Genomic DNA, 144179 nt, shown 5'->3' on the forward strand with positions numbered 1-144179 from the left:
GGATAGAAATGTTAAGAAGCTATTAAAGAGATTTTGTATGTTACTGAAGTTAAGCTGATAGAAATTCAAATTAGAGTGTTATAACTTTAGGATGTGAAATGTAATCCCCATGGTAACCACAAAGAAAATAGCTATAGATTATATACAAAGAGAAATGAGAGATTTAAATGTTCCACTACAAAAAAAAAAAAATCAACTGAACACAAAAGAGGATAGTAATACAAGAAATTGGGGCAAAAAAGCTATTAGGCATAAAGAAAACAAATAGCAAAATGACAAAAGTAAGTCCCTCCTTATCAGTAATTAATTTAAATGTAAGTGGATTAAATCCTCTAATCGAAAGACAGAGATTAGCAGAATGGATTTTTTTAAAATCCATATTTAAACTATATGCTATCTACAAAAGACACATTTTAGATCCAAAGACACAAATAGATTGAAATGGAAAGGATGCAAAAAGATATTCTATTCAAATAGTAACCAAGGAAGAGCAGAAGTGGCTATATTAATATCAGGCAAAATAGATTTTCAATTAAAAAGGATGACAAGAGAGATTATATATTAATAGAAAGGGACATTATATATTAATAAAAGTTTTAATACTTTAAGAATATATAAATATTACAAACATTAACACACCTAATAAAAGGCTGTCAAAAATACGAAGCAAAAAACTGACAGAATTGAAGGGAGAAATCGTTCTACAATAATACTTGGAAAGGGCCGGGGGCTGTGGCTTATGCCTGTAATCCCAGCACTTTGGGAGACTGAGGTGGGTGGATCACAAGGTCAGGAGATTGAGACCATCCTGGCCAACATGGTGAAACCCCATCTCTACTGAAATACAAAAATTAGCTGGGTGTGGTGGCACATGACTGTAATCCCAGATACTCAGGAGGCTGAGGCAAGAGAATTGCTTGAACCCAGGAGGTGGTGGTTGCAGTGAGCAGAGATCACGCCACTGCACTCCAGCCTGGCAATAGAGTGAGACTTTGTCTCAAAAAATAATAATAATAAATAATAATAATAGTTGGAGACTGCAATACCCCACTCTCAATAATGGCTGGAATAATCAGACAGACAATTAGCAAGGAAATAGAGGACCTAAACAACACAATCAACAAACTAGATCTAACAGACATGTAAAGAACACTCTACCCAGCAACAATAGCACACACAATTATTATTATTATTATTTGAGGTGGAGTCTCACTCTGTCACCCAGGCTGGAGTGCGGCGGTGCAATCTTGGCTCACTGCAACCTCTGCCTCCCAGGTTCAAGTGATTCTCCTGCCTCAGCCTCCCAAGTAGCTAGGATTATAGGTGTGTGCCACCACATCCGGCTTTTTTTTTTTTTTTGTACTTTTAGTAGAGATGGGGTTTCACCATGTTAGCCAGGATGGTCTCGATCTCCTGACCTTGTGATCCACCTGCCTCAGCCTCCCAAAGTGCTGGGATTAAAGGCATGAGCCACCGCACCTAGCCCGCACACACATTTTTAATTGCACACGAGATATTTTCCAGGATAGGGCATGTTTTAGGCCACAAATTAATTCTCAATAGATGTAAGAGGCTAGGTGTTATATAGAGTATCTTCTGTGACCACAATGGGATGAAGTTAGATCAATAGCAAAAGTAAAATGAGAAGATTCACAAATTTGTGGAAATTACACAACACACTCTTAAACAACCAATGAATCAAAGAAGAAATCACAAGGGAAATTTGAAAATAATTAGAGATGAATAAAAGTAAAAACACGGCAGGGCACAGGGGCTCATCCCTGTAATCCCAGAACTTTGGGAGGCCGAGGCTCGTGGATCACGTCAAGAGATTGAGACCATCCCGGCCAACGTGGTGAAACCCTGTCTCTACTAAAAATACAAAAATTAGCTGGGTGTGGTGGCACACGCCTATAGTCCCAGCTACTCGGGAGGCTGAGGCTGAGGAGAATTGCTTGAACCCGGGAGGCGGAGGTTGCAGTGAGCCAAGATCACACCACTGCACTCCAGGCTGGCCAAAGAGCAAGACTCCATATCAAAAAAAAAAAAAAAAAAAAAAAAAAAAAAAAGAAGGAAGGAAAGAAAAAGAAAAACACAATGTACCAAAATTTCAGGGAAACAGTGAAAGCAGTACTAAGAGCAAAATCTACGGCCATGAACACTTACATTCAAAATAAGAAAGATCTCAAATCAACTACCTAACTTTACAACACAAGGAACTAGAAAAAGAACAAACTAAATCCATAGCTAGCAGATGGACGACAACAATAAAAATGAGAGCAAAATGAGGTAGATTAAAAAAAAAAAGAATAGAGAAACAATGGAGTGAAACAACAGTTGTTTCTTTGGTAAGTTCAACAAAATTGACAAATCTTTAGCTAGATGGACTAAAACAAAAAAAAAGAGAATACTCAAATTACTAAAGTCATGAATGAAAGTGAGGACATTACTACTGATTCTACAGAAATTAAAAAAAAGTTTGTACGAGAATACTATGAACAGTTGTATGTCAAAAAATTGGGTAAGCTAGATAAAATGGGCAAATTCCGAGAAACAGAAAACCTACGAAGATTAAATCACAATTGAAGAGAAAATCTGAATAGACCTATAGCTGGTAAAAAGATTGATTATTAATCAGAACTCTCCTGACAAAGAAAATCCTCGGACCTGACAGCTTCACTGATGAATTCTTTTTTTTTTTTTTTTTTTTTTTTTTTTCTGAGACGGATTCTCGCTCTGTCTCCCAGGCCGGAGTGCAGTGGTGCGATCTCCGCTCACTGCAAGCTCTGCCTCCCAGGTTCACGCCATTCTCCTGCTTCAGCCTCTGGAGTAGCTGGGACTGCAGTCGCCCGCCACAGCCGGCTAATTATTTGCATTTTTAGTAAAGACGGGGTTTCACCGTGTTAGCCAGGATGGTCTCCATCTCCTGATCTCGGGATCTGCCTGCCTCAGCCTCCCAAAGTGCTGGGATTATAGGCGTGAGCCACCGCGCCCGGCCGAATTCTATCATAATTTAAAGAACAAACACCAATCCTTCTCAAATTTTTCTAAACAGATGAAAAAGAGGGAATACTTCCTAACTTATTCTATCAGGCCAGGTTACCGTGATAACATAGCCAGACAAAGACACTGCAAAAGAAAACCACAGACCAATATCCCTTATGCAGAAAACCCATGACAAAATATGAGCAAACCAAATTCAACAGCACATTAAAAAGTCAATTTACCATTATCAAGTGGGATTTATTACTGGAATCCAAAGATAATTCAACATACCAAAATTGAACAAGAAAGAAAATACAACACATTAAAAGAAAGAAGAAAAAAATAATTATCTCAATCAATGCGGAAAAACCGTTTGACAAAATTCAACATCATTTTATAAGAAAAACATTCAGCAAACTAGAAATATAACAAAACTACCTCAACATAATAAAAGCCACATATGAAAAACCCATAGTGAACATCATACTCAATAGTGAAAGACTGAAACTTTTCCTCTAAGATTGAGAATAAGATAATCATGTCTGCCTTCATGACTTCTATTTAACAGTACTAGAAGTTCTAGCTAGAGCAATTAGGTGGAATAAATAAAATCCAAATTAGAAAAAAATAAGTTAAAGTGTCTTTGTTCACAGACGATATATTCTTATATGCAGAAAATCCTAAGGATTGAAAAAAAAATGCTGGAACTAATGAATGAATTTGGCAAATTATCAGAATACAAAGTCAAAATACAAAAATCAGTTGCATTTATATATATCTATAATAAACAACCCAAAAAGAATATTATGGAAACATTTCCATTTATAACAGCATTAAAAAGAAAATATACACTCAGGAATTAAATTAACCAAGGAAATCAAAGATTTGTTCAATGAAAACTATGGAACATTATGGAAAAAAGTTAAGGAAGACATAGATAAATAGAAACATATTCCATGGTCATGGATGGGAAAACAATATTGTTAAGATGTCAATACTACCCAAAATGATCTACAGATGAAACGCAATTTCTATTAAAATGCCAAAGCCATTTTTTACAGAAAAATTTTAAAAACCATCTTAAAATTCATATGGAATTTCAAAGGACCCAAAATAGCCAAAACAATTTTGAAAAAGAACAAAGCTGGAGGACTCACACTTTCTGATTTCAAAACTTACTACAAAGCTACTTAAAACGGTGTGGAACTGGGATAAAAATCGACATATAGGCTAATGGAATAGAACACAAAGCCCAGAAGTAAACCCTCACATGTATGATCAAATGATATTTGACAAGTGCCTAGACTATTCAATGGAGAAAGCGCAGTCTTTGCAACAAATGATACTGGGAATACTGGATGTTCACCTGTAAAGGAATGAAGGTGGACCCCTACCTAACACTATGTACAAAAATAAACTTAAAATGGATCAAAGATCTAAATATGAAAACTAAAAATAAAAACTTAGAAGAAAACATAGGGTGAAAACCACTGCATTGAAGATGGCAGTGATTTCTTGGATAAGACATCAAGATAAAGAACAGACAACCAAAGAAAAAATAAACAAATGAGACTTCATGAATTTTTTTTAACTTGTGCATTAACATATAACATCAATAGAATAATCAGGCAACCCACAGAATGGGGGAAGATATTTGCAAAGCATATATCTAGTAAGAAATCAATATCCAGAATGTATAGAGAACTCCTAAAATTCAACCACAAAAAACCAACCAACCAACCAACTCAATTTAAAAATTAACAAAGGAGGCTGGGTGCGGTGGCTCACACCTGTAATCCCAGCGCTTTGGAAGGGTGAGGCGGGTGGATCACGAGGTCAGGAGATCAAGACCATCCTGGCTAACACGGTGAAACCCTGTCTCTATTAAAAATACAAAAAAATTAGCCAGGCATGGTGGCAGGTGCCTGTAGTCCCAGCTACTCGGGAGGCTGAGACAGGAGAATTGCGTGAACCCGGGAGGTGGAGCTTACAGTGAGGTGAGACCGCACCACTGCACTCCAGCTGGGCAACAGAGCGAGACTCCGTCTCAAAAAAAAAAAAAAAATTGACAAAGGACTTGAATAGACATTTCTCCCAAGAAGAGATACAAATGGCCAATAAACACATGAGAAGATGTTCAACATCACTAATAATTAAAGATATGCAAATCAAAACTACAACTAGATACCACCACACACCACTTGGGATGGCTCCTATCAAGAAACAGAAAATAAATGATGATGAAGATGTGGAGAAATTGTAACCTTTGTGCACTGTTGGTGGGAATGTAAAATGATACAGCCACCATGGAAAATAGTATGTCAGTGCATCAAAAATTTGAAGAACTACTATATGATCCAGTAATTCCACTATCATATATATACACAAAAGAATTGAAAGCAGAATCTTAAAGACATTTGTATACCAATATTCATGGAAGTATTATTCATAGTAGCCATAACACGGAAGCAACCCAAGTGATTATGACAGATGAATGGATAGGCAATGTGGTATATATGTATAATGAAATATTATTCAGCCTTAGTATGTAAAGAATTTCTGGTATACACTACAGCATGGATGAAGCTTGAAGACATTTTGCAAAGTGAAATAAGCTAGTCACAAAAAGACAAACATTATATGATTCCACTTATATGAGGTACCTAAGCAAAATCATAGAGACAAAAATAGAATGCACTTTGATAGGGGATGTGGGGAGGGAGGAAATGAGGAGTTACTGTCCATTGGGTATAGAATGTCAGTTTTACAAGATGAAGAGTAATGGAGATGGATGGTAGTAATGGTTGCACAACATTTTGAATGTACTTAATGCCACTGAACTGGTTAAATACACTTAAAATCGGTAAGGATACATTTTACATTGTGTGTATTTTACCACAATAAACAAAATTGGGGTGAAAAGTTTGTGTGGAGGGATGCTCTTGCCCTCAGGCCATCAGGGAAGCAAGCTAGCAAATGAATCCCTCCAAGGCAGTGGTTAAATGTCCCCAGAAGTGTAGGGGCACAGGAAAGGGTCTCTGAGCAGGCTTTGAGGACTGGTGATGTCATTGTGGAGAAGATGATGCCTGAAGACATAGGAAAGGGTAACCAATGTGAGACCAAAGCTGAGAACTTGGAGTGTGCACCGCGACCCACTGTTGCCTGAACACAGGGTGCAAAAGAACACCCAGACAGGACAGTAGCCAAACATCCTTTGCTATGCCAAAGAATGGTTTTTTATTATCAAAAAATTTTATCAGAGGAATGACAATCATTTTTGTACTTTGGATCAATGGAACTGTGTGAAAAATGGTCTGGATGATGGAATGATTGAAGATATAAAACCAGACCTATCTGCCTGATGCAAAAACCAGAAAGGCCTGACCCAAAGGCCTGAAACAGTGGTATGCTGGCAACAGGTTAGCACCAGTTCTGGGAAAAAAGAGAAGATTAAAGACCCCAAATTGTAGCATTTGCCAATTCTCATAGTGTAAATACTCCCACCTCATCCAATTTCAAACTGCCAATGTGACATGCAATGGCAAGCAAAATTACTGAATATGTAATCATTGAGTCTCCAGAGCTGGAAAGAGACTGAACCTGCCTTGGTGCACTGTGACCTCAAGGAGATGAGGACGAGGAGAAAAACCAAGAGAGAATGGTCCCTTGGGAAGTGAGAGAGGAGAGGATCTTAAAAAAGAGACAGTGTTGAAAGGCCACAATGCTGCAGAGAAGTTAAGTAACGAGTAAGGACTAAACAGAACTTTTGGATTTTGCAATTTAGGATGTCACTTCCTGCCCCTCGTGTGGAGTACCGGGGGCTGAAGTCTGTCTACAAGCAGTTAAGTGCTGGCAGAGGAAGAAAGAAACTGTGTGAGCCTTCCAGGAAGAGCCGACAGATAGTCACACTGTGTCTTGCTTATAAAACCCCTGATTCGAAAGAAAGCCAAGGAGGTAACAGTCTGAAGGTCTACACTGAAAGAAACCCTTCGTCTTCTGCTTTTATAATATTTACAGTTCTTGGAAATATTCCACCTACCTTCCTGTTGAGACGTGAAGCCAGCTGAACTTCCTGGGTCGAGTGGGGACTTGGGAAACTTTCCTGTTTTACAAGAGGTTTGTAAAACGCACGCATCAGGAACTTTCCTGCCTTACAAGAGGTTTGTAAAACGCACCAAGCAGTACTCTGTAAAATGCACCAATCAGTGCTCTGTAAAATGCACCAGTCAGCACTCTGTAAAATGCACCAATCAGCAGGATTCTAAAAGTAGCCAATCGCAGGAGGATTGAAAAAAGGGCACTCTGATACGACGGAAATTGAACATGGGGGAGAGGATAAATAAAGGAGTAAAAGCTGGCCACGGCAGCCAGCAGCGGCAACCCGCTCAGCTCTCCTTCCACGCTGTGGAAGCTTTGTTCTTTCCCTCTTCACAATAAACCTTGCCACCGCTCACTCTTTGAGAGCTGTTACACTCACCACGAAGGTCGGCGGCTTCATTCTTGAAGTCAGCCAAGACAGCTAACCCACCGGCAGGAACCAACTCCGGACGCAATGTGATGCATGACAAGGTACGTTAAAAAAAAAAAAAAAAAAAAAGTACGTGAAACAAACCAAAAGCCTTTAGCTCAGGAGTCATGCAGCCTTTACCAGCAGTTCTTTCCTTAGCATGTCATGACCTCAGAGAAGTTTCCTTAGCTCCGCTGGACGGGCAGGAAGAAACCGCCTGAGATGCGCGGGAAGCAGCCTCTGGGGGTCAGAGTTGCTCTCGTGTGTGTGATGCCCTCGTGTGGACGGGTGGGCTTCACCCCACCCTGAGGACAGAGGGAACCAGAGCTTGAAGAGGGTGAGGGATTCCTGCAAGTCACACGTAAAAAGCAAACAAGTCTCCGAGGCGGGTGGGTTCTCTGAGCTCAGGAGTTCAAGACCAGCCTGACCAATACGGTGAAACCCTGTCTCTACTAAAAATACAAAGATTAGCTGGGTGTGGTGGCGCATGCCTGTAATCCCAGCACTTCAGGAGGCCGAGGTGGGTGGATCATCTGAGGTCAGGAGTCCGAGACCAGCCAGACCAACATAGTGAAACCCCGTCTCTACTACAAATACAACAAATAGCTGGGCGTGGTGGCACGTGGCTGTAGTCCCAACTACTCAGGAGGCTGAGACAGGAGAATCGCTTGAACCTGAGAGGCGGAGGTTGCAGAGCTGAGATCATGCCACTGCACTCCTGCCTGGATGACAGAGTGAGATTCCATCCCCACCCCCCACCCGCCCACCCCCCCGCAAAAAAAAATCAAAAGGCAGCACGGAGGCTTCGTTCCAAGATTTTTGACCCATGCCCAGGGTGCCTCCACTTTACTGCCATCAAAACAATGAAAATCAAGTGAGACAAAAGGATAGCGATTTGGAGGAAAATGCTTTAAAATTTTACAAAGCAATGTTACATTATTTGGTACCCAGTTTTTTAAAGATGAATAACCTAATGCTAAAAGAGTTAAAGCCACAACCTGCTCAGATCTGAATGGTTGTTTTCCCTCAGAATTCCTGTGTTGAAACCTAACCCCCAAGGTAATGGAATCAGGAGGTGAGGCCTTTGGGAGGTGCTTAGGTCCAGAGGGTGGAGCCCTGTGAATGGGACTAGTGTCCTTACAAGGAGGCTTCAGAGAGCTCCCTCCCTCTGTGAGGACACAATGAGAAGCTGCTGTGTTATCAACCAAGAAGTGGGCCCTCACCAGGCACCAAATCTTCCCACACCTCAAAGTTAGACTTCCCAGCTTTCAGAACTGTGAGAAATAAATTTCTGCTGTTTATACGCCTCTAGGTTTATGGCATTTTGTTACAGCAGCTGGAACAGACTGAAACATTCCAGGCAGTACTGCAAGTGAACAATGGGGAACCATGTTATTCACATTACCACCGAAGAGGACTGAACTAGTTCATTTCCACTGGTGCCTCTTCAACCCAGCAACACTCTTATTTTATGGGAGGGAAAGTATAGCCACATAAAAATCGACAGATGGGCTTTGATTTTAGCAGTAGGAAGGTGGGTCTGCTAAGTTTTCACTTTTGTTTCACTCAGCTTTATTTTCACATCTGAGAGCCATTTAATTTGATTGCAGTTAAGCTAATTTCAAATTACAGACATGAGCAGGGTCTCACTTATTTTCGACTAGGAGACTCGATTACAAGAAGCATTGTGGGCATCTGGTCGTGTGGCTGGTTTTCCTCAGCAAATGCGGAAAAACCATAGCAACCATCAGCACACAGTGAAACACAGCGTCACCAAGTAGCTCGGCCAGTCGGTGGAAAGGCCCTGTGTTGGGGTCAGGGCCCTGGAAGGGTGCATGGGCGAGGCCGGAGGGAGTAGCCAGTGCCCTCCAGGCTTTGTCAGGTGGGGCAATGTATTAGTTCTCCATGGCTGCGTAACAAATGCCACCAAATTAGCAACTGAAAACAACAGTCAATCACCATGTCCCAGTTTGCAAATCAGAAGCTCAAGCAGGCTCTGGATCTCACAAACCTCAATCTAGGCATCCCCGGGACTGGGCTCTGACCTGGAAGCTCTGAGCAGAATCCGCTTCTGAGCTCATTCAAGTCGGTGAGAGAACTTCATTCCTTGAGTTTGCGGAACAGAGACCTGTGTTTCCTTATGGGCTGCCAGAGGTGGCCTAGAGGCCACCCTCATTCCTTGATATGTCCCACCCTCTCCTCAACCCCCTCACCAAATCCTCAAGCCACCAGTGATGGTGAATCCCTCCTATACTTGGATTCTTACTTCCTCTTCTGCTACCAGCTGGAGAAAACTTTCTGTTTGCAAAGGGCTTACCTGATTGGGTCAGGACCACCCACATATATCCCACATCACATTGTTAAGTTCAACTGATGTGGGATAATAATTACAACCAGGAAATCCTTCGTGGCAGCCCCAAATTAGTGTCCGATTGACTAACCAGGGATGGAATCCTAGGGGTCATCTTTAGAATTATGCTGATTAGAAAGAGTTCAGACAGCCCCTGGGAGACTATGATGAACACAAAAGGGTATAAGACTGGGAGCTACAATCTACATGCTAATCATTTCTCTTCCAGGAAACCAAGGAAGCCATCCTGGGGGAGGAGGCTATGATGTGGGCCTGCAAGAACCAGGGGACTTGAGGTACAGGTGAGGAACATGGCAGGTGTATCAGGTGAGAGGAGGAAAAGGAGGTATCGAGGCCAGGGAGCACTGTACGTGGTGGCCGGTGGACAAGAAAGTTATGATAGGCCTGTGAGGGAGCAAACTCACACTAGTCAAGCCAATTGAGGGAAGAGGTGACCACGTAAGTAACAGTTAAGTAATAATGAGTAATGCTTCCTCTACTACTTGCCATGTAAAAGGTCCATGCACCCTTCCTCCTCACACTGAACTTGTAATTAACAAAACGAGGCAGGAAGCTTCCAGATCTCATTTTCATGGGCGAATTTTGTGATACTGTTATAGCGTTAAAATGCATTATCCTGGCCGGGCATGATGGCTGACGCCTGTAATCCCAGCATTTTGGGAGGCCAAAGCGGATGGAACAAGAAGTCAGGAGTTCAAGACCAGCCTGGCCAAGATGGTGAAACCCTGTCTCTACTAAAAATACAAAAAAATTAGCTGGGTGTGGTGGTGGGTGCCTATAATCCCAGCTACTCCAGAGGCCAAGACACAGAATTGCTTGAACCCAGGAGGCAGAGGTTGCAGTGAGCCAAGATCACACCACTGCACTCCAGCCTGAGTGACAGAGGGACAGTCTGTCTCAAAAAAAAAAAAAATGCATTATCCTTGTGTTAGTCTGCTTGGCTGCCATAAGAAAGGAACACAGACCGGGGGCTTACACAATAGATGTGTATTCTGTCAGGATTCTGGAGGCTGGAAGGCTGAGATCAAGGGTGGTTCCTTCTGAGGCTGTGAGGGAGAAGCTGCTCCAGGGCTCTGCCTGGCTTCTGGATTTTGCTGGTATCTTTGGTGTTCTTGGCTGGTAGAGGTGTCACGCTGATCTCTGCCATCATCTTCACATCGCATTCTCCCTGTGTGTGTGTCTGTCCCCATATCTTTCCTTTTGTTTATTTATTTTTTTTTTTTTTTGAGACGGAGTCTCACTGTGTCGCCCAGGCTGGAATGCAGTGGCACAATCTTGGCTCACTGCAACCTCCGCCTCCTGGGTTCAAGCGATTCTCCTGCCTCAGCCTCCAAAGTAGCTGGGACCACAGGTGCCTGCCACCATGCCCAGCTAATTTTGGTATTTTTAGAAGGGATGGGGTTTCACTATCTTGGCCAGGATGGTCTCTAACTCCTGACTTCATGATCCACCCGCCTTGGCCTCCGAAAGTGCTGGGATTACAGGCGTGAGCCACCGCGCCCAGCCAAATCTTTCCTTTTTATAAGGACATCAGTCACACTGTATTAGGGGCCACCCTGCCCCAGTATGACCTCATCTTAACAAGTTACATTTGCGATGGCCCTGTTTCCAAATAAGGCCACATTCTGAGGTCCTGGAGTTTAAGCCTTCAATGTATGACTTTGTGGAGGACACAATTCCCCCCATGACAGTCTTCTGTGCTCTACTCTAGAGACAGCCCTCATCTTTTGAGGGTAAGGATGAGATAACTTATACTTTATTTCTATAAATAACGTGAGGCAAATTCTAGGTAGAGCCTGACCTCTTTCTTCTCAAAGCGTGGTCCTCAGACAAGCGGCATCGGATCACCTAGCAGCTTGTTGGAAATGCAGAGTCTCAGGCCCCACACCAGGCCCACGGAGTCAGAATCTTCATTTTAACAAAATTCCCAGAAAATTTTTTTTGTGCATACAAATTTGAAAGGCAGTATTTAGTACACTTTCTCAGAAATGGTTGGAAAATTCTTCAGGGCAAAACCATAATGTCAACCTCACACCACCATTTAAAGAATTTAAAATAAGTTTTTGAACTAGTACAGCCACTCTAGAGAACAGTATGGAGGTTCCTCAAAAAACTGCAAATAGAACTACCATATGATCCACCAATCCCACTGCTGGGCATTTATCCAGAGGAAAGGAAATCACGATATCGAAGATACATCTGCACCCCATGTTTATCTCAGCACTGTTCACCACAGCCAAGGTATGTAATCAACCCAGGTGTCCAACCCCAGATGAATGGGGAAAGAAAATGGGGCATATGCATTATGAAATACTATTCAGCCATAAAAAAGAATAAAATCCTGTCATTTGCAGCAATATGGATAGGACTAGAGGACATTATGTTAAGCGAAATAAGCCAGGAACAGAAAGTAAAACATTGCATGTTCTCACTCATCTGTGGAAGCTAAAAAAAGTTGATCTCATAGAAGTAAAAAGTAGAACAGAAGATGCTAGAGGCTGAGAAGGGTAGGGAAAAAGGAGGAAAGGAAAAGATTTGTTAAAGGATAAACATTTACAGCTAGTTGGAAGGAATCAGTTCTAGTGTCCTACAGCACTAAGGGTTGACTGGAGTTAACAATAATATATTACAGAGTTTCCAATAGCTAGAAGGAGGGTGTTGAATGTTCCCAATATAAATGGTAAATGTTTGAGACAATGGAAGTGCTAATTATCCTGATCTGATCACCATATATTATATGTATTGAAACATCACCATGTACCCCTCAAATATGTATAATTATTATATGTCAATAATCTTTTTGTTTTAAATAACTGTTTTTATAAGTAAAAAATGAAAAGAAAAAATTTTAATACATTCTTGGGAGAGGTGGCTCAAAAACTTCTACTTAGTATACTTCTGTTAAAGAGATAGGTGGGACTCTGAAATAAACTAAAATGGTTGGTTATTTTTTTAAAGATAACAACCAATTGAAGATAGAAGAGAGTTTTTGTTTCGTTTTGTTTTTTGAGACGGAGTTTCCCTCTTGTTGACCAGGTTGGAGTGCAGTAGTGTGATCTCGGCTCACTGCAACCTCCGCCTCCCAGGTTCAAGCGATTCTCCTGCCTCAGCCTCCCTAGCAGCTGGGATTACAGGCAGGCGCCACCACCATGCCCGGCTAATTTTGTATTTTTAGTAGAGACAGGATTTCTCCATGTTGGTCAGTCTGGTCTCGAACTCCTGACCTCAGGTGATCCGCCCACCTCGGCCTCCCAAACTGTTGGGATTGGCGTGAGCCACCGCGCCTGGCCCCAAGAAGAGAGTTTTGCAAGTTTATTTAAGTTGTGTAGATTGGGAGCTAGACAACATTCATTCACTTGACAAACCTTCATGGAGCTGCACGGTGTACCAGGTTCTCCAGTGAGCAGAACACCCACTGGAATCCTGACCAGACTACTTCCTGGGGTTATTAACCTCTTCAAGCCTCAGCTTTCTTTTCCGTAAAATGGCTGCAGTAATTGAGCTGCCCTCAGAGGTTTCAGGGATTCAACAAGGTCATTGGGGGGGCTTATCACAGTGCCTGGTGCAGGTCGAGTGCCAAATAAATGCTATCCTGATGCTGTTCCTGCGGGTTGCTCTTTGAGTCCCTCTGTCTCGACTGGGGGGTGGGGGGGGGGGTGGGGAATAAGTGACATGCACACAGAAGTGGACATCAGGTGGGATCTGTCCAGGGGAGGTGGGCTCTTCCTGAGTCAATGTGAGCATCTGGGCAGGTCCCTGACTTTACTGCACAATCCCAGGGAATGGCAGCCCTGCCCTAGGTCACCAGTGAGGAGTGCCATACATCCTGCAAACCTGCAGTCCTATGCTGAAACCTGCAGCAGGCTGGGCTCCACCCCTCCTTCCTGGCCTCGCTGTGGGAAGTTGGATTTCGGGAGGCAATGTAAGGAGATAGAGGCATGGTGTGCTTTTTCTTTGCCTCCTCTATTTGGTTTTTGATGATTGGTCTTTTTCATTTAATTTTGAGCCCAAATTGCGGTTTTAAATTAGTGTGTTTCTTTGCATAAGAGAGGATTGTGAGAAGGAAAAGGCCAGCCTAGGCCAGGCAATCTGCCCTCCTGGCTAGCCAACTAGCTAGAAACACGGCCGTCTTGCCTACCTGAGGACCTACAGATGATGGAAGCTAACTCCTAACTTCCAGGGCCTTTTGTGGGTTCTGAGATTCCAATCCCTGGGGACTTCCTTCATTGCAATTCATGATTGTGTTCCACAGGTATCCCCATGGTGACCCCTCCCAGTGGTTCCCAGAGCTGCTCCTGCTCCCACCTCAGGTCCAGGAGACATGTCAGCATCGTCAACATCCTGCCTGTCCCCAGTAACTGGAGGGTAGGGCTGGGCCAGGTGCCACTCACCTCCTGCTTCTGCCACCACAGCCTTTAGCCATTCTTGCTGCCTTTAGGATTCTCAGGCAGAGGTGTCTCCAGCCCCAGCCTTCCAGAGAGGACTTGGAAGGCCTCTTCCTAGCTCTACAAGAGGAGGTAGGCAGGCACAGACACCTTCCAGGTGAGTGTATGGGAAGAGGTGGGATTGAGCCACTACACAGCCTCAAGGTTACCCCTTCCTCTTGGTTGGCTTCTCTCTCCCTTCCTTTCTCATTCTCCTGTGTTTTGTTCTCCAAGTGATGAGAGTAGAAAATGTGTAAGGATAATTTTCTTTTGTAAATTCTTCATGAAATGATCCGTCACATCCCTTTGCACTCACACCTTGACTGTATTTGGTGCTTGGAGGAAAATTACATTTCAGCACCCTATTCCGAGCATTTTTGTGTAAGCAAACCCAACCAAGACAACTTTGAACAGAGGGAAGGCAGACACTGAGCCACATAGAGGGAAACTGAGATTGCAGGTTAGCCTGCAGTGGACAGTATCCAAAGGGCTACGGCAAACTGACACACTAGGACCCGAGTGGGAGAGCACAGCTCACAGTGGTGGGCAGGACTCTGCAAGTCCAGGAACCAGGGAGGCAGGGCATCAGGCCCCACCTGCAAGATCAAGTTAAAGGGAGAACATGCACCTCAACAGGTGAGGAGGAAGACCCCAGTCATGGTGACATGGAACTGCCAGGGCTTTGTTAAAGGCTGTTCCTGGAAGACACGCACCTCTGAAGACCCATCCACACATCTCATTCCAGGCCCGGGATGCGTGCAGCCCATCCTAAACTTTCTGCAGCCACTTGAGTTGGCTTTGGGCAGCAGTTCTCCATCCTGGCTGAGTCATGGAATCCCCTGGGCAGCTTTTTAAAAATGCTACCACTTCCCTTTCCCCACACCTAAGGATTTTTATTTTATTGGTTTGTGTCTTAATCAGTCCCAGCTGATATAGCAAAATATCTGAGACTGGGTAACTTATAAACAATAGAAATTTATTTCTCACAGTTCTGGACTCTGGGAAGTCCAGGATTTAAGGCAGCTGCAGTTTCAATTGTTTGGTGAAGGCCCACTTCCTGGTGCATAGACAGCACCTTCTTTCCATCATCTCACATAGTAGAAAGGGCAAGAGAACTCTCTGGGTGCTCTTTTGTAGGGGCAGTAATCCCATTCCTGAGGGCCTAATTTATGAGATGACATAATCATCTCCCAAAGATGCAGGTTGAGTATCCCTTATCTGAAATGCTTGGGACCAAAAGTGTTTTGAATTTCAGATGTCTGAATAATTGCATTGTATATACTTACTTGTCAAGCAGCCCAAATTTGAAAATCCAAAATTCGAAATTCTCCAATGACTTCCAGTTCCATCCATGTTGCTGCACTTCAGAGAATTTCATTCTTCTTCTTTTTTTTAATGGTGGAGTACTTTTTCATTGTATATGTGTACCACATTTAAAAAATTCCTTCCTCTGTTGATTGACACTTAGGTTGCTTCCACATCTTGGCTGTTGTGAATGGAACATTCCATTCCAGTGGAACCATGGAAGCGCAGAGATCTTTTTGATATATGGATTTCTTTTCCTTTGGATATACACCTAGCCTTGGGAGTGCTGGATCATATGGTATTCCAGTGAGCATTTCCTATGAGTTTCATGTCAGTGCTCATAAAGTTTCAGACTTTAGAGCATCTTAGATTTCAGATTTTCAGATTTGGGATGCTCAACCTATACCATTACCTTGGGGATTCAATTTCAACATAAGAATTTGGGAGGTGGGGACACAAGCATTGAAACCACAGCAGTCTGGATGCAGGTTTTGCTTCTGTCTCTAAGGCACCTGGGGTGACTGAGCATGCCGCAGGTGAAAGTGCTGATTAGGGGAACCTGAGCCAGGACATGTCTCTCAGTGGGAAGGACTGTGGAAGTCAGGGGCTGACAAGAGGCCAGGAATCCGGGCTTGAGTCCCTTTAGAGAAAGCCTGCAGGGCCAGGTGGAGGGGGTCTGGACTATAATTTACATGCTGCATGGGGATCATGCTGACAAATTTGGGGTAAGAAAATTATATGATTGGAACTGTGTTTCAAGGAGATGAATTTGGCTGTTTTGTGCAAGATGGGTTGGCTGGAAATCAGAGACCAGTGAGGACGCTATTGTGGAAGGAAATGTGTAATGAAGGCATCAAATGCAAGGTTAGTGCCGGGGGGAAATTCCAGATCCTAAAAATCCTTCAGCTCAGAAGCGCAGGTGCTGCAGCATGAGTTTCAGTGTGCAGGAGGCAGCAGGCTTGTAATTAGTCTGCACCGGCTCCCTGGTCGCCTGAGATCAGGGTGGCTGCTGGCTAATTAGTGCTTCCTGGAGGACGAAAGCAGCTGGTATTTTCCTTTCTAATTCAAGTAATGACGTCCTATTTTAACATAATAAAAGGATTCTCTGGTAGAGAAATGGGGCTGATGGGATGGAAAGCAGAGGTGACCCAGAGGCCCCTGCCAGTTGCTCAGGGAGTGTGCAGGGCCAGTGTAAGCACTGTGGGAATCAGGGACCCCTCCCCCCATCCCTGGCTGCTGTAGTGCCTGTATCTCAGGCTATATTTCCGTGGCTGGAAGCGCACAGGGATCATCGGAAATGGCCCTCTTACCTTTGCTCTTTGGCATCCTAAATATTGCTGTTTATCTGTAAGAAGCATAGAAACACATGTGCCCAGCCGCTGGGCTAGGACAAATTGTGTGGTTCCTTTATATAATGCTGTTGAAATGACACAATTTTAGAAATGGTGAACAGATTAGTGACTGTCAGGCGTAAGGGCAGGATAGAGGGGGCAGTGGTGGGAGGGAGGCGGGGTGGCAATGAAAGGGCAGCAGGAGGAATCCCCGTGGGGATGGAAATGTCTGCATCTTGAGTGTGGTGGTGGAGATACGAACTTATGCATGTGATAAAATGTGTGGAAATAAATACACATACACACGGAGATATCTGAGTGAGATTGGTGGGTTGTAGCAATGTCAATATCCTGGCTGTGACATCATACCATACCTTTGCAAGTGTTACCATTTGGGGAAACTGGATAAGGGGCACAGAGGATCTCCCTATATTCTTTCTCACAACTGCATGTGAATCTACAATTATCTCAATAAAATGTTTCTATTTGAAAATGTATCAGAGATGGGGGAAAGAGCATCAGGAGGGCGCTATAGGCAGGATACACAGTCAGTGCAAAGGCCCTCAGGGGAGAGAAGAATGATGTGTCCATTGTGAGAACTGTGTCTTTAATCCTAAAGGAGATAGGAAGCTATTGGAGGGTGTGGCAGAAATATTTAATGCTGACCAAATGTACTCACCTATATTTCCAGCCCCCTTGAGTGGGCAGGCCCCAGAGATTCGCTGTGGCCAGTAGACCGGATGAAACACAGCAGGGCAGAGGATGCGTGAGTTCCCTGTGCTCTGTCTTCCACTGACATTGCCCAATGAAAGACATGGCTACAGGAGAAAAGCAGCCTGCATCTTTGAGTTGCCACTGGATGGGAACTTTGCTGGAGTCTTGAGTCCCAGAGGGCTACATGTGAGTGGCAAGTTAAACTTCTTGTGTTAATCACCTGAGATCTCAGGGTTTGCTCGTTAGTTCAGCATACCTAAGTTAAGCTGACTGCTTACTATGGGAGGTTTTGAGAAGAGAAGTTAAACTTACCTGATTTCCATTTCAGCAGGATCTCCTGGGCTCCCATGTTGAAAATAGGCTGAATGAGGAAGCAGAGAGTCCAGTAAGGAAGCTGTTGCAATAGCCCAGATGAGATGATAAAGCTGGTACCATTACAGTAGCATTGGAGCTGGTGCTTTCTGAACATATTTTGAAGGCATATTTGACAGAATTTTCTGATGGATTAGATGTGTGAGCATAAAAGATGAACCAAAAAATCACTCCAAGAATTTTTTCCTGAGCAATAGTAAGAATGAAGTTTCCATTAACTGAATAGAGTGAGACCATGGAAAGTGCTGGTTTGGGAAGGTGGAAGGAGAGGATTTAGGAGACGCAAGTTCTGTTTTCGAGCTGTTAAGTTTGAAATGCCTATGGGACGTCCAGGTTCTCTGATCTATGTTGGAATCATTGGGTGGGTTGAGGATGGAAGCTATACCCTTCAATCACTGATTTTCCAATAATAGACAAATGGATAAAGAAATATGGTATATATGCACCATGAAGTGCTATTCAGTCATATCAAAGAATAAAACTCTGTTGGCTGGGCCCTGTGGCTCATGCATGTAATCCTAACACTTTGGGAGGATGAAGCAGGCAGGTCACTCGAGCCCAGAAGTTAGAGGTCAGCCTGAGCAACATGACAAAACCCCATCTCTACAAAAAATACCAAAAAAATTAGCTGGACTTGGTGGCACACGCCTCTAGTCCCAGCTACTCAGGAGGCTGAAGTGGGAGGATCACTTGAACTCAGAAGGCTGAGGTTACGATGAGCCCTGATTGGACCACTGCACTCCAGCCTGGATGACAGAGTGGGACTCCTTCTCAAAAAAATAATAAATACATAAATAACCTCTGTCATTTGCAGCAATATGGATATAACTGGAGGACATTATGTTACGTGAAATAAGCCAGGAACAAGAAGTTAAATGCCCCATATATTCCCACTTATAGGTGGAAGCTATAAAAAAAAATTGATCTTGTAGAGGCAAAAAGTAGAACACATGCACCGGTAGTCCCAGCTAGTCGGGAGGCTGAGGTGGGAGGATGGTTCGAGTCTTGGAGATGGAGGTTGTAGTGAGCCGAGATCATGCTGCTGCACTCCAGCCTGTTGAAAAAAAAAAAGTAAAACATAGGATACTAGAGGCTGGGAAGGGCAGTGGGAAGTGAGGAGAGAGATAAATTTATTAAAGGATACAAATTTACAGCTAGATGGGAGGAATAATTTCTAGTGTTCTATAGCACTGTAGGATGAATACAGTTAACAATTACACAGAGTTTCCAGTAGCTAGAAAAAGGATTCTGAATGTTCCCAACACAAAGAAGTAACAAATATTTGAGATGCTAATTATGTGGCAGGCCAGGTCTCACTAAAGTAGGCTTCCATAACAACTGTTTCAGTACTGACTGAGTGGTTAAGTTAAACATTAAAAGCCAATGCCCTTATACAAAGGCTGGGATGTAACAAAAACCCACCAACAGTTTTGCCTAGGCCTTTCCTGGGCATTAAAGCATGACAAAATAATGAAGGAATTTTTAACAGGACCCATTTAGGATTAAACAAGTTTTATTGGGGATCTGAAGAAACTCCCCAGGCCTCTACAAACAAGTTTGTTGGGGGTCTGAAGGAACTCCCCAAACCTCCATGATTTGGCAGGAGACAAGATAAGGGTAATCACCCCAGCACCTGGACCCACTTACATTAAGTAAATTTACTGAGGATCCAGAGGAAGATCTTCAGGACTCAGATCTTAGTTATAGATTAAAATAAGTTAATCACTTGTCTTTAGATGAATGCACACTTAACACATAGACATATAGCTTAGAAGGTATATAAGCTCTGGAAAACATTGTAATTTTGAGTTGGTCTGGTGATAATTTCCAGGCCTTCTCCCTGTAGCCAGTTACAGAAATAAAAACTCTTCTTCCTCCCCAGTTCATCTGCATCTCATTACTGGGCCATGAGAAATAGCAGCCCAATCCTCAGTTTGGTCCGGGAACAATTACACTGCTAATTACCCTGATCTGATCACTATACATTATATGTATCAAAACATCACTATGTATCCCATGAATATTTACAATTATTGTTTGTCAGTTAAAATTTTTTTAATAAATGAAGAGTTTGTTACTGAAGGATCAGGAAGATTCCGAAGCTTGTCCCCTACTTTCACCTTCAGAAGATTTCTAGAAGGAAGAGATTTTTCCCCCAACTTAATAGTCTTGTTCTTGAAAATTTGAACCCCTTGGGCTGTAGCTGTAGGGCCACAAATGATTTCCCTGTGCCACCACGTGGTGCCTTGACTGCCTGTAGATCTCCCGGCGTGGGAACTGCAGCTGTTGAAAACTAAGCATAAACTGAAGAGCCAGCACATATCACCAAGATGTGCTTTATCACAGAAACAAAGAATATTCTCATAAGAGAGACTATTGCTTCTGTGAGGGCAACCTTGACTTTCCTCTGTAATGAAAGTGTATACTCCAACCTTTTGTGGCAATTCACGTTTTGCTGCCTCCTGAGTTGCAAGAGGCACTGGATGGCAGTGGGTTTCCCTTTGCCATGCAGAAGAGAAATACATTCAGATCCAATTAAATAATTTTGTGGTTCAAATTTTCCTCTTTGGTTGAAGGTTGGCGGGGGCCGGGGTAGGGGGAGTATTCCTGATGCCTCCTACTGTGGATATATGGATACGGAATTCAGAAGAGTGGTCTGAGCCACAAATGTGCATATTGGGACTTTTGGGCCTTTCCTGGGGGGAAAGTGTTATTTTTCCTCTTGGCAGCCCCTCTCCACCTTCTCTTCTATAGAATCCACCTCTCCACTGCCAGAAAAAAGGGGTCTTTAATCCGATTGGGTCATCAGTGACACGTCTGATTGTTAGAAAGTTCACATTGAGCTTGCTATTCTTTTCCTCTTCTTTTATCCAGGTAGCTGATCAGCAAACTGGCCTCGGGCTTTTCACCCACCCGAGCACTTGTCTAGCCATCTGCCTGTCTTGCTCTCCGGTGCTTCCTGACGTTTTCTTTTTGTGCCTAAATTAGGATTACAATAAGGTGGGAGGAAGCACAGCCATTTAGCTTTCTTTTTCTTTAATGTTTCTCACAAGCATATGTGAGCATCTCATCTTCTCAAACTAGGGCAGCAGCTGCCAGCAGAATTTTGAGTTTGGGCTTTGTACTGAAAGGGTTCTAGCTGGACCTAGTGCCTCTCTCTTGTGCTTCAATCCAGTTTGCCAGTATTAAGCATTGGAATTTTGAGGATAAACTCAATTAAAATGTAGTAGAGGTTTGATTTTCTATCTGCCCTGGCCTTTGTCCACATCTCTCCCTGAGGGAGCTTTGAGGGAGTGGGATGTTTGAAGCAGGTTTAAGGTATTGCCTGCTCCCTTTGTCTTAATGGTGTCAGACTACCATGAAATCTTACATTGTCCCTTAACAAAGGAAATGTCAGCAGTGGTGTGTGTGTGTGTGTGTGTGTGCGCGTGTGTGCGCGCGCACATTGTGTGCATATGTGTGTGTTGAGGGAAATAGAGTGGTGGGTTTGTGGAACCAGACTCAACCCAATAGCCTCAGTTTCTTCATTTGTAAGATGGAAATAATAAGAGTTTATAAACTTGTATGAGTTAAATGTGTTAAGGAATGTAAAACTACTTAGGTAAATATAACCCTATCTGGAGGACCTTTAATACCCTTTCTAACTTTGAGCGTTTTTAATGCCTCGATACTTTTTTAGGGCTGAGATGCATTTCTCTACCCACATTTTACAGCTGTCACACATGGTGGTGGGGCAAAGCGCTATTCTATGGGTCCGGGTTTCTCAGGACCACAAGTGGCACAGAAATCAGGGCCAGTGAGCAGGGCTGAAGAACCTGCATCCTTAGATGGAAGAACACGCCCAGAACTCAGGGACTGAGAGGAAGACACCTCCCATGCAGAAGCAGAAGCAGAAGTGCTTAGGTAATAGCAAAAGCAGAGTCATGAGATGAGGAATATTGAGCATGATTTTTTTTTAAATGCAGGGGGATGGGGGCTTATGCATTGACTGAACAACGTGCTGGACAAAACAGAAAAGAAAAGTACCACTAAATCACCTGAATGTTATTCCAGTGACATAAGAGCAAGGCAGGCCAGTGAACTGGGTATGTGTGTGAGAGAGGGGTGACCACTGAGTTTTGGATTTCTAATGGAGATTCCTGACTCTCAACACATCTTAGGCATAAATATAAGGGATAATCTCTGATATGGTTTGGCTGTATCCCCACCCAAATCTCATCTTGAGTTGTAGCTCCCATAATTCTCACTTGTCATGGGAGGGACCCAGTGAGAGATAATTGAATCATGGGGGTCGGTCTTTCCTGTGCTGTTCTCATGATAGTGAATAAGTCTCATGAAAGCTGATGGTTTTATAAATGGGAGTTCCCCTGCACACGCTCTCTTGCCTACCGCCATGTAAGACATGACTTTACTCCTTCTTTGCCTCCTGCCATGATTGTGAGGCCTCCCCAGCCATGTGGAACCATGAGTTCATTAAGCCTCTTTCCTTTATAAATTACCAGTCTGAAGTATGTCTTTATTAGCAGTCAGAGAACAGACTAATACAATCTGCTTGAAGACCAAAGCTAGAGGTGAGTAGTCCTCCCCATGCCTGGCCTCGGTAGTGTCTTGCTTCTGAATGGAGCCCCATCTTTCAGCACACTCATCCCACAGAACTAGTCACTCATTCTGATTCTGACAGGACAAAGGTAGAAAGGAACAAAAAGGTAGGAGGAAGGATTGGGCATCTTGTCATAACATATTTATTTTCTTTCTTCTGATTATGTTGGATCAAACTTGCTTTTCTGTTTCTAGCTTTATAAAGTAGACACTAAAGTCATTGATTTGAGATGTTTCTTCTTCTTTTTTTAAATACATATGTTGAGTGCTATAAATTTCCCTCAAGTCATTACATGAACTACATCTTGCAATGTATAATATTCTACATTTTAAATTTTATTCAACTCAAAATACAATCTAATTTCAGTTTTGATTTCTTCCTTGATCCATGGGTTATTTAGAAATGTGTTAGTTTTTTAGTATTGGAGGATTTTTTTGGATATCTATTTTAATTCCATTGTAGTCAGAGAATATTCTTTGAGTGGCTTGAAAACTTCTAAATTCACTAAGAGTGCTTTTATAGTCCATCATGGTAAATACTATCAATACACTTGAAAAGTATATATTGTGCTCTTGCTTGTCTACTTGTTCTACAAATTGTTGAAAGGACAGTTGAAAATTCTAATTACAATTAAAGATTTGTCTGTTTCTTCTTAAAAATCTATTGGATTTTGCTTCATGTACATGGAAGTTTTGTTATTGAGCATATTGAAACTTTTAAGCTTGTTATCTTCTGATGAATAGACCACTTTGTCATCATAAAATGATCCACTTTATCCCTGGTGGTATTCTTTTCACTGAAATCTACTTTGCCTGATATTGAAATATGCACTCATGGCATTAATGATGTATCTTTTCTCATTTTTAAAATTTTTAACCTCTTTGTATCTATATATTTAAAGAAATTTTAAAAATTTGTCATAGGTAACAAATATCTGGGTCTTGCTTTTGATAGTGGCAGGAGGAGAAATGCCTAGGCAGATAGGGGCAGGCACCCCACTGAAACCCCACCTTTAAGCCAAGGACAGTTTAAAGCTTGAAAGCCAAGCTACAAGTCAAATCTATGGACCAGATTGAGAATGTCTCTTCCCATTTGGTGCACTTTCCTCTGACTGATCCTCATCCTTCACCTATTTTACATATACCTACCCTTCCCTAATTGGTTTTTTATACTGTTGTGCCCACCTTTGAGTTGTGTCTTTGTTTCAGCTTATTTGCATATTCACAAACCAATCAGCACACACTCCCCCATTCTGAGCCCATAAAAGCCCCAGACCCAGCCACACCGAGAGAGAAACCACCCAACTTCAGATGGGGGACCACACTCATGTCCCCTCTGCACTGAGAGCCATTTCACCATTTAATAAAATTATTCTCTGCCCTCCTCACCCTTCAGTTGTCAGCGTAACCTCATTCTTCTTGAATGCTGGCAAGAACTCAGGACCCACTGAACGTGAACGCAGGTACCAGCTGTAACACAGGTGGACTAGGGCATGCTCAGCCCAGTCACAGGCTGAATGTGGATCCTACAGCAAGTGTGGGGTCCACACTGGTGCACAAGTCAGGCTGCAGAAGTCCCTGGCTGACAAAGTGACCGAGAAAAATCCTGCATCATTTTTATATACAACCTGAGAAATATTCTTTTTCAGTCAGGTTGTTTAGAATCATGTTTAGTGTGATTCTTGATGTGGTTGGGTTTAAGTGTACGATTTTGCTGTTTTCTATTTGTTGTGTCTGTTCTTCGTTTCTTTTTTCTTATTTTTCTACATTCCTTTGGATTGAGTTAGATTGTTGGTTGTTTTTATCCATGATTCTGTTTCCTTTCTTTGTTAGCTTTTTAGGTGTAACTTTTTAAAAGTAGTTGCCTTAGGACTAATAGCATACGCCTAGCTTGCTGTGGTCCATCTTCTTGTAATATTGCACTTCACACTTCCGTTGCCCCTGCTAAGCCTTTGTGCTATTGTTGTCCTTACTTCCATAATACACTATTATTTTAGCTTCAAACAGCCAATTACCTTTTAAAAAGGTGAAAACCAGGAAAAATCCATCTTCCATATTTACCATTTCTGTTACTCTTCTGTCCTTTTATGGATGCAGAGTTCTGTCTAGGATCCTTTTCCTTCTGCTTTAGCATCTTTTGTAGTGAAGGTCTGCTGGTGATCAATTATTGCAGCGTTTGTAAGTCAGAAGTAGTGATTGCTTCCTCTGCTCCACAGCATTGGTTCTGTCCTTGGTCTCACAGCTTCCTCATAGACCTGTGCTGACTAGCACTCAGCTGAAGCCTTGTGGGATGCACTTCAGACCTTCAGAGCTCCTTTCTGTGCTCTTTCTCTCTTCTTCTCTCTTTCTCTCTCCTGAGAACTCTGACTGCCTTGGCCGCCTTGCGCTCCCAATTCCATCATCTCAACTCAGGGAGACCACAGGATGTGGTCTGGGCTTCCCTGCCCTGCACTGCCACCTGCAAGCATTCTCCAGGCAGCATGCTGAGTGCCACGATGAGGATCACTTTTAGGGGCCACTGCATGGCACTTCCTGATGTCTGATATCTGGAAACCATACATTTTATGTATTTTTTTTTGGTTAATTGTTTCTAGTAGGAAGTTAAATCCACTCCAGTTACTCCACCTTGATCAGAAATGGAAGCCAATAATTCATTTAATGTAGAAAATAATGTGTGTATTTTAATAATACATTTAACATTGATAATTAACTGGGATTTAAAATAGGCCAAATATCCAGAAATAATAACCAGTTAGTGCCATCCTATACCAAGATTTTATTCCTAGGCATCTAAGATAATTTCTAGGTGATTTTCCCCCCCAGATTATCCTATGAGTCTTCTTTTACTCTTGTGTTCTCACATTTCCCCCCTGAAGATCAAAACAAGGTGATTCAACACCATGGGTTTTGTTCTTCATCAGTAAAATGAGATAATGATATCAATTTTTCAAAGCTGTTGTAAATATCAATGAGCTGATACTGATACAATGTTTAGTGGCTAACACAACAATAAACCTTAGTAAATAAGAACCCTTAGAAGGGAATCTTTTCCTGTAATCCTAGCACTTTGAGAGGCCAAGGTGGGCGGATCACGAGGTCAGGAGCTCAAGACCATCCTGGCCAACATGGTGAAACCCTGTCTCTACTAAAAATACAAAAAAATTAGCCAGGCGTGGTGGCACGTGCCTGTAGTCCCAGCTACTCAGGAGGCTGAGGCAGGAGAATTGCTTGAACCTGGGAGGTGGAGGCTGCGGAGAGCCGAGATTGTGCCACTGCAGTCCAGCCTGGGCAACAGAGCGAGACTCCATCTAAAAAAGAAAAAAGAAAAAGAAAAAAGGGAATCTTTTGTCTCTTGATGGAAAGTATCTGTGAAGAAAAAAAAACTAGTTGTTGGTCTTAACTTTGTGGAGTGAAGACATTGGGAGAAACTCTCCTGGTTTATAGGTGTTAAAAGGTAGTGCTGCCGACTGGGAGGAAGCTCGAAGTGTGGAAACAGCATGGTCTTCCTGCTTTCCTCTGGGCTCCCATGTGCAATTGAGCTGGGCCTGTATCCCAGAAGATGAGCTCTAATTTTTGAGCCAACTTTCTTAAATTCACTCTACTGTACCACTATTTTTTATTACCAATCTATAGCTTTTATAAACATCTTTCAAAATTTTCCAGCATATTTTAGCATTCAGCATTGCTAAACTAAAATGCTTGTGGACTGGTCATGAGAAAGATACCATCAGAATAAGTTCAGGTGGGCAGAGATGGAGACCACTCATCTTCAGCCACCCAGAGGACCCCGTGCATATGTTCTGGCCACTATGGTATTATGATTAACAGCTTGACATTGTGTCAGGAGCCTGACACGGTAAAATCCTGGATCAGCCACCTACTAGCTGAGTGTCCTTGGACAAGTTATTTAACTGCTGTGTTCCTGTATTTGGGGTAAATAATAGCACCTGTTGTGGACGCAATGTGTGTGTCCCCTCCCCTGACAAAGTCATGTGGAAGCTTGCTGCCCACTGTGATGGCATTTGGAGGTGGGGCCTTTGGCAGGTGATGAGAAGTAGAATGCGCTTTAGAGTCATGAGAGAGCTTGCTTCCCTGCTCACTCTGCGCTCTGCTATGTGTGAAGACAATGAGAGGCCCACAGTTTGCAACCCAGAAGAGAGCCCTCACCAGGACATAACCATGTTGGCACCAAATCTCAGACGTCCAGCCTTCAGAATTGCAGGAAATAAATTCCTGTTCTTTAAAAGTCACCCCGGTCTATGGTAATTCCTTATAGCCTCTAGAACCAACCAAGGCAACACCTAACTCATAGAGCTGTGAAAGGTTAAATGATTGTAATACATGTAAAGTACTTGAAACTGTGCATCATATATAATGACCAAATTCATGTCTATTAGTATTACTTTCTTAGGGAAAATAGCATTTTCTTACAAGAGACATTACATATACCCGCCTCTGATTCTTCAGAATGAAGGAATAACATCAAGCACCTTCCTTGTATGAGGGACAGGGCTACCAGTAGCCCAGAAGTCAAATCTACCAGTAATGACTTCAGGTGGACCTAACCCACCCGAGGGCTATGCTGGCAGCACCCGACTCTCCTCTGAGATGAGCCATGCTCAGGTCTGCATGTGGTGGGCTGTGACCGGGGGGCTCTGGAGTTTGCCTCTCCATTTCTTCCTGTTGCTACAGGGATAACCTGTTTCTGAAGGGTAAGAAGTCTTCCAGAGGGTGGAGAAAGGGTCAGCAGGCAGTGTGGCTGGTGGTGGTGGTTTGGTTGCAGTACACTGGGGATAAGGCCACTCAACCGAAAGAAGAGAAATCCTACAAATATAATCCAAGTTCCAAGTTGTAGGGGAATACATGTTCCAAGTAGCCATCTTATGAGAAATTATGAGAGCCCAGTTTAATTGGGGGTGGTCCGCATATGGCGATGACATCCATGACAGGAATGTGGTCCATGGGCATCTGTTGGCTGCGTGCTGGGTGGCAGGGGGATGGAGGCTTTCACAGTCTCTCCACTTCTGTTGCTGGCCTCCCATGACCTCCATATCCCAGTCCGGGCTGGAGTATTTATCTTGATTGTTAAAAATGCAAGTTCTTTCCTGGCAGTTCCTGGTCACAGGCTGGAAATATTCCCGCTTGGTCACTTGACCCCTGTCAACGCCAGCCCAAGCCCCTTCCCACACAGATCCCTCATCACGAACTTCCCTTTGCCTAGGCACTCAGCCAGTGGGGCCAACTCTCTTAGCAGCTCTTACCTTTAAAGATTTGTGTCAGTTGCATGTAAAAACCCAGGGGTCTACATGCTTCATCTTTTCCAAGGGATTGTTTTCAGTGCCTGGATTTCTACCAAATGCTGAGTCTAACCCTAAGCACCATGGTTTTGGGCTTCCAACAACTTGGTCATGGTTCCCAGGTGGGTCTTCTTCTGGCCCTCTGTTGTGTTCAGTCCAGTATCAGCAGAGGGTATTAGTATGACTACAACTCAATTGTGCATTAATTTCATCCAAGGGTGGGATGAGCTCTGAAACCACACTGTAATGGCAGGGATAAGAAACCACATTGTTGCTTCCAATCCACAGCCCTTAGTTCTGCTGCCTCCTGCTGCTGTGCCTCTGAGTTTCTACCTCTTTCCTCACTCATTCTGAGGTTATTGCTGCTTACTCAACAGGGGAGAAGGGAAATATTGATATTTATACTATAATACACTTTCAAGGCCGAAAACTGTAATTGTAGGCTTTACAGATGGTATTTTCTTAGTGAGCCTTTAAATAGAGAGGGTACCTGTGAGCTAGGAGGATTCTCTGTGAAATGGATGAAGGATATTGAAAGGGAAGGGATTCAATGGCTGTTGAAGAGATAAAATTCTTCATGGTTACTCTTCCTTCCTAAACACTTTCACATTCTATTGTATTTACTGTGTAGTAGAGTTTGCCAATTGTAGAAGAACAGTGATCTAAAAAACAATGCACATTGTATATTCAGATGTCAAATTTTACATGAAAAAAATACATCAAGACCATATGGTCTAGCCAAGACTAGACCAAGTCAACTTCACCTCCAGTGAATTGCCATCTCAAGGGACTTGGACAGAAATCCTCTCTCTGCTAAGAGTTTGGGTGCTTCTATGGATTTCCAGAGTTAGTTGAAAGGTTCTGTTTATGAGAAACATGTAAAGCAATTCCTGCAGGGAATGCTGCGTTTCCTGAAGAATTAAAAAATTGTTTTAAATAGAGACAGAAATTGAGAGTAGGCTGCCAACATCTCAGGAGCCCAGCAGCTCAGCAGCCCACGGCCAGGGATTTGCAAGAAGAGAATTTTCATCTATGGGCAGCTTGGGAGATTCGCAGTTTGACTTTTCTGAAAGAATTACTGCCTGAAGCAAGCAGCTCTGTTCTCATCTGTCTTCTTGTTTATGTTCTTCTTTACCCTTGGCCTTTCTGAGCCAGATCTGTGTCAGGGGCCTAGAGATTTCTCTTTACAGCTATTGATTTGGGTCTTGAAAAACCCACGTACAGCAGAAAAACCTACCCGTAATGATTTCAGGTGAACCCAATCCCCCTGAGGGCTGTGCTGGCAGCACGCGGCTCTCCTCTGAGGTGAGCCATGCTTGGGTCTGCATGTTGTGGGCTGTGACTCGGGGCTCTGGAGTTTGCCTCTCCCTTTCTTCCTGTTACTAACAGGGATAACCTGTTTCTGAAGGGTAAGAAGTCCTTCCAGAGGGTGGCTCATGAGAGGACCTGAGGGAGTTTGAAGAGAAAGGGGTGGAGGGATTGTGCAGTGTTGCAAAGAAACCCAGGATGCAGACTTATTGATGGAAGGCCGTGTGAAGTCCAGGGACCAAATGCCCTATATTTATCATCAATTAGCTGGAATCTCAGACTAGACCTCTGAAACCCAGCAAGCCAATGGCATTCAAATCCCTTTAGACCCCTCCGTAGGTAAAAGGAAATTGCATTTTCTTACCACCTTTCCGACAAACAGGATCCAGAATGTGGGAAGATTAAGCAACGAAGGAGGCTACACTTTGTGGTGTTGAAATGCTTGCAACACGATGGGACACCCAGCTGTAGGAGAGTGTTTATGGAGCTTTAGGATATCAGAGGTTTCACTTTAAAGGAAACAGGGATCTCTGTCACTCCAAATTCTTACCTCAGGATTGCTTGAACACATTCACAGACACAGATGTGGCCATTACATTTGCCCCAGTTAAGACGGGCAGAACTGCCCAGCAAATGATACATCTCCAGCAGCCACTGCCAAGGTCCAGTGCTGCCATTGTGTGCACTTGGAATGGCAGCCACTCCATAGCTACTGCTTGTTATTACAGCACCCCAATACTTAGGAAATTCTCCTGAGTGTATAGACAAATGCCATACTTCTAGGTATGAGTGTCATATTATGGAGACCTGTATTAATAAATATGACTGTCCTAGTAAACATTCTCTCTAAAACATTGTCTTTTGATGACAAAAGAAATGCCTCACTTGGTGGTTCTTTGCATTCATGCACTTCCTGGTGGGTGTCCTTCATTAGAGGAAAGCAATCTTGGGTCTTCCAGGGTAATTAATGTCTCTGGTTCACATGCTCTGCTCTTCTTTCTACATGTGACTTATGGTAAGGGCATAACAAATGTTTATTGAACCAAGTATGAATATTGGAGGAGAATGTTGTTTCCCTTGACAGTCTTTGTTTTTAAAGCTTTTAATAGTTATTTTATAATTTAAAAATATTTTTCTGGCCAGGTGTGGTGGTTCATGCCTGTAATCCCAGCACTTTGGGAGGCTGAGGTGGGCAGATCATGAGATCAGGAGATCGAGACCCTCCTGGCTAATACGGTGAAACCCTGTCTCTACTAAAAATACAAAAAATTAGCCAGGTGTGGTGGCGGGCACCTCTAGTCCCAGCTATTCAGGAGGCTGAGGCAGGGGAATTACTTGAACCCGGGAGGCAGAGGTTGCAGTGACCCAAGATCGTGAAGCATTTGTTGTGAATTGCCAGACAGACAAGTTTTCAGGACAGCCTTTGAGGCAATAGAAGGTCTGTTGTAATAGTCTGTGGATGGAGCCCACCCAGCCCACCAAATCAGAGAGCAATCAAGGAATCATTGGGAGTGGTGGATCCATCCTATCAGTGAGAGATGTATGCCATTTTCCATAGTTTAAAAAGTGTTGTAGTTTTAGATATTTTATAGTAGGGTTTTAATATTAATTTCTGCTTTTCTTATTGAAAGTAGTAGAAACAACAACAAAAAGTCTATTAACTAAGTGTAGTGTGGGAATCCTCTCTCCTGGAACTGGGTTTACCTTCTTATCATTGGTTTCTGTGGATAGTCTCTGCCACCCCACACTGCTCATGTCTTCCAGAATACTCTTCAAACTGGGTGCAGCCAGTTGGTTGGTACTTTTCTATCTGCAGGACTTGGTGTTGTAACATTTCTGGCTCTTTCCAGATGCTCTCTGCTGGAGGGGCTGAGCTTTAAGGTCCAGTTTGAGCTTATATGGCTTTGACACTTCAAGGATTTGGGGTTATCAATGGTTTGGCTATATTGGTGGCCTAGTCAAAAGGTCAGCACCCCTGAAAGAGATGAGTGCCCATGAGACACCACGTCCCTAGGAACCACATTTTTTTCATAAGCACAGCAAGTCCAGTGAAGAATACAGTCACCTTTCCCTCGTCAGCAGTCCTTGACACCTGCTGCCACAAGACCCTTCTCTCTCAAGCTCTCCCGTGCTGCAAAGGATTCCTGAGCACAGATAAAGAAAAAAAATTCTCCAGAAATGCAACAACACCTCTTAACCATGGAGAAAGGAGGTTCTTGGGCAAAGACCTTGGCATCATACTCAAATTGCCAGACACTTTCAGCCTATGTTTTCCATGTAAAGGTGTATGAAAGGGCATGGGTCACTTTGTGAAGGTGCTGAGCAGTTGAGGAAGAGGACATCGCCTGAGTATTGCATGCACTCACTGGGGTTTTCCCTCCCTCACTTTTTCTTTTGTTCTCCCACTCTCTCCTTCCCACATGTAGGTTATTAGTAAATGACAGCATCTTTATGGGAGGCCAAGGTGGGCGGATCACGAGGTCAGGAGTTTGAGACCAGCCTGACCCACATGGTGAAACCCTGTTTACTAAAAATACAAAAATTAGCCAGGCGTGGTGGCATGCGCCTGTAATCCCAGCTACTCAGGAGGCTGAGGCAGGACAATTGTTTGAATCTGAGAGGCAGAGGTTGCAGTGAGCCGAGATTGCACCACAGCACTCCAGAGAGAGACTCTGTCTCAAAAAAGAAAAAAAAAAAAAAAAAAAAGTTTGGGTCCATGTTCACATTTTGAGAGACTTTTAAGCTGTATTAGTCTATTCTCACGCTTCTAATAAAGACAAATCCAAGACTGGGTAATTTATAAAGGAAGATTTTATTGACTCACAGTTCCGCGGAACTGGGAAGGCCTCAGGAAACTTGCAATCATGGTGGAAGGGGAAACAAACACATCCTTCTTCACATGGTGGCAGCAAGGAGAAGTGCAGAGTGACGGGGGTGAGAGCCCCTTGTAAAACCATCAGATCTCATGAGAACTCACCATCATGAGAACAGCATGGAGGAAACCACCCCCATGATTCAATTACTTCCCACTGGGTCCCTCCCACAACATGTGGGGATTATGGGAACTACAGTTCAAGATGAGATTTGGGTGGGGACACACCCAAACCATATCAGGAGTAAAGTTCTGAAATGGTAAATTTAAGGAAAACACATAAAGTACTGGTTTTCACAATAAAGTGACACTGTTTTAAAGCCTAGGCTGGTGTGACTGAAGGCCTTCCTGGGAGATGCAGTCAGGGATTCTAGCTCTACAGTAGTCTAGTATACAAAGACACTGCAGAAACAAATGCACAGGAATGTGCCATCAGCTAAATCAGCAATGTAGCTCAACCAGATTGTGGGAAACACCTAGTAATGCTAGAGGCACCAACTCCAATCCTGAACCAACAGGGTCTATTACCCAGAGTTCCCATGGAGTTCCATGGTGGAGAGACCTCTACAGACCCAGAAACTCTTCTCATTATGCAACAGTGAAGAGCTAGGCTAAGCAGACCACCTTTACCCTTCATCAGCCTGCCCACCCCTTCATCAGCCTGCCCACCAGAGCAGTCATTTCGTGATGAACACCTTGGCAGGTTTCTTGACTTGCTGTTCTCTAACACTTTCCTGCTTGCTTCTTTGCCTTTTCAGTGGTCTGTTTGAGCTCCTTGAAGGAAGGGGTCAACACTTAAAATTCCTTTATTGCTCTCATTGTATGTAATATGGTGTCTTTTCTAATGCTCGATTATTATTTCTCATATCTATAGAAAGAGAATTAAAACATGAGTGTGATCACCCAGTCCATATCCATATGCGAGACTCACTGTATGACCTGGTTCAACACCATTGCATTGCAGAAAACACAGTCACTGACTTTATACCGTCTCATTGCATATCCACCTGTGACTTTACTTGATTCTAAGAAAGACATTTAAAAAGCATGTTTTAACATTAAGACCTGCTTTGGGAGAAAAATATATATATAACTTTTCTTTCTGGCATAATGCATGTGACAAATGGAGAATTTTATGGCCAAAGGAATATATTCAATGCAAATGTAACAAGTGAGAATGTCCTCTAATTGATTTATTTTTATTCAGTTTTTCCTTTTTATTCATATTCATAATCATTAACTCTGCTACCAAAGGCAATGCTACAGGTCAGTTGTTAAGTCTCGAGGGTGCTGGAAGTCTTGGAAACTTTTCCAAACTCATCAACATTGTGATTTTTGCAGTTCTTACTCAGCAAGGAATTTATAGTCATTGCCTAAACAAGACCGAGGTCATAAAAAAATATATCTTTAACTGTATTCTTGGGGGCAAGCAGTCCTCTCACTGAGGCAGGGCTTCTTCAAACCTCAAGTTTATTACATGTTTGTCCTGCTCCCCTCCCTTGAAAAGCTCCCCAGCGTCAATCATGTCCTTTGCTCCTGGCAGCATGAATCAATCTTCTGGACACATGGGTGACCCAGTGTCCCTGATCCCCCATCCCAGTGCACAGATGCCATATGCATTCCTAGCTTCTTTCGTTGGAAATGCCCTGGAGGAAACACTGGAAATGGCCTGGAGGAAACACAAGTGTCCCAGGGAAGGATGGCCTTGGTCCTGAGTGGGTTTCAAGTACAGAGGTCAAATCTCTATTTTTCCCACAAAGTATCATGAAAGAAAACCTCCTGCAGCAAGTTTTTGTGTTCTTCCTTTGCCACAGTTATGTTTCAGAGTTAAGAAAGGCAAGGGTCAGAAATTGGGACAGAGGATCAGGCAGTGAGAACCACCGGTGACCAGGCTGAGGATTCCAGCCTGCCAGAGCCTCTGACAGCCGCTGCTCCTGCCCCTCAAGGTTCACAAGACAACAAACATGAAAGCATCAGCCCGGGTCAGAGCCTGCCGTCAGCTCTGGGGTTATGCCAGTAAGATGATCCCTGGCTTCAAGATATTGGATGCAGCTGTCCTCAGTAACCCTTTTGCTAGGGGTGTTCAATGAAATAGGAACATGCAGTTCTACATTTTCTGTGATCCTTAGTTTATATAAAATTTCCCATGGAAAAACTTGTAATGGTTAAATAGAAAAGGTATGTATCATTGGCAAATGGACTAGAAATCATATGTATTGGATACAGTTGAAGTGGTTACAGCTATGTGAACTAAAGAACCTATGTCACAACTGCCCACAAGTATTTTAAATGCTGTGTGGAAAAATAATTAATTGATAGATATATAAACAGAACTTTTCAACACTTGGAAGTTTACAAGTCATATTCTTCTATATTAATTAATTTTATCCTCTGAATGATACTGTGCGTTTCTAATTATTATCCCCTCACTTTACAGAATAGAAAACCAAAATGCAGTCACTTGTCCAATTGCCCAGCCAATAGCTGCTGAAAATGAACTGTGTATAGTCCAACACACGCACAATCACTTCTATTTCATTTTATTTCATTTTACTTTAAGTTCAGGATACATGTGCAGAACGTGGAGGATTTTTACCTAGGTGTACGTGGGCCATGGTGGTTTGCTGCATCTATCAACCCATCATCTAGGTATTAGGCCCCACATGTATTAGGTATTTGTCCTAATGCTCTCCCTCCCCTTGCCCCCCCACCCCCTGATAGGCCCTGGTGTGTGTTGTTCCCCTCCCTGTGTCTATGTGTTCTCATTGTTCAACTACGATTTATGAGTGAGAACATGTGGTGTTTGGTTTTCTGTTCCTGTGTTAGTTTGCTGAGGATGATGGCTTCCAGCTTCATCCATGTCCCTGTAAAGGACATGACCTCATTCTTTTTCATGGCTGCATAGTATTCCATGGTGTATATGCACCACATTTTCTTTATCCATTCTATCATTGATGGGCATTTGGGTTGGTTCCATGTCTTTGCTATTGTAAATACTGCTGCAATAAACATACGCGTGCATGTGTCTTTATAGTAGAATGATTTATATTCCTTTGGGTATATATCCAGTAATGAGATTGCTGGGTCAAATGGTATTTCTGGTTCTAGATCCTTGAGGAATTGTCACACTGTCTTCCACAATGGTTTAGCTAATTTACATTCCCACCAACTGTGTAAAAGCATTTCTATTTCTCCACAGCCTCTCCAGTATCTGTTGTTTCTTGACTTTTTAATAATCGCCATTCTGACTGGCATGAGATGTTATCTCATTGTGGTTTTGATTTGCATTTCTCTAGTGATCAGTGATGATGAGCTTTTTTTCATATGTTTGTTGGCTGCATAAATGTCTTCTTTTGAGAAGTGTCTGTTCATATCCTTTGCCCACTGGGAAAACTGGCTAGCCATATGCAGAAAACTGAAACCAGACCCCTGCCTTACACCTTATATGAAAATTAACTCAAGATGGATTAAAGACTTAAATGTAAAACCCCAAACCATAAAAACCCTAGAAGAAAACTTAGGCAATACCATTTAGTACAAAGGCGTGGGCCAAGACTTTATGACGAAAACACCAAAAGCAACTGCAACAAAAGCCAAAATTGAAAAATGAGATCTAATTAAACTAAAGAGCTTTGTACAACAAAAGAAACTATCATCAGAGTGAACAGGCAACCTACAGAATGGGAGAAAATTTTTGCAATCTACCTGTCTGACAAAGGTCTAATGTCCAGAATCTATAAGGAACTTAAACAAATTTACAAGAAATAAAACAAACAACCCCATCAAGAAGTGGGCAGAGGATATGAACAATCACTTCTAATAAAAAACCAACAACCATCTTTTCACTGAGAAAAGAGAAATTATATTATTTTGGGTGATGCCAGAAAATATAACAGGTTTGGAAGGGTGGTGACAAGAGTTTCCTAAAGAAGGCTCCAACACTGGAAAGGACTGTCTGATAAAGAAACAAGCCCCTCCACCCAGCAGCCCACTCCAGTTCCCATGAATAATTGTACACCTGGGCAGAGTGATTGAGAGGTGGATGTATTAGTTTCCTATTGCTTCCATAACTAACTAATCACCACAAACAGTGGCTTAAAACAACACACATTTTTTATACTGCAGTTATGGAGGTCAATAGGCTGAAATGGGTTGGAATGGAATCACATTGACGTATCAGCAGGGTTACGTTCCTTTAGGAAGCTCCAGGAGAGAATCTGTTCTCTTGCCTCTTCAAGCCTCTCAAGGTGGCCCTCCATCTTCAAAGCCAAATTACACCGTCTCTCTGACCCTTCTTCTGGTGTCTTCAGGCACTCTCTGACCAGCCAGGAAAGGTTTCCTGCTTTCAAGGACCGTTGTGATGACACTGGGCACACACAGATAATCCGGGATCATCTCCCCATCACCAGGTCCTTAACTCAAACACATTTACAAAGTCCATTTGCCATGTAAAGTCACATAGTCACAGGCTTCAGGGATTAGGATGCAGATGCCTTGGGTCTGCAATCCCTTACCACAGAAGGGATTTCCAAGCCTCATTTTAAAAGCATTAATTGTGGTTAATCAGTAAATTCTTTTCCTCTTTGGTGTTCTTGAAGAATTCTCTTGACTTGTGTTTCTTGTCTACCAGGTCATGTTTACTTCAGGGAGAAAGTTCCCCATGCTCCTGCAGCTCTGCCGTGGTGCCAAGAGTCCCAGGGTATGAGACACAAAGGGCATTTCACTCAGGGGCACGTGCTTTCTGCGTGAGGGCAGCTGCTGCCCTCCTGAGTAAGCACACATGGAGGATCTGCCCAATGCCCAAGCAAAACCTGCTCTTTGCTTGTCCTCCTGGGCCATCTCTATCTCTACAAAACCAAGGATGTCTCCCCCAAGAGAGACAGCCCCACTCTGAAAGCCCTCACAGACTCAGAGTTCCCTGTGCTCATGCCAGCTCTTTGTCCTTCCTCCCCATCGAAGCTGTTGCCCTCACTTGGTAGTTTGGAAGAGACAGCGGAGACAGGCATCCTCCTTCTGCTCCCTAGGTGGAAGATGTTTTCACATCTTTCCCAATTTTCCTGTCTCTAATAAGTTTATATATTTCTTCATACTTTGTCCTATTTCTAGGTCTGTTTTGAGTCCTACCTTTCTTTCTGACCATTTGACAAAGAAAAGGCTGAAATTTGTGAAATATAATGTAGAGTTAACCTTATCCATAGATCACGCTTGGGGAAGGAGTTCTTTTTATATTTCCAGTATCAGAGGATTTTATGGTACCACCTTTAACTCTCCCTAAAAGCGGTAAGCATTTATATAATTGGGGTTTCAGAGAGTGAATTAATTTTTCTCACATGGCAAAGCTTTTATGCCCAATATGAATTTTAATAACCAATATGATATTTATAGTATTTACTTAAAATACAACTGTCTGAACATTAGATCATTTGAATGTTACTTTATTCTTCAGAGACATTCATTGGAAATCATTCATTGTCTGAGGATGTACTTTATTTTAATTATTCTAATAATGGCATAAGTTGTCCACTTACTCATAGAATAGCCAACTGACTCCAAGGAGCAGTGAGAACATCACAAAAGGCACACTGGTCTAGCCAGAGACCTGTCCAGCTCTGCTGCCGCACTCAGGAACTGGCTGGTGATCTGTGATGGAGCAAAGCAGTCCCAGAGCTGGCCAGGCTCCCTGCTTGGCTCTGCCACCCCGTGTTGACCTGTGCGCTCTTGAATCCTGTGGTCAGAATTTTCACTAATCATTGTCTCTACATTCTCAACAGGTAATATACAAAAATCAAGTCCAAACCATTGTTAGGGCAATGGTATATTTAAAACACATCCCAAAACACTGTTGTCTAAGCAGTGAAATGGTTCTGTATGTTTTAGCTCAAAACAGAGTAGAATTATCTTCTAACCAATTATTGATTAATAATACTAGTTCACGCTACTAGTACTTAACTGCAATTTTGAAATCCTTAAAGCTCTGAAAACTCAAAGCTGTTTATAAATTCGGCACCAAAACTCATCAGCCAGCAAAGCCTGATATGAACAAATGGAAATCTATTTCTAGGTTTTATTTATTCCACTTCTGGATACTGATGTATTTCACTGCAGAACTATTGATGTGTTGGATTGCATGGTGTTCTCTTAGATGTTGCTAGGTGTGATATACGTGGTTATAGGCGCCATATTACTTTTTTAAGTCCAACGTTTTCTAATTTCCAAATATATCTGGCTATAGGAGATTTGGACAAGGCATCGTGGGCTTATAGTTGATGTTAATACTTTATATTACAAGATCGAGTTACCTTCAAGGTTACATTTAACTGCTATCTACATGCTACCAAAAGAAACACTCAATGTAATGAATATATCCATAAAATGTAAAAATAGCTGTTAGCAATTTTTAGACATGAATACTGCCCAACTACATTTTTTCATTTTCAAACAGTTGGGTAGAAACCACTTTAATATGCAGTACAGAAAATTCTCCTTGTTCAGTTGAATAAAATTCATTGAATATGTATTGTGTACATCCTTCTTTGCAATGCCCTGTGATAGCTACTGTTGGAAAAACAAAACCATCGACTATACACACACCGGAAAAATATTATTACCTTCCATGAAAACTTTTACATAAGTCTTAAAACTGTAACTTCCACATATTTCTGAATCTATTCAGTCTTCCTTGTCTCAGTTCTCAGTCATCCTTAATAGTGATATTATATTATATTATTCCCTCATTAAACATGTTAATAAAGCTCATTAAGGTTTTGGAAACTTTTACAAAGGTTATTCCTGTTTCTGTTAAACTTATCTTTCATTCTGTTTCCTGAAGCTTTTGTTATAGTTATGTAAAAGCTTGAAAAAACTTCTTGAGAAGTTTAAATTAGGGATTTATTTTGAACTTGAAACTTATAGCCCCAATGTTTATCTGAATTTCTTTGATCTAACATCAGACTGAATTTGTAAGGAGAAGCAACAGACTTCTCTTTACAAATATTGCTTCTGGTAGGATCAGAAGTTCAATGAAAATAGAGTTTTCTCAAGGGATTTAGAAAAGATTTTTTCCCAGGCTAGGTTGGAAAACTATATGAAATCAAAAGGAGGGAAAACATGTTGTTTGAACCTTTCAGAAACTCTAAGGAGAATGCATTTGGCTCAAAACCTAAGTCAAAGTTCTGGAAAACAAAATCAAATAATGAATTTTTTAAAAACGTGAATAGGTATATTTATCAGGAATGCCTGTTTTGTTTAACTTTTGATTAAAAATAAGTTTTCATGATTTCAAAAGCTGTATTATGCCTATGTAAAGTTAGAAAACAAAGATTAACAAGATTGAGAGAGTGGTGTATTCTACCACCCAGATGATGGCATGGCCCACCCCCAGCAGATGTGCCTCCAGACCCTCTTTTTTGCATATATACACACAACATTATGGCTTTACCAAAATGAATTCACACTGTAAATGATATTTTAAACCTAACAATGTGTATCATTTTATGTCAAAAATTTATCTTATGCAACAAATTTCCTTCATTGTCTGAAGAGTTTTCTCCACTCCCTTTTGTCCAAATCAGGATCCAAATCCATGACAAATCAATGGATTTGGTGGTGGTGGCCTTTATGTTTCTCTTCACTTGGCACGATCCACCTCCTGCCCCCATTTCTTTATTCATATCACAAAATTATTAAAAAACAAAATTCACAAGCTGATTGTCCTGGGGAAAACATTCAACCTTCTGGATGTGTCTGGTTGTGTCCCTGTCATCTTTCTCAGTTTAATCCTCTGGGTCCTGTAGTTCCTACAAATTGGCAGCTAGATTTGCAAGCTGGAAGTCACACAAAATATTTTTTGCCAGCATTCATTCTCTGTGATGTTGTGTAATTCATGTTGCATCTCATCAGGAAGCATGACATCTGGTTGACTGATGGTTAGTGATGGAAAATCAACAGCTGAATTAGGGTCATGATAATTTACGCCTCCACGTACAATTAGAATTTTCACCTCACTTATTGGAAATAGTCTATGTGGAATTACTTTAGCTCTATGCAAATACTCAGTTCCCCAAGAATGCAATGGAACAGTTTTAGTATCACTTAATAACCTTTGTCCTAGGTGGTGAAAAAATGATTTTTCTAATTCTATCTTATGATTAATTTTGACCATTATTAGCTGCTTTCTCACATAATAAAGAGCTTTCTTCACCACTCAAAGTTATTTGGTCACCTTCCCTATAGTTTCTACTGGAAGAGCCAAATAAAGACACCAATTTTAAACAAGATAGCGTGAGTTTTAGTTATTTTTTTCCTGACATTCCCTTTTCTGAGTTCAATGAACCTGTGTATTTCATTGATTAAATGCATTCACACTGCTAAAGCAGAATGCCTGTGTTCTTTTGGTGTGTTTTTGTTAGTCTTTACATTCTTTCTTGTTCTATAGCACCTTGTACCTTCTGGTATTCCTTATACCATCATTTCTCCAGGAAGCCGGTGATTTACTCATAAGTAACTGAAGGAGGTTAGAATTAAGACTCCCAAGAGCTTTGATTAGATGGCTAAATCAATAGAAAGTTAAAAGCCATTTCTGTCGATTTCTGTTGATTAAGGAGACCTCAGGTGTAAAAGGTTAAACCACGATTTAAAATGTAAAGTACATCATTCAGAGTAATCTCTTCATATTTGTACATGGAAAACACGGACAAAAATTAATCAAATAATTTTAGGGTTTTTCCCCCCAGAATTATAAAAATTTGCTTAAGTCAATTTTAGACATGCAGCCAGATCTGATTTAAGCTTAGTTCCTGACTTCCTCTCATTGGAAAACTGAATCTAGACTCCCACAACGAAATGAAGCCCATCTGCTACTAACAACATTCCTATAATATTTGAATTGATTTAATCAGAGTCAACTGGATGATGGTACAGCCAGCTGGACGTGGGACACACAAGAAGAAGGGTACTCTCTGCGAGAAGGAATTGTCCATTAGGAAGGAATTAGCAGAACAGTTCCTCCTGTCCCACAAGCTTTCCAATCCTGGCAGCAGATCTCATGCAATATTTGGGACACACACTAAAAAAAATTGTTTTTTATCTGGAATTAAAATTTAACTGGGCATCTTATATTTGATTTGGCAGCCTTGTTCTCAAAGCCAGTCCTTCCATGCATGGGGGGAGAAAGGTCTTCTATCACTGTCCCTTGTGTTATCTGCCACAAGCTTGCTGCCTTTAGGAACCTTTGCCTGTCTGCTGCTGGAGGCTCCATTACTCACTTGCTATGACTCCTGCTGGGTTTCAGTTGGAATCAAGGTCTTACGTCGGCCTTCACGCCCTACCTTTTCTTCCTACCTTGAGCTGATAATCCAGTCTCAGATCTTATGTCCATAAATACCTGACCCAAACACAACCAAACCTTACTCATTTTTGTGTTCATACATCCTACTTTTTCATGATCCTGAGTTCTGCCTAGACTGTTCATGCTAGCCTTCCATATTCTGATGCACACTTCTAATGCCCACACCCACAATTTGATAACTTAGATGACCTTTACACAGGACAAGAACCCTGACTTGGCATTAAGAGGGCTTTACTTTATGTTATGGTTATTTCAGAAATGGTGATGGATTTTTTTTTTTTTTTTTTTTTTTGATGGAGTCTCGCTCTGTCGCCAGGCTGGAGTGCAATGGCTCGATCTCAGCTCACTGCAATCTCCGCCTCCTGGGTTTAAGTGATTATCCTGCCTCAGCCTACTGAGTAGCTGGGACTACAGGTGCATGACACCACGCCCAGCTAATTTTTGTATTTTTAGTAGAGACAGGGTTTCACCATGTTGGCCAGGATAGTCTGGATCTCTTGACCTCATGATCTGCCGGCCTGGGCTTCCCAAAGTGCTGGGATTACAGGGTGATGGATTTTATTGTATGTATGTCTTGTGCCTTACGGCAAGGGATTCTCATTGTTGACAATATTGCAAGGATTTTTTTTTAAAGAAATAATGGGTTAAATCATCTTTATTCAAAGCTAAATGGACTATGTGGGTGTGACATTTGGCTTATTGACATTATAGCTGAGCTATCTTGATCCTGGACACACATTAGAATTACTCAGGGAGGTTTTGATTCTTGCCATTTCTCTTAAAGATCATTGCCTTGGCCTAACCTCTAGAGGATCTGATTCAGTTGATCTCAGGTTTGACCCAGGTAATCATATATTTCAAAGTTTCCCTTGTCATTTAAATGTGTGTCACAAAGAATCGAAAACATAAAACTAAACACAAATGGGATCAAAGTATCACAGTAAAAACTTACTAAATACCTACTTTGCCCCAGTGGAAGAAGCTAACTCTGAGGGGATGGAGAGTTCTTGGTAAGATTTTTGGATAATAGCACTCGAAGAGAAAAGAAGGGGATTCTAGGCAGATGAAAGGGCAAGCAAAGGGCCACTAGTGAAGGAATAGACAACATGTTCTAGAAATAAAAGGTTAAATTGGTCTTGCAAGAGGGACGCCTAGCAAGACAGACACCTGTGTTTGGGCATGAGATTCTTACATCACCCTACCAGACTTCCCCAAACAGTTTATGGAATCAACACTGAAGCATTAAATTCCATGAAATGCACCTAGAATATACAACGTGCATTGCTCAAAGGTATAATAAAATGACCAGGCTCTCTGTCATTCAAAATAAAAAAAAAAATACCAGAGAAGACGTGTATTAGGATATTGACAAACATCCAGGAAACAGCAGCAATAGATATGGCTGAATCATTGAAGGATGAGAAGAGAACACCAGCCTGCATATAAAAATGATTCCAATTGGATTTTGTGCTCAAATTGGATAGTATATTTAGTTCCAGCCTCCTAGATAATGCAACTTTATAATAGAATTATTCCCATACAGCTGTGCTTGTATGCACGTGTAGACACAATAAAACTTCTCAACCTCATCCACATGTCCTAAAACTGTTATGTCTATTATGGTTCAAATGTGGTCCCCAAAATTCATGGGTGGAAACTTAATCTCCATCGCAACAGTGTTGAGAAGTGGGATCTTTAACAGGTGAGGTTGTGAGGATTCTGCCTTTATGAATGGATTAATGTCTTTATCGTGAGAGTGGGTTTGTTGTAAAAGTGAGTTTGGCCGTCTCTTGCTTGATTGCGCTTGCCCTCTCTTGGCTTTCTGCCTTTCACCATGGAATAATGCAGCACAGAGCTTCTAGCCAGATGCCAGTGCCATGCTCTGACGTCTCTCGGCCTCCAGAATCATAGGTCAAATAAATGTGTTGATTATAAATTACCTAGTATGTGGTACTGTGTAACAGCAGCATGAAATGAACGAAAACACTCTCTATAGTTCACTCCAACCCTCTCTTACCTCTAGTTGAACAATTGTGAGCATTTCTTTCTGAATATTTTAAAGAAACCTAAGAACATAATGATGGAAATTATTGTAATCATTGTTTTCATCTAGAATAAAGAGATGAAGGCAAATCTCTCTGGGAATTTCTTCCTAGACAAAAATGACTTAAGATGAATGTAGATTTCTCCTCCTTTCTCTTTGTATCATTATATCATCATCATGATCACCATCATCTTTAAGATTTTCATTAAACAAAGAAGAAACTCATCATTATTGCTTTCTGGAAGGTCCTAATGAAGAGCAATGTGCCTTCACCCTGTACACACTTAGAGGCCACATGGAGCTTCTCCTCACTTTTTTTTTTGAGACAAAGTCTTGCTCTGTCGCCCAGGCTGGAGTACAGTGGTGCAGTCTCGGCTCACTGCAATCTCTGCCTCCAGGGTTCAAGCAATTCTCCTGCCAAGTAACTGGGATTACAGGTGCCTACCACCATGCCTGGCTAATTTTTGTAGTTTTAATAAGACGGGGTTTCACCATGTTGGCCAGGCTGGTCTTGAACTCCGGACCTCAGGTGATCCACCCACCTCAGCCTCCCAAAGTGCTGGGATTACAGGTGTGAACCACCATGCCTGGCCTCTCCTCACTTTTTTAATGAAAGATGATGATTCTTGGAAACAAAAAGGTTCACAGTGCTCTCCGGGGAGAGGGCTCTGTAGAGGGAGATGGGACAGTAGGTGTGGCTAGGTTGAATTCATAGAGAATAAAGTGTGAGGAAAATGGCGGGGATACAACTATTCACCTTGCCTCCTTCCCAATGGGCTCATTTCTAAAGGGACATAAAAGCTTAGGAAAAATCCTTTGTCCCAAGAATCTTAGAACTCATCCATCTCATAGATAGAAAGATTGATAAAACACATAGTATAAAAAGAGGAAAATAAAGTGAACACCTTAGATGAATGTATTTCTCAGAAAAAAAAGACATAATCCGTCCTGTGAAGAGTAAGCACTCTTCCTGTAACCTGTTACTATTAATAAATTTAGCTAATTAATATTTTTTATTCCAATATTTTTTAATAAACATCATTCACATATTACACTAAAAGCAAAACCATTCATGGAAAGTTGAGGTGGAATCAGTAAGAGTTGAAACTAGACTTCTGTTGCATTATACGTGAACAATTTGCCAAATTGCCAATGAACTGTCTGGAGGCCCATTTTTTAATACATGGATGAGCTAATGTCGATGTGCAGATGTGGTAAAGGGAAGGGTTCACCTTGCATTAGCCTTGACTCACCACAATAAATTTTAAATGTTACCAGAAATAGTTGTCCTCTTTTTGTAAGTGACCTACATGCCGTAACTTCAACATTTGCATGTCCAAATGCCTTGATGGAGGGCATTCTGCTTGCCTATAAAGGTCTGTCTCTTGAGGGAAGGATGCCCTGCAAGGACAGGGAGGCAAAATTGGAACCTGATGATGTCATAAAGAGCCATCCTCAAGTGGTGATCTTGTACTTTCCCTGCAACAAGAGACCTCATAATGACAAAGTCAAATTGTGAGTGATGGATATTAATGGGAATATCTTTCGAGTTTATGTTACTCAAAGAGCCTCCTTCTTAAATCTTGACTGCATAGGAATTGTCTGCTGCCTTTCTCATGCTTCCCTATATATTAGCATATATTTTGTATCTATGTAAATCATTCATTCAATAATGTTGAATTAATCATAAATGAATAAAAGAAATGATGTAAGCTTGAAAGTGAGACATACCTGAGTGGGAATCTTGGCTGTATCTCTTTATTGTGGTAGAAATCGAAGCAAGTGGCCCAACCTCCAGAGCTTAGGTTTGTGTATCTGTAATGTGACGATAACAATTCCTGTCATACATCACAGAGTTGTGGTGTGGAGCACGTGAGCTAATACATGTGAGTTCACATTGCAGTATTGAGAGTCTGTGGTGAACACAGAATATGCTAGGACACACAGAAGAGAAAGCACTCTCCCACCCCTGGAAGAGCTCGAAGGCTTGTGAAGAAGTCACATGGGAAGCAATGCCTGTAGCGTAACCCATGTGTCCACTAACCTCCATGTGCACAAAATGAGCTACTGTGGAGGAATTTTCCACCTCTGCTCTGTCATTTACACATATTTGTTTCGTTTCTGTCTCTATTTGATTGAAAGATCCTCTGTAGGAAAGTACTTATGATTTACTTGGAAATTTAATTCCCCTGACTCCTTTTTTTCTTACGAGGATGATGCTTGCATCTTTGTGGAGTGGAGTTTTTGCTAAGCACACTATAGAAAATCCTCTTAAGACACTTCTTCAGTAATTGACAGGATGGAGTATATAATGGAAAGTTCCACTAAAAATTAAAATTTTATGGAATCCTTACCAAATAAATGTCACAGAGCACTAAGCCCTACAGAAGTAAATATCTGCTGTTGACATTTCATATTTTAAGCTATTAATAGATTCCTATGGATTTAGTACCTGTATTGACAAGTTACTAAAATACTGCATCATATGAGTGATGTATTAGTCATAAGTGTGTGATCATGATGACACTGTAACCTATGAATGGCATGTTAATACCAGAAGCCCAAAATAATGATAACTGAAAGTAGTGCTGATGCCCTGCATTTTTGTCATGCTCTCACCTAGGTGAGAAGAAGGGCCAAAGGAAGAAATTGTTAAACAAAATTATGAAAGGCCATTGTTTTGCACTGAGCTCCTGCACTGGGCCCCAGTAGAAAAGACTAAACTAAAATGGAGTCACTCATGCTAAATGGCACATCATTAAATTGAAATGTTAAGGAGGCAGATAGATCCAAAACCAGACCAGTTTTTCCTGAAGAGTGGAGAGTCCAGTCTAACTGAGTCAGTCCCCTCTGCTTTAACCCTTACAGAAAAGTAACGTGGAGTAACCCAACATTAACCAACTAGCTTTTGTTCTATTGTTCTGTTTCTTTGTTCCCACCTTACAAACCCACTATTCTGCCATTGCCCAGTGGGAGCTCTCCTTCTATTTTGTAGAACATAGACTACTCCAATTCATGAATCACAAATAAAAGCCAATTAGATCTATAACTAAATTTGTTGTAATTTTGTCTTTTGGCAGTTCTGGCAACTGACAATGAGACCTAAGAGACACTGTTAGTAACTTCCAAGACCCACTGAAGAATTCAAAAGAGGCACCTTGGACCTCTTTTGAGGTTCTCTGCTTTTCTCATGGAGTTCTGAGGGGTGTAAGCTCCTCTCGGGTCAGACTCTGCTTTTCTTGCATTGAGGATTGCACCTCTAAAATCTTTTTGATGTTCAAATCCAGGGTTAGTTTGTGCTGTGGAAGACCACATGGCCTTGAGGTTGGGTACCAAGGATTAGTTTGTGCTGTGAGAGAGCACATGACCTGCTAGGGTTGCAGGAGCTGAAGGTTCACTGGCAAAAGCTACAGTTTTTGTTTGTTTGTTTTTTGTTTTTTGTTTGTTTGTTTGTTTTGACAGAGTCTTGCTCTGTCACCCATGCTGGAGTGCAGTGGCACAATCTCAGCTCACTGCAAACTCCACCTTCTGGGTTCAAGCGATTATCCTGCTTCAGCCTCCCGAGTAGCTAGGATTACAAGCATGCACCACTATACCTGGCTAATTTTTCTGTGTTTAGTGGAGACGGGATTTCACCATGTTGGCCGGGCTGGTCTTGAACTCCTGACCTCAAGTGATCCACCCGCCTCGGCCTGCCAAAGTGCTGGGATTGCAGGCGTAAGCCAGCGTGCCCAGTCCAAAAGCTACAGTTTTAGAGGTAACTGACAGCATTTGCAGTAAGTGATTACTACTGTAGGGAGTGTAAACTCAAGCTTTTGGAACATGCAGGAATTTGGGTTCTATTTGTTTTATTTCTTTTTCTTGTGTGCTTAAATAGGGGGAAATGATTGGCTAAGTTGGTCAAGGGATGTCAGAGCCAAAGCCTGGTAGCTGGCTGGGTAGGCATAGGTCTTCCGTGTTAAAATAAGCTGCGTATGGAATCAGGTAGCCCCAGCCTCAAGAAAATATCCATGTAATGAGGTATACTCTGAAAGCACTACAGGACCCAACCTGTGATGTTCCCCTCTTAGGCTTTTATCTTGCTGTAAGAGATCCAAAATTTCATGTAAAAATGGGATCCTTAATTTCTAAAGAACTGTTCACTCTGCCTTCCAGGCACACCTGCCTTTTACATGCACAGGCTGAGTATCCCTTATCCAAAATGCTTGAAACCAGAAGTGTTTTGAATTTTGGATGTTTTTGGATTTTGGAATATTTGCATTGTACTGATTGAGCACACCAAATCTGAAAATCCTAAATTGGAATGCTCCAGTGAGCATTTCCTTGGGGTGTTACATCAACACTCAGAGTTTCAGATTCTGGAGCATTTTGGATTTTGGATTTGGGGATTTGAGAAATGTTCATCTGGGTATTAGGCCCCAGAAATTGCAACTTCGTATCAAAATAGCAAAACCTTACTGAAGATAATCTTCAGAAAAGATTTTTTTTTTAATTTTCTTACAAAGGCAAATGAAAAGCATAGGGACTAATTGATGAGAAAAAATGGAATCTGCCAACTTTTTCACTTTGCTACTATAGTAACTAACATTTTTTTCCTATTGTTCTGTTTCCCTGTTTCCATCTTACAAACCCACTTTTCTGCCATTGCTCAGTGGCAGTGCTCATTCTATTCTGTGGTATGGAGGCTGCCCCAGTTCATGAATCAAAAATAAAAGCCAGTTAGATCTATAACTACATTCATTGTAATTTGTTTTTTTAACAAGCATATAATAAAACATTCAACTAAAACTTACAATTGTATGGGATCAATACTAAATGCATGTCACAGACCATGAAGCTCTACAAAGTAAATGCCTGCTTCTGACATTTCATATTTTAAGCCAGATTCCTATGGATTGTGTACCTGCCTTGACAAGTTATGATGCTCTACACTGTATGAATGGTGTAGTAGTCAAGACAGGCGAGTCCATGCTGCATAGCAAACAATGCAAAATCCAAACAGCTGGCAGCCATAGTGATCAGTCATCATGATCATATTAAGCAGTTTGGCCACTGCTTAATAAACAGAGCCCTCTCCAATGTCCTTATTGGACTCTCCAATATCCTTAGCATCACCATTGAATCTGCAAGGTTTTCTGAATCTTACTGTTTTGGAGTCAAGAACATGATCATCCCCTTACCACTTCGTTGGTATCACTTGGGCATTCAGGCTAACAGAGGTTCCATTGCTACTTCGACCCAACTTCAAGGGATGCCATGGTCGGGGAAGACAGCATGGAAAATTTGTCATCAGTTCTTAATTATGTCCACTTGGAAGTGACACATTTCTTCAGCTTGCCTTTCAGTAATCAAAGCAAGCCACAAGGCTACCCCTAACATCAAGGGGTGTGTTGCGGAAGAAGGGAGAATCTGTCATGAATGGCACCTATTAATGTCTATCGAGGTCTACCCTTTTATTCATTCTTCTTCCCATGTATTCATCCTCTCTCTACAAAAAAACACTTCAAGTCCCATTGTTCGGTACATCTTCAGGTTCTTTTAAAGGTGCATGAGCCTGTCTTCCTCAGGTATGAACATATTGTAGAACCTCAGATTCAGACCGTGTACCCCATGTACAGCTGAGACACCAGTGCTTGGAGATAGAGAAAGGTTTATTCAGTTTGGCCAGAGTGAGAGGGTGTGAGAGCAAGTCTTTCAAGTCTGTCTTCAAAAAGAGATGAAGCAGAAAGTTTTTATGCTGCTAGGGAGTAAGAGAGGGAGAGCTTCAGGGAACCGAGGGGAAGAGCCTGTGTTTCTTCAGTCTCAGCCCTTTGAGCAATCAGACTTCTGGGTGTCAGCGGCTGCTCACAATGTCTTTAAAGGCATTCATTCCTTTTGCAAAATTTTTGTGTCACCCTGAAGTTATCTCCTGTTTGACAAAGAAACAGTACATCGGCTGTTTATTATACTGCAGGAACAAGGGATGTGGAGCAAAAGCAAGCAATTAATGTGTGTAAGCAGGCAAGGGTCTAATTCAGATTTTTCATTATTTCTGTCACTAAAAATGCTGGATGCTGAAATCTCAAGGGGCCTGGTTACAGATACTTCTCCAGTGAACTAGAAAGCATGTTTCTGTCCCCACGGAGCACTAGACAATGGTAGAACAGGGACAGTATCCCTGCAGCAAATACTCCCGTTGGTCCAATGCAACTCTAAAGCACCCCAGGGCAGGCAGTGTGGGGGTGCCCTGGGCTGCAAAGGGTGAACTCATCTTAATTCCTCTCTTGGGGAAGAAGTCTCGGTTCCACTCTTCAAATGTCTCTGTGTTCCCTTGGTCTCTGGCTTTGGTTTGGAGAGTCTTCCTTTTCCATGCTCTTCCTTAACTATATGTGAAGGAGATGCTGGGATGAGCTCCCTCCAGAGGGAAAGGGTGCAGTGGGTTAGGTGGTCATGGATCCTGTTATACCTGGAACACACTCAGCCTCCTGGTTCCTTCATCAAAAATGTATCTGGTTTCTGATCTACCTGATTCCAGGGAGCAGAGTGTACCATGGCCCACACCCACATCCTTTCAACATGATCTCCGGGCTTCTTCCTTTTCTTGCCTCCAAGGTGAGTGCCACTCAATTTAGTGGCCAGGAACCTATGTTGCTTTTGTTGGGAGGGCACAAAGGTTATGCCTAACCCTCCATCCTGATTTTAATCCAATTGAAAGAAACATACTTTTAATCCAACTGAAAAAACACACTGAGTATCATACATTCTACCTCTACTTCTTTTCCTGAAGCATTTTCGATGATTAAAAGTTTGCAGTAGGCATTTGAATTTGCAAGGTTTTCTCAATCATTTACTGTTTTGGAGTCAAGAACATGATCGTCCCCTTGCCAAGCCCTGAGTTTTTGGATGTCCTGTGCTTCTTTTTTCTCAGGCTTGCACACTGGTCAATTCTTCCCTAAGCTCCCCTCTGTCTTTAATACCTTACCAAACACAGCCGACAGCAATCAACACCACCACTACTGCTGTGTGTATTGACTGCTAGAGCTACAAATCCACTCAATTCCTCTTCAGTTATTGCAGGGGAGGATTTTAGCAAATGTTTGGCCACTGCTTAATAAAGAGAGCCCTCTCCAGTATCCTTAGCACCTGCCGCCTTATTATCATGGAAATGCCACACACTCAATGTTTTTGTTACAGGTATACTCTTCTTCATGTGACAGTTCCTGCATTTTCAGGGCAGATTAGATAATGCTGCCTTAGCAAACAATGCCCAAATCTCAGTGAGTTTAAGCAACAGTTTATGTCTTGATTATGCCCCATGTCCAACAGAGGTCAGGACAGACTGGGTAGGGAACGGCCCTACTCCCCAGGCATCTGGGCTGACAGGAGGCTGCCTGGGCTCATTGTTCCATGTGATGCTCAATAACGAGGCTGCATGACTTGCCATGGAGGTGAAGAGAGAGGACACTTGTGCCAGGCACAGAAGTGCTTCCACCCAGACGTTCCATACATTTCCTTGGTGAAGGCAGGGCGCATGGACACCCCCAACATCAAGGGAGTCTTTGGCTGGCAAGAAGTCCCTGGAAAGTGCTGATAATACAGCCCATTGGAAGGGAGAACATTGGACAAGTGATCTGAGAGACAAAACAGAGAGCTTGATTTTTTTTTTTTTTTTTTTGAGAGTGAGTCTCACTCTGTCACCCAGGCTGGAGTACAGTGGTATCTCGGCTCACTGCAACCTCCGCATCCTGGGTTCAGGCAATTCTCCTGCCTCAGCCTCCCGAATAGCTGGGATTACAGTTGCCTGCCACCATGCCCAGCTAAGTTTTGCATTTTTAGTAGAGACAGGGTTTCACTATGTTGGCCAGGCTGGTCTTGAACTCCTGACCTCAAGTGATCCGCCAGCCTCGGCTTCCCAAAGTGCTGGGATTACAGGCAAGATCCACCGTGCCTGACTGAGAGCTTGATTGTTAATCATCTTACTTCGTTTTGCTTTGGAATTATTTGGTATATAGATTTATTTCTGAAGGATAAACCCAAATCATCACATGCTGAGCTAAGCCTGCCTAATAACACTGGCACCCAGCATGGGTCCTGTCAGTGCTGAGCATGGCAGAGGAGAAAACTCCGCTGGAGACTGCATTTCGGAGGCGTGGAGGATGGGAGCACCTTAGATGTTCCATTAGTTGAATGTGCTTTGGCATGTGGCTGCCCCAAGCACATCAGACCCATGTAAACATGATTGTGTGTATTCATTTTGTTTGTTTATTTTTTATGCATATGGAAATGGAGGAGGGGAGACGAAACTGGTCTGTCTTATTTTCCCTTGCTTAGAAATCGTTACACCAGTTACTATGTTTTTGTCAGCTCCCAGAGAGAGACCCAAACGTCATTTTTGGGAGGACACACTGCACCCTTTGAAATGAACCCCTCTCTACCAATATTTAGCCTCCAACTTCATAATGTCCCAGAAGAAACACATTTGACTGCTGGAACTCTGAAAGCACATGCTTTGTGGATTCTCGTGTAGCAGTTTGTTGCTTCTCTAAATGGTACAATCCAAGAGGATGTCTTGACTTAAGGTTATTGCTTTTTAAATAGCTCAGGATACCTGTAAATTTTCACCAGAGTCCACTTCACATTGCTAGGTCTGTATTTGTCCCTTAAGGTTTGAATGTTAAGAAGAAACAAAATTGTATGGGTATGGCCCTTATCAGTAAGTCATAAAATTCTGAGTCTTGGCCGGGCGCCGTAGCTCAAGCCTGTAATCCCAGCACTTTGGGAGGCCGAGTTGGGCAGATCACGAGGTCAGAAGATCGAGACCATCCTGGGTAACACAGTGAAACCCCATCTCCACTAAAAATACAAAAAAACTTGCCGGGCATGGTGGTGGGTGCCTGCTTAGTCCCAGCTACTCAGGAGACTGAGGCAAGAGAATGGCATGAACCCGGGAGGCGGAGTTTGCAGTGAGCCGAGATCGTGCCACTGCACTCCAGCCTGGGTGACAGAGTGAGATTCCGTCTCAAAAAATAAAATAAATAAATAAAAATAAAATAAAATTCTGAGTCTTGTACAGCCAGATAATATACGCACAAACTAGTCTTTTCTGTATTTGAAGCCCTTTCCTTGCTAGTGCTCCTCTGAGGATAAAAGGACTGCATCCCTGGACCCATCCTTTGATGAAAGGGCAGCTGCCCCTCTCCATTCCCTGCAGATTCCAGCGTGTCACCAGAGCTGAACCAGGAGCCAGCTGGGAAGATGGGAGGCCTTGTAAGGCAGGAAAGCCATAGCCCACTCTGAAACAAAGACAGACTTGTGGGGCAGTCAAGCTGGACTAGGCACGTGAGACCATCCTTAGTGCTGGGGTCCAGAGCAACCAAGTCAGGTCTCTATGTCAAGTCCACATGGGCAGCAGAGGAAGGGGGAGGCAGGGTGGCAGGGGGAGGTTCCATGACCTGTGGAACCTGTTCACTGAGTTGATCACTCACCCCCAGTCAACAAACATCTCCTGAGGACATTGAGCTTGTGGCATCATCCCAAGGGCTGGGGCTGCGACATTGAGAAAGACTCTCACCAAATGCACATTCTACTGGATGGAAGATTAACAAAGAAATGAGTAAAAATGAAGACTAAAAGCCAAGATGAGCATTTCAAAGGCATGATGGGTGATAACCGAGAAGACTCCTTTCGGTGGCAGTGTGGCAACCCGTGGCCCTCCTACAACCCACCGTGTCTTTTGCCGGGTGCACACCTGGCCACACACACATCTCGGTCTCCATGGGGCAGGTGTGACCGTGTGGCTGAGTGCCAGCGGGTGCATGTGAAGGAAGTGGTGGGCCTCCTTTCCAGGCCGACCTAAAACCCTCCCACGCGCCATCTGCCCTGTTCTTTCCTTTTCTAGGGGCTAAAATACAAAAGGGGAAGAAAACAGACTAGGATTTGGTACTGATCACTTGTACGGACTGAATTATGTCCCCATAAAGTTTGGATGCTGAAGTTCTAATCCCCATGTGACTACAGTTGGAGGTGAGGCTTACAAGGAATGAGGTAATTAGGGGTTAGGTGATGTCATAAGGGTAGGGACTTGATGTGACATGATTAGTGCCTTATAAAAAGAAACATCAGGCCAGGCGTGGTGGCTCATGCCTGTAATCCTGGCACTTTGGGAGGCCGAGGCGGGTGGATCACCTGAGGGCAGGAGTTTGAGACCAGTCTGGCCAACATGGCAAAACTCTGTCTCTACTAAAAATACAAAAATTAGCCTGGCATGGTGGCATGCACCTGTAACTCCAGCTACTCGGGAGGCTGAGGCAGGAGACTCGCTTGAACCCAGGAGGCAGAGGTTGCAGTGAGCAGAGATCGTGCCACTGCACTCTAGCCTGGGCTACAGAGCAAGACTTCATCTCAAAAAAAAAAGGGGGGGGGGAAAAGAAACATCGGGGGCTCTAGGGAAGAGTCTGCTTCTAAGCCTGATATGGTTTGGATTTGTGTCCCCTTCAATCTCATGTTGACATGTGCTTCCCCAGTGTTGGAGGTGGGGGCTGGGGGAGGTACTGGATAACAGGAGTATATCCCTCATGAATCCCCTGGGTGACAAGTGCATTCTCCCTCTGAGTCCACATGAGATCCAGTTGTTTAAAAGAGCCTGGGCCCCTCCTCTCACTCTCTTGCTCCGGCTCTTACTATGTGATGGGCCTGCTCCCCCCTTCACTTTCTGCCATGGGTGTGAGGTTCTTGAGGCCTCCCCAGAAGCAGATGCTGGTGCCATGCTGGGACAGCTGCAGAACTGTGAGCCAGTTAAGCCTCTTTTCTTTATACATTATCCAGTCTCCGGCATTCCTTTATAACCATGCCTGTACACATGGCCTAACACATGGGCCAAGGAATCACCAGCAGCGGCTGCTGCTCCAACTTGTCCTTTCAAAACAGCATTTAGACACATCACTCCTCTGCTCTGATACTTTCCTCAGAGACAACGCCACACTTCTGCCAGGGACTGTGAGGGTCTGCAGGGCCTGGCTCTGTCTGCCTCTCCTCTCACACCAAGCACAGGGCAGCTCCAGGGCCTGGCTCTGTCTGCCTCTCCTCTCACACCAAGCACAGGGCAGCTCCAGGCCCTTTGCACTTAGTGTCCTTTCTTCCCCGACAGCTCTCCCTCCCAGATCTGCATGGGGTAAGTCCCTCTTCAGTGCCTGGACGTCTCCTCATCCAATACCCCAATCCAACCTCTAGTGCAAATATCCAGTCTACACCAGTGCCCACGCCTACCAGAGCCCTCGATTCACATTCCCTCTCATCCTTCAGAGCACCGGTCATGATCTGACACACCTGGGATTGCTTGCTATTCGTTGACAGTTGGCTCCTGTCACGGGGACACAAATCCCACAGCAGCAGGGACTTCACCTGCTCTCTGTGGATCTCCATGCCCAGGTTCCTGGACAGGAACCAGCCTTGTGACAGCCACTCAGTGAGGAGCTATGATGACCAAATCAGCATCTGAGTCAGAGAAGCTGTGATGTTTCTCCAGCTCCCAGGCAGCTCTCTCCCCACTGCCCTGTCACCAGCCCTGAAGCCCATTACCCAGCACCATCCCCCAAACACAAAACCTCTGGTTTATAAAGGAGACCCCCTTCTACCCTTCACTGAAGAGTAGGACTAGTGTGGAGAGCAAGGGGTCCATGAAGTGTATCCTTAACTTCCAAGCGGAGATGGCTTGTGAAGTTTTGTCCTTTCTTTAAAGTGCTCAAGATGTGTAAGTGTTATTTCTTGTGGCTATTCTAACAAATTTCCACAAACCGAGTGGTAGAAGACAACAGAAATGTATTCGCTTACAGCTCTGGAGGCCAAAAATGCAAAATCAATACCAATGGATGGAAATCAGTGTCTGCTGGGCCATTCTCCCTCCAGAGGCTCCAGCGGAGAATGAGTCTTTCCTCTTCTGGTTTCTGGTCGCTGCCGGCATTACGTGGCTTTTGTTTGTGTCACTCCAATCTTCAAGGTCAGGACATTCAAATCTCTCTCTTCTCCATCTTCACTTGTGAGTGTGTGTTGGAGGAGTTGTGTGTGTGAAATCTCCCTCTGCCCCTCTTTTATAAGAACATTTGTGATTGCATTTAGGACCAACCCAGATCATCCAGGATGCTCTCCCCATCACAAAATCTTTAATTTATCACATCTGCAAAGATGGCTTTTATTTATTTATTGCCACATAAGGTGGCACTCACAGGTTCTAGGAATTAGGACATGAATATCTTTTTAGGGAGGTGTTATTCAGCTTACACGACATAGATTTTATAATTTCTATTAAAAGATAATTCATAGAACATTTAATGAATATTTCAAAGAGAAAAAGAAATTAGAAATCAAAGGATTAATTTTTTTTGAGAAGGAGTCTTGCTCTGTTGTCCCAGGCTGGAGTGCGGTGGCATGATCTTGGCTCATTGTAACCTCCGCCTCCTGGGTTCAAGTGATTCTCCTGCCTCAGCCTCCTGAGTAGCTGGGATCACAGGCACACGCCACCATGCCTGGCAAATTTTTGTATTTTAGTAGAGACAGGGTTTCACTATGTAAGTCAAGCTGGTTCTTGAACTCCTGACCTCAAATGATCCCCCCGCCTTGGCCTCCCAAAGTGCTGGGATTACAGGCATGAGCCACCGTGCCCGGCCTAATTTTTGGTATTTATATATAAAGTTGTATAATTTTTCTTCTCTAAATATACTTTTTCCCCCCAAACAGTATTTGCTTCTTGGAACTACTTTGAATTCGGTAGCATTCAATATGGAAAGATTAATTATAGTTACCTCTAATGAAAGAGAATATTGGCTTAAAAACTGCAGTTAAATTGCACTGCTGTAAAAATAAAATTCTATTGTTTTGTAGGAAGGAAAAGTGTTCGGTGTTCTGGTTTTATAATATATATGTTTTCACATAATTAAAAATATATACCTGTGTAATTTTTGATAATGGGAAGACCTTTTATCTTTTATATGTAATTGGTACACAGGATGTTGCATTATGCAAGTAAAATATTTGAATAGTAGTATAAGTACATCTCTAGTTATGAATTTTATCTGTTTCACTTTAAAAAGAATACCATTTTGCATTTACTCATGGATTATGGATGTATGAGAGATGCCGTTATTCTTCACTTAGTACTTTTATGTTGGTGGAGAACAGAGTCCTCTCATTATTAACAGATTTAGTTCTCTGGCAAAATCATGGAAGAGGAAGTTGAGGATGCCATGAATAATACTGAAGACTCACACATAGATCCAGAAAAATCTTCAACTGCCCCAGATTTTAAATGATTTTAGAATCTTTTCAAAACCTCTTTTTTTAAAAAAAATGCAGTTATTTGAAATGCCATCATGTGTTATTTTGGCTAAAAAGGTATTTATATTGAGAGTTGTGAAGAGAGAAAAAAATGGTGTGAAAATATATGTGGTTGAGATTATTCTAATTCCCTTTAACCCTTGAAGTTTTAAGGTCCTATTGTTTTCTTCAATCCTGGGCTTTAACAAGTCTCAAATTCCACATTTCCTCCAATTCTAGGATGTGTGTTTTTATTTTTATGCCTTAGCACTTCTGAAGTTGAGAAACTTTGCTATAAAGGAAGGAATAAATTGTGATGCCCTGGGGGGAGTCCTTCTCTGTCCAGGTAAAAACAGACCCTGGAGAAAGGGTTTTTTTATTTGATTATCATCTTTGAGATATCTTCTTTGCCTGTTTCATAGGGAGTTGACTTGTGCAGTTATTTTCTGACTCTTAACTGTTGATTAAAATGCCTTGTATGAGACAACAGTATAATTCCCCATTGAAACAGAACAGCAAATCAGTGTGCCGCTCATCACAGCCAGCAGCATTACTCTAGGTGGTAGGCATCGTGGAGGTTCCTGGGAGAGGCCCTACACATTATGTGTTAGGGAAGGTTGTCATCTTCAAGCCTGGTCATCCTAGCATTGAAAACCTCTGCCAAAACATTGCGATTCTATATAATATTGGGAAGCAATTCTCCATGACTTTAGCTGTGGTGCCTCCTGACCCCTGAAAGGCTTTCAGCTCAGCATCAACTCTATGGCCAGGGGTGTTTGGATGATAGAACTGCCCCTTCCTCCTTGTAGGCCAGTGTGGAGTCTCAAATTGCTAGCACATCCTGCTCTACCTGAATTAATGCTTCCACAGTGGAAAGGTCAATACAGAAACATAAGGAGAACACCTCCTCGCCTTCTTAGGTATCCCTGGGAATTGGGCCAATTCGATCCCAGCCTCTGTTGGTCAGACTAATCACAGAGGCTGGCAGAGTGACATGCTCATGGGAAAATTTGCCAAAAGTCATGATGTATAGAAATGATGTGTGGATTGTGTTTGGTGACAGTTCACCCTAGGTCTCATGTTTCTTCAGGTCTTGTGAGCAAGGCACTGCCTCCCCTATGTTTAGCCTTATCTTTCCAAGAATGTTTATTTTATTTATGTATTTATTTAGAGATGCAGTCTCACTCTGTCCCCCAGGCTGGAGTACAGTGGCGTGATTGTAGTTCACTGCAGCTTCAAACTCCTAGGCTCAAGGCATCCTCCTGCCTTGGCCTCCTGAGTAGCTGGGACTAGGGGTGCGTACCCCCACACCCAGCAGAAGGATGTAAGTGTCTACAAATAGAGTGGGCAGCCTTGAACAGTAGAGCTAGCATCTCTCCCTAAGGAGCAAACAGCAGGCAAGCTTACTGCCTGTGGGAAATCATTTGCAATTTTAAAATCAGGGTTCCTCTTTTGTAAAGCCACTAACCAAATGTGCAGGTATCATCTGTCATCTGTCTCTTTCTCTGTTATTCTATGGAATTGGGGCTCAGGAAACTCTCACAAAAATGCTAATAGTCTGGCTACTGCTATTGCTGTGAGTAATATCCGATCCTTCATCTCTGACACAGGAGTCTTGTGTCTTCTGCCAGGTTCTGTGAAACATTGAAAGGCTAACATATTAGCTTGCAAGCATGGTGAAATCTCAGGCCCTTCATTCTTCTTGACCCTTGTATATCAAGAGTTATGAAGGGAAACAAGAGAGACAGAGGAACAGAAAACCATGTGGAAAAAATAACAAAAGAAGATTGGTTTCAATGAGAATAAAGTTTGGAGAGTGAGAAAATTCTTTCAGTTGTTTGACTATTTATATTTTTCTACCTTGCAACACGAAGTATTTCTCTATGGTTTATTTTTATAATATTTAGAACCAGAATCATCCTTTATTTCCACTTCTCTTCTTATGTATTTGAAATGATAAAGGAGCAGCCATCATCCTAAGTTATTTAGGCTATTTTTTTTTTCTAAATCTAAGTAGCCACTATGCCAGAGAGCAATTAGGCTTTTTCTTGATCTTCCCAGAGTAAACAGTACTTTTATGAGTGGGAAGTGAATTCAATAATTTTCTGTCTCCCTGGTAGCCCTTCCCAGGAACCTTGCCCAGGTCATTTGTGGCAGTAACTACTTCTCTATAAATAGGCTTTAAATCAAGATTTCTGCACCCCCTCTGCCCAAGTCAAACTGGAAGTAATTGAACTGAATCTCAATAATGTTGATATTGATGAAAGAATCTGGCTGCCCTTTGAATGGCAATCACAAGCTCATTACTTGTGTTTCTTTACTGCTGTGTGAAACTATACTTCTGTCAACACCTATCACATTATATTCTTACTATTTTTTGTTGGCTGTGTCTCGAAGGCAAGTCTCCATTTTATTCATCTGTATATTTTTTACTTCCTTAGGTAGTGCCCATAAATGAATCTTTCTTCCTTTCCTTTCCCTTTCCCTTTCCTTTTCCTTTCCTTTCTTTCTGGAGGCGGACTCTTGCTCTGTTGCCCAGGCTGGAGTGCAGAGGCACAATCCCAGCTCACTGCAACCTCTGCCTCCCGAGTTCAAGCAATTCTCTTGCCTCAGCCTCCTGAGTAGCTGGGATTACAGGCATGAGCCACCACGCCCAGCTAATTTTTGTATTTCTTTTAGTAGAAATTTTTCATTAATCAATGACTGAAAACTAGGCAAAGAAAAATACATAATACAGTTGATTCTCTTTATTCACAGTAGTTAGATTCTATCAAGGGACACAAACACTGATTCACATTAGTGAATATGGAACTGTGGCTTTTAGGGGAAATACAGGGTTAGGTTGCTCTGAGCCTCTGGTTTTGTCAATTGATCAATGCCTAACCTTGTTTTAAGTCAGAATCTGTTCCAAGAAGTCGTATTTAATATGCATTGTTGCTTCATTAACATTGATCTTGAAGCCAATGGTCCTGTAACTCTTGCTTGAACGAAGCTTGAATAAAACATAGATTTTCTCCATAAGGCACATCTCAGCCTCCTTGTGCCTAAGAATGCTAAGCAACACTACTATTGGGGATTATTTTAAACAGTGCAATCACCCACACAAATGCAAAAGGCCGTGAAAAGGACACTCGTTCTCAGTATGAGAGCTGAAAGCAAAGGCAGAATACCCCCTGCTTCACTCCGGCTGGTGATGTGTGCCTTGGGTAGACTCAAAGTTTTTGCTGTTCTGGGCATGTCTGCAAATTACTGGGAAAGTGTCACAAACATAGATTTGGGGGTGACAAATAAATTTTAGTAAGTAGAAAAATTTTCAAATGCAGAACCTGCAAATAATGATGGTCAACTGTATACATACCAATTTCCCTTCTGTTTACACTTCATTCACCAGTGCAAGGTTTGAATTAAAATTGCTTCGGAGACATAGGTATTAGCACTGAACACGATGCCTGAGTTTAGGACCTTGATTAAAACCAAGCACACATTGATTAAAACCCCAACATATGTTTTATGACTGTTTCCTCTATTGTGTGTATCCAGCTGTAGAGATTTGGCTGTGCATTTCTCTATATACAGTCTTGTTCTTTTCTGCCTATGGAGAAAATGTTTAAAGCATATTAATGTCTCCTCTTCTATAATAAACAGGAAAGGATGGACACAGAATGGACCAGGAGTCATCTAAATAGATACCAAAAAATTAGGAATTACAGCAAACAGGAAGAGCTGATGAGACCAATGATCACTTCTCATAACTTGGTGGAAAGAGGAATTTGGCACGAGGGATGATGGATTAACCACTTGTCTCATGAAGGAAGGTATTGCTGCAGACAGACTACATCATCTCCTGGCATGGACAGCCTCTGAATTACTAATAGTTCAATACTATGAAATAAGCTTTTGTAGGTCAAAAATAGACATTTTTGTGTGGCTCATGTTAATAATTAGAGTGCACTATAATAAGCAAATAGTCATCAGTGTGAGGCTCCCAGTGGCTGGCCTTTGATTGGCAGAGGTTCAGAGAGGTGGCTTCAAGGGCACAGTTGCAAATGGAAAACGAGTGGCCAAAGGGAGGGTGAGTGTCTCTGCATAGTTTATAATAGTGAGTCACACTCATTATTGAGTGTTTCCTAGACCATAGCTGGCATTTCTGCTGTGATGGCTCTGAGTGGCTACTGGGGAAGAGAGCGAACTACATGTGGGACATCTGAAAGCAATTATCTTGGTAAATGTGATATGACAACAATAAATATTCACCTTTTAAAGCAGACCTCTCAGCCTCTGGAGCCAATTTGCAAATTGGGAGATAAATGACACATACACAAATATCATTTCATTTATTAATAAGTCTTCATAGACCTATACCTGTACCCCAGGTTGGAAATCATCACCAAACATTGAACAAATGCCTGCTATGGTTAAGGCATCATTTTAAGATCTGGGGAGGACACAAAGAGGCATGAGACACAGTTATTGTCCTTCAGGATTTTAGACTGTGGTTGGAAACAGGGTATATGGTACAAAAACAGAGAGACCAGGCCAGGCGTGGTGGCTCACTCCTGTAATCCCAGCACTTTGGGAGGCCAAGGTGAGTGGATCATCTGAGGTCAAAAGTTTGAGACCAGCCTGGCCAACATGGCAAAACCCCATCTCTACAAAAAAAAAAAAAAAAAAAAAAAAACCACACACACAAAAAAATAATTAGCCATGTGTGTTGGTGCATGCCTGTAATCCCAGCTACTCGGGAGGCTGAGGCATGAGAATTGCCTGAATCCAGGAGGTGGAGGTTGCAGTGAGCAGAGATCGTGCCACTGCACTCCAGCCCAGACAACAGAATGAGACTCTGTCTCAAAAAAAATAAAATAAAAAGAAGAGAGAGAAACCAATACTCTTTTGATAATTTCTAGATTAAGACATAGAATAATAATGTATTATGAAATATTACGTGCTATTACCATATAAGTCCATCTTTGCTGTGGAGTGTAGGTGCATGGCACAGGTGTCCTGGCTCCCACACCATAGGGCTGGTCTGTGGTTCTGCTTCCACAAAGACAGTCTCTAATGCTGACTGACAGTGGGAAAACCGGGGTCTGGGCAGCCAAGATGTCCCTCTTATTCACTCAATTTCTGAACCAAAGTTCCATTGTTAACAGAAAAAATGCTAAGTATCAAGGAACGTGGCTTAAATCTGAGGGTACAAGGACTTTTCAACCCACATCCTAGAATGAGGCACACAAGTCTCCAGTCATTCCCAAGGGCGAGAGAGGAGGACAACAGCTGCCCCCCACCAGGAGCTCTCTCCTAGGAGGAAATGAGAGGACAAGACCCATGCTGAGAATTCCTGGCCCATTCTTCTGCAGAGAAGAGCCAGATAACCTCCCAGCACCCCACCTCCAGCACAGAGTGAATAAGTGAGTCATGGGAGGGCTGAGGTACCATGTGTCCTGCCCTGAGATGCAGCCCACCCTGCACTCATATCAATGAAAGCAGAAGATGATGCAAGGGTTCCCAAAACCTTTAACAACCACTTCAATATCAATCTACTGCAGACCATCATGCAAGGAGGCAAAAAAATACAGATTTGGGGTCAGAATTTGGGACCAATGAATGAAATGCTGGTTTGGACACTGTTGACCAAGTAGGACTCATGAGTTACCGTAACAATCATCATGGAGCCAAGCCTTCAGGGTTAAAAGTTCCACTCCCTCCCTCCCTATCCCTTTAATGAAATGCAATGTCCAACCACCTCACTGATAGTGGGTTCTCCATAAAGTAGCAGAACTTCCTGTGAAAACGCTGATTTCCACATATAAGTCACGGAGGTGGTGGCAGAAGAACCATGGGTTCTGTAATTGCTGCTTACAGGATAATTAAGAGCTTAATATTATAAAAGTTAATTATAAAATTATATTAATTAATTTTAATAGCCCAACGATCCTTCTGGAATTGATGTCTGAGAAGAACAAAGTCCCCAGAGAGGCCCACAGGGAAAAGGTCGAGTCAGACAGAAGTTTTCAGGCCCAGAGCTGTGCCTGCTTTGTTCTGAGCTCTAGTTTGGGAAACACAGGAAGAAACGAAGAGGGACACATAGCGACAGGCACCCTTGGGCTCCTGGGGGTGGTGGCAGGAGCACATGAGTGACAGCTGTTTCCAAATATGGACCGATGACAAGATGCTTCCAAGAGCCAAAAGGTAGGCCTTATTAGTACTTTGTAAACTTTCTCAGGCTTACATTATACAAGGGGTAATTTTTAAAAATAATCATCATGATCTTTTCTAAATGAAAAATTTGATGATGCATTTACTATCCAAATGACTGTAATAATGAACTGCCTTCTAGTCAATTTCTAATGTAATTGGGGGATCTATGGCATAAAGCTTAAGACTTAGGCACAGTTCTCCTCCTCTCTGTCACAAGCTTCAAGCCTGATATTTTCCTGGCAACTCAAAGCCTTCTTGTAATATTGTCAGCAGCAGGTCTTCCTCCCCAAAATTTATAAAAAGTGGTTGTGTTTGGATTTGTTTTTCTTACAGATTAGGAAAGATCTTCTTTTCGTCTTTCAAGTGAAAAAGATATCTGCTAGCAAGAATAATGAGGATTTGAGAAATCACTGTGGAAAAAGAAGATTTGTTTATATGAAGCCAGTGACTTTGGCCTGACTGTCATATGTAAGCACATCTGACAGAAGCAAAGGCAAACCTAATAATCCAATGATTCCACCCCGAGCCCATGTAATTTGAGAAGTGAGCATCTTGCGGGTAGTTTAAATCAGGGGCTTTGGTGAAAGGCAGATCTTCTTCTTCATTTTTTTTTTCTTTTAAATTTTACTTTTAGAAAACCCTGCAGAACATGCAGGTTTGTTACACAGGTAAATGTGTGCCATGGTTGTTTGCTGCACCTATCAACCTGTCACCGAGGTACTAAGCCCCGCATTCATTAGCTATTTTTCGTAATGCTCTCCCTCCACTAGCCCCCACAACCGACAGGCTCCGATATGTGTTGTTCCCCTCCCTGTGTCCATGTGTTCTCATTGTTCAGCTCCCACTTATGAGTGAGAATATGCGGTGTTTGTTTTTTCGTTCCTGTGTTATTTTGCTGAGGATGGTTTCCAGCTTTATCCTTGTCCCTTCAGAAGACATGATCTCATTCCTTTTTGACTGCATAGTATTCCATGGTGTATATGTGCCACGTTTTCTTTATGTAGTCTATCATTGATGAGCATTTGGGTTGGTTCCACGTCTTTGCTATTATGAATAGTGCTGCAATAAACATACATGTGCATGTATCTTTATACTAGAATGATTTATATTCCTTTGGGTGTATACCCAGTAATGGGATTGCTGGGTCAAATGGTATTTCTGGTTCCAGATCTTTGAGGAATCACCACACTGACAGTATAAAAGTGTTCCTATTTCTCCACAGCCTCGCCAGCATCTGTTGTTTCTTGACTTTTTAATAATTGCCATTCTGACTGGCATGAGATGGTATCTCATGGTGGTTTTGATTTGCATTTCTCTAATGATGAGTGATGTTGACCTTTCTTTCATATGTTTGTTGGCCACCTAAATGTCTTCTTTTGAGAAGTTTCTGTTTATGTAGAAAGGCAGATCTTCTTTCCCCACTATGGGACCTTGGGTTGATGTGTCTGTGGTTCCCATGACAACTCTCAGATTTGATGATTTATTGGAAGGACTCACAGGACTCAGGAGAGTTATAGTTTGTGACTGTGAAAGGACACAGATTAAAATCAGCAAAGAGAAAAGGCACACAGGGAAAGGTCTGAGAGAAAAAAAGGACACAAGCTTCAAGTTGTCTACCCCCAGCGGAGTTGCATGACAAGTGCTTAATGCCCTAGGAATGGTGTGTGACACACCTGCGAGGTGTTGCCATCCAGGGAAGCTCGTCTGGGCCTTTGGCGTCCAGGGTTTTTACTGGGGATTCGTCATGTAGGCAGGCAGTGTCTTGATAGCTGACCTTAGCTACTGAGTCTCCAGCCCCACCAAGGTCCAGCTGATAGAGCACGGCCCAAAGCCCCAAGCGTACAACAAGGGAGCATCATAAGTCACACTGATAGCACAAACTATCTGAGCAAGCTGGTATAGCATGGCCCAAACCTCCGTCACACAAACATTTCTATCAGGCCTCAGACGTCATCATGCAGGAGCCCTTCAACAGCCAGTCTTTTGTCTGGAATAGTGTAAGGTTTGAGCACCAAAGCCTGCTGACTTAACCTTTTACTGTACGATTACTCTGCCTCACTGGAACTTGATTTTCTTCTCAGAAAAACTACAGTAATAAAAAGATCTTTGTGATAACTCAAAAGATTACCCTGAAGATAAAATATATGTAACATGTTCAGAATAATGCCTGACTTATATCAAAAACTCCATGTTATTTCTAAAATTTTAAACTTTTAAAAACTTTATTCCAGGGTGTGGTGAGTCTTCTGGGCTTTGCCTCATATGTCCCAGACTTGGAGCCAAAAACGTTGGTAAGCAAGGAATGCCAACTGGAGCAGACAAAAAAAATAGCCCCAGGAAAAAAAAAAGCCCCAAGAAAAGACTACTTTCTCTAACCAAAGGAACAGAAAAGGGGCATCCTAGCCAGTTAGAATACTTTTAGGCAATAACTGCTCTGGAGCAGCTGAACATCACAGAGAAACTGTGGCTTCACATCTACCCCTGCCAGCAAAGGCTGACTGGGGAGCCTATACTGCCACCACGGCTAGGCTGTAACAAGCTACCTAAACCACTCTGGGGTGATGTCAGAGCAGGCGAGGTAGGGACCTGGGACTTCCATCTCTGATGGGTACTAATGGGCACCCTCCCACACACACCAACATCAGTGGAGACCATGTAAACAACCAGGACTTCCAGGATATCATGATGAGAAGTGAAGCCAGCTGGACTTCCTGGGTCGAGTGGGGACTTGGAGAACTTTTCTGTCTTACAAGAGGTTTGTAAAATGCACCAATTAGTGCTCTGTAAAAATGCACCAATCAGCGCTCTGTAGTTAGCTAGAGGTTTGTGAATTGGACCAATCAGTGCTCTGTAAAATTGGCCAATCAGTGCTCTGTAAAATTGGCCAATCAGTGCTCTGTAAAATGGACCAATCAGTGCTCTGTAAAATGGACCAATCAGCACTCTGTAAAATGGACCAATCAGCAGGACATGGGCGGGCACAAATAAGGGAATAAAAGCTGGCCACCCCCAGCCAGCCGCACATACGTTTGGGTCGTGTTTTATATGTTGGATGCTTGGTGCTTTCCTTCTTCAGAATAAATCTTGCTGATGCTAACTCTTTGGGTGTGTGCCACGTTTAAGAGCTGTAACACTCACTGTGAAAGTCGCGGCTTAGTTCTTGAACTGTAGTGAGCGAGACTGTGAACCCACCAGGAGGAACCAACTCTGGACTCGATGTTACAAACACCTCTATCCTGGTCAGATGGGATGTGTCGTGAAAAATCAGGAGTTCCATCACTGCCCAAGGGTAATAATCACACAACATCTCCTGCTCCAAGGTGCCAGTGGCTGCCACGTGGGTAGCAGTAAAGGCACTCTGGGGTCCAGCCAGGGTGCTATCAGCAGCCTCCTCTACCCAACCATTAGTAACAAGGATGGTGTGCTTCCATCAAAAGCCAATGAAGGTTGAGTAAAGAGGAAGGTGCTGAAAAATGTTGCAAAAAGCAATTACTGACGATATCTTCAATTAAGCAAAAACTATAAACATAGAGGTACAGGATGCCGTGCAGACCACGAAAAGGATGAACCCAAAATGATCCACTCCAAGGCTTGTCGATGTTGAACTTTTGGAAACCAAAAATAAATTTTAAAATCTTGAAAGGTGTGAGAAACAGTGCTTTACTTACAAGAGAAAATCAATTTGAATGACAGCTTATTCCTCACGATAAGCCATGAAAGCAGCACACTTTTTTATGTGCTAAATGAAAAATATTTTCAATGTATAGTTCTATAGCCAGCAAAAAAAAATGCCTCCCAAAATAAGCTTCATCTCAAGGATAATAGGGAATTTTGTTTATTTCTCCCTCATCTTAATCAAAGTCCCCATTTTATACCCTGGAATTAATCCCTTACTATAGTTAATGGCAATGGGAACAACCAGATTCTGTAGATAAAACCAACTGTTAGCCAAATGGATGTGTTTACTCAAGTCTTGTGGTCCAAACATGCCAATAATAAAACACCTTGACATTGGTACCTTTCCCAAGGGTGGAATTACTTTAAATCCTGTTATTGTGTAGAATTATGCTATATTTAATTTATATGATGTTAAATTTGCTTTTGTGAAAACTCATTTAGGAAACTTTTTATATCCTTTTTACTTCTGGAACTGTCACATACACACTTTCAAAATATAGCAGGTGAGTAAACTGTGAACATCTTCAGCGGCTGGATTATCTACTTGAACTACATTGTAGAGCTTACTGCTCAAAGTCTAGTCCCTAGCCACATATGGTTATTTAAATTTAAACTAAGTAAAACTAAAATTTACTTGCTCAATCACAGTGGTCACGTTTCAAGTGCTCAGTGTGGCCAATGGCTGACATATTGGGTGCACAGATAGAAAATATTTGTATCATCCTCAAAAGCTCTATTGGCAATGCTATTTCACTGGGCTATCTGGTTCCTTTTATTTCTTGGGTCATATTTCTCTTCTTAGAGCATAGGGTTTTTTTTTACATGAATTATGAATTTTGGAATCTAATAATATCAGATTTTAGGTGTAAGTAAGTAATATATGATGTATTCATGTTACCATCATACAACAAATCCGCTTTTGCTTCAACATTTGCCATCTTTTCTCGGTCTCTCTCTCTGCCAGAAAAGTCCACCTGCCCACTGGAAATTTTGATATGAAGTGTCCAGTAAGTGCTTTTCATTGTACTTTCAGGAGGAAACCAAAATAAAGTCTTAAGAAATTTATGGTATAAAGTACATAGGTTTGGTTAAACTAGCCTTCTCTCAACACATACATACACATAACAAAAGGTAAATAACATCATGCAAAATTCAAAGGTCCCCAAATTTTTCTGTGGGCTTTTATTTACATGTTAATAGCATTTTATTGAAAGGCTTGAGTGTTTCTCTTCTTGCTGTCTAAAATGCCTTCGTAGTGCTCTCATGCAATTGTTTAGAACCAGTTGCTATAGTTAGCACAAACTTAATTGAAAAATTATACATGACTACCCAAATAAGTAATGGGAAATAAAATTATTAAGATTAACTTCAATAATTAGTTGTGACTAGTTCTGCTATGTCAAGGAATGTTTTACTCAAGCAACAACATAAAATATTCATGAATTCTTAAAGATGGTGATGCTGGGTTTCTGGCATCAAATATAGCTCTATGGTTAGGAAATAGCTTCAAATGCAGCACACCCTCAGGCACAGTATCAGTGTGTGGATCATTACAAAGGGAACACTCTAGTGAATCTACAGAATCGAATCCAAGAAAGCTGTGCATTGGCTTCAGTAAATGGAGCCAATGCAGTAAATGGATGGCTTCCATCCACCAGTAAATGCAGAGGCCATGTTGACTTGCCCTCCTTATTTTTCCCCAGTGTACCACCACTTAACTCCAGCAAAATGGATTCTCAATGACTTCTTTAATTGCTGCTCGAATTTCATTAGGTCTGTCGTCCCCAAGCTTTAGAGTGCTTATGTATCAGCTGCAGAGCTCACCAAAATGCAGATTCCTGAGCTGTATCTTAAGAGATTCTAATTCATTCAGTCTGGGTAGGACCCAAGAATCTGCATTTTGGAAAGCACTGCCATGTCATTGGATGCAGATGTTCCATAAACCACCCTTTGAAAAGCATGAACCAAACTCTCCCTTTCTTCATACATTCTCTAAGCTAAATTTTTAATCATTTTGCAACGGACAAGAGCATGAGTTAGGAAACTAGGCAGGTTTGGGTTAGAATCGTACATCTCTACCTAGTCTTATTAACGTTGGACAAGTTACTTATTATTTTTAATATTGAGGTTTTCCCCTCATATTGTTGTAGTTGTATTTGTCTTTACCACTATCTTCAGTGGCCATCATCAGTTTAATAACGTGCACAGTTTCTATTAAGAATCTTATGGAGGCAGAATTTCTTCTAGGCAGCTGTGTAGCATCCTTTGAAATTAGCCTAGTAACCACTAGAGACACAGGTATTTTTTTTCTATAGCTTTAAAAAGTATTACTCTTTTTTCTCTCTCTTACTTTTTCTCTTCTCTCTCTTTTTTTTTCCTTTCTTCCTTCCTTCCATTCTGATGTATGTTGTTAAGACTATAATTTCTCCTATATTCCCCAAAATATCATAATCTAGCAACCTGCTAGATTCAAGTCAGAAATTTCATTTCTGGAGTTTTTCAAAGGTCCATAGTCTACCTTTGGGTTCATTGAACTAGGGTTATTTTATTGGCACAGATTTTTAAAGATTGTTAAAGTTAATGTGTTTTGACTTCTGCTCCTAGCGTCTTCTTGGTGGTCCCATAAAAAGAAAACTGTCCTAAGTGACTCAACCACAGCTCAGAAACATCACATCTGCATCATTACATAAGAATACTTTCTGATGTATTTTTAAGCACTCTATTCATAATGTCGGTCTTTAATTCAACTTGCATGCTGTGAAATTGGTCTGTTTTATATTTGTTGAAAACTCTTCATCTTATTTTTGCTTGAGTCCAGCAGTTAAATCATTTTTCCCATTTTTTACGGATTGACGTGTCAGGAAATTGAGTAATTCAGCTAATTAAAAGGTCTAAACCTCATCCCAGGTAATTGATTCACTAGAGAAAATGGAAGAAAGATGTGATATAAATAGCAATGCATTCTTGATACTCTTTTGGTCTCTTTTTATTGATTCAGCACATAGTTGTGAAATTCTAATCTGTCTGAGTCGCCTGGCTCAGTGGGTTCTTCCTGAGTGCATGCACATATGTGTAGATTACATACATACAACTGTCACATCAGATTCCAACTATGACAGTAGTATGAGGTTAATCAACTTGTATTCTTTCCTCTATTTTTATAAAAAGCCAGAGAAAACACTGGGAAAATGGCTAGGCAGGCCTGAGGCACAATGGGTTTATGACTCGTTCTTATATGTGTGTAACAGGGTCTCACTGTCACCCAGGCTGGTGTGGTCATAGCTCTCACTGCAGTTTTGACCTCCTTCGCCGAAGCCTCCTGAGTAGCTGGAACTATAGGTGTGCACCTCCACACCTGGCTTTTTTTTTTTTTAATTTTTTTTTTACAGAGATTGGGGTCTCACTTTGTTGCCCAGGCTGGTGTCAAACTCCTGGGCTCAAGTGATCCTCCAACTTCAGCCTCTCAAAGTGCTAGGATTACACATGTAAGCCACTGCACCTGGCCCCATTTTTTATATATACTGAACAACTGGCTTCATAAGAAGAAAATCCAGGACCTTGTGTCCTGACCAAAATAAATTAATAACAAATTTTAAACCAGCAACACATTTTTTCTTTTTCAATGAATTACATTGACATTGATATATTCATTATTTCATTTTTATCCTTGTTTTTAACCTTTACTTATTTCTTTTTTAAAGCTTTATTGGGAGGTATAACTAATATATAAAATCGTACATATCTAATGTATACAATTTGATGAGTTTGGATATATGCTGTCTGTGATCTCATCACCACAATCAAGATATTAAATATATCCATCACCTCCCAAAGTTTCCTTGTGTTCGTGTGTATATGTGTGTGTGCATGTGTGCATGTATGTATATATGTGTGTATGTGTGAGCGTGTGTGTATATGTGTATGTGTGTGCGTGTGTGTATATATGTGTGTATGTGTGTTGACGTATGTATATATGTGTGTATGTTTGTAGTAAGAACACTTAGCATAAGATGTATCCTCTGAACATATTTTCAAGTGTTAACTATCTGCACTATGCTGTACAGTAGTTCTCTAGGACTTACACATCTTGCATAACTGGAACTTTATACCCATTTTCTTTTTCTTTTTTAGGAATTTCAAAATGCTGTATTTGTATTCATTTCTAAGTACCTGGACGATGCCATACTCCAACTTTACGCAGTAATAAAAAAGAACCCATCCAGATATCTGTTCCATCAGTGAAGGCCATTTGATAAAAAAAAGTTCATATCAGTCATACCGGTAAGAGAAATACTGGTATATAAGGAGATAAGTGAAAGAAACTATTTATAAAACAAGAAAATCTGTCACAAACTTGAGCAGACTTCAGCACACACTGTGTCATGCTAATTTGTGATGAAATATAATAGAAATTTTAAGGCAAAGGACAAAGTAATTTGATCCAGGTCTTGTGTTTGAATGTTCCCTGATCGATGCAACAGAAAAAAAATATTAAACGCTAATCAAGGATATTTGTTTAGGTGTGTGATAATGATATTGTAATTATGTTTTGATTTACTTTTATTTTTGTTGAAGTATATTTGACAACTGTGTATGTTTAAGGTATACAATTTGATCATTTGATATACAGATACATTGTGAAATAATCACCACAAACATGTTAATTAACGTATCCATCATCTCACATAGTTACCTTTTTTCTTTTTGGGTGAGAAGCTTAAGATCTGTCCTCTTAGCAAATTTGAAGTATACAGTAAGGTATCATTAACCATAGTCACTTTGCTGTGCATTAGGCTTCCAGGTTGTATTCATCTTGCTAACTGAAATTTGTGCCCCTTGACCAACATTTTCCCATTTCCCCCAATAACAAATATTTCATTTTTTAATCAACAAATTTGAATATGTTTTATGTTGCAATTAGAAACAATTGAAACAAAAGCCCTCCTCTCTGGGGCTCTGGTCTGAGAGACAGAATATAAAAGTTACAATGTCACATAAGGAGAACAGCATGAAATCTGAAGTGTAGCCTGGATTTCAGACATCCTGGTATTCAATTTCTCATGCCAGGCATTTGGCACTGCTGGGTGTTTGCTCCATCTGAACTCAATTCTTGTCACCATCTTCCTGGACTCTGAAACTTGTTCCTCCTTGGTGAGTTCAAAGACAACTCTTTCTTTGAGGCCTTCCCTCATCCTTCTTCCTTTATCAACTCCATGTTACCCTCAACTTTTCTCAAGACAAAATCAGTCATTCCCTTCCCTGAGCTCCCCAAATACTTAGAACGCACCTCTGAATAGCGGCGCCCCATTTTAAGACAGGTGTGGCTTATGTTGTTTGTTCCTCTGATTTGACTACGACCTCTGGGAAGGCAGGGTCCAGCCACTCCATGCGCTTGCAGATCCTCTGGTCCTCCATGGGTACTCAAATACATGTCCTGGGTTGTGCTGACTCAAACAGGAGGAGAGACATCGCCCCCAGGCTGCTGTGCACCCTGTGTCTGCCCCAGCTCGCCTGCTCCCTGTCTCTCTCAGGCACCACTGGGTGGTTTTGTAGCAAGGAATAATAACAGGCAGCCCTCTTGTGGATGAGCCTGAGATTAACCAGTTCTTTTTTTGTGAAAGTTAGGTAAGGTGTGATCATACAATGCCTTGGCCTGCTCCACTTCCCCAGGACTGTCCCACCTTTGTGTTTCAGGTATTTCAGCACTGACGCCTCACAAGAACATGGAATGTCATCCTCAAAGCCTGTATCTGTGAGCTTGGCAGGTTTCTGAGCTTTAAGACAAATAAAATGTTTTGGCCACAAGCACATATTTATGTGATCTGGCCCGGCTGTGATATTGGGTAAACAGCAACTTTGGTGATGAGTCAGTCCATGGACCTGTCCCATGCATGATGTGAACCTGTGCCATGCATGCAGTGAACCTGCACAATGCACTACATGAATCTGTGTGATGCATGAAGTGAAACTGTGCAGTGCTGATGTGAATCTGTGCAATGCATGGAGTGAACCCGTGCAACGCATTATGTGAATCTGTGTAATGCATGCATGGAGTGGACCTGTGCCATGCACGAAGTTCCATGTGTTTTTAAACCCAGCTCCAGCCAAAGTTATGTGTTATAAATTATTCCAGATTAAATTGAAATAAATATCAAATGTCAACAGAGAACCCCATCCACTGGACCAAACCATCCCTAAAACACAACATAGATGAGTTCCAATGTGTTCTGTCAGCCTCATAACTACCCCTGTCAGGTAATTTATAATGCAATTCAAGAAGCTGTATGCCGTTTCCTTACCTTTTAGGCCTCTTTTTCCCCTTTGGAATATCTCACCTTTTTAAACCACAGGAATAAAACTATGGTTAGAAATGATTAAATTTTAACTTACACATTCTGAGCGTGGCTCAGTGTGTCAAGGAAAATCGCTTCACATTTTGGGCAGTAAAGCGAATCTGAAGTATGTCACACGAGTAATTGTCTCCTAGGAGACCGAAGCGCACATCATTGCCATGGAGACCACCTCGGTAGGCCCTCTCTGCTTGAAATGATTAGCATGGATCATCAGCTGGGGTTTGTTTTGGGGGAGGAAAGGCTATAAATACATGGCCAAGCCTTACAAACTATGACAAGTCGTGTGCTCGAGCATGGGCTTGGGATGCAGAGATTTCCAAGTCCAGCTCTGGCATCGCAGGGGAGGACCTCATGGACTGTATCCCTAACACACCCCTTGCACCTGAGAACAGACAGGAGCAGTCAGCACCAGGGGAGAGGGCAGGCAGCCAGCGATCCAGGAGGGGGGCTCCTCCGAAAGCCAGGCTGGGGAAGACTCTCCCCAGAAGCAGCCAGCAGCCATTCCCTCATTTGCCTTGCCTGACCCATGCCTCTCCCTGAGTGTTTCCAAAGGGCGGCAGCCGCAGGAGAGGGCCAGTGTTCCCGAGTTGGCTAGAGGAAGAAAAAAGCGTGCCATGGGAAAAATCTATTCTGTTAGCAATTTTGAAATATACGATACATTACTATTAACTGTGGTCACCATGCAAAGCAATAGATTACTAATGCTTACTCCTCCAGTCTAACTGGAGCTTTGTACACTCGGGTCAGCATCTCTTCTCATCCCCCTCCGTCCCCTCAGCCTATGGTAATCACCTTTCTACTCTCCGCTTCCATGAGTTGAGTCTTTTCAGATTGCGTATTTAAGTGAGATTATATAGTATTTGTTTTTCTTTGCCTGGCTCTTTTCACTTAAAATAATGCCTCCAGTTCTATCCCTGTTGCCACGAATGACAGAATTTCCTTCCCTTTTAACGCTGTACGTAATCCATTGTAAGGTGGTGAGGTGATATCTTAATTAGTTTGATTGAATATTTTTAAAATGTATACATAGATCAAAATAGATACAATTAGTATTTGTCAATTAAATTAATTTTAAAAGGAAGACAAAAATGCACAATGTTCTGTTTTTCACCTAGATTCCCTGAAACTCATTTTTGACATAATAGCAGCAAAATTGCCATGAGAACAGCTTTAGCCATCATATTCATTGCTGTACCCAGCTACTGAACCCCTCCTGTTTCAGAAACAGGTGCAGCGCTAGGTGCTGGCGCTGTGAGCTCAGGAGCCGGGGGAGGCTCCACCTCTACCCTCAGCCAGTGGCTTTTGTTTCAGGGATTGCCAGTGCATGTGGCACACCCAGCTGCATAGAGAGAATGGGAGAGGTCAAGGAAATATTTTGAAGACGTGGTTCGCTAACAGCCAGAGGATGAAAAGGAAAAGGAAAAAATGGCTGAAAAGATAAGTGTCAGAGTGTTGCTCACTCTGTGGCAGGTGGGCCTATGAAATCCTCTTGACTGGGACTTAAGTTTTATACACAACACTGGGAAACGTGTTTTCTGAGAACGCTGTTTTAACTGATGGGAGTCTGGAGGTGATGATATCTGAACATCATGTTTTTTAACCCTCTTATATTTTATTTATTAAGTGAAGTCTTAATATTTCTTCCACTTTTCTTGGGCTCCTAAGAGCACTTTTCCAAGCGTGCAGGGCTCTGCTCTTTGAGAGCTCTGATGTTGGCCACTCCCCCGTGGCCCTCTGCAGGCTGTTACAGCCATGCTGCTCCCACGGCATTTAGTGAGTGCTGGTTTCCATTAGTGGGCCTGACTTCTCGGGGGTCAGTGGTGCAGACAACTGCTTCCCAGCTGGCTTGGAGGCTCCTGGTGGGAAAGGCCTGGGTGTGACTTACCTTCGTGCACTTCTTTGATTCATTCATCCATGCAAAAAACGGTCCACCAAGCACTGAAGTGTCAAGCATTGGATGAGACTGGCAGCTCCCTGGGAGAGAGGCAGCAAAGTCAGGGAGCAAATGATCTGAGGCACGGGGCAGAGAGCCGGCTGCACTCTGGCCATCACGCTGAGAGAGACACTGCTAGAGCAGGGGGCCTGTCACAACTGGACATTCAGGGAGAGCTGCACTGAAGGACAGCAGGCATTTAGCCCTGCAAAGAGACGAGGGAAAACCCCAAAGCATCCAGTCTAGGGGAAGAGACAGTGGAAAGCCCAGGGGCCACATGGGTGGGGACTGTCCTAGAACTCCAGGCAGGCCAGCATGGCAGAGGTTAGTAAGGGAAAGTGTGGGCGGGTCCCACGTCATAAGACCTGCTTGCGGGCTTTGATGGCAATCTGTGTGGAACGCAGAGCCCATGAAGGGCCTTCAGCACGGGATCATGGTGGCACTGGAGTTTCCAAAAAGGCACTTTTTTGAAGAGGTTGGAGGGAGGTGGGAATAGAACCCGTTCAGAAGAGATGGCTGTGGCTTGACTGCGGTTGCGCTAGGCTATGGGATATCCTTGCCTTGGTGCGGCTGTAATCAGGCCCCAGAAATCGGGAGAAGATGGTTAGAACGCAGGCAAAAGTGGCATCATCATCGCACCAACCACTTTGGGTTACTGGCTTTGAGGAAGCCAGGATCTCTGAAACTGGGAAAGAATATTACCGAGGAGGACTCCTATGCCCCTATAAACTCATGTGCTGCAAATTGGTCACCAGTGTGCCCTAAGCATGTATCCCCTCATTGTTCAGGAAGATGCGGGTGAGGGGTGTCTGCGGCTGCTTCAGCCCCCTCCTCTACCATTAGACACAAGCAGCCTCCTCCATCCAGCCCAGCGTGCTGCACAAATGCATCTCCTGCTGTAAGTGCATGATGGGAGAAAAGCCAGGAACACAGAAGAATCTGCCCAAAATGGTTTTTGAAGTCTGTCCTCAGGAGATAATCTCAAGGACGTAAGAGGGTTCCATGTGCAAATAAGTTACGGAACCTTTGGCAGAATGCTGCACGCTACATCTTCTGTTCATCTTTGGGGATTTATAATGCAGCAGCTTACCAGTGACTCAGGAGAGGCCCTCAGTGAGAAGCCCATTTCCAATGTCCTTTAACTTAAGATTTCTCAGACATATTTGACCATGGGGCAAGGTTCTTTTTAAACATAATACCTATTAATATTTCATAGTGGAAACATTAAGAAATGCCATCATAAACTGGGCGCAGTGGCACACACCTGTAATTCCAGCTACTCTGAAGGCTGAGGTAGGAGGATTGCTTGAGGCTCGGAGTTCAAGGCTAGCCTCAGCAACATAGCAAGGATCTGTCTCTAAAAATAAAAAATAATTTAGAAAAAGAAATATCATTATGGGTTTTCCTAGATTAAGATGGGTGGAGGGCTTTTGAAGGAGTAGAACAGAGAAAACTGGAATCATTGAAAAAAAATGAAGCAGCCAGGATGAATGCTTATATAAAATCTGCATGTATAAACAGATTCATTCATTTAAATATATGCATTTTCAAAGCACGTTCACTCCTGATGCCTTTTATTCTCACAAGTGTGAGGTATGTGCTGTTGGGGCTCAGAAACTAGTAACCCAAAATACATGCTGATATGCTGAACTGAGGAAGCCTCAAGGACTCTCACCTTAACCCCCTCCGCAACGGTCTCCACCAAGGAAGCTGAATTCCTTTATCTGCATAAGATCCAGACCCACCAAGGAGAACAAGTATCTTTCCTTCCCCTCCCTGTTATCTCATTTTCTACTGCAGTAAAGAGGACCAAGATGTGACCACACCTGAACGGACCCTTTTAGGAATATAATGACTATCTCCAAGGGTCATTTAAATACCAGACAGAACTATTTACAAGTTAATCTTCTTTCCTGGATTCAGTCAGTCTCCCTAGCAATTATTTATTACAGCCCAATAGAATTCCTCCTCTCTCCACTGCCATAAGCTGTTTTATCAGGATCCAAGCCCCCTTTTTGGAACTATCCCCACAGGGTTGACGATAATTGCATTACAAGTTCTCAGCCGGGCAAGGTGGCTCACACCTGTAATCCCAGCACTTTGGGAGGCCGAGGCAGGCAGATGATGAGGTCAGGAGATCCAGACCATCCTGGCTAACACGGTGAAACCTTATCTCTACTAAAAATACAAAAAGATTAGCGGGCGTGGTGGCGGGCACCTGTAGTCCCAGCTGCTGGGGAGGCTGAGGCAGGAGAATGGCGTGAACCTGGGAGGCGGAGTTTGCAGTGAGCAGAGATTGCGCCACTGCACTCCAGCCTGGGCAACAGAGTGAGACTCTGTCTCAAAAAACAAAAACAAAACAAAAAAAGAATTGCATTACAGGTTCTAGACAGAAATATGGTTTTTGTCCTGCAAAAGGAAAATAAAATCTCAGGACTCCAAACTCACTATGCCTAAAGGAAATGTTAAACTTGGAAACTGAGTCATGAAAAAAAAATCTGCCTTTGCTTTTGTTCCTAAGCCAAGTTTTCCTCAGGTGGCCTCCCTTGCTTTGACAATGTAAATTAACAGTTTATCTTCATGGGTACGGGATAAGATGAGACTAGAAATTGTCCCTCCTCCCATTCCCTGACCAATGCATATTTGACTTATTCCTCAACTCTAGGTTGACTTTATCTGATGTAAAGTGCAGATTTACTGAGCATAAGCCGAATGCATAATTGACTCTTCCTCTACCCCATGCTTTTCACAGGCAATGTGTGGCTTCAGTGAGCACTAATCAAATCCTCATGAGAATGTGACCATACCCTCCCTCTTTTATTTTCTTTCCTCCTTCCCTTCCTGCCTTGTTTTTTCCCCCTTCAAATGTTGTAAACTTCAAAACTCTCTTTGGAAAATGTATGGGCCATAGATCCTATTGTGGCTTGTGTCTCTTTTTCCTGGATGTGTCCTCAACCTCGGCAAAATAAACCTCTAAATTGATTGAGACCTGTTTCCGATACTTTTTTTTTGGTTTACTGCTGCTACACTGGAAAATAGTTTCATCAACGAAATAGCATCATCCTCAGCACAGATGGTAAGTGCTGTCTGCTTGAAGAATGCCTCGCTTATTCATTTGAGGTGGTGGTGACCAAGTGCAGTCAAAGCCTTGATCTGATTTGATTTAAGCAGCTAGAAATAATCATGGCTGTCCACGGCAACTAGAGGGGAGATTGTAATTAGCAGGATCTTTGTGTTTAGGAAGACCCACCTCAACTTTTAGGCTATTCTGTCTCCACTATTAAAATACCAAAATTAGAATGAACTGCTGGCTGTGCCACACACAAGCATGGCAAATTTAATATAGATCAAAAGGGATGAATTGTCCCCAGCCACATCTGGCTATGGAAGATGTGGCTATGAAAACCAGACATGATTCAGCATCTGTTGTTATGACAGAAGCTCTCCTAAGGAAATTTTGATGAGTAGTTGAGCTGTGGTGAACTGGCCCCAAATCTACTCCCTTTGAATTCATACAGAGCTCAAGGTTGGAAAAGAACCTAAATTAGCTCCTAAATTAGTAAAATCAAGCATTTTTATCATTGTATACACAGATTCTAAATGGAAACACATAAACTGAATAAGACAACTTGATAAAGGCAGGAAAGTAAATGTTACCTTTAACTCAGAGGATGAATATCATGTTTTTGGAGCCCAGGTATAAGAGCTGCATCTCAGGGACGACATTATGACAATAAAGAGTATTTATTTCAGACAAAAATTACATGACCTGTTTCACAGCCACATTTCACCAATTGTGTTGATTGTCGAACTTTTCTCCTTTGAACACATCTGTGGTTCATTGTTCTCCTGTATTATTCTCTTGTCAGCCTAACATTTTCCATTTCTTCTAATATTTCATCCAATTTTAGAGGCCTTTTGATATGGTTAGGCTTTGTGTCCCTACCCAAATCTCATCTTGAATTGTAATCCCCAGGTGTTTAAGGGAGAGACCTGGTGGGAAGTGATTGGATTAAGGTGGCAGTTTCCCCCATGTTGTTCTCGTGATAGTGAGTGAGTGCTCATGAGAGCTGATGGATTTAAAAGGCAGTTTTTCCAGCTCTCACTAGCACTCTGTCTCCTGCTGCCATGTGAAAAGGTCCAAGTTTGCTTCCCCTTCGCCTTCCATGATTGTAAGTTTCCTGAGGCCTCCCAGGCCATGCGGAACAGAGTCAATTAAACCTCTTTCCTTTATAAATTACCCAGTCTCAGGTAGTATCTTTATAGCAGTGCAAAAACAGACTAATACACCTTTCAATGCAGATGGCTTTATATAAGCTAGTGTTAACCTGCATTTTTATGACTTGGTTTGGAAAAACATAATCCCATCCAATTATTGTACCTGAATGCTTTCTGGCCACTTACTCCCTCCTGAAATCATCCTTGCTCTTCAAAGCATCCTTCCATCTCACGTCTTCCTCTGGAATCCATAGAGAACCAAAATGGTTCTATTAATATATTTGTATGTGCTTTTTGTGGAAAGTATTCTTAACCCCTGATAAAGGGACATGTACAACAATAGTTGTTGCAATTTCACAAACACATTCAGATGAAAAAAAAAAAAAACATCCGTAGGCAGGTAAAGCTATTGTAACAATGAAAAGGAGGCCTAGCGTGAGTAACTTTTTCTCCTAACTCCCCTGCACGCAGTGATGTCTTTTAGGTTCATTGCTTTTACTTATCTCTACATGTATATTAAGATAACTATGGGAAGAATTTAGTTTATAGTTTAACTTTTTAAAGAAAAGATAGGAATAGTCTTTTTTCCACCATTAACCCCCTGAGGACATAAGAAAATATGTACACAATTAATGATGCTAAAGATTTATAGGAACACTGTGACCTGACTGACATTATCTGAAGTCAACTGACCAAGAATAAAGAAGTTTTACAACCTCCTCGGACCCTTGCTGCCACCCAGATATCTGTGGTTATTGGTCCCCTCTTGGTCTCAATCCCCTCCCTCTTCTGCCTTCTACTAACGTAAAAGGAGCCTAAAATTCTATTAACTTGAGATGGTTCTTTAGGACACTAGTCTGCCATCTCCTTGCTTTGCTGCTCTATGAATAAAGTTACCTTTCTTGCCCCAGCACCTTGTTTCTGTACTTATTGGCTGCTGCACAGTGTACTGTAGGAGCTTGGATTGGGCTACACTAAGAGGGAGATAAGCAGATGAAGGGTAAAGTCCAGAATGGGGAAATTGAACATAACTGAAAAAAAATGCACCATCCTTAGCTTCCCGAGGCTCACAATGGTATGCAGGGCTCAGTTTGAGTGTGTTGATGGGAAGCAGTTGCTTGGCTGTGAAAAACGGAAACAATCTTTGGTCATGCTCATTCCCATCCTCAGTCCTGGATTTGGCTGCTATGTGCATGATCCGTCATGGCAGTGATGGTGGAAGAGACAGGGAGGGATACTTGATCTGTAAGAGCACGGTTTGCCTTTTCTCTGAATTGGTCCTTCCCAGCGACTCACAGTGGCAAGCAACGGGCTGGATAATGGGGTTTTCTTTACACAGAAGCAACGTCTGATCTCACCACCCATAATGCTTCACCATTACCTAAAGTAGATTATTTCTGCTGAATTCACCACTGAACCGTGAACCTTAAAAGTAACCAAAAATATTTCACTCCAAAACATCCTACTTTGACATCTTTTGAAATGGTTATTCAAAAAAACGTGTGTGGTGAAACAACCAGCCAGGCTTTCTCTGCATCCCACCCCTTGTCCAAATCTAGGAAGGATTAACTCCAACTCAGGTAACCCTCCATTCTCTCCCAGGGCAGCTCTGACATTACCTGAGACACTTCATCTGCATAACAAGATAGCTTTGGTTTGCTAGGCTTTCCTCCCTTCATCCTCTGATAACCTGTGATGCCACCTCCCCCAGAGCCCAGAGAAACTTGGTCCCACAACATTGTTCTTTAGCTCTTTCATTTTCCCTGAAAATATTCACTCCTATAAGCCCCCATATTCCCTCTGCCCAATGAAGAGGATGTTTAAGTGACAACCATCTTGTCTTTCTTTATGTTTCTATACTTTTTATGCTTCCCATGCACACATGTGCGTGTTAATAAATTTGTATGCCTTTCTTCCTATTAACCTGTCTATTATCAGTTTGTTTTATAGACTCAAATGATCGAATTTTCAGGGGAAAAATTTAAACTTCCTTACAACCACAACTGCAACAATGACTACGAAGCTAACATTTTCTACACCATAAAATCCGTATGAAAATCTTTGACTTGCAAGTATTTAGCATTTGCTTGAGTGAACCACATAAATCTCAGCCATAAGGATAATCTCTCAGAGCATCATCAGAAAGATAATGGTGGGTTACAATGAAGATGCAGCATCCGACTAAGGTTTCACAATAAAATGTAAAACATTCAGAGATAGCCCTTCATGCAATGAGAGTGCTGAATAATAACAATGATCTCATTTAAATTTATGTATCGGATAATGAAATGAAATGGCCCCATCATTTCCAGAGGAATTTGTAGAAATCACTGGTTTCGTTATTTCATGTCCTGTGCTCTAGAGCTCACCTGGCATGTAAATGGTCTCATTTGTATCCTGTGTTCCTTCCACATCCCTTACACCCTCATCGCCATAGTCACTAATGTACTTTAATGAGAGCAAAGCATGGGGAGACTCAAATGAACCAATAAAAATAGAAGGGATAAAGTATTATTAGGTGGAATGAATACAAAACTAAACTTATGCTATGTGAAGTGCTGTTGATTTTATTGATGCAGGCTTACAAAGGCACGCCAAATTCATGCTTTAGCTGCCCATGAATAATGCCAATAGCAAATCATTTTCTCTAATAAGACATCACTACCATCTTTTCTTCAGGGTCCAAGTTTCCAAATTAATAACCATTTTTATTAATTTTCTTGGATGAAGCAACTACAGTTAGAAACAGTTTCTCCCTCCGGTCCCCATTTATTTCCTACACACAGACTTATGAAGTCAGACATAATTCTAACATTGTTATATAATCAGATTTATCTGTCTGGCAGTGGCAGAGTTTGGGGGCTTTTTTTTTTTTTTTTTTTTTTACCAATTTACATGCAAGCTTTAAAAGGGGAAAATTTAAATTTTTAAATGAGGCATAAAAGTGGAAGCAAAAGTTAGTTTCAGTAAACAGCAGAGAGCTGAAAAAAAGTGAAAAATTGGTTTCCTTAAGGGGAATACAGTAAATGACAGGAAACAAGAGGAGAGGAAGACGTGAGAGGAGAGAGCGATGGAGAGGCCTCCTGTTAGCCAGCTCAGATGGCACCTCCTTAAGACCTGCTGCACAAGAAACACTTTCCTACATGTTTCCAGGAAGCATAGGTGGCAAGAGTAGCTTACAGGTGCCTCTGCACTCCACAGGTGGGACACACGATGGAAACACCAGGCAGATAGACTCATTTTTCTTAATACTAAATGCTGTGTCCAAAGGCTTGCTGGAGAGGAGACTGTCCGTGGGCTCCTGTTTTCACTTTTCAGTTCCAGAGTTGATGGCAAAAATCTCAGTTTTGAAATGATGAAGAAAGAACCAACCTTTTGCTGTATTCTCCACACCTCCTGCCATCATCACCAGAGTCTCTGTCTATATAAGAACAGTAATTCTTATTCATTGAACATTTAAAATATGCCGAGAACAATACAAGGCTTCGTAGACATTGTCTTATTGTATCTTCACAATGACCATGTGAAGGAGGCATTGTACATCCTGGTTTTCAAATGAGGAAGCCAAAAGTCTCAGGTCTGTCCAGGTTCTAACCACTGTGCCCAGTGCCTCCCCAGCACACATCCTAGCTTTACAGGTTCCCATGGGCTCAAAACTGGACTAACATGGTATGGTGGAAGGTGTTAATGAGTGGAAAACCCATTTGGCATAATCCTGAAAACGTTATTGAATGCCTCTGGTTCTAAATACTTGTATCTATGAATAGGAAGAATTATATCCACCTAGTTTAGCAAATTGCACTAAGGATTAAATGAAATATTGTTGGTAAAAGCACTCAGTCCACATGAGCTCAACACATGTTCCTCTCCTGGTGCAGGGACAGTCTCCACTCTGCCTCAGCAACTGCCTGTGGCCACTGAGCCCTGCCCCAATTCAAATGGCATCCTCTGAAAAGCCCTTCCCTAGCCATGGTCCAGGCGCACATGACACTTCCCCAAATCCACTCTTCAGCCTTGTGTGGCAAGAGCCTCCCGGCCAACACCTGGTGCTCCTCTCTCTGGCTTCTCAAACTCAGCATGGATGCCTGCTAATTCATTACCAGTGCAGATGCCTTTGTTGTTTTGTCTCTGTGTCCTAAGTTCCCTCTGAACCTAAAATGGTGTAGACCCTCTCAAAATGCAAAACTGGAAAAATGTGGGCCTGGCAGCCCAAGCCCAGACCTGCTGAACCAGATCGTTCTATGTTGGACTTGAGAATCCAAATTTTAACAGGCTTCCCCCAGTGAGCCATGGATTCCTGAAGTCACAGGATAAAACACACTGACCTTAAAAAGAAGAGGCTGACATGTCCTTTCCAGTGTTAGGTGTTAAAGAAGTTTCTGGGGATTGTACTGTTAGGCAGATGTTTTGCTGTGATGTTAAGTATCATAATCATAACAATGTAACTACATGAACAAATAACAATAGTGATGCTTTTTATTGTAGTAGGAAGTTAGAAAATAAACGGAAAGTAGGCTGAATGTGGCAATTACCAGATAATAGGGTCAGCCAGAAAAGAAATTCAATCAAATGTTTCCAAATACTCTCCTCCAGAGAGAGAGCGAGAGAGAGATTGCTGTAAAATTCCAATTTCTAAATACTCTAGCAGAGTAGCATGTGACAATGGATATATAACATATCATCTCACAGAATAAAAAGAACTTGCATGAAAACAACCAGACTTCAGATCCACCAACTAAATAGAATTTCCCTCCTCACAAGATGGGATTGCTGAACACCCCTGATTGTAGTTGTTATTTCTTCCAAGTTTTTATTACAAAAATATTCAAATATACAAAAGAGTTGGAAGGCAAGTATAATGAACGCCAAAGTACTCTTCATCTAGAGTCAATCCTTGTTAAAATCCTACCATGGTTGCCGTATCTCTAAATATATGTGTGTTTGTTGTGTGTGCATTTGTGTACACTGAGTCATCTGAAATTATGTTCCAACACTTGAGCTCCAAATACTTCTTAGCATGCAAGAATAATTCTTAGCATGGAAGGTAATTCTCTAAATCATTTCTCTAAAATCATTTAATCATTTACAGAATCATTAAATTCTCTGAAATCATTAAATATACATTCTATTTTCAAATGTTCCAAATTATATCCTTTATTTTTAGTTGCTTTTTTCTTTGAATCCCCCAAAAGGATCCAATCAAAGGTCATGCATCGGTTGCATCACAAGCCTCTTTAGTCTTGTAATCTAGAACCTACAATAGTCCCCGCGTTTATGTCACAACATGGACTCTGTGAAGAGTCCAGGACCGTTGTCTTGTAGCATATTCCACATTCTGGATTTGTCATGTTCATTCCTCATTCCTGTAAACTGTAAATTATGTCTGGAGACTTAACACTTCCAGATTAAACATTTTGGAAAAAAATACCGCACAGGTGATGGAGGTGCTTCCTATGGCATTACATCAGGAAGTACATAATTTCAGATTTTCCCTTCCTAGGTCAAACTACATGTGATCATTTGGTTAGAGTGGTGACTGCTTACTCTGTGAACTTAAACATTAGATTTTCCTCTTTGAAGTTGTAAAAGAATGAAGAGGTGATACTTTGTCACTACGTAAATATTCTATTCCCCCAAAATCTTTTGTATTTTTTGAGACGGGGTCTCACTCTGTTGTCCAGATTGTAGTGTAGTGACAAGATCTCAGCTCACTGCAACCTCTGCCTCCTAGGCACCAGCGATCCTCCCACCTCAGCCTCTCGAGTAGCTGGGACTACAGGCATGCATCATCATGCCTGGCTAATTAAAAAAAATTTTTTTTTTTGTAGAGATGAGGTCCCACTATATTGGCCAGGCTGGTCTCCAACTCCTGAGCTCAAGCAATCCTCTCACCTTAGCCTCCGAAAGTGCTGGGATTACATACAGTTTTTAGCCGCTGTGCCCAGTCCCTCCAAAATCTTTCACAGAACAATTTCAGCCTTCATTGAAAATTCTCGCAGTATCAGTCATTACATTTGGGTTTGCAAAATGTTTATTTTCACATTCTATTATCCTTTCTGCTTTTATTATATGACATTCTTTTATAAAGAAGGGCTTCCCTTTTTCTCTTTTTGTTGAAATATCACTCTAAATTCATAAATTTTCATTCAGTCAGTATGTGTTTTAGTTATTAATATTATGGCTGTGTAAAAATTATCTCAATGAATAAACAAAACACCGTGGATACATACGAGGGAATATTATTCAGCTTTAAAAATAAAAAAAGGACATTCTGACACGTGGTACAACAGAGATAAACCTTGAAGACATGGTGCTCAGTTATATAAGCCAGTCACAAAAAGACAAATACTGTGAGACTCCATGTATACCAGGTACGTAGAGTGGTCAAATTCATAGAGACAGGAAGTAGAAAGGTGGTTGCCAGAAGCTGGTGGGAGGGGAAAAGGGAAGTGAGTGTTTAATGGGTACAGAGTTTCAATTTGGCAAGACAGAAAGAGCTCTGTGAATGGATGGTGGCGATGGTTGCACCACAGTGTGAATGTACTCGCTGCCACTAAACTGCATGCACACTTAAAAATTGTCAATTTTATGCTGTATGTATTTTTACCACAATTTCAAAATATAATAAAATAAATAGAATCATCTCCAAATACAGTAGCATAAAACTACGGTTTATTGTATTTGCTATTCCTGTGGATCAGGAATTTGAATAAGGGACAGAGGGTGGCCTATCTCTGCTCATCCTCAGCCTTCAGCCAGAAGGTTGGAAGGACAGAGCGGGAATGACCTGCAGTTGATTCTGGGGGTACGGGGGGACTCAGTTACTTGCTCCTTCGTATCCTCTGCATGTGTTCTCTCTAGATGTGCTCGTTTTGGTTTCTTCACACCATGGGCGTCAAAGGCCAAGCTTTCTCAGAGAGAGAGAGAGCGAGAGACAGAAGTTTTAATTTTTATGACCTCATCTCACAAGTCACGTAGAACCACTGCTATACTCTCTAGGCTGCAGTAGCCACAGGCACAGGTCTGGATTCAAGGCAGACACATAGCGCCTTCATCTCTGTAGGAGGAATTTTAGTCACATTGTACCAAGAGCACAGAACATACGGGATCTCAGGCACACCACCCCCCCTGCACCACCTCCCCCCCACCAACACACACACATAGAAAGCCATCATAGAAAATACTTGCTGCCCATAAGGTGCAACTATCAATTACATTCATTATCCCGTGTTGCTCAAATTGTCCCTATCCTGCCAGTGTGAGCCATTTCAAGTACGGTGTTCATATCCTCTTTCCATCACTCTATGAGTCTTTGTGGCTTCCTCGCCTTCTGGCTCCACAGGGCATCTCAGGCTCATTTTGTTCTTTTCCTGTCCAAGCTGGTCTCAGCATTTCTCAAGGAAGCCTGGTTCTCTTGATGTGGGAAATCTAGGGACTGTGTGTGTTCCCTGCTATTGAGACATCATTGCTTCTAACCCCTTTCAGTAGACAGAGCCAGGAATATCTTTTTCAAACCATGAATTCATACTTGCGGTATTTGCAATTAAAGTTTACTACCATAGGCCAGGTGCAGTGACTCACACCTGTAATCCCAACACTTTGGGAGGCTGAGGTGGGAGGATCACTTGGGCCCAAGGGTTTGAGACCAGCCCAGGCAACATGCTGAGACTTCATATCTAAAAAAGATACAATTTTTAAAAATTAATATTATAAATCTTTTTCTTACCTTCTTTGTTTTTTAATCTTACAGTAAAATCCTGGTTCCTAATAATGTTAATATATTTATTTATTTGCTTTATCCTACAGTTCACATTAAATAATTCAGAATTACAATGCCAATATTATTAACAATAAACTATCAAATGAGCTTTAAAATTTATTTTTAGTATTCATTGTCTTTAGAATATGTCCTGCTAAATATATTTAGCCAGAGAACTATATTTAAGGATTCTTTAAAATAAGTTTTTCCCAATATAGTCGGGTTATCAATTTGATATAGGTTTAGATTTATTTGTTTCAGTTTGTGTTCAACATTAGGGTTTATTTTATTCTCTCTGATTTAACTTTTTGGAGATTTCACATATGTATGAATATCCATAGACACACGCACACACACACACACACACAGAGACACACACACGGACACTACACACACACACACACACCCCTAGTTCAAAAGTTAAGTTTATCTTTAAAAGTATTCTCAGAGATGTGTCTCTGCCAATCCTGTCCCCTTTGCTCTTTTGCCTTCCATACTCCATAGCTAACCATTTTCTTATGTCTCTTGTTATTGTCTTAGCGTATCTATTATTTTCTTCATATGCGATAGTGAGCTCACACAATTGACTGCCCTACATTTCGCCATGACCTGGAAGAATGCACTAGGATGGCAGCCTCACATGACGGAGGAATGCTGGCCCCCAATCCACTCTAGGGAGCAATTCCCTGGACACTATTGGGCATTTTGTGAGCCTTGCTTTCAAGCTGTGTGGTGCTCTGCCATGAGATTTCAGAGCTTGGTACTGCAGTGGAACCCATCTTACCCTGACCCTCTTTCCAATTCCCACTGCCACTGAGGTTACCTTAGAAAAGCATCCCCAGCACAGCAGCTGGCACATAGTCCATCCCTGCTCCTGTCCTCTCACAGACGCTGTGAAATCCCTCATTGTTTCTTTTCTGGGCTGCTGAACTAGCTTCCTAGCAAGTTTTGATTCCTGTTCTCCTACATATTAATACAACCTTTATTTTCCCAAACATAAGTGTAGTGAAGGGCTTACTCTCTCTCCCAATGCCATTTTCATAGTACGTATCACTCCCTGACTCTCATCCCAAAGCCCCCCTACTCTCATCCACCCATCCAAAGCCTGGTCACCCCCTGTCCTCTCTCCCACTTACTCATTGATCACATCAGCTCTGGGTCCACCACCTTTCTTGCCGCCCACAATTACGCCATCAGCCTGGGTTCCTCATTATTCTCATGGATGACCCACCTGATGTGGTCTGGGTGTTTTGTCCCCTCCAAATCCCATGTTAAATGTGACTCCCAAGGTTGGAGGTGAGGACTGGTGGGAGATGTTTGTGTCATGAGAGTGGATACCTCATAAATGGCTTGGTGCCCTCCCCATGGTAAGAAGTGAGTTCTTGCTCTGTGAGTTCATGTGGGAGCTGGTTGTTTAAAGGAGGCTGGCTCTTCCTCCCTTCTCTCTTGTTCCCGCTCTTGCCACGTGATGGCTGGCTCCGCCTTTGCCTTCTATCATGATTGTAAATTTCCTGATGCCTCACCAGAGGCAGATACCAGCGCCATAATTCCTGTACAACCTGCCAAACCGTGAGCCAATTAAACATCTTTTCTTTATAAATTACCCAGTCTCAGATATTTCTTTATGGTAATGCTATGACTGCCTAACACACCATCTAAAACTCAGCCTCTTTGTTTCTTGACCTCCAGATCCTAATAATTTTTATTTTCTCTCCGCTACCCATTTACGTTTAAGAAAGCACTAAACATCCCAATTAAAAGTTTAAATGCTATACCAATGAACTCAAGTATCTACTAGAGTCTTCTTAGGTGATCGATAGGATGCATATTATTCATATTCTTATTCAGTGTACGTAAGAAATTCGTTACGTGAGTTTGAAGGTGTGACAAGTAAACTTTTGCATTCTTTATAAAGGCTCATGCATCTGGAGAGAGCTGATCCCGGAAGCTTGATTGGCTGATTTACACAGAGCTAATGGAGCACACTTACGAGTAATGAATAATGGTGGGTGCAAGCTTGGAGACCAATGCTTCCACCATGCTCAATGGCTGCATGAGACAGGGAGCAGGTCTAAGAAGGGAGTGGGATGTCTGGAGGGAGTCTGGGGCCCTGTGGGTTGGCCAAAGCACACAAGAAAGGCAGAATAGACACAGTAGCCATGGAAAAGAAATAAAGAATCTCCAGGAGGAAGCATGTCCAATCAAGGTGTCTTCATGTGAAACGCTTTATGCTATGTTAGTCCTCTTCACTCTCTCCCCAACACAGTCTTCAGTGACTTCTTCATTTTCAACAGAGCTCTTGTACAGAGGGAATGCTGTGGACTAAATATTCGTGTCTCCCCAAAACGTATATGTTGAAATCCTAACCGCCAAGGAGGTAGTATTGGGAGGTGGGGCCCTTATTAAAGCTTTTATAGGGCCCTTATATAAGCTCCCTTGCCCCTTCGGCCATGTGAGAACACAGCAAGAAGGTACCATCTATGATGCAAGAAGCCCTCACCAGACACTGAATCTGCTGGCACCTTGATCTAGGACTCCCGAGCTCCAGAACTGTGAGTAATAAATTTCTGTTGTTTATTAGCCATTCAATTCAAGGTAAGTTGTTATAGTAGCTCAAACAGACTAAGACAGACAGTTTTGGAAGAGCTCAATGAACAGGTCTAGGGGACAGCTGACATATGAGTTATGAGCCTAATGGAGTTTACAATGTCTATTAATAGTTGTTAAATAATTAATTAAGGACCACTGATGGAGTACCCCAGCCTGTCATGAGGTACTCACCTGTCTAGGTAGCCCTGCTGCCTGCCCTATCACAGCCCTGGAACCTCTTTTTTTTGAGACGGAGTTTTGTTCTTGTCGCCCAGGCTAGAGTGCAGTGGCACAATCCCGGCTCACTGCAAAGGCCACCTCCCAGGTTCAAGTGATTCTCTCCCTAAGCCTCCTGAGTAGCTGGGATTACAGGCACATGCCACCATACCCAGCTAATTTTTGTATTTTTAGTAGAGACAGTGTTTCGCCATGTCAGCCAGACTGGTCTCGAATTCCTGACCTCAGGTGGTTCACCCACCTCAGCCTCCCAAAGTGCTGGGATTACAGGCTTGAGCCACTGCGCCCGGCTGCTGGAACCTCTTTGTAGAGAACAACTTCCAAGTCCAGTAGACATAGTTTGCATTTCACCTTGGCAACATGTGATACTGCAGCTCGTGCCCCCCTTGTTGAAATATTCTCTTCCTTGCTTCCTTAAATCTCTTCATCAGTCCCAGTTCCATGTAAGAAAACAGGAAGTCTAGGATTTCAAGAAGAAAAAAAATTTAATACAAGAAATTACTTGCATAACAGAAATCACTGGATGAACTACAGAAGCAGAGGTCAGTGGACTTCTGCTGAGATCAGAGCTCAGAGGCATGTCAATAAAGCAGGATCCAGAGGCAGGGAGGCTGCTGCTGTGGCCACACTGTGCCCTCCACACCCACTTCTCTGTTTGTACAGTAGCTGATGACAACCCGCCAGAATGCTGAGTCCAGCCGTCACAACCGCCCCAGCACCCAGGGCTTTGCAGCTCATGCCAGCAGTACCAGCAGGAGGAAGGTGGCCTCTGCCTTCCTGCAGCTGTCCATATCCACCTAACTGCAGAAGCTAATTATGATTTCAGGCCTTAGTTGCAAGGGCATCTGGAAAATATTTCTGCTGCTTGTTTACGTATGTTCCAATGGCTAACACTGGAGAAAGGCTGACGTGCCGGTGGAGTGCCGGTCCACTGTGTCTGCCCAACTCACTGCGTGTTCTTCCTGCTTCCAGGATCACAGCCCTTCCTCCAGTCTTGGTTCCTCACAGGCATCTTGAACCCATTTCATGGTCTACATATTTGTTGGGCTATCTTATTCTCTTTCTTGTTTCCAACTCCCATCTACTTGCTAACATATCTCAAGCCAAGGTTGCTACCACAGATCCATCCCTGAATGTCTCACTGAAATCTCCCCTAGGACGTCTCAAAAACTTCAAGCTCTGTGTGCCAAGAGCTAAACAGATCACGTGCCCCCAGATAAACATACCTTTGCCTTGGCCCCTAAGTCGGGCCACAGCATTGCCATTTATCCCATTGCAAAGGCAGGACCCTTTGCACCTGGTTTTAATTGTTTTTTCCCTCTCATGCCCAGAGCAATTGCTATGAACTCCACCTGTATTGAAGCCATTCCACTCCACTGCGTCAGTCTCCCTCAGACACATGCTCCATATCATGGCCAATGTCTGAAATGCAGGAGCTGAAACTGTGTCATTTTCCTCCTTAAAATCAATGCTGGGCTAGATGCGGTGGCTCACACCTGTAATCCCAACACTTTGGGAGGCCGAGGCAGGTGGATCACCTAAAGTCAGGAATTCAAAACCAGCCTGGTCAAAATGGCAAAAACCCGTCTCTAGTAAAAATACAACAACAGCAACAACCACAAAATAGCCGGGCATGGTGGCACGCACCTGTAATACCAGCTACTCGGGAGGCTGAGGCAGGAGAATCTCTTGAACCTGGGAGGCAGAGGTTGCAGTGAGGTGAGATCGCGCCACTGCACTCTAGCCTGGATGACAAGAGTGAAACACTGTTAAAAAAAAAAATGCCCTCTGAAATGAAACATAAACCTTCGCTATGACTTAAATTGCACATCATGATCTGATTCATGCTCGCCCTCTCAGCCACATTACCTGCTTCTCTCCCATTGTTTCACCCTGAACCTTAATAAGCTGTCTTCAGCTTCCCAAATGCACCAAGCTCTCTCCCACCAACATAGTTTTGCACATTCTGCTCCGTCTACCCTGACCTGTTTTCCTAACTTCGCCCACCTGTTTCCTGACATCCTTGAGTGTCAGCTTAGCTGTCCCTAGGAAGCATTTCTCAAGCTGGCAGATCTGAGTAGGTGGACCTTTAATATCCTCCCAGGAGCCTGGTCCTGATGCCTGTATTATCTGGGGACTTGAAATTCAGAGACAGCAAGAACAGTCCCGCGGAGTTGACAATGCCTGGCCCACAAGAAACCTCTCCGAAGAATGCCATTTCTCAGAACCTGTTGATGGCCCAGCATTTCCTGCCAGTTAAATCCCGTATTCCGGAGCCGTCCTATGGTAACAACTGTGCAGCCTGCAGCCGTCTGTCTTGGCTCTGCAGCTGCCCTCCCTGTGAAGAGCTAGCCCTTTTCTCGGTGCCTGAGAGTGCATCGCAGCTTCTCGCATCTGTGTTTTCACTGATACACTCTTTTTCTGGGATTTCCTACCTTCTCTTTTCAAGCTGCCAGAACCCTTCTCAGTCTTTGAATCCTGCACCAAGCAAACCTCTTCCATGAAGCTTTTCCTCATCCCCTCGGCAGGGCTTGGTTCTTCCTGTCTTTGGGCTCATCGGTACTTTGTCTTACCTTCTCTGAGGCCCACTGAACTCTACCACAACACTGGCTTTTCCTCCCACCTAGACTGAAAGACAAAAGCGCTCAGGTGTGGGCCGGGCGCGGTGGCTCACGCCTGTAATCCCAGCACTTTGGGAGGCCGAGGCGGGCAGATAATGAGATCAGGAGATCGAGACCATCCTGGCTAACATGGTGAAATCCCATCTCTACTAAAAAAAATACCCAAAAAAGTTAGCCGGGCGTGGTGGCAGGCACCTGTAGTCCCAGCTACTCGGGAGGTTGAGGCAGGAGAATGGCGTGAACCCGGGAGGCGGAGCTTGCAGTGAGCCGAGATCGCACCACTGTACTCCAGCCTGGGTGACAGAGTCTCAAAAAAAAAAAAAAAAAGTGTACAGGTGTGGTGTCTGACGAATCCCTGTGTTTCATGGAGCAGACGGTCGCATGAGCCACTTAGTAAAGACTGAAGGTCATTCTTTTTAAATATCCTAAAAAGCAAGGAAACTGCTCTTCCAACTATCAAAGAAGAAAAGATGTGTCAATAAGCCACAGAATTCCTTACAGCCTTTGAAAAACTAGTCTGATTCATGTGATGCCATGGGAGAGGACCCATTCCTCTCTAACTACTGATGTGGAGAGAAATCTCTGCTCTCACTTCTGTTCTCACCATTTTATACTTAAACAACTTCAATGGAACACCAGGATAATCACTGCATACTATTGGACAGATTTTTCTACTGAAAGAAATCTGTATGAGTAATGAAAGATACAAGAAAAATCCTATCATATTTGTGTGTATTAGAAGGAGAGCAGTTGGAATTAATGAAAAGTCAAAATCCACATGCATGGGTACCAACCAGCAATGTGTATTGCAAACTCACCCTGGCCCCATCAGAGGAATTGACTGTCATTTCTTCTTCACAACCTGCAGACCAGAGAAGGATATAGTTATCACTGTTTTACAGGTAAAAAACCTGAGACTCACAAAAGTTAAGTAACTTGTCCAAAATTACAGTCAGTGAATGGAAGGGTCTGGATTCCAAACCAGATCGCTCATTCTTTACCATTCTGCTGTACTTTAAGAATAGACCTGTAATTAGTATGCAGCTAAAGGAAGGGGAAATTCCTTGGGGGAGTTACTCTAATGAGTAGGTGAGCATGATTTGTAATTAGCATATCAAGGATTTCTAAGTAAATTAGTGTTTCCTTCTGGAAGGGGCTTGAAACTTGAAAATGGAGTTCTGTTAGGTAGGGCTACATGCTCAGCTTTCCTATAAGAAGCCTCTGAGATTAACTCTGCACCTCACTGTCTGAGTCATCCCAGGCCCTATTATGGAGGTGAGAATTAATTAGATTTGCCTATGTGTGTTTCATCAAACTAAAAGAATAAGAAGCATTAATCACCACCCTCTTTTCTATACTATCAATTTAATTAATTTGGGGCTGGTTTCCCACTGAGTGGTAAATCTTAGTGATTTTGTGATGTTAGACTCCCAGCCTCCCTTGAGCTCTGTGGGGGTGGGGGCCACTCCCCAGGCATCTGTCTACACTGGCGTTCTACTGTGTTCTGGCAATGGGAGAGCTCACTGCGGAGGCTGCAGATCACCTGCATCAGAACCCTGCTCCTGCAACTCAGAAAGATTAGTTAACCTATCTCCATCTGCCACAGTTTTTCTATCTGAAAAGAAGGGTTAATAAGAATCCTGACTTTTTAGGATTGACAGAAAGATGAACAGAGTTAATTCTTACCTATAGTGCAATCTCCATAATTGGTACCTATTACTATTATTGCCAGTTCTTGTACACAGGTTGCTCAATACATGTTTTGAATTTGGGTACTACCATTAATTGAATGCTTGGGTGTCTCAAAAATTCATATGTTGAGGCTCAATCCCCAGTGGGATGGTCTTAGGAGATGAAACCTTTGGAAGGTGATTAGGTCATGAGGATAGGGCCCTCATGAGTGGGCTTAGTGCCATTATAAGAAGATACAGGAGAGAGCTTGCTCGTCTCTGTGCCCTCCACCATGTGAGGATACAATGAGAAGACGGCCAACTGTGAACCAGGTCGTGGGCCCTCACCAGACACCGAATCTGCTGGCACCTTGATCTTGGAATTCCAGACTCCTGAACTGCAAGAAACAAATTTTGCTGTTTAAGCCATCCAGTCTCTGACATATTTATTATATCAGCTTGAGGCGACTAAGATAAACATTAACAGTAAGAAGAGAAGGAAGGCAGCAAGGGAGAGAAGGAGAAAGAAGGAAGAACAAGGCATCTGGAAATTAGTTCTTTCTGGCAAGATTTTAGTTTCACTCTGAAAACTCTTTTTTAGAACTCAAATGGCTTACTCTCCTTAAAGCTGGGTCTCCTTAAAGAATCCTTCCTTGTCCAGGACATTATAGGGCAGCGCAAGTGTCAGCTCTCCACAATGGAGTCAGCCCAACAGCCACTGGAGAAACCCTGAAAACAGACTTGCGCTGACCTCTAACGTGTCTATAGCACAGCCAGCCCCATCCCTGGGTCATTAGCAGGCTTCATGTTGGCACAAAAGCTGTGTAATCTGGGTAACAATAACATGAAGAAAAAACCCGACATCCTGGGGATGATGCCAGTGATCTGGGCACTGTAATTGCTATAATTAAAAGCAAACCCAGCACTGCAGCAAAAGTAGGTCAGTCATCAGCTTGGCACAGTCTGGATGAGAGTGGAAAGCAAACATTAAAAAAAAAAAGACATGAAGGTAAACAACGTTTTATAATAGTTTAGCAAGAAATCGACTGGGATTCCGCATAGTTGTGTCTGTATATTAAAAGGTAACCTCATCAGTGCCGTGGTAGCTCAGACAATATTTCATAACTGTGGAACTTCAGAGCACAGGGGACATTTTGTTCCAGTTCTTAGTTGATGCTGTCTTTGCTTAAGTAACAAACACATCGATCCAAATACAAGCTCAACTTTTTCCTTGTCAGGAGACAATTGCCTTCATATCCAGAGCAGGGATGGGTGCTTGGTGAAATCCCTGACTACACACCCGTAAGGTTTTCTTTACAACAAATCAATCATGGAAACTGAAGCTGGCTGGAGCCACAAGTGGAAACTGGAGAAAAGGGCTTATATGTCAGGGCCCCTTCCTGTGGCTTCTCTTTTAGATGGACAAAAAGAGAAGTTTCGTGCTAGTCCTACTAGCTCTGTGCAAGGAGTAGATGTGGGACTTTGTAAATAGACAAACGGGGCTAGAATCCCAGCTCCTCCCTCTCTACTTAGCTAAACTTGAGCAAGTTAATTCCTGAAGTCTTGTTTTTCCTCACTATAAAATGTATATAATAATAAATTGAGATCATATACACATATGATATGTATACATATACACATGTTACATATATATACATTCTTGTTATGCTATTGGCATCCAATCAATGGAAACCACTGATTTCAGCGCTTTGCTCACATTTTTCCAGGGGATGTCTCCTACCTGCTCTAATGGCCCCCTACCTGCACAAGCCCAACTGGGCCTGGGTCTCAGGAGCAAGAAGAGCCCATTATGCTTGAGACAAGAAAAAACAAAAAGCAAGCTCAGATTCTTTACCTGCACCATTGTCAGAACGTACTGAGGGAAAGAAAACCAGAGTGGAGCTGTTGCCATGCCAGCAAGCAGGCATGTCACTCAAATGCACCCACACAGCTCCCCAAGCTGACATGACCCCTGAGTCAAATTTCTTCATCCCCTCCACCTGCCTGTCTATGAAAATGTTTTGTCTTAAAGTATATTCCCCCTGGAGGAATGAAACACCTTTTATTGGGTGTCAAATGCCCCTCTCTGGTGTCTAGCATGGCTTTTGCTTTGTTTTCTGCCTCTTCCAGGCACTTAGGAGGGACAGGAGCTGTGTCCTCTGCCATCTGCCCCACCACAGAATAGGGCAGGGTGGGCGTGAGAGTCAGAGATGCTCAGGAGCTTCCTGGGACTCATTTTGGTGACAAGAGGGGAGAAAGCAACTGACCACAGGCACTTAAAAATGTCCCACGCATCTCTATAGCTCCACGCTATACTTTTCCCCTGCTGGAACCAGACAGGCTGGACATCTCAGTCCCAAGAGGTATTCCCCACAGCCCAACACACCGGCTGTGGCAGACTATAGTCAGAGTGCCTCTTCAGGCCTGACCTTGACCCATCCCTCCTCACTGGGCAGGACCTCCCTACAGGAACTCCAGCAACTCCAGCCAGGGGTTCAGAGACAGAACTCTGAGCTCCCTGGGCCTGAGCCCCTAGTGGGCATGGTGACTGTAGTCTCCACAAACCAGCAGACTTAGTCTTTCCTCCTGCTAGTTCCGAGGAATCTGGGCAGTGCAAAAGAGTGGGTTTCCCCCCAGCATAGCCACCCCCTCCATCAAGGGGCAGCCAAAGTGCTTTGTTAAACGGTTCCTGCTCCCCTTGCCACCCAACTGGGTGAGATCCTCCAACAGGAGTTGTCAGACACCCTATACAGGAGCGTTCCTACTGGCATCAAGTTGGTGCCCCTTGAGGTCAGAAATCCCAGATGAAGGAGCAGGCAGCCATCTTTGCTATTCTCCAGCCTCCTTGAGTGTCATCTCCAGGTGCAGGAGTGAACCAGATGAATAGGGCCTGAAGGGAACCCCCAGCAAACCACAGCAATCCTACAGAAGAGAGATCTGACTATTGAAAGAAAAACAAACAGACAGAAAGCAACAACAACAGTGTCAACAAAAAAGTCCCCACAAAACCTCATCTAAGGATCAGCAGCCTCAAAGTTCAAAACTAGACAAACCCATGAAGATGAGAAAGAATCGATGAAAAAAAATGCTGAAAACCCAAAAGCCAGAATGCCTCTTCTCCTCCAAATGATTGCACCACCTCTCCAGCAAGGGCACAGAACTGAACAGAGAATGAGATGGATGAATTTACAGACATAGGCTTCAGAAGATGGATAATAAAAAACTCTGCTGCAGTAAAGGAGCATGTTCTAACTCAATGCAAAGAAGCTAAGAACCTTGATACAAGGTTACAGGAGCAGCTAACTATAATAACCAGCTTAGAGAGGAACATAAATGATCTGATGGAGCTGAAAAACCCAGCATGAGAACTTTGTGAAACATACACAAGTATCAATAGCCAAATCAATCAAGCAGAAGAAAGAATATTGGAGATTGAAGACCACCTTGCTGAAATAAGCAGGCAAACAGGATTAGAGAAAAAAAAATGAAAAGGAATGTACAAAACCTCCAAGAAATATGGGACTATGTAAAAAGACCAAATCTACAATTGATTGGAGTACCAGAAAGAGGTGGGGAGAATGGAACCAAGTTGGAAAACACATTTCGGGATATTATCCAGGAGAACTTCCCCAACCTAGCAAGGCAGGCCAACATTCAAATTCAAGAAATACAGAGAATACCACTAAGATACTCCACAAGAAGATCAACCCAAGACACATAATCATCAGCTTCTCCAAGGTTGAAATGAAGGAAAAAATGTTAAGAGCAACCAGAGAGAAAGATCAGGTCACCTACAAAGGGAAGCCCATAAGACTAACAGCAGATCTCTCAGCAGAAACCCTACAAGCCAGAACAGAGTGGAGGCCAATATTCAATATTCTTAAAAAAAAAAGAATTTTCAACCCAGAATTTCATATCCAGGCAAACTAAGCTTCATAAGCAAAGGAAAAATAAAATCCTTTTCAGATAAGCAAATGCTGAGGGACTTTGTCACCACCAGGCTTGTCTTGCAAGAGCTCCTGACGGTAGCACTAAATATGGAAAGGAAAAACGGGTACCAGCCACTGCAAAAACACACCAAAATATAAAGACCAATGACACCATGAAGAAACTGCATCAACTAGTGTGCAAAATAACCAGATAGCATCATGATGACAGGATAAATTTATACATAACAGTATTAACCTTAAATGTAAATGGGCTAAATGCCCCCAATTAAAAGACACAGACTGGCAAATTAGATGAAGATTCAAGACCCATGGGTGTGCTGTATTCAAGAGACTCAACTCACGTGCAAAAACATACACAAGCTTAAAATAAAGGGTTGGAGGAAAACTTACCAAGCAAATGGAGAGCGAAAAAAAAAAAAAAGCAGGGGTTGCAATCCTAGTCTCTGACAAAACAGACTTTAAACCAACAAAGACCAAAAAAGATAAAGAAGTTATTACATAATGGTAAAGGGATCAGTGCAACAAGCTAACTATCCTAAATATATATGCACCCAATACAAGAGCACCCAGATTCATAAAACAAATTCTTAGAGACCTACAAAGACTCCCACAAAATAATAGTGAGGGACTTTAACACCCCACTGTCAATATTAGGCAGATCAACAAGACAGAAAATTAACAAGGATATCCAGGACTCGAACTCAGCTCTGGATCAGGTGGACCTAATAGACATCTACAAAACTTTCCATCCCAAATCAACAGAATATACATTCTTCTCAGTGCCACATGGCACTTATTCTAAGATCGACCACATAATTGAAAGTAAAACACTCCTCACTCAGCAAATGCAAAAAAACTGAAATCATAACAAATAGTCTTTCAGACCACAGTGCAATCAAATTAAACTCAGGATTCAGAAACTCAACACAACACAAGTACAAAGAAATTGAACAACCTGCTCCTGAATGACTCCTGGGTAAATAATGAAATTAAGGCAGAAATCAAGAAGTTCTTTGAAACCAATGAGAACAAAGAGACAATGTACTAGGATCTCTGAGACACAGCTAAAGCGGTGTTAAGAGGGAAATTTATAGCACTAAATGCCCACATCAGAAAGCTAGAAATATCTCAAATCGACACCCTAACATCACAATTAAAAGAACTAGAGAAGCAAGAGCAAACAAATCCAAAAGCTAGCAGAAGACAAGAAATAGCTAAGATCAGAGTGGAAGTGAATGAGATAGAGACACGAAAAGCCCTTCAAAAAATCAATGAATCCAGGAGCTGGTTTTTTGAAAAAAATTAATGAAATAGATAGACTATTAGCTAGACTAATAAAGAAAAAAAGAGAGAAGAATCAAATAGACACAATAAAAAATGATAAAGGGGATATCACCACTGACTCCACAAAAATACAAACTACTATTAGAGAATACTGTAAACACCTCTACGCAAACAAACTAGAAGAAAAGGATAAATTCCTGGACACATGCACCCTCCAAAGACTAAACCAGGAAGAAGTAGAATCCCTGAATAGACCAATAACTACTTCTTAAATTGAGGCAATAATTAATAGCCTACCAACCAAAAAAAGAAAAGAAAAAAGCCCAGGACCAGATGGATTCACAGCCTAATTCTGCCAGAGGTACAAAGAGGAGCTGGTACCATTCCTTCTGAAACTATTACAAACAATCGAAAAGGAGGGACTCCTCCCTAAATCATTTTACAAGGCCAGCCTCATCCTGACACCAAAACCTCACAGAGACACAACAAAAAAAGAAAACTTCAGGCCAATATCTCTGATGAACATTGATGCAAAAATCCTCAATAAAATACTAACAAACCAAATCCAGCAGCACATCAAAAAGCTTATCCACCACGATCAAGTCGATCTTATCCCTGGGATGCAAGGCTGGTTCAACATTTGCAAATCAATAAACATAATTCATCTCACAAACAGAACCAATGACAAAAACCACATGATTATCTCAATAGTTGCAGAAAAGGCCTTTGATAAAATTCAACATTCCTTCATGTTAAAAACTTTCAATAAACTAGGTATTGGTGGAACATATCTCAAAATAATAAGAGCTGTTTATGACAAACACACAGCTAATATCATACAGAATGGGCAAAAGCTGGAAGCATTCCCTCTGAAAACTGGCACAAGGCAAGGTTGCCCTTTCTCACCACTCCTATTCAACTTAGTATTGGACGTTCTGGCCATGGCAATCAGACAAAAGAAAGAAAGAAAGAGTATTCAAATAGGAATAGAGGAAGTCAAATTGTCTCTGTTTGCAGACAACATGATTGTATATTTAGAAAACCCCATCATCTCAGCCTAAAAACTCCTTAAGCTGATAAACGACTTTAGCAAAGTCTCAGGATACAAAATCAATGTGCAAAAATGACAAGCTTTCCTATACACCAACAACAGACAAGCAGAGAGCCAAATCATGAATGAACTCCCATTCACAATTGCTACAAAGAGAATAAAATACCTAGGAATACAGCTAACAAGGGAAGTGAAGGACCTCTTCAAGGAGAACTACAAACCACTGCTCAAGAAAATAAGAGAGGACACAAACAAATGGAAAAACATTTCATACTCATGAATAGGAAGAATCAATATCGTGAAACTGGCCATACTGCACAAAGTAATTTGTAGATTCAATGCTATTCCCATCAAACTACCATTGACATTCTTCACAGAATTAGAAAAAACAATTTTAAATTTCATATGGAACCAAAAAAGAACCTGTATAGCCAAGACAATCCTAAGCAAAAAGAACAAAGCTCAAGGCATCACACTACCTGACTTCATACTATACTACAGGGCTACAGTAACCAAAACAGCATGATACTGGTACCAAAACAGACATATAGACCAATGGAACAGAACAGAGACCTCAGAAATAACAACATACATCTACAACCATCTGATCTTCAACAAACCTGACAAAAACAAGCAATGGGGAAAGGATTCCCTATTTAATAAATGGTGCTGGGAAAACTGGCTAGCCATATGCAGAAAACTGAAACTGGACTCCTTCCTTATACCTTATGCAAAAATTAACTCAAGATGGATTAAAGACTTAAATGTAAAACCAAAAACCATAAAAACCCTAGAAGGAAACCCAGGCAATACCATTCAGGGCATGGGCAAATACTTCATGATGAAAATGCCAAAAGCAATTGCAACAAAAGCTAATTGACAAATGGGATCTAATTAAACTAAAGAGCTTCTGCATAACAAAAGAAACTGTCATCAGAGTGAACAGGAAACCTACAGAATGGGAGAAAATTTTTGCAATCTACCCATCTGACAAAGGTGTAATATCCAGAATTTACAAGTCCATTTTCATGCTGCTGATAAGGACGTACCCGAGACTGGACAATTTACAAAAGAAAGAAGTTTAATTGGACTCACAGTTCCACGTGGCTGGGGAGGCCTCATAATTGTGGTGGAAGGCAAGGAGGTGCAAGGCACGTCTTATGTGGATGGTGGCAGGCAAAGAGAACTTGTGCAGGAAAACTCCCCCTTATAGTAACCATCAGATCTCATGAAGCTTACCCACTATCATGAGAACAGCATGGGAAAGACGTGCCCCCATGATTCAATTACCTCCTACTGGGTTTCTCCCACAACTCGTGGGAATTCAAGATGAGATTTGGGTGGGGACACAGATAAACTATATCAGAACTGAAACAAATTTACAAGAAAAAAACAACCCCATCAAAGAGTGGGCAAAGATATGAACAGCCACTTCTCAAAAGAAGACATTTATGCAGCCAACAAAATATGAAAAAAAACTCAATATCACTGATTACTGGAGAAATGCAAATCAAAACCACAATGAGATACCATCTCACAGCAGTCAAAATGGCAATTATTAAAAAGTCAAGAAACAATGGATGTGGTCAAGGCTGTGGAGAAATAGGAATGCTTTTAAACTATTGGTGGGAATGTAAATTAGCTCAACCATTGTGGAAGACAGTGTGGCAATTCATCAAGGATCTAGAACCAGAAATACCATTTGACCCAGCAATTTCATTACTGCATATATTCCCAAAGGAGTATAAATCATTCTACTATAAAGATACATGCATATGTATGTTTATTGCAGCACTATTTACAACAGCAAAGACATGGAACCAACCCAAATGCCCATCAATGATAGAATGGATAAAGAAAATGTGGTACATATACACCATAGAATACTATGCAGCCATAAAAAGGAATGAGATCATGTCCTTTGCAGAGACATGGATGAAGCTGGAAGCCATTGTCCTCAGTAAACTAACACAGGAACAGAAAACCAAACACTGCATGTTCTCACTCATGAGTAGTAGTTGGACAATGAGAACACATGGACACAAGGAGGGAAACAACACACACTGGGGCCTGTGGGGGTGGGGCGGGGGTTAGGGAGAGCACCAGGAAAACTAGCTAATGCATGTGGGGCTTAATACCTAGGTGAAGGGTTGATAGCTGCAGCAAACCACCATGGCACGCGTATACCTAAGTAAGAAACGTACACGTTTGCACATGTATCCTGGAACTTAAGGTAAAATAAAATTAAAAAAAAAAAGTCCCACACAGAGATAATTTCATAAAAGTAAGGTGCCGATGGGGATGCTGGCACCCCCTGAAGTTTCGGTGCCCTCCTGGCATGCTGGGGCCCAATGCATGTGGGGCCCTCGAGAGCAGAGTCCCCACGAGGCCCCAGGACCCCCTGGCTGCTCAGCCAGTGGCAGGCCCAGGCGGGAATGAGGGGCCCGTGTGGCTCCCCAGAGACCCCATGTTTAGAACTCTTTCTTGACTTTTCTTTAGAATAGAATACTTTGACTCTCAGAAAGACTTCGTGTTGTAAACAATACTGTTGGGTTTTGAGGATTTGCTCTAAGCCGTATCTACTATTAATAACATCAAACCGTAATCTGAGGAAAGAATTTCCAGAGTTTGTGTCTATTCAGGCAGTTTGCACACCATGGGAACCAACTCCTCAGGGCTAAATCTATTTTCTATTTTCTTACCCACATTTTTTTTTTTTCCAGACAGAGTCTGGCTCTGTCGCCCAGACTGGAGTGCAGTGGCAGGATCTCGGCTCACTGCAGCCTGGACCTCCTGGGCTCAAGTGATCTTCCTTCCTCAGCCTCCCAGGTAGCTGGGACTACTGGCATGCACCACCACACCTGGCTAATTTTCTTATCTAAAATTTTTTGTAGAAATGGGGGTCTTGCTATGTTGCCCAGGCTGACCTCGAACTCCTAGCCTCAAGTGATATTTTCTCACCTTTTATTTCAGAATGATCTTGAGCTGCATTCCCCTGAAGTGGACTCTGGTAATAAGATTCACCCGCATGTGACTCATCAGGGAAGGGTCCCCCTACAGAGAAAGCTATAAGAAGGCGTGGGAAGCAGAAGAGGGAAGGAGAAGGAATCAAGCCAGAGGGCAACCTCAGGCAAGTCCCCACCCACCTGGTCCCCAGGAGCTCTGGAGCTGGCTTACACCTCAGACTTTGTCTCCACACAGGCAAGAGAGCTAAGTATGCATTCTCTGCTCCAGTGATTCATAAGCCACCGTTGTCCTGGGAGGAGGCGAATTCCCAGACACTCCCAGCTCTCTGCGCAGGAAGCTGAAGAGTGTCGAGTGGTTTTCTAGCCTTTTTCTGAGAGTTTCAGGAGCTGTAGAAACCAAAGAACAAAGAAGCTGAGATAGGGGTGCACTGAAACTGAGGTTCCCCGATTTGGCAAGTGCACATGCAGGACAAATATTGCAAGGACCATGCTTGCACTAAAAATGGGCTTGCCGTTGATCTGACATTCACACATAACTGTCTCCTGTCTCGCATCTGGCAATTCCAGCCAGCAGAATCGGGGTGGGGAGAGGGGGGGCGGTGCCCAGCATCTGATGAGCTCAATGCCACCCCGAGGGTCTAGAGATGGTGCCGTGAGAGAGAGCTTGCTGGTCCACAGTATTCACAAAATGTGATCTTCATGCAAAAATGTGTAAGGAAGACGAGCTGAACTTTTCTTAATGCGGCCTACTTTTTTATGCACAATGCGGTAGAAAATTTCCCACTAGATTCCAGATTTGAATCGGGAGAGGCAAGTCTAATCCACTGTCCATGTTAAACTTTTCTTGGGTCCTTGGGACTGCTATGTTTCATTCTGCTTCAGGCTAGAAATCCCGAATTCCTTCCAAAATTGCTCCATTACTTTGCTTCTAGAAGGTTCCAAGCAACATCCTAGGCGTGAGACTTTCACGGGAGTTCCTTGGGCACGGACCTTGTCTATCTTGGTCACAGGTGTTTCCTGTCCTAGCGTCGTGAGAGGTGCTCGGTGAGTATTTTCTGCAGGCTGAAAGTGGAGCTCCCCTTTGTTGTCTGCCCTCTCAGATGTCATCATCCTGACATAAAATTTGCATTGAATTACATTGAAATAAATAATGAAAGAAAGGGTGTCGGGACTTCTTATTGAATTGAGTGGAGTTTTATTAGGAAAGTGTTTCCCCAGCTTCCTGTCTTTGTCCCTGATACCTGTTTCTTTCGGAGGCTCTTGCTCATAAGCACAGATTATTTTTCTGTAGATGCACGAAAAGGTCCCCTAGATCTTTCAGGTAGATATGAACTTGCCCAGTGCTAAGCAGCACCCTGTCCAAACCTAACATTTAGGGACATTGTATCAGAATTAAATAGGCAAGCAGCTCTTCATTCCAATTGTTTTGCCACAAGACACCAAACCCATTCAACGGACATCAAGGTGACTATGGAGCCCCCACATGAAAAGGGGAAAATGTCATCAAACTGACTGGCCATTTTAATTTAATTTTTCATTTTGAAATGATAATAAGATGTTGCAGAAATAGCACAGAGAGGCCCTATGTATCCTTTATCCAATTTTTCCAATGATTGTCTTTTATCTACAAGTAGTATAATGTCAAACTGGGGACGGGGCACCTTATGACTGCTGGATGGGGCAGGAGACTCAGGCTCCCCCCTAGAGAGCTGATGCTGGGGTCAGCTGCAGCTGCCTAGGCAAAAACTAAGCTTTTTGCCTTAAAAAACTGCAGTTTACCAGGGGTAAGCTGCAGCTTTTCTATGGGGTTTAGCTGGAGTTTTTGCCTAAAAGTTATCACCCTGTCTTGCTAGGCTGTCACTTTCCTGGCCCTTTAACTAGAGGGGGCTGGCTTTTCTTGGGGCTTTTCTTGTCTGTGTTTATTGGTGTTTGGGTTACTAGCTACTCCAGAAGGCAGTCCAGGACATACAAGTCAAAAAGAAAGCCAAATGAACTGAACCCTGGGACATTCCTCAGTCTCCAGGTCCGTAGTAGCTCTGCTCTTTCCTGTACACCTTGCAGTCTTATATTTGGTGTATACATAATGTCCGGAGATGGGATTTTAGCTTTACTTAGCTTTACTTAGTGGAACACATAGGGAAAGTTGTGTTTGCTCCTTCCTATCCCCAAAAACAGAAGCCTCACAGACTGCTTTTTCTGCACTTGGCTGTTTAATTTCTCCAAGGAGGTAAGTCTTTTCTTTCTTTTTTACATGCACGCTATCCAATTAGTGTAATACAGAGTGAAGCTGTTAAAAAAAAAAAAAAGAAAACCCACACTTGTAAAATAACAAGGCATTAGCTATTGTAGCAGATAATAACCTTGTTATTTTAAATAAAGAAAAAAAAAACCAGTGATGAGGTCATCCCTGGCCAAATGGAGTTCGCAGCATACATCTTTACATGCCACCCCATCCTCCAGCCCCCTGGCATTTGTATTTAATCTGAATATCATAAGTGTTAAGGATTTTCCTCTCAATGGAGCTGGGAGCATAAGCATAAGAAGCCCTAATGAACTGACAAGGTTTCAGCCAGGCTTGCTTCTGTTGTCATGGTGACAGCAGAAGGAAGGTGGAGCTTTATGAATGCCTTGAATCTTTTATAAAACCAGTCCACTGGGCTAACTTATTTTCCTCCTGCCCCCGACCACCTTGATTCACTCCACAGACACCCACAGTACGTAAGACCAGGACTACTGTCCCACATGAACCTATTTGAGTAATAGTTTCTATCAAGTAGTGGTAGTACCTATATATTCCTTTCAAATAAATAGATCCTTTCCATCTATAGAGCAATTAAAAAAATTCTCCAATCTAACAATTGATTCAGATGAGCATCAGTGAATGCTAAAACCCTTAGAGGAATGGCAATTGGGAAATAAGATATTTGCAAGGTGCCAAAGAGTCCCTGCAGAGATGACTTGCTGATTGCAAAAGGATGGTGCCTCTTCGTGATGGAGAATCTGTCAGTTTCCACCTGGGACAGCCAGATGTTATGCGCTTCCAGATGAGATGAGATATGAAGTGCACAGCACTGCCTAGGAAGAATTCTTGCCAAAAATGTTTACCCTGAATCTAAAAAGTCACCTAGACTCAACTTTAATTCACAGAAAATAATATAAATAGAGAGAAACATTAAATACCCAATAAGGAAAAAATTCTATAATTCCAGAGTGTTGAACACTAGACACAACAATCAGCCCTGACTTCAAAAAATAAAGATGATGGGGAAGAAAAGCATGGACTATTTTAGACTAAAAGAGACTGGAGTCCCATACAAATCTAATGCAGTGAGCTAACTTTGAGTAAATCCTGGCTGGGGTAAAAACACTCTAAAGGACATTTGGAAAATCATGAGTAAAATTAAATATAGTCTGAAAATTAGATAAAATTCAAGACATTAATTTTCTTAAGTGTCATAATGGCATTATAGTTAGGTAGGAGAATATCGTTAATTCTTCAGAAATATATTCTGACATATTTAGAGTTGAAGAGATATCATATCTCTTCAAATGGTTTGCATTAAAATCATTCGAATGGTTTACATAGAAAATATGGCAAAATATTAACAATTATTAAATCCACTTAGAGCAGGGGCTCAGCAAACCATGGCTCATGGACCAATTCTGGCCAACTCCCTACTGTCTATGAGCTAAGGATGGATTTTACTGTTTTCAATGTTGAAAAAACTGGAAAGAAGAATAATGTTTTATGGCATGTGAAAATTCTATGTAATTCCAATTTCATTGTTCATAAAGACCTATTAGAACACAGTCATCATGGCTCACTTAGGGACAGTTAGGGCTGCATTTGTACTACAGTGTCAGAGCTGGGTAGTTGAAATAGAGACTACGACTTGCAAAGCCTGAAACATTTTTTTTCTTTTTTGAGACGGAGTCTTGCTCTATTGCCCAGGCTGGAGTGCAGTGGTGTGATCTCGGCTCACCACAACCTCCACCTTCCAGGTTCAAGTGATTCTCCTGCTTCAGCCTCCCAAGTAGCTGGGATTACAGGCATGCGCCACCATGCCAGGCTAATTTTTGTGTTTTTAGTATAGACGGGGTTTCACTGTGTTGGCCAGGCTTGTCTCCAACTCCTGACCTCGTGATCTGCCTGCCTCGGCCTCTGAAAGTGCTATGATTACAGGCATGAGCCACTGTGCCCGGCCGCCTGAAATATTTAATATCCAATCTTTTACAGAAAAAAAAAAAAAACCAACAGCACTTTACTTGAAAGATATGTTGATGTTTATACATAATTATTTCAAGTTTTCTCTACATTGTAAATTTTTCATAATAAAAAAATTCACAATTAATGTGTAAGATTATCAGGGAATATATTTGTTTGCCAATACATTATAAGTAAGTAAATTGAAGTTCAGAGAACTTAGGTTAAATGATTTCTTCAACTCCTGTCTATACTTAGTGACAGAGGTGAGCCTAGACATATGACCGTCTGACCCCTGGCCACTCCTATTCGCATGTTCAATAGCTCCTGTTGAAATAATATTTTGCATGTGTGTTTTCTCAACTGAAATCTTCTAAAAGATATTCTTGCCATACAATTAGTGTTCAAAAAACTTGTTTCTGCAGTATTCAAAAAACTGCTTTCCTGTAGGTTTTGTTCTACCTGTAAGAATCACACACTCAGAACAGTAATACCCTGTACCACAAAGTTACACTAAAATCAAGATTTAAAAAACAAGAATAATATGTTTACATGTTGCCACTGAGACTGCATAGTATTGGTACAATCACTCTGATGAATAATTTAGCACCATCGAAGAAGGTCACTTAGCACAAACTACATCAAATTTGTAAGTCTTACAAGTAACAGTGCAAAAACAGAGAATACCCACTCTACTATTAAAGATATAGAGAAACAAATTGTGGCATATTAACACCATTCAGTGAATTAACAAGATTTAAAGATCTCAACACAGACAAATCTCAAAAACATAAAACAGAGTGTAAAAAGGCAAGCATACTTGCAAATAATAGTATAAAACCATTTTTGTAAAATATGAAATCACTAAACATGACTGTAGATTACTTATGAATATCTGTGTATCTATAGATATTTCTAGACGTATATCTATCTCATGTAAAAAGTATAAATACACAAAAATTCATGATAGTGGATACTTCTAGAGAAGAAGGGAGGAATTAGGCCTGGGGAAGGAAAAACAGGGACGGATTACAAACATATCTCTAAGGAGATTTTTTAAGAATCTGAAAACAAAACATGTCACCATGTTAATTGTTCATTGTGGGTAGTGAGTACTTGAGTTCCTTGTATTATTCTGTTTACTTTTCTGTAATTTTTAATCAGAAAGGAAGGAAGACTTTGATACTGCCTCTTTAGGCGGTCCTCTCCATAAAGCCCTCTCCATAAACCAATACTGGTAAAGCATTTGCGAAGACATTGCCAATACTGGCGAAGAATATGGCAACATTATTATTATTATTAGGTGATATGATCACATACTTATAGAACTAAGGAGAAATTGGCTGCAACAACTGAAGAAATAAGATACTTTACTAAGTGGGTGGAGACCTAAAATTTTTCTGGCCAGCCAGAGGAAACAGAAAAGGCACCCCTTCGGGTCAGAGAAGGAAGTCCTAAGAGGAGAAAGGGATCCCTTAATTCCATGTAGGAACCCACACAAAGCCTTTGCTCATCCCTGAGCTATGAGGCGCAGAACAGACCCAAATAAACAGAGCAAAAGCTTTGGAAACCAAACTAAGATTTAAACTAGTGCCTATGTCTTAAACTAATCTCTTAGTGACACATGTGCAGAACAGACCCAGAGTAGCAGAACAAAAGGTTTGAAACTAATCTAACATTGGAGATTAATGTGCAGCCAGTACTCACAGAAAGCAGGGAAGAACCTGTGATCTGCCCTCTCTGGGTTGATTGGCTGCAAAAAATGAAAACATTAACATTTTCCTTGGGATTTTAATAGGACTGCAAGCTTACACAACACAATATTCAAAGTTGCTAAAGTAGAACATGTAACTATGTCCACAAGGTAAAGATACTATCAAAAAAAATGCAAAGCAGTTCTCAGCAGGAAAATAGAAACTAAGAAATAAACAAATGAAATTTTAAGAACTTAAAAATACAATATTTATAATAATAAATTCACCAGACAGGTTTAGTAGCGTAACAGAGATGACAGAAGAGTCAGTGACTTTGAAGACAGATCAATATAAATGGTCCAATCTGAAAAAAAGAGAGAATAAAAGGTTAAAAATAGCATTAAAAAATTTTTTTAAATTATAGTTGAAGTTTTAGAGTACATGTGCGCAACGTGCAGGTTTGTTACATACGTATACATGTGCCATGTTGGTGTGCTGCACCCATTAACTCGTCATTTAGATTAGCTATATCTCCTAATGCTATCCCTCCTGCCTCCCCCCACCCCACAACAGGCCCCGGTGTGTGATGTTCCCCTTCCTCTGTCCATGTGTTCTCATTGTTCAATTCCCACCTATGAGTGAGAATATGCGGTGTTTGGTTTTTTGTCCTTGTGATAGTTTGCTGAGAATGATGGTTTCCAGCTTCATCCATGTCCCTACAAAGGACATGAACTCATCATTTTTTATGGTTGCATAGTATTCTCTGGTGTATATGTGCCATATTTTCTTAATCCAGTCTATCATTGATGGACATTTGGGTTGGTTCCCAGTCTTTGCTATTGTGAGTAGTGCCGCAACAAACATACGTGTGCATGTGTCTTTATAGCAGCATGATTTATAATCCTTTCGGTATGTACCCAATAATGGAATTGCTGGGTCAAATGGTATTTCTAGTTCTAGATCCCTGAGGAATTGCCACAGTGACTTCCACAATGGTTGAACTAGTTTACAGTCCCACCAACAGTGTAAAAGTGTTCCTATTTCTCCACATCCTCTCCAGCACCTGTTGTTTCCTGACTTTTTAATGATCGCCATTCTAACTGGTGTGAGATGGTATCTCATTGCGGTTTTGATTTGCATTTCTCTGATGGCCAGTGATGATGAGCATTTTTTCAGGTGTCTTTTGGCTGCATAAATGTCTCTTTTGGGGAAGTGTCTGTTCATATCCTTTGCCTACTTGTTGATGGGGTTGTTTGTTTCTTTCTTGTAAATTTGTTTGAGTTCTTTGTAGATTCTGGATATTAGCCCTTTTTCAGATGAGTAGATTGCAAAAATTTTTTCACATTCTTTAGGCTGTCTGTTCACTCTGATGGTAGTTTCTTTTGCTGTGCAGAAGCTCTTTAGTTTAATTAGATCCCATTTGTCAATTTTGGCTTTTGTTGCCATTGCTTTTGGTGTTTTAGACATGAAGTCCTTGCCCATGCCTATGTCCTGAATAGTGTTGCCTAGGTTTTATTCTAGGGTTTTCATGATTTTAGGTCTAACATGTAAGTCTTTAATCCAACTTGAATTAATTTTTGTATAAGGTGTAAGGAAGGGATCCAGTTTCAGCTTTCTATATATGGCTAGCCAGTTTTTCCAGCACCATTTATTAAATAGGGAATCCTTTCCCCTTGAGATCTGTAGAAAAAATAAAATGACACATTTGCCTAACAGTCACATCACTGGAGTCTCAGAAGCAGAAGAGAAAGAAATTGTATTACTACTGTCCAAACATTTCCCAAACTGGTAAAATTGATAAATTTACAGATTCAAGAAGGTCAATGAAACTCAAATGGGATAAACTCAAAGAAAACCATATCAGGATACATAATAATCCAACTTCTCAAAAGCAAAGTTAAAGAAAATCATGTAAACAACTAGAGAAAAAAAAAGTAAGGAAACTCCAATTCAAATGTCCACATATTTCTTATCAGAAATGCCGCAGGCTAAAAGACAATGGAACATGATCTTGAAAGTGCTGAAAGAGAAGAACACAACGCAGAATTCTATATCCAGCACAAATATCCCTCAGGACTGACAGATAAGTAATTACTTTCTCAGATGAAGAAACCAAGAGAATTTTCCACCAGCAGAATTTCTTCAAAGGACAATTAAAAATCATACTTCAGGACTACAGGAAATGATACCAGAAAGAAACTTGCAACTTAAAGAATGAAGAAAGAGCTTCAGAAAGGCAACTATTTGCATTAAAATAAAAGATTGTTTTACTCTTTTAAAAAATCTTTAAAATATGTAAGACCATTGAAAGCAAAACTCGGCCGGGCATGGTGTCTCACATCTATAATTCCAGCACTTTGGAAGGTGGAGGCAGGAGGATTAGTTGAGTCCAGGAGTTTTAGACGAGTCTGGGCAACATAGTGAGGCCCCATCTCTACAAAAAAATTAAAAATTAGCTGGGCGTGGCGGTGCATACCTGTAGTCCCAGTGCTTCAGGAGACTGAGGCAGGAGGCACACTTGAATGGGAGGTCGAGGCTGCAATGAGCTCTATGATTGTACTGCTGCACCCTAACCTGGGCAACAGAGCAAGACCCTGTCTCAAGAAAAAAAGAAAAAGAAAAGAAAGAAAGAAAACAAACCTCGTAACATTGTATAGTGATGTTTTCCATGTATGTTGTTGTAACGTATAGGAAAACTATAACCTAAGTGAGGGAATGTGAAGTGACCAATATGACTGTGAGGCTCCTGCTTTTACTTGATGTTAAAATATGGTTCTAAGGAAACTAAAAGGTTATGTTTGCACATTATAATTTCTACAGCAATCATTAAAAAGAATAAAATGTATATATATACTCCCAAAAATAGATAAAATAGAACACCAAATTAACATAATCCATAGGAAAGCAGTAAAGTCAGAAAGGTGGAACATAAATTAAAGGGGCCAAACATGCAAACAGAAAACAAATTTTTTAAAAATAGTAAAACAAAATTTAACCATATCAATAATTACATTAAATGTAAGTGACCCAGCCATATTTATTAAAAGAGACAATTAAAAGACCATTCATTTTTTTAAAATAGGACCTGACTATAAACTATAAGAAATTAATTTCAAATCTACAAAGGATAATAAATAATGACCAAGTAGGATTTATAGCAGGAATGTAATATTCAAAATGTAATTCACCATATCAACTGAAGAAAGAAAAGACATATGATTTTTTTAATAGATCGGGAAAGACGCAATCAACAAAATCTAAAGTCCATTCATGATAAAATATCATTAGCAAACTTGCAAACTAGGGCACGCCCTCACTCCAATAAAAGCCATCTATGACAAGTCTGCAGCTAACAACGTACTCATGGTACCCTCTGGGGAAGACAAAATTATAGGAACAAACACATCAGTGATTGCCAGTGGGGGCTGGGAGCAGTGTTGACGGCAGTGGAGCCTCATGACGGAGAGCGGAGGTGGAGGGTGACAGAGCTGGGCCGCATCGTGATTGCTACGGTGATTACACCATTGTATTGTCTCTGAAAACCCATAGAACTGTACTCCAGAAAGAGTAAATTTTACCACATGAACATAAAAAGTCAGTAAAAAATTTAATATATGTAAAGACTAAAAATGAAAAGCATTTTCATGTATCAGTTTGGAAAAAATGTTAAAGTTTAAAAACTCCATGTTGACAAGAGATTAAGGAAGTAGACACTTTGAAAACTTCTGGGTCAGAAAAAAATGTGTGCAGTGCTTTTTTGGAGAACAGTTTTGCAAAAGCTTTACAAATTCAATCAACACAGTCATAGGCAAACAATAATTCTATTCCTGAGAATTAATTCGTTTCCATATATCAAAACAAAGATGTATAAGGATGTCCTTTTAATGTGCATAGATTTATAAATGTTTTATATCCATTAAAATGCAAAAAGAATCTGTGAGGGATTGTTAACTATAGTTATAGCTGAAGGTAGTAGTGGAAGAGGAAGAAATTTACTTTTTAATTTATACTCTAATGTGTGATTTCTTTCAAATTTTTACCATGTGATTGTATTTCGTCTATAATTAAAACCCTAAACAATGGACGTGGATGCAAATTAATATGTGGTGGGATAGGCAGAATGAGTTGTCAGCACTTGGCAAGTTGAAGTTATGTCCAAATTCTAAGTTAGGACAGACTTCTGGAGAACCGTAGTCCAGCAATTTGCATTGCACCATCTGTTTTTGGTGCCCCATCCAATGGAACGTGGTGCCTAAAATAGTGCCTCTGTTTAATAAGTGTAATTTTATCACTTAAAGCTATGTTCTTTCTGTCACTGTGTCAGCACAACATCGTCCCTTCTGCCATGTGCTGAAGCTGGCATTCTCCACAATGGGTATTATAAGGTCACACTGTGTTTTCCACCCCTACTTTAGCTCTTTATAACTTCTGGAAGAAAAAAACAAAACAAAACCCTGCTGTGTGTTCTCTGTTCTGCATTTGTTTGGACACAGTGTCTACTGAAGTGTGTTCGGGCAAGACAGCAAACACTGTTCAGATCCTCTGTGCTCCATATCCTGACCACATCACTCCAGCGCAGAGCCTCCTAGCTGTTGCCTGGACTATTGCAATTGAGGTAAACATGTCTCTGAAAAGTCTTGTATACACGGTCCCCAGCTTATAATGCTTCAACTTATAAGTTTTTGACTTTACTATGGGTTTATCGGGGTGTTACATACATTTTCAACTTACAAAATTTTTTACTTACACTGGGTTTATCAGGATGTAACCCCCCTGAAAGTAAAGGAGTACCCGTACTCCAAAACATCTCTCAAATCTATCTTCCATGCAGCACCCGGAAGAGCTTTCTAAAGCTTCTTTACAGTTCTGGCTACTCCTTCCCAAACTCCTTCGGGACCTTCCTGTTCCTATGAGGCAAGATCCTGTCTCCTTAGGATAACTAGTCCCTGTCTTCTCCAGCCTCATTGGTCATGATTATATGTTCCACGATTTATGCCCCGGCCAGAACACCTTCCTCACCACAAAATGCACTGAGACAAGGTGCGTACTCCTCTTTCTTTTCCCTCTTCCTACCACCTTTAGTCTTCATCACCCCCACTCCAGCTTCTACATTCTTTACCAGATGCCTTTCTTAGCTCTCCTAGCTAAGAGACCCTCCTAATAGCTTATTTCACACCCTGTGCCTTCATCTGTCATGTACTATCCAAGGTTGGCATCATCTATTCATGTGCCCGACTTCAACTACTGTGTGAGCTCTGTGGGCAGGTCCTCTATCTGATCCAGTTGTCTATCTGTTTTAACTGAATAAATGTATAGGTCTTTACACCACCTTGAATAGTGGAGAAAGCACCTTCTCTATGTAGATATTCAGCTGCCTAGAAATTATTAAGATGATGGTTATATGAATCATCCAATTTCAATCAACAGAAACACAGGTAGCCATTGATTCACTGATTTCTTTACATACTCTTTCACTTCTTAGATCAAAAAGAAAATGTAAACAAGGAGTTTGCATCAAGATTTTATTTTGTCAAAAGACAATTCAATGATATGTTTCCAGTCAATACACAATTCATCATCTTTATTCTGTAGCAGTTGTTGTAAAAACTATCATGGGCTTTGCCCACCTTCTGGGTGTGCCTTCTTGCTTTTATTTTCTGTGACCTGTATGGGTGACTTTTGGCAGAATGGAATTGAGAGAGGACTCAGATGAAACATGAACCGATTGGTGTTAGCGATGTCTCAACCCACCACTGAAGTAAGACAAGCATAATGAGGATGGCCAGGCACTTGCCGAATCAAGGTGAGTGGGTCAGAGGACAAAGATGACCCGGAGTCTGTATGTGCAGATGGGAATGACAGGGCCCCTGCCTTTAAAAAAAAAAAAAATAACAAATCCAAAAGATCAGAGAATTGAGGAAATGTTCAGGCTGAGATCGTCCCTCTCTGATGTCTGGCTGGCCAGATCAGAGAAGCAATCATCTGCCTATGTGCCAGACAGATACTGGGACCATGGAGTGGGCACTTCCCATGTACTGCCCCAATCTTGACGTTACTTTCCTTGTGGAACAGGAGTGCATTGAAGGGCAGGGATGTTAGAAACTTGCTTGAGGAATTCTGCTAACTAGTGCAAGAACCCTTCTCAAACTCAGTCCTAATGGCTCCAAGTAAATGTCCCAAGTCCCTCACCTGTCGGATCAGAGGGTATCAGACAAATATCAGTGGAGGGGGCAGTCTGGGGAGGGTAGGAGTGGCAGGGAGAGAGTTCTGGCACCCTGCAGAGAGGAAAAGTATGAACTAACTCGATGCTGCTCCCTTTCTTTAGATAAGAATGCAGCCACTTTTCAGAAAGTGACACATCTCATTCTCCTTTTGGGGAAAGAGGGTGGATGTGGTATGAAGCCCACATCCCCGCCCACCACAACTCCAGCAGCTCCTGCTGTGGTCACTTTTGAGTGCAGGTGGCCCAGGACCTACCCTGTGCTGGCTCAGCTCCCATTGTGTTCTGTTGCGAAGTCCAGTGCAACTCTCTTGCATTTCCTCAAAAGGTGCGTGGCAGCTCCTGCTCCATGAGGAATAAGGAAGGCCTCATGCACTCTGTCTTTGCCTGTCACTGGCCAAGAGCCAAGACTCTCCCCTAAGGTCCTCACCCAGGACGATACACTTAGCATGCTGCCCAAAACCACAGAGTAAATGCAGCACACCCTGCTTCTGCTCAGCGATTTCCATTTCTCTGTTTCCTAGACTGTCCCTGTGTTTAACTCATGGAACAGCAGAATGTTCTACAGAGCTGAGAGGTGACAGGGAGGCTGATGTCAGGGGTCGGACTTTCCTAAACTCACTGAGTATTGTGAAGATCCATACATCTTTTTTATAATGAACTATTTTTGGTCTGCTTAAAATAAGGAGGTCCCATTATTAAGGCCCCTTTGGCACCACTGGATTTTTCCCTAAATGATTTATAAAGGTTTGTCTTTAAAACAGTACACAGTCCGTGCGGTGTGGTTCCGTTAGCCAAATACACCAGCAACAGCCCAGACGTTCCACACCTCCGCATGCCTGTATGCCCTCATTCACAGTCAGGCAGCTGCTGGTGGCGGTTGTGGAATTCTATCACACTACAGTGTTTGCTGATAGCAGCACCCGACTTTTGCAAGGCCCCTTCTAATTTACAAAAGGCCTTTACACGTATAGATTTTTAATTGTCACGAAAGCCTGGTGAAGTAGATATTAAGGTGCACCTTTTCACAATGGGGAAAGGGAGGTTCTAGGTGACTAGGGCCCCTGGCGGGGTGTACGGTCAATAAACAGATGAGACACGCTCATTCTTCCCTCCTGCCTGGGGCTCTGACTTCATTCTCTGGGCCAGCACGGAGGGGTGGCAGGTGCCACACTTACTGTGAAGGCCGCCACTACCCGTCATTCTTCTAAGAACATTTGCACACAGTGTTTCATGGCACAGAGGGCGCTGCCCAGGAAGACAGGGAGGAAACACAGCAAACTCTAGAGGGTCCTTCCAGGTTTACAGAGGCCCACAGTTCACCTCCCGTCCCAGACATCAGTCTCCATGTGCATGCATCTTTTGTGTGTATATAAACACTGATATGTTTACTTATATAAAAGGGAAGAAAAAAGACTTAAAAGCCCATTATTAATAAAGTGAAAACACGCCATAGCTACCAAGCTCATTAGACAGCTATGCTGGCCTTGGCAGCCTGCTGAGCCCAAGAGACGATTTCATCTTTCTATTATTTATTTTTACTATTGACTGCATCTGTTCTCATCCTTTTCTGTCACCGTGCAATTATGAGACGTGAAGCCGGCTGGGCTTCTAGGTCCTGTGGGGACTTGGAGAACTTTTCTGTCTAGCTAAAAGATGGTAAACACACCAATCAGCACTCTGGGTCTAGCTAAAGGTTTGTAAATGCACCAATCAGCACTCTGTAAAAACGGACCAATCAGCACTCTGTAAAATGGACCAATCAGCACTCTGTAAAATGGACCAATTCGTGCTCTGTAAAATGGACCAATCAGCAGGATGTGGGTGGGGCCAAATAAGGGAATAAAAGCTGGCCACCTGAACCAGCAGCCATGATGGCAACTGGTTGGGGTCTCGTTTGGTGCTGTGGAAGTTTGTTCTTTCATTCTTTGGATCTGCGGCGTCTGCATGAGCTGTAACACTCAGTGTGAGCGTTTCCGGCTTTACTCCTAAAGCAAGCAGGACCGTGAATCCACGTGGAGAAAGAAACAAGTCTAGATGAGCCATTTTTAAAAGCTGTAACACTCACTGGAGGTATGTGGTTTCATTCCTGAGGTCAGCCATATCACCTACCTGCCAGAAGGAAGAAACTCAAGACACATGTGGACAAGAGAGGAACACACTACAGACACACCATCTTCAACAACTGTAACACTCATCTGCGAGGGTTCATGGCTTCATTCTTGAAGTCAGTGAGACAAAGAACCCCCTGCAATGAACTGATTCCAGGTACAAATACATATGAGCACATGTGGGCCACAAGTCTGTGGGCATCTGTCCGGAAAAGGAGTAGCATATGTCCAGCAAGTTTCCCCACACTGGAAGTCTTTAGAGCTCTTTATTTCTCTGTATACGCCCATTAAAGGCGTGACTCAGCCCTGAGTCAGAGTGGAGTTGACACTGCCCAGCTCCGTTTTCTCATCTCTCATTATGCTATGGAAAAGTAAAACACAACAGGCCACAGTGTGGCCTTTAAACATAACGTATTGTCTGTGTCTTATCTCCTGAGACGTAGTGCGGGGTAAGTAGACTTGTCAGAGGCATTTGAACCACAGAGACTCCATCTTGAATAGGGGTTGGGTAAAGTGAGGCTGAGGCCTGCTGGGCAGCAGTCCCAGGAGTGTAGGCATTTTAAGTCAGGAGATGAGATGAGAGCTCAGCCCAAGATATAGGTCACAAAGACCTTGCTGATAAAACAGGAAGCGATAAAGAAGCTGGCCAAAACCCACCACAACCAAGTGGCAATGAACGTCACCCCTAGTTTTCCTCACTGATTATTATATATGATAATTATAATTCATTTGGAGGCTAAAAGGTACTCCCATCAAAGCCATGACAGTTGACAGGTGCCATGGCAACATCTAGAAGTTACCCTATGTTGTCTAGGAAGGAGAGGATCCCTGGGTTCCTGAAATTGCCCACCCCTTGCCCAGAAAACTCGTGACTAATTCAGCCGTTGTTTAGCATGTAATCAAGAAATAACTCAAGTATACTTAGTTGAGCAGCCCATACCTTTGCTCTGCCTATGGAGTAGCCATTGTTTCATTCCTTTACTTTCGTAATAAACTTGCTTTCACTTTATGGACTCACCCTTGAGTTCTTTCTTGTTCAAGGTCCAAGAACCCTCTATTGGGGTCAAGATCAGGACCTCTTGCCACTAATTGGCTGAAGGGCACCCATTGGCATCTACCCTGAGTTTCGCAGAGGACTAGGAAGAGTCTTATGTGGAAGAATAGGGCTCACCTCCACCAAGAACAACCAGCCTGAATAAGGGGAGAAGGAAGGGAGGGCACACAGGGCAGAGGGCCTAGGGGGCGGGCAGAGGACCTGGGAGGGTGGCAGGTGAAAGGTGCTGAGCTCTGGGCTCATCTTTTTGTCTCCCTTGGAAAGAAACAGTGTGAATTGAGGTAGTCAGGACCAAAAGTGGACAAGGGCTGTTTTTCTTCCCTCCAGCTGGGCTGACAGTGGGAAGCTTCCCATGGTACAAGGTAAGTTTGGTAAGTAAAACTTTTTGTTTATGTGTCAAAAGATTCATAAGTGCTTGGGACAGAATGATGGAAACAAGATTTAGCAAGACCCCAACCCCCAAAAAGGGTTTAGAGGTTGCAGCTGTGGGGAAACTCAGTATGAGTCAAGAGTGAGATAATGTTCCCTCCTCCCCACCCAAATAACTTAAGAGATTTTAGGTGGCAGTTTAATTTATCTAGGATGGCTTAATCCACATTCGCCGGCAGTAGCAGGAAAGCAGCAGCATCCCAGGGCAGAGGCATGGGCCAGGGAGGAGACGGGCTTCCTGGAGCAGCTGAAGGAAACAGTCAGGTCTGAGGAGCTGAGGAGCAGAGTCAGGGTGCTTCATTCAACCCACATGAGGTTTCCAACATGATTTGAACTGGCATTTAAAATTCAGACTATGTCACATACACATCTAGATTCTGCCTTTTCTCATACTTGTTGCATTTTCCCATAAGGCAGCCATCGTGTGTACCCCACCACAATGGAGGCTGCACCCACCCCCAGCCTCCACCACAGGGACCAGGGCTGCCGTTGGTTAACACCTATCATGAGCTTTACAATGAGGCTTTTCTTCCAGTAGAGAGATAGTTCTCTGTATCTGTGTCCATTAAAAGCAGCATAATAAGATTTTAAGAGTACGTGAAGTATACATTTTTGTAAGTTTAATGCAAGGAGCAAGTCCATTTCCCTCCTTTATTTTATTTGCCTGGATTCTGTAAAATGTCTAAAATTTTGACATCTAAGCCATTTGGCAAAGGAAATAGCTAGAGGATGTAGGAATAATTAACCCAGGAAACAGAACACCTGGGTACTATTAAGAGGGTAGGCTCTACTATATGTAAGATTGACACAAGGGGGAAATGTTGAACTTGACCTACAGGGCTACATAAACTCAACCACCAGTTGCAAAAGATGTATCTAAAATAGAAAAATACAGAAAGATTGAAAGTTAAAGACAGAGCATCTGTGGTCCAATTACTTTTCAAAAAATAATTTAAAAGATTTAAAAAGGTATTCCATGCAAACACTAAACAAAAGAAAGTGCACCTAATTTAATATCTGTCAAGGAAGATTTCATGGGAAAATATTATGCAAAAAAGTGATATCACATAAGAATAAAAGATCTAATTCATCAGGAAGACATGTCAATTCTAGATATGAATGCACCTTATAATATAGTTTCAAAACATTTAAAAATTTTAACAGAATTACAAGAAAAATCATCACATCTACAATAGTGGGAGACTTTATCCTGCCACTCTATAACTGATAAAACAATTATACCCCCTCCAAAAAAAACAACCAGTGAGAATATAAGATTTGAACAACGACACAAGTTGAGCATTCCTAGTCCAAAAATCCAAAATCCAAAATGCTGCAATATCTGAAACTTTTTGAGCACTGACATGAAGCTACCAAGTAGAAAATTCCACATCTGACCTCAGGTGGTGAAGTCAAAACGCAGGCTATGTGTATAAGCTGTGTACGATACATTGATGAATTTCATGTTTAGACTTGGGTCTCATGCTCAAGATATCTCATTATGTATATGCAAATATTCCAGAATCTGATGTCTGAAACACTTATGGTCCTAAGTATTTCAGATAAGAGATACTCAGCCTCTATTAGTAAATATGATTTAATTGACATACATGGAACACTGCCGTCAATAGCTACAGAGTACACTCGTTCCAAGCACTCACAGAATATTTAACAAAACTGACTGTCCACTGTACCATAACACAGAGCTCTACTAATTTCATAAAAGTGAAATCATGCAAAATAAGTTTTCTGGCCACAATGCAGTTGGACTAAAAATTACATATCAGGAAGGTGATTAAACAAAAAAGAAAAACATCAATTACATAGGTAAATAGAAAATTGATATATGGAAATAAAAATATTCCTCTAAATAAATATATGGGTCAAAGAAGACATCCCAGTGGAAACTAGCAAACAATTTGAAATGAATTTTAAGGATAAAATATACACCAAAACATAGAGGAAAATTTATAGAATAAAAAAAGACAGAAAATAAATGAGGCTATCACAAGAAATATAAAAGGAATGGCAAATTTAGTAATCTGCCTCCTCCCCAAAAGAAGAAACAAGAAAATAATAGAGCAAATGCAGAAATAGATAAATTAGAAAACTGTATGATAGAAAAGATTAAACAATCTAAAGTTTAATTCTTGGGAAAACTTTAAAAATTTAATAAAATTTAACATGAGACGAATCAAGAAAAACCTAGCAGGAGGGATTTTTAAAAGATCATCACAAAGGTCATTATGATTTAAAAATGAGGGAATCGGGAGGCGGAGGCTGCAGTGAGCCGAGATTGCACCACTGCACTCCCACCTGGTGACAGAGCTAAATTCCGTCTCAAAAAAGAAAAAATAAATAAATAAAAATTAAAAAAAAAAAAAAGTGAGGTCATCACAAGGATACTGCAAATATCACGGGAGGAAATTATAATACTACTAATGCCAATATATTTGAAAATTTAGATTAAATGAATAAACAATAGAAAAATACAATTAATAATAGAAAATGTGAATCCTATAATTATTAGAGAAATTGAAACTGTAATTATAAACCTTCCGACAAAGAAAACTCCAGGCCCAGCTGGTTTTACCAGTTAATTCTGTCACACATTTAAAGAATAAAAACCACCAATCTTGCTTAATTCTTTCATGGACTAGGATAAAAACATTAAATATCCCACAACCTGTTTTTATGTAAACCAGCATAACTTTCATTCCAAGATCTGACAAGAAAAAAAAAAAAAGAAATTGTAGAAAGGAAATTTACAGGTCCAAATCTCTCATGGACTTAGCTGGAAAAAATATAAACAAAATAATACTAGATATAATCTAAAACTATAGTAAAAGAATAATTCCACACAACAAAGTTTGTTTATTCTTGGAGTGCAAGAGTGGTTTTAAAGCAAGAGATTGATTAAAAATCAATTACTCTAATTTACCATATTAACAGAATGAAAGAAAATTTATAGGGTTATTTCAATAGATGAAGAAAAAGTATAATGAAATCTAATACCCATCGTTATAAAATCTCTTACTCAACCAGGAGTAGAATAGAACTTTCTTAATCTGATGAAGAACATTACTCAGTTTCATTCCATTTGAGATTGGGAGTGAGATAAAATATGGCTGCCCTTGCCACTGCTATTCAACAACATATTGAAGGTTTAACCAATTCATTAAGTCAAGGCATACAAATAGGGCAGGCGCGGTATCTCATGCCTGTAATTCCAATACTTTGGGAAGCTGAGGCAGGCGGATCGCTTGAGCCCAGGAGTTCAAGACCAGCCTGGGCAACATGGCTAAACCCCATCTCTACAAAAAATATGAAAACTAGCCAGGTGTGGTGGTATGTGCCTGTAATCCCAGCTACTTGGGAGGCTGAGGTGAGAGGATGGCTTGGGCCCTGAAGGTCAAGGCTGCAGTGAGCCGAGATTGCACCACTGCACTCCAGCCTGGGCAACAGAGCAAGACCCTGTCTCAAAAGAAAAAAAAAAAGATGGAAATAAAAATTAGAAGGGTTAAAAAAGAAGAGATGAAAACAGTCATCTTATTTGAAGATGATGTAATTATATTTATAGAAAATCTAAACAAATTTACAGATAAATTATTGAATCAATAAGTGAGTTCAGCAAGTTTGCTAACATAAGGTCAATTTAAAAATCAATTAAAATTCGGTATATCACCAACATACAATAAAATACATAAAGTAAAATTTTGCAATTTGATACAATTTACAATAATAAAGGATTCTAAAAGTTAAAAACATTTAATAAAGGATGTGCAAGATCGCTGCACTGAAACTATGAAATATTATTAAAATAAGTTAGAAAAGACCTAAAGGGAAGCAACCAAGTTAGTGGACTGGAAGACTCAATATTGTAAAAATATAAATTCTCCTCAAATTGATCTATGAAGTTAATTATCAATTCCCTCCTAGTCCAATGCTAATAAGGCTTTTTTTGTGGGAGAAGGGGACTTGAAAAAAATGTACAGAGAAATGAGGAGAACCAAGATTATCCAACACACTCTTAAAGAAGAACGATAAGTCAAAAGGTTTTGCTCCATGAATATCAAGACTTATAATTAAACTACAGCAATTAAAACAGAATTTTAAAAAATTTTTATTGTGTACACTGCAGGTATACCACATGATATCATTATATATATATATATATATATAGTAAAATGGTTACTATAGTGGAACAAATTAACATATCCATCATCTCACAGAGTTGCCCATTCTCCCCTCTGTTGCAAGAGCAACTATAATCTACTCATTTAGCAAAATTTCTGAATGTGATACACTAGTATTAACCATTATCCTCATGTAGGTTAGATCTTTTCACTTGCTCATCCTACATATTTGCTAATGTGTATTGTTGGCATAAGAATTAAAGAGACTAACAGAAGAGGAAGTCTAGAAACAGACTCACATGCATATGAATACTTAATTTCTGGTTAATTTGGTACCAAAATCATAGAGGAAAAACATTATTTTAAATAAATGTACTAGGTCAATTGAATATCCATATGAAAAAAAAATTGACTGTAAGCTATGGACTGAGTCATGTCCCCTTTCAAAATTCATATGTTGAAATGCTAACTCCCAGAACTTCAGAATGTAACTGTATTTGGAAATAGAGTCTTTAAAAAGGTAACTAAAATGAGGTCATTAAGATGGGCCCTAATCCAGTGTGACTACTGTCCTCATGAGTAGCAGAGGTTAGGACACGGACACACATGGGACCGTGGGAAGACATAAGGAGCAGGTGACTGTCTCAGAAGCCAGGAGAGAGCTGCAGGACAAATCAGCCCTACTGTCACCTTGGTCTTGGACTCCCAGCCTTCCAGAATTATTTCTGTTCTTTAAGTCACACCATCTGTGGTATTTTGTTATGGCAGCCCCAGCAAATTAATAAACCCTAACATACTATTGACAGAAATCAATCCTAGGGTGACTGTAGACCTAAAACCAAAACAATAATGCTTCTAGAAGATTCTATAAATAATATATTTATGACATGGGGATACTAAATGTCTTTTTAGAATACAAAAACACTAACCATAAGGAAAACATCAAATAGTTAGACTGTATTAATATGAAGTTCAGTTCAACAAAAAATACCACTAAGAATGTTAAAAGGCAAGCCAAAGAAAGGGAGAATGTGTTTGTAAGGTGTATAAGTAAAAGAGAACTTGTTTCTATTACGTATGAAGAACCCCTATGAATCATTAAAAAGGAAAAACGCACACAACTCAACAGAAAAATTAGCAAAAAATTTGAATAGGCTCCTGGCAAGAGGAGATCTCAGTTTTGTAGTCAGATCAGACTTCCATAACAAAATACCACAGCCTAGGTGGCTGAAATGAGAGACATTTTTCTCTCACAGTTCTGGAGTTTGGGAAGTCCAAGATCAGTATGCCAGCTGACTCAATGTCTGGTGAGGGCTCTCTTTCTGACTTGTAGACAGCCACCTTCTTGCTGTGTCCTCACATGGCAGAGAGAGACAGAGATCTAGTGATTCTTCCTCTTATAAGGACACTAATCCCATCATGGGGCCCTACCCTCATGACTTCAACTAGCCCTGATCAGCTCACAAAGATCCCCACATACAAATACCATGATGCTGGGGTTTAGGGCTTCAATATATGAATTGCTGGGGGACACAAACATTCAGTCCATAACAAGGGTTGATAAATGTGTTAAAGGGAGCTCACTTTCAGTTCTTCAGGAAATGCTAATGAAAGCCACTATGTTACACAACCACAAACCCACCAGAGTGGCTGAAGTTTATGAGACTGACAGCCACAAGTGTTAGGAGGTGCAACAACTGAATGTTCATGCACTACTGCTGAGAGTGCATCTTGTACAATCACTCTGAAAAAGTTTTATTTGTTCTGCTTTGGTTGGAAATGTGTAGGACCAATCAGACCCAGCAATGCTAGTCCACATGCCCAACAGGAATGTGCCTGTGTGCAGGAACAGTCGAGGCTACAGAAACATTTATAGCAGCATTTTCATGATAGCCCCAAACCATATGCATTATACAGCATGAAAATGAATGAAATGTAGTGGCATACAATGTGGATGGATATCACGAGCATAATATTACTGATCGAAAAAAGCAAGACAAAAAACAACACAGACTGTCTAATTCCCTTTTTATAAAAAGTTCAAAAGCAGGAAAAACTTAAGTCTACTGTTAGAATTCAGCATAGAAGTCACCTTTGGGGAGATGTGAAGGGCTAACACCATCGCAGGGCACAGGGAAGGATTCTGGTGTGCCACCAATACTCTGTTTCCTAACTTCAGTGGGTTATTTTGTAATGATTTTTTGGACCACTCATTTAAGTTTTCACACTTTTTTGTAAGTGTACTTTATTTCACCATTTAAAAAGTTAAAACTGGGCTGGGCACAGTGGCTCACACCTGTAATCACAGCACTTTGGGATGCCGAGGCGGGAGAATGGCTTGAGACCAGGAGTTCAAGACCGGTATGGGCAGCAAAGAGAAACCATGTCTCTACAGAAAGTAAAAATAAAATAATTAGCTGGGTATGGTGGCATGCACCCGTAGTCCTAGGAACTTGAGAGTTTGTGGCAGGAGGCTCACTTGAACCCAGAAGTCTGAGGCTGCAGTGAGCTGTGATCTCATCACTGCACTTCAGCCTGGGCAACAAACTGAGAGCCTGTCTCAGAATAAAATGAAACAATAAAATAAAGAAGGGAAGAAGACTAACATGTGATTCAGCATCTATTATATACTCTAATGTTGTTAGGCACATTCCACGTCCCTCCTTCAGCCCTTTCAGCATTATTATCCATAATTTTGCAAATGATGAAACCAGCTTTCAGAGAGGGTAAGTGCGTTATGTACCACCTATAAAAAGTAAAGGGAGAGCTAAATGTGATTTCTTTTTCAGTGCGTACTGCCTCAGCTCAGTAATCCATTTAACTGTGTTCTCACCTGAGCTTTGCTATTTTTAAAGATGGCAATTTAAATAATGAATATGCATTATAATATTTTGTAGGTCATATTGATACAGACTTAAACATACACTATGTATATATTCATGTTTATGCACATTCACATATTTGAATGTGAAAAACAAGGTCCAGTTATTTGAAAAGGCCACCTAATTTTAAACAGTTGAATGGTGGTATGAGATGACTAACGTTCAAATTATTTTTCCCTTTTTTATTTAGTGGTAAGTTCACGGGAAAATCAAGAGATATGGATTATTATTTCTCTGTTCATGGTTTATCAGATAAATTTTAGAAAATCCTTTAGACTCCCTGTACTTTAATGTCTTCATTCCAAAAAGAGAAATTATACAACCCCTCCTCCCTCATAACACTGCTGTGAGAACATTGGAGCAGGAGCATAAGACGACTTTATTGAAAGCACCACCCTGTAGAAATGCAAAGAACCACCAGAAGCTGAGGTATGGCATTTTGCAAGGATCCACATTGCTCCCATGTGCTACACAGGAGCAATCATGAACAAGCAGAAATTTGTAACTATTTGAAAGATAAATGAATCTGAAAGGGGAAAGAGAAATGAAATTGTCTTTCTCTAGTCAATCTTCCAAATGAGAAAATGTGTTTCTGTGTCTTCATCTAAAAGCAAGTAAATCAGTAGTTTGATATGTCATGTGATTCTTGCAGAGAAGAGAGTTAATAGTCTAAAACTACGTTTCTTTCTGTGTTCAAGTTGCTAAGTGGAATTGATGTACAGAATGTTGCTGCTGAAACCAGTGGATACTTTGAACAAGTGTCTATGACGTTTAAATTATGTCCCAAGCATCTTACAGGCACTTCTGGATAGTACAGTTCACTTAATTCTAACAACAGGAACGAGGGTACTGTGGGCTTCATTTCAGAGAAGAGGAAGCTGGGATTTGGAGCTGAAGTAACTTGACCAAGAGCAGATGGCAGGTGAATGACACACTCAGCACTTGAACTCAGATTTTCTGATTCCGATTTCAGGATTATAGTCATAAAAAACTTTTAAAAATCATTTATCACGTAGAAAAATAGATCCAGTGCTTTGCTTCTTGGCCTTTTGGCTAAGATCAAGTGTAGATCCAGAGAAGGCAACCCACTGTTACAAGGACATTCTGGTGAATGCATTAATACTAATTAACTCAGAAACCTTCCCTCAGTTCAAAGTTCTGTGCTAGACAATCATGGAGTGCAGAGAAAGAAAGAAAGAGAGAGAGAAAGAAAGAAAGAAAAAAAAAGAGAAAGAAAGAAGAAAGAAAGAAAGAGAGGGAGGGAGGGAGGGGGAGGGGAGGGGAGGGGAGGGGGAAGGGAGAGGGAGAGGGGAAGGAATGAAGGAAGGAACGATGGAAGGAAGGAGGGGAGGGAGGGAAGGAAGGAAGGAAGGAGAGAGAGAAAGAAAGAGAGAGAAGGAAAGAAAGAAAGAAAGGAAAGAAAGAAAGAAAGAAAGAAAGAAAGAAAGAAAGAAAGAAAGAAAGGGGGTTTAAATGCTGGACCTGGTTAAATAATCTGATGATGGAAGATAACATGAGATTTAGAGAAATCAATAAAATTAATTATGATCCAAAGTATCAGAAATATTTATTAAATCACCAAACCTCTTAGACTGGATTCCTGTTGCATTAAAGGCTGAGACTCCAGCCTGTGACTGACCTTCTAGGGTGTCCTACACAGATCTAACTCAATGGACTCACATCCTTCCCATGTCCAGGCCAAGTTTCCACTTGAAAATTATTCTGTGAGTTAAGATCTTACTCAGCATCAAAGACATCCCTAAAAATAGCTTCACACATTTATTATAGACTTCCTTTTCAACAAAATGTTAAAAACTCTTTCTAAGAGAACCTCTAAAATTCACTTAACATTTGTTAACATTTTTATGATTAATATTTAAAAAGCACAGATGGAATTAAGGAATATAATAAATAATACTTAGGAGAAATAAATCATGCTATTTCTTTCTGTACAATAAACTAGTTTTCCCTCTAGTAACACTGGATTTTCTCAGTAGCTTTACCTTTTCTTCACTATCTTCATTCAATATTAGCAACCAAGAGTGGATGCACATTTAATTCTTCAAATACACTGGAGGTTACAGCTCCATGGTAGGCCAAACTAATTCTGTTTTTACATTGACTTAATTGTTAAGTGCCGTGAGATAAACATGATTCGCAGAATGTATAGAAGCTTGAGTTGTAACAACAGATATTGCAGGGCTTCATGTGTGGTCTGGACTTTACCAACAGCATTCATGAAACAATAAATAAATTCCAATTAAAATATAAGATGTGTCTGATAAATTATGAGGCTATAACCTTAATGGCCCTGTTGTTTTGTAACCATATAATCCAGCTAATTGGTAGCTCAGGGACCAGCCACAAGCCCAGTTACCTAGTGAGATAAATTCATGCTTGTATTAAAGCTGAGGAGATCCCTAAGAGACTTGGGAAAGACCTGCCCTTTAGGGAGGAGAACAAATAACTTCTTTGTAGATATCTGGAAGGGAATCTCACAGGCTTTCGCTGGTTGACCTTGTGGGAATTCACTAGCATTTGTATACACAAAGGTACCTGCTCCTCTAGAATATGTTGAAAAACACCAGCTTTCCAGCAAAATCTCCAGTGATACTTCTCTGGCCAAATCAGTCCCCAGCCACACTTTCCTTCTCACTGCAGGGCCAAGTTTAACTTGCTTTTCTCTTCTCTGCACCTGCCACCTCCCACTCCATTCCTGAGGATGGTCCCTTCTTCAAAGACTGAAGCCAAAGTGGATACGATCTTCCCAATCCTGCTTTTCTTCTCTTCTAAAAATAAGCATATTTTTATTTAACTTAAACTATGCAATGCTGATCTCTAAAGTGAATCAAAGAGAGGAAAATAAAATGACAAAATAAACTCATAAAAGTTAGACAAGATTCCCAAACCTACAGATTTCTTGCAGCCTTCATCTCCAAACTACAGTCCTGACTCCCTTCTTAGATGATACCTTAGTCCATTGGTGTTGCTGTAAAGGAATACCTGAGCCTATGTAATTTACAAAGACAAGAGGTTTATTTGGCTCACAGTTCTTCAGGCTGTATAAGAAGCAAGGCAACAGCCTATGCACCTGGTGATGGCCTCAGACTGCTTCCCTCGTGAAGAAAGGCAAAAAGGAGCTAATGTGTGCAGACATCACATGGTCAGGGAGGAGGCAAGAGAGAGGCGGGTGGTGCCAGGCTCTTTGTAAAACCCAGTTCTCACAGGAACAAATAGAGCAATAATTCACTCATTACTGTGAGGAGGGCACCAAGCCATTCATGAAGGATCCATCCCCTTCATTCACGAAGGATCCATGACCCAAACACCTCTCCTTCAGTCCCACCTCTAACATTGAGAATCAAATTTCAATATGAAGTTTGGGGACACAAACATCCACACTATAGCAGGTATTAACCAGATCTCCTTTCTCCTCAGATCCTTGTCCCCCATCCCACCTTTTTCTCCACTTCCTCTTCCTGCCACTTTCCAGCAATGGGTTGGAAGTCTAGATTGAAGATCACTCTTTTTTTTTTTTTTTTCATCTCCAGCTACGTTGGCTCAGTGGGGTGATTCTGTATATCAATATAAACCTCGTATATCTATCAGAATCCACTTCAAAGGGCTCAATTGCTCTCCAAATGCAAAACTTTAAAAGACGGTAACATTTGCATCCACAATTCAGATGCAAGGCTAGGTGCAGTGGTTTAAATAGGAAGGGAACCTATGTGATATGATTTGAGAATGATTCTCATACAGGCTGTCTTCCAAACTGTATGTCACTTTTATTTCTTGGTTCTTAAAGGCACCCCTGAGCATGAAATATAAATTTCCCCCTGAGGATTTATGCCTTATGTTTCTAGAGGGACATAGGGAAGACAGATACCTGTAAGTATTTATGACAGTTTGCCCCTCTTCCCAAAATATTGTCTCCCTAACTCCTAACTTTTACATGAGTATGTCATTCTACCAGCAGTTCTGATTCAGTTGTCCAGAAGATGTTGGCACTGAAGCCCTTTGATTAGTCTCACACAGTAGTTAATTAAGGGTATGGTCAAAAAGTGTCAAGCCAACCTCAATTATGCCTTCCTCCCAACAGTCCAAGATTTAGTCAATTTTAAGTAAGTCCCAGAGATACAGTGTTTTTCAGATAGCCAAGATGTAGTCTAAGGTCAGACTACTATCCATGACAACCCACTCAAAGGTATTTAGATTTACTTTCTGATCTTTGGTGTCATTGTCAATAACTAGAGGGGCAACAGATGGGCCACAAAGCATGCCCATTTCTAATGGAGCAACATTCCATGGCCCACGTACAAACACAGAAGCCAAAGAGACACAGGTCCCTCCAGTTTGGGATTCATTGTTTCACAGTGGTTTGGTAAAGTTGCATGGACCATGTCACTGAGTTGTTGCAGCCTCAGTCACTGCCCGTGGCACATCCCAAGGCCTCTTGGATATGTGGAGAAGCACATGCACATGGATGGCCTTTGGGTCTGTGCATGTTCACAGCTGAGAGCTGAGGTTGATGGCACCAGGCACAGCAGGATCAGGACAAGAAGCTGTGTTCACGTGAGCTTATTGTCTTCATAGCTCACGGGCAGGGTACAAACCCAGGAGCAGGTCGGATTGTCAGCTGCAGCCACTGTTTGACTTAGCCATTGTTGCTGGATCTGGGGAACAAAGAGAGTGTTAACTGCCACCAACACCCATGGTCTAAGGTGTTTCCTCCTTAGTTTCCAGGGTCCTTTCTCCTCCTATACCACCTAAATCAGCAGGTCCCATCCAGTTCCTATAGTTTATCTTTTCTCCAGTCATCTGTTCCTTCACCAGTCCCTTTTTCTGGAAGCATCAAGGCAGAATTCCCACATTTCAAAATAGCTCAGTATGATTTTACATATTCCTACTCAAAGCAATGAGAGAAAATCGTCCCTTTCTAGGGACAGCTGTATTCAGTGACCAAACTGGTGTACGGACCTAGAGGAAGTGAGAGAGGTAGAGTCAGAAACCATTCTGAATAAATTTTCTAGAAGGCATTCAGGTGCTTATCTCTACCAGACATGGAGGAATTTTTGGGGAACATGGAATGTCCATTAAGTACATTGGTCCACTGATAGGTGGCCTTTCTGACAAAAGTGACCTTTGTGACAAATAGGTGTCCTTTGTGACTGAACAAGGTCCAGAAAGCTGATCGCACCACACAACTGAGGATCAAGAGCCCCCGTGGCATGGCTGCAGTTGGTGAGAGCAACACTATTAGCCAGACTTTCTAGACCTCAGCACTACTACCACTTGGGGTCCAACAGTTCTCTGTTGGAGGAGCTGCCTGTCCATCGTAGGGTGTTTATCAGCATCCCTGGCCTCCACACTCTGGATGCAATTGCATCTCTTCTGAAATCGTGACAACCAAAATGGCTCCAGATGGTGCCAAATGTCCCCAGGGGAACAAAATAGCCCCCGGTGGAGCATGTTGTCTGCATCAGCAATGTCCCCAGCACTGAGGACACAAATCTGAAAGCTGCAGGAAGATGTGTACTGACAAATAGGTCTTCTGAGCACACTCTGATAAAGCTAAATGCAGAGCACCAAGGAGGGCAAAGGGCACCACAAGGGCCAGACGTGGGAGGGAGTAGAGGGCCGGGGTGGGCTCAGCTAGCTTAAAAAGGAGGAGATAGTTTTGTGCAAAGCCACAGATGTCACCTGTCCTTTCAGGAAACTGTCAGAAAAGACATCAAGGCAAAGGGAAAAGATCATGGCCTTAGGGTCTAATCCTTGGGTTTGCATGTTGCTTCCACAACATTAGGACAACTGTACAATGTTGGACAAGTGATTTGGCTCTTCTGAGCTTCAGTGTCCTTATCTGAAATGCCCAGGTAATAACAGTAGCTCCTGGGACCAGTGTCAGGGCTGTTCTATGATGGGATATGGTGAGTTGGTAACTGGTAGCAATACTTGGTAATTCAGGCCTGCTGGAACAATGCGTGAGAAAAGTGTAGGAAAAGATGAAGCAGAAAGGGAGAGAACAAGAGCCTTTTTATGGTTTTTATTTTGCTGTGATGGCTGGGCCATGGGAGAAGTTCACGCATAGAAGATGTGGAACCATCTGTATTTTAGTAAGATTTGTCTGACAGCAGTGTGAGGAACCATTGCAGGAGGCAGGACTAGAGTTGGAGACTCAAGTCAGAAAACCCCTGCCACAGTGTTGGCTTGGAAGTGATAAGAGTCTGAGCAGAAGCAGTGGATGATGGGAGGGAAAGGGAAGGAGTGGTTCTTTGAAGGAAAAAATGGTCCGAATTTGGAGAAACACTTGATATAGAATATTAGGGCAAGGAAAAGGAGGAGAGGGAGGCAGGGAAACAGAGGAGGAGAAGGGAAGAAAAACAGGAAAGTGAGAAAAACCCTGAGAGGTATCCATTAGCTTTAGAATTAAGGGATCAGTTAGTGAACTTGGAAAAATCAATTTCATGAGACTGAGAAGCAAGCATGACTTCTCCCAAACAGCACGTGTATGAACAACTATATTCACTTCCTCCACCTATCCCTGAGAATGTAAGGTATTCAAGTAAATGCACGCCCTCCACATCCCCATAAATGTGCCCGGTATACCCATAGGTCTCACCCTCCATTTTTACTGAATAAATAGTAAAAAATGTAAAGTAAATGTACAATTTTTAATGTCCATAATATTTAATTACCCATACATATCAATTGAATCAGCAATCATTCATTGAACTGTTTCATTATTTGCTTTCTCACCAAGTTACACTCATGGTAAAGATGAGATTTTTTCAACTGGGATTTTTAAAAAAATAATTTATCAGTCATTCTAACTAGAACAATGTAACACAAATGATAACGCAGAGGTTAAAACGTCATTGAAAAATATTTTCAGACTAGCAGTTTAGTTGTGCTTAATATCTTTGAGGCAAGAAAAAACGGGGCATTAAAAGATATTTGCTGTGATCACGTGTTAAAAATGGAATTAAACCAGAATTATGATGGAAACAAACAATTCCACAGCTGCTTTTCTAACAGTTGTATGGAGAAAAATCAAGTATTAGCTTAACAACTTCTTTCGATATCCAAAGCAATAAAATTACTATATTTAAACAAATTTAAATAATGTTTAAAAATTACTTTTAAATCCCTTTCATAGGATTTGAAATGATAGCTATACAAAATGTATTTAATCGTCATATTCAGAAATAATTTATTTCTTTTAGATTCTTGTTGTAATGTTATTAAAAATATGCATGCTGGCAGTTTATATATTTACTATTGAATGTCATTTTCTTGCTATATTTAAGGGATAAATAATTATTACTTGCATAGTGAAGGGAAGTATAAATCATTATCTTAAAAGGAATAAATGACAAACATTAAAGTACTATCTGGGAAGAAAGTAACATCTTTTTAAGGCTAATAAAAATTATTATTTGTGGCCAGGAATGGTGGCTTATGCCTGTAATCCCACCACTTTTGGGAGGCCGAGGGGGGCAGATCACCCGAGGTCAGGAGTTTGAGAGCAGCCTGGCCGACATGGAGAAACCCAGTCTCTACTAAAAATACAAAAAAGTTAGCTGGGCGTGGTGGCATGTGCCTGTAATCCCAGCTACTCGGGAGGCTGAGGCAGGAGGAGAATCGCTTGAACCCAGGAGGCGGAGGTTGCAGTGGGCTTAGGTCATGCCACTGCACTCCAGCCTGGGCAACAGAGTGAGACTCCATCTCAACAACAACAAAAACATTATTATTTGCTAAGAATGTATGTGCTATTGACTAATTCTATGTGGTTATCAGTAAGTGTATTTTGATCTGCAGATGTAAGGCAGTGACCTATTTATTTTATGTCATTTGATGTGTCAGTTTATTTCTAAAGAGAATTAAGGACTGTAGAATGAGTATTTTACTCACTATTCTAAAAGGCAGATACTAGACCCTAAGTCAAGCCTGTGTAGTAGGGCTGATAGCCTTTGGGAGGTTGCTGTGGGCTGGGTGTGTGCTGATGCTCTTCCCTAGATCACAGCTCCTGCCTTTCAGCTCTCACAGCCCATCCAGCCCACTCCTTTCCTGGATGTGTATATATACGAGAAACGCACGCACACCCCTATGGCATACATAGATAGCTCATTGCCAGAGACTCAGGGGTCTTTTGTGGGCCTCTCCATAATTATGATCCTCTCCCTCCCTCTACAAGTCAGTATTACTGATTTTGTGATAAATACTTCTCCATGCTTTTATTTATTTTTATTTTTATTTTTTATTATTTTTATTTTTTTTTATTTATTTATTTTGAGACGGAGTCTTGCTCTGTCTCCCAGGCTGGAGTGCGGTGGCACGATCTCGGCTCACTGCAACCTCCGCCTCCTGGGTTCAAGCGCTTCTCTTGCCTCAGCCTCCTGAGTAACTGGTAATACAGGCATGTGCCACCATGCCCAGTTAATTTTATTTGTATTTTTAGCAGAGACAGGGTTTCTCCATGTTGGTTAGACTGGTCTCAAACTCCCGACCTCAGGTGATCCCCCCACCTCGGCCTCCCAAAGCATGCTTTTATTTATAATTTAACCAGCTATGTCTGTGTGAAAGGAAAATAAATCTCGGGGCTCCCAAATCACTAGGCTAAAGAGAAAAATTAACCCGGGAACTGCTTAGGGCCAACCTGCCTCCCATACTATTCACAGTCATTACTTTGCTCACTGAGATAAATGAATATCTGATTGGCTCCTTTGGAGAGGCTAACCAGAAACTCACAAGAATGCAACCGTTTGTCTCTTATTTACCTATGACCTGGAAGCCCCGCCCCGCCACAAGCCTTCCCGCCTTTGCTTCACGTTGTCCCGGCTTTTCCGACTGAACCAATGCTCATCTTACATATGTTGATTGATGTCTCATGTTTCCCTAAACTGTATAAAATCAAACTGTGCTCTGACCACCTCGGGCATATGTCGTCAGGACCTCATGAGGCTATGTCACCGGTGTGTCCCCTACCTTGGCAAAATAAACTTTCTGAATTAACTGAGACCTGTCTCAGGTTTTCGGGGTTCACATATGTATCCTCGCACACATCATCCCATCATTCTGCCTGTTTGGGAACTACATATGATCTGCAGGGATGGAAGTGCTTGCTATTTTTTGCCTTGTTTCCCTCTCTAAATATGGAAATTCAACCTTGTTATTCTGTTTAGAATGAAAGAATTTTATTCATGTCCATTGATGTGTAATATTGCATCCCATGAATATGCCACAATTTATTTATGTGTTTTTACTTGCAGTAAATACTTGGGTTCTGGATTGGGGTTATGTCAAACATGCCACCGAAGATTCTTGCACACGTTATGCTGGTGTACATATATGGAAGTGTCTGTGAGTACACACGTCACGGAGGAACTGCTGTGCCATAGGGGATACACACCCTCAACCTTGGCAGATGATGCTGAGCTGCCTTCCAGAGCAGCAGTGCTGGTTTGCACTCTCAGAAGCTTTGTAGAGAGTTCCAACTGCTCCACTTTCTCACCCACGCTTGGTATTTCCAGACTTAAGTTTTTGCCAATGAGCTTGTATATGTAATGGTGCCCTACTGTGGTTTTAATTTGCATTTCTTTTCTTGCTGCAAATATCAGAGCCCCCTTTCTTCTGTTTATTGGCCCTTTGAGTTTCTTCATTTGTGGAGTATATCTCCGAAGTCTTTGGCCCATTGGTTTCCAAGGAGTCTTTTTCTTATTGATGTGTAGATGTTCTCTAGATGTTTCAAATGTCAGTCCTTTGTTGCAAAGTCTCAGTCTGTCTCTCTCTTTATGCCTTGCCTTTTCACTCTCTTAAAGGTGTTTTTTTAATTAACAAAAATTCTTAATTTTAATGTAGTCAAATTTATTTTATGTTTAATGCCTTTTGTGTTTTATTAAGATGGGTCTCCACATAATGAAGGTGGAAAAAGAGGTTCTCCTGTATTGTCTTCTAAAAGCTTTATAGCTTAGTTTTTCACATTCAGGTGTACAATTTTTTCTTAAAATGATTTTCTTTTATAGTGTTATGTCTCTTATTGAAGATAGTTCATATTTTTTCTGTATGGATACTATATGCCCCGACATCCATGGCTTTGGGGGCCATTTCTGTCATATATCAAGTGTCAATGTATTCATGGGTCAGTTTCTGGATTCTCCAACCTGCGCCCCTCGTCTATTTGTCTATCCCCAGACTTAAGGCAAGGTATCACATTTGTTATTGTTTTATAATCACTGCTGATATCAGGTGGTCCTCCCTCCCTATTTTTCTTTGGCAATTGTAGGACCTTTGCATTTTGACATGAATTTTTAAAACAAATTTTCAGGTTCTTTGCAACACCTGCTGAGATTCTGAGATGTGAATTGGCATCTTCCATATGGAGTCTTCCAGTCCATGAGCATAGTGTATATGCATAGTGTATAGTCCATGAGCATAGTGTATGTCTCCATGTAATGAGATCTTCGCTAATGTATCTAAACAAAGTTGTTGCTGTTGCTGTTTTCTCTATAAGTCTTGCATATCTTTCGTTAGATTTGTTGCTAGGTACTTGATATTTGGGATGCTATGTTAAGCAGTGAAAATGTAAATTTTGCTTGCTAATAGTGTTTTTCTGATAGATGGGCTTACAATTGATTTTTTACATTGACTTAGTATTTAGCAGGCTTGTTAAACTCTCATTAATTCTGATTTATCATCAACAGATTATGCCTCTTCCCATGCCTTGTGTAATTTAATACGGCTGTGACTAGACAGTGGAGGAAAACATTCTTAAAGCTTCTGATCAAAGTGCATGGCACCCAGTGAGAGAGACAAGCATCCATCATTGTTTTATTAAGACTATGCTCTCAGTGACCCTGTGCCAGGCACGCTCTTAGAAGTAGCCCACTGTGAGCGGTGAAAGGATCTCAGGGAGCAGGACCACAGGAAGGGATGATTCATGAGACTTTTGCAAAACCTAGGCAAGAAAAGAGATATGTGAGGAACGTAGATTTCTTGATATTCCATGCCCTTTCAGGACCACAATCTCCCTACCCTCTGAAATGTTCTTCCCTCTTTCCTATTTTTTCTTACAAAACTAACTTAAATGTCTCTTTCACAGCAAAACTAGCTCTACACCTTCAGAGTAAGTTGCTCTGTCCTTCTTTATTAACTTTATTCTGATCCCCTGTGGATTCCAATGCATTCTAATCCCCTACCACCCACCACGGGATAGCATGGTGTTTCTGTCTATCACCCTCCCACCCTCTAGACTCTTAGATTTTAGGATAGTAATCCCTATACTGATACCGTGCTAGACACGAAATAAGCTCACATAAATCTTGACACGCTGAATACCAAACATATTACATGCATTGATTTCATTTTTACTGTATCTCACTGACATTAAACACTGTGGAGGGTTTTTTGTGGGAGATAAGGGGTTAGAAGTCTTTATTTTTATATAGGTTACATGAACCCCATGACTATTCAAGACTTACAGGTAGGTGGGTTCTCTCTTTCTCTCTTTCTCTCTCTCTCTCTCTCTGTCTCTTTCCTGAGAAAACATTTTTCTAAAATGTAATTTGAAGTGGAAAACATATCAAATATATATTACTTGAAGAAAGAGCAATAGATATTTGATAATGAACCTAGGATATAGTGTACATATGAAAATAACATAATCACTGAAGGCCAAAGCTACTAAAACTTCAGACTTAGAGAAACAGAAATATTATAGTCTTGTTTCAAACCACCACGTCACATTCTTGGTCTCATTTTTAACACGATAGGATATAGGTTAGGAAGAGGTATAAAAGAGAAAAGAACAAGACTGTGATTTCACAACATAATCTTGGTGAAATGTCTTGTCTATAAAATGAGAAGTGGGTTAAACTACATGGTCCCAAAGTCTCTCCCAGCCCTAATGTTCCAGAAATCTAAGCAGAAACCACATTATGCATTTGAGTGAAATACAGGGAAGGAAGGAGGGAAGGAAGGAAGGAAGGAAGGAAGGAAGGAAGGAAGGAAGGAAGGAAGGGGAGGGAGGGAGGGAGGGAGGGAAAAGTTCAGAGTTGAATTTTGTAAATGACAATAAATTGCAAGAAAAGAGAGCTCCTTCGTCGCCTTACCTGAAGTCACGCCACCCAGCCTTCCACGTAGCATAAGTATGTAAAATTGCAAGGCAAAATCTCCTCTACCACAAGACAACCTGAAATGATGATTTGGGGTTATTCATATAGAGATTTTGGATTTGACTAAAAAGCTATAAGCCTTGCAATTAGATTCACTTGGACAGTTTGAGCTAAATGATGAGCAAAGCAATTGAAAATAACACTGAGTTCACTCTCCTTGGAAAGACTCCAGTGTAAACAGTCCACTCGACTTTTTTTGGGTTTTGCAGTTTGCAAAAAGGTCTAGTCCTAATTTCAGAGCCATGTAAAGAACTTCCTATCTGGAATTATACAAAGAACATTAGCTTGATCCTAGAGATGTTTTCTATAATCATCTTCCAGAGGGATTAATAAAACCTTTCCACTTAATTGACTATTCAATGAAAATAATTAATTCAGTAACTTCAAAAATTCATTTTAATACATGTAGAACCAAATAATTATTTGGTCTGACTATGATTCACACACTTTTGCCAAGCATATTAATCTTATTTTGAAGATCAATAGACTGGGTTTCAGAATGCTTTAGTGACTTGCAACAAAGAAATAGCACACAGCTTTCTGATGTGCTGATGGATATGGAGTCCGTGTGGTCAGGAAGCACTACACACCACAGTCCACATTCTGGCCAATGTGGTGAAACCCATCTCTACTAAAAAATACAAAAATTAGCCAGGTGTGATGGTGGGCACCTGTAATCCCAACTAATCGGGAGGCTGAGACACGAGAATCACCTGAACCCGGGAGGTGGAGGTTGCAGTGAGCCAAGATCACGCCACTGCACTCTAGCCTGGGAAACAGAGTGAGGTTTCATCTCAAAAAAAAAAAAAAAAAAAAGAAAGAAATCTGGATATCTGAAAACATTCATTTCGATTTTTGTGTCTTTTGCATGCCTGCTTCTCCCACTCTCTACCAAAGACCCTTGAAATTTAAATTTTTGGATTTGAGGGCTAATATGATATTGATTGTGCTTTTGTTTGTCTTAGGGGAAATATTTGGATCTCCAAAACACAGTAAACAAAATCAAAGTGAAAAATCAGATCCTGAACTTATAACAAAAATTATTTGAGAGCTTTGTAGGTTGTTCTGTCTCTCAAATCTTCTCAAACATGTGATTAGCACTAAATTCGTATCACAGTTTTCTTGTTTACGATAAACTCAGGCAACAGTCCATGCTGTAGTGTGTAAAATAAACTCTAACGATGCATTTGGTATATATCCCCCGCTGCTGTATTTGGATGTTAATTTTAAAGTAAAAAAGAAAAAAAAAATGCCATACCTTCTCTAGAACAAACGAACAAAGTGAGTTACATTAACATTATTTACATAAATTGGTGAACTCAGGAGGGGTTTGCGACATTGTACATGTTAAAGAAAAATGTTCTTTCCATATTTTCAAAGAAGACAGTCTTGGTTTTAAACAATGTTTGCTAAAAGCAATGATTGCTATTTTCCATAGAAATAAATCAACCTGTTTTTGTTTTTTTTTTAATACAGGTATTTGCCCATGAGGGCTGTGCATTGTCATTGAAATGGCATCTGGTGACAAGCCTTAATGATCTCTTCTCTCTCACACTGTCCTTCTCTCTCAGTCCTTTGCAGGATGTCATTAAGAGGGGATTTTTTTGTTTGTTTTTTTTCCGATAGGGGCTGACTCTGTCACCCAGGCTGGAATGTAGTAGTGGCACAATCTCATTCACTGCAGCCTTGCCCTCCCCGGCTCAAGCCATCCTCCCACCTCAGCCTCTAAAGTTGCTGGGACTACAGGCTCGTGCCACCACACCTAGCTAATTTTTTGGGTTTGTTTGTTTTGGTAGAAACGGGTTTTACCATGTTGCCCAGGCTGGTCTCAAACTCATGTGCTCAAGTGATCTGCCTGCCACAGCTTCATAAGTAGCTGAGACTACAGGTGCCTACCACCATGCCTGGCTAATTTTTATATTTTTAATAGAGACGGGGTTTCACCATGATGGCCAGGCTGGTCTTGAATTCCTGGCCTCAAGTGATCCCCTCACCTTGGTCTCCCAAAGTCCTGGGATTACAGGCTTGAGCCACCGTGCCTGGCTATGAGGGATATATATATATTTTAATCAGTTTCAGATGGATCTCCTCAGGCCCCTTATTTCAGTTTTCTTAATTATCATTGTTATTGAACACTCATGACGTTGAGTGCCTTATGGCTTATTGATCCCCAGTGAGGACCTGCATAACAGTCTATCAGGGATTGCCAGGGCTCAGCGTGGGGTTGACTCCTTGAGAAAAAATGCAGTGCCTTTTGTGGCAAGATAAGACATTGCCATCGTAAGCTCTGGTGGCTTTTAGCATGTGCTTATGAAGGTCTTGCCATTTGCTAAATGATGATGGTGGTCAGGAATATCATGCCATTTTGGTGTTCACAGACAAACTGCCCAACATTTGATTTAAAATCCCATTTCTAACTGGTAACCTCACACAGTGGGACTTAGCTCTCAGGAGCAGCAGCAGCTGTCTAGCCAAGGCTGACTAACTAATATTTTAAAGCCAATAGCTGTCTCTTTGGATCATATCTTCCTCGTTTGAGGGCTCCTTTTTAAAAAACATATGTTTATGTTTGTACATATTTTTTCAAAGTATGTTAAGATCATCTTATTTATATCAGCACAGACTAAAAATGGACTTAAACTTTCATTTGGGAAAATTTCCTGTCATTTGCAGATGTGCGGGCACCGGGTCAAGGTTTCCCAGCCTCTGCCTTTGTGTCCGTGTTATTCTTTTCTGTGGCTGTCTGTAGACGGTTACCATGGCTGTCTACTGCTGCATAACCAACTATTGCAACATTTAGTGCCTTACATCAACCATTTCATTATAGTGAATAACTCTGTGGTTCAGGAAACGGGTCAAGGACCAGCTGGGTGAATCTTCTGTTCCGTGAGAGGTAGACTGGGTTCACCTGGTGATGTTTGCTAGTGGCTGGGCTAGTTTGGGGAGTCTGAGATTGCTCCGGGTACATGCCTGAAGTCAGAGCTTGGAGGGGTGGGACATCCTGTGTTTGCTCTCCACGTGGCTTCTCCATGCGGCCAGCTTGGACTTAGGGTAGTTAGATATCTTAGATGATGACTCAGGGCTCCAGGAGAAAGTGTTTCCAAAGACCGAGGCAGAAGTTGCAGGCTGTTAGAAACCTAGCCTCGTAAGTCACATAGCTTCACTTCCACGGCAATTTATGGGTCAAACAAGTTTCTAAGTTCATCCCAGAATTTGACTGCCATGTCCCAATGGTCAAAAAATTGTCATCATTTCTAATCAACCACACACCTTCCCAGAGATCAAGTAGATTATTTTTTCATTCCTGTTCTCTTCATTGATTTGAAGTTGTTCATTTTCTGGTGCTTCCCTGCACTTCTCAGCCCTTTTGTTGTTGGGTAAGGCCAGGTGACTACTTCTGGCCAGTGTGAATTCTCCACTCTGTGTGTGAATTGGACAATGTGTGTTGAGTTGGAAGATCCACAGTTTCCAAACAGTCAAGGAAGTTGAGCTGATTCAGCACCTAAAGGACTAACAATCCTCCTATAGTGGAATTTATAGGGTCAAGAGATCTTGAACTCTGAACTGAACATGAAAACTCAGGAGGACTTGTGAGCTATCTTCCTTGGGATATATATGGGAACAAAGAGGGTATTTGGCAGCCATAAAAATGGGTTGCAACAGTGATGGAAATTTTCACCAAACGTTTTCCATGTACCCCTAGACTGCACTGTGAGTCCCTGCAGGGAAGTTATCCATTGGATGCCATTTCTCAGGCTAAGGTAGAAGAGTGGCTGTGAGCTCCCATGCCTGGCCCTCCCTCTTGGTGTAGAGTGGGGAAGCCATGTCAACATGGCATGTGTGCGCAATCCATCAAAGCCCCCAGGATTGGCTGGGGCACAGCAGGCAGGGCAGCTGCCTTGGGGAATTGCCCAATCTACAGTGGAATTTATGTGAATAATGAATAAAGTACACATGGAGGCTAGAGATTGCGGATTTGATTGTCACTCAGCCTTACCTCTCCAATACACAATTCTATTTTTATTGTGTTAGAGGCTACTCTTAAAATGGAAACATGCACACAGTTCATATAACAAAGTATAAAGTTAGCCATTGTCTCCACCCTCCTCCCAATAAAATAAAAAAGTGGTTTTGAATTCCAAGCTCTGATCGCCACTTACCCTCACAAGCTTACGTGTTATTGTCACCTAGCATTTTTGTTTCATCTTTATTTATGACCTCAATATTGGCCATTTTTATCATTACTAATATTCTTTAAGACAAATGTCTTTTTTTCAGATTTACCTATAAATTTAGCAAATTTTGCCCCCTTCTTGTTGTAGTACCTGCCTTTGATTTGGGTTTTATTTCCTCCACTGAAGTAAATAGTTTAACCCTTATTTCCAAAAAAAAAAAAAAAAAAAAAGGAAGGTAAACTTTCTAAAATTTTGTTTTTTGAAATATTTTTATTTTACCTCCTCCTCTGAAAAAAAAAAAGTTCAAGTATGTATAGAATTCTAGGTGTCAGCAATTTTCTCTCAGTGTTTTAAATATATTATTTCACTGAATTCTGTTCTCCATACCAGGGGCCAGCAAACATTTTCTGAAACAGAGAGCTTGTTTAAGAATCAACCACATGCAGACCATGTGGTTTCCATCACAGGTACTCAACAATGCTATTGAAGAGTGGAGGCGGCCATAAAGACATGTGCATAAGTGGGCGTATCTGTGCCAATAAAACTGTATTTGCACAGGCAGCCATTCAGACCATGGGTTGTAGTTTGCTGATCCCAGCTCTACAGTTCAAGTTGAGAAGCCTGCTGTGAGTCTAATTGTTTCTTCTATTTTAAAGTAACCTGCTTTAGGTTCGGTTCTTCGTCTTTGGTGATTGATATCTCGGTGCGTTTTAGTTTACAAATGAGTCCTTCTCAGTACTAGTACTTTCTGAATAAGGAACAATATCTTTAATGAATTCTGGAAGAAGGGTAACTCCCACTTCTTCAAACATTATCATCCTCTCTTTTTATTTTCACCTCTGGAACTCATATCAAATGTACATCAAAACTTCTCTCCCAACCAGTATGGTGCTCCTGTTCTGCTTCCTAATTTTTTGTGTTTTTAGTAGAGACAGGGTTTCACCGCGTTAGCCAGGATTGTCTCTATCTCCTGACCTCGTGATCTGCCCGCCTTGGCCTCCCAAAGCGCTGGGATTACAGGCGTGAGCCACCGCACCCCGCCCTTCCTCTGACTCTTAGTCATCATTTGCTCTTAACCTTACTGAGCCCCAGTTGCCTCATTTATGAATCAAAATAATAATTCCCATGCTTATCACTCAGTTCAGTTGCAGGGGAAGAAAAGTTATTTTAATTATCTAAAGCAGAAAGGAATTTCATACAGAGAACTGGGTGCTCACAGAATTGTTGGCAGAGCCAGAGTGGATGGCTCCCGTCTTCGCCTCTGGGACTGATGCCCAGAACTGGGGAAACAGCCCCGTGGGGGAGCTGCTGCCTTCGGGAAGAACGGTGTTAGCTGTGCTGCAGGATCAGGAAGCCCTGCACTAAAATGCAGCTGTGCTGCACCTGCCGGTCCACATAAGCAAAATCAAACCCTGATGGATGCCCCAGCCCTGCCACTCGGCCTCCCCAAGTGACTGGGTGCTGTTGGTGATAGATCCATGAGTCCATGCTTACCAGCAGGTCAACCAGAAAGGCAGCCCCCACGTCATCCCCGCCCTCCGGATCTGCATCAGGGCTGCTTGTTGCAATCATAGATCACATTCAGGGCCCTCTGCAGTGTGGCGTAGAAAAGCAGGTTCCAGCTTGCCAGTGCCTGCAAGCAGGATGCAGAGCCAGCCAGTTCATGGTATCCTCCACAGATCTCAAAGGCCAGGGCCGGAATTAACGAAACAACCTGCACAACGTGCTTGGCACCAGGCTTGGCGTGTAGCAATTGCCCTCATGTCTTCTAGTGTCTTGTGTGCTTCAAGACCATCCATTGCCCAGTGCAGCAGAACTCGTGCCATCTCAGGGGT

The 144179-nt window shown here is 41.7% G+C and overlaps 1 long non-coding RNA gene across 2 annotated transcripts; it reads left to right on the forward strand.

Annotated features, from left to right (window-relative positions):
- The first annotated feature begins 16310 nt into the window (after positions 1-16310).
- On the forward strand, positions 16311-73061 carry LOC104002228 (uncharacterized). 2 transcript variants are annotated; one of them, XR_674423.4, is made up of 4 exons: positions 16311-16456; positions 70770-70919; positions 71706-71789; positions 72333-73061. It is a non-coding gene; the product is annotated as an uncharacterized LOC104002228 (long non-coding RNA). The 2 variants fall into 2 exon arrangements; XR_001709687.3 differs by lacking the exon at positions 16311-16456 and adding an exon at positions 63302-63428.
- Positions 73062-144179: the final 71118 nt, after the last annotated feature.

This window comes from Pan troglodytes, chromosome 16 (genome assembly GCF_028858775.2).
Source record: "Pan troglodytes isolate AG18354 chromosome 16, NHGRI_mPanTro3-v2.0_pri, whole genome shotgun sequence".
Classification (NCBI taxonomy): Eukaryota; Metazoa; Chordata; class Mammalia; order Primates; family Hominidae; genus Pan; species Pan troglodytes.